Source organism: Motacilla alba, chromosome 9, assembly GCF_015832195.1.
Source record: "Motacilla alba alba isolate MOTALB_02 chromosome 9, Motacilla_alba_V1.0_pri, whole genome shotgun sequence".
NCBI lineage: Eukaryota > Metazoa > Chordata > Aves > Passeriformes > Motacillidae > Motacilla > Motacilla alba.
Window position 1 is genome coordinate 8,111,608 of NC_052024.1, and position 140,319 is coordinate 8,251,926.

Consider the following 140,319-nt stretch of genomic DNA (forward strand, 5'->3'; position numbering starts at 1 on the left):
CATCATGAGTGCTTAAGTCATGCAGCAAGGCCAGATTTGCCCATTTGCAAAGATATGCAATTAACCACAGCGGATTCATTGCAGACTGTGTCTGATGGCCTTCTTGGCCAGTAACAGCTCAGTTCAAATAAGAAATGTATTTAGGAGCTTACCTCTTGGAAATAACTATGACAAATTTCTGTATTGTCATCCAGTTCCTTTCTTCCCCAGAAGACAACTCCTGCTAAACCAATCTCACTCCAGGGGAATGTCAGGCAGCAAGGGAGGAACCAGAACCAGCCCCAGCAAGGTCTCTACCCTTGGCCAGCCAAAAAAGGAGCCCCTCGTTACATGTTAAGAACAGCACACATGAAGATGCCAAAAGAAAAAAGATCTATGAGGCAAAAGAAGTATTGGAGGTTCATAAATGAAAAGCAAGCACTGAAAGATGCCCTGATGGATGGGGCTTGGGGGAAGCCAAGATCAGAACCAAAGCATCCTAGACATCCTATAACCCTGCTTGTATGACAAGGCCTTTGAAGGATCAGTATCAATGAACCAGTAATATCAACAATATTTAAGACTCAACCTCCTCTTGTCTCAAATACCTAAAAGTAAGAAAATATACTGTATGTCCCAGTGAGCATCCCAGTGAGCAGCATTCGGTAATTCAGAGCTCCCAATACCTTCCTGGTAACAAAACTAATGCAACTCAACTCATCCACATTCTTGATCCTCCACTGCACAAAGAAACAGATATTTCCTGCCTTCCAATTTGCATAATTTTAGTTCTACAGTAATTACTATATGTGAGGAAACATTTACTGCAGTGTAAATATGAAGAACTATGGCTATTTGGTTTGAAATATGGAAACAGAAGATAAAAATGGGGTACAAAGAAGAAAGAAAGAAAATGAGGTTTAATAAAATAAGTTTTGTCTCAAGTACTCATTCATTGAAACTGGAATGTTAAACACTCGCAGATTAGTCAAGTTTCAAATTCAAAAACTTTAATTCTACAATTGTAAAACACAAAGCACCCAACAGAGCTGGTGGGAAATTACCCTGTGAGGACTGTAAGTCCTCTTGTGGCAAATGAAGATAGCAAAAAATGGTTTCTTGTTGTTAAAGTGGAATTCTGGAGTGGAATTGTTTGGTTTGGGTTTTTTAATGTAAACAAAAGAACCCACAAAGTTACTTTTGTCATTTTCCTTCTTTTCCTGCTCAGCATATTTGGTGCTGGATAGCAGAAACTCTGAACCAGAACACCACTAATCCAAAGTCTTATTTTCTTAAATTACAACAGCATTTTGAAATAGCTCAGCTTACAGTGATCAAAAAGAATCATACACAATAGCTTCTCCAATGAAAAATTCAGATTTGATTAAATTAAAATATCCCACAATAAATGCTTTTTCACACTTACAATATTGAACCATGTCACTTTTTAAATTTGTGTTAGAAGAAATTACCATAGAAACCTTATCAAATGTTCTGATAAGGATTTTTAAAAAGCCTACTATTTCTTTTGGTTAAAATTCCTTTTGCTTTCATTCAGGATGAAACCAGCAGACAAATTCTGATAGCTGTTAGCAAGAGCTTTGCTAAATTCTACTGTATTCCTGAGGGGTCCTGCATTAGTTCAGGCAGCCCTAGAGCAGAGAAACACAACAGAACCATGTGAGGTGTGTCTCAGGCTAAAAGCTCCTCTCCAAGCTGAATCCCCTCTGATATCTGTTCACACCCAGGACTACAAGGTATAGGTCACCCTCCTCCTGTCCCACTGCCCGTCCAGTTCTACAACTGGCACAGGGACTGACCTTTCTTAAACAGGTGGGGTTTGCACCAAAACCATTACAGGGCAAGTAGCAAGTGATGGGTGAGACCATGATCTTTCACTGGCAGTACACTGAAATGGAAAACCATTCAAGAACCAACAGGCAGTGTTTGAATTCCTGTTCTTTTTCTTGACCTTCTTTTACTCCTTTATATGTCATTCATTGCCCACATTCCCTTTTTTTTCTAATCTGTTGCTGCTTTGTAATACAGGCAGACATCTGTTAACTTTGACTACTTTTCAGTAGCAGATACACATCAAGAAAAGCTTTACTGAGGGCTGGCAATAATGATAAGAGCTATCAGGATGTGCAATCTGGCAAGACCGTATCTGTTTAATGAAGACAACTTCTTTGCAGAGATGGCATGAAAAGTATTCCATAGGTCTCTTCTATTTAAGGACAGAAAAAGCCAAGATAATATAGCTTTCAACCCAGGCTACCTGAAGGAAGAGCCCTGTCAGCTACAAGCATGCCCTGTATCCTGTGGTGCTATCTTTCATTAAGATTATCAAAATCGTCACAAAAATATTTATGTTTATAAACAATGTTATAGAGACTTTGTTTACTTTGCTGTGCACAATGCTAAGGACTTGAAAAACTCTTACAGGAGCAAAACTCTTACAACAGGCCAAAATGTTAAGTATTTCTGTATAACATCCAGATTTGTTTCAGTAGTCTTTAGGACTTTTGTTCCTGTAGGTTCTTCCCTTAAACAAAAAAATGCTTCTGTGCAGAAAGTTATTCAGTCCTCCTTAGGCCTGAATGGAGATGTTGTCCTGCTTCATCAAATGGGAAAAGCCTGGAGAGACTTCCCCCATACTTTAGTGCTTCTTAGTGTCTAAAGTCAGATGGGATCTCAGCCTAATGCCATAACCTGAGTACAGTTAAAAGCATCAGTCACTGTTCTGCTGACAGCCTATGTTAATCCATCAATATCTGAAATCTGTACACCGGGGCAACAACACAGGAGTGAAAAAGATGTCATCTTATCAGATGAAAAGGAACACAGGCCAAGGAGATACCATTTATAGAGAATAGGCACCAGAAGTGACAAGTGAAGCCAAGACTCCTGGGGGAGGGAATGTTGGTTTGTCCTATAATTAAGTTCACCCTCCCTTCGCCAAGCTCCCTAATCCTGTTTTGAGTGGGAGTCATTTTCCAACAGGGAAAATAATATATATGGAATCAAACAACTTGCTTCAGGCAGAGCAGAGCAGGAGGGAAGGGTGGGAAGCACACTCTTCAAATAGTTTCCACTCCTGCTTTCAGCTCACTGACCTCAAGCTGTTGCAACGTGAACCTCACAAGAGGCTGCAGGGACCTGCTGGGGCAAACAGCCGTCCTGCCACGGGCTCCCTGCTGCCAGCTGCCCTCCAGGGAAGAACACTTCAGGGCAGCAGGAAAAGAGACAGCCTGAAAGGACAGATGCTCAGTTGTTTCACTCAAAATAGCCTCATCCTTACAAGAGAGCCTTCCGTGCAAGTGTACAGCCAAGGCCCCTGAAGGTTTTCAGAAGCCTCAGGATTAGGCTTTAAGACTGGACACCTACCCCCAGGCCTTACCTTGCCACTTATGGTGGTCTTGTCTCTGTTGCTCAGACAGATCACAGCATTGATAGAATTTCCCTATCCCAAAGAGCTGACACATAACAGAGGTACTCCAAAGCCAGGGTGATTTGCTAGTCACGGACACACACTGACACCTATAAAATGCCAGATTCCCTGCTAAGCCAAATTTAAACCTCAGTAGCTTACAATAAATTTGGGCTGAGAATCTTTTATTCTAAGTGTGAGCATATGTGCAGTCTTGGTTTCGGCCACTACCCCCAGAAGGGTTTGTCTTTGCTGTATTAATACAAAAAGATAAGGTAATATAAGCAGCTGTTTATTAAACTGGGGTCAGACAGTTCCTCTGCTCTGTTCCAAGGGAAGCTTGAACAGGATTTGGTCTGACTCACATTCAAACACTGACCACTAGCTCTTTCCAACCAGTTTTAAGAAAGTGTAACAGCCTACAGTGAAATTCCACTGCAGGAGCACTTAATGTAACAGCACCTTGCTGATCTGAGGGCTGTTTGGGGTTTTCCCTTGCATTTCCCCTTTGCTTGAGGGGCTTTTTGAGACAGCCTCGGTATGTCTGTCTGTTGTCTCAGAGTTAAATATCTTCAAGCCCATCAGATGACTTACTTGGACAAGGAGGCAAAGGCTGAAAGACCTGATTCAGAACTTCTCTCCAATAATATCCATCCAACAAGAAAATAAGTCAGATCCTCGTTTCATGCATGAGTGTTCTCACTGATGTTTATTGGCTAATATTTGGTTGTTCAAGAGTTATTTGGCACTGTTCCAACACCACTGACAGCTAAATAATACATAATCTGTTTTTCAGCAAAGCAATTACTAAGTAAACTTGAACACAATGAAGGAGTAAACGACAGGTTACAACACCTAGAACAAGATGCCACACCTGAAAAAGCTAATATTACCTGAATAACTATTATCTGTAATCACCAGAATATGCTGAAATTATTGCTCTATTTAAGGGAAGATTAAGCCACCTGCTTGTAAAAGTACATGCTAGGAACTTGTTTACTGCTCTTCCCCTCTTGCACACACTTCAGAGATTCTGTAATTATTCTAGCAGCACATTACTGGAAATTATGTATGAACTTCAAGTTTCAGGGCCAGATTGTTCACAGGGACATAGTCCTCTTAAATCAAGCTACTCATTCCTCTTGAAAAGCAATGTACAGAATCTGGCATTATATCAGAGCTCATAATTAGAACTGTGCAAATAGTCGATTTTTCAGAAAAATTAAAGAAGACAATCTAACCTGCCAGTTTTCCATCTTTACATTTAAACGGAGCCTCTCATTCCTCACTCTCAGCAAAGTATTTTTGAGGGTCAAACAAAGTACCCCATTTGAGACAAAAATCGAAATCTCATGTGCCATCCAGCTAGATTAATAGGATTTTAAAGATTGAATTAAATAATTTCTGTTTTCTCCCACGATTGATTGGAAAAAAAATGAATGGTTAAAATATTTCAATGAATGCATTCCACATATTGTGTACAAAATGTATTTTTAAGTATTTTCTCACCCCTAAATCACAAAGCTGTCATTTGTCACTAGTATCATATATTAGTTCTTTATCACACTTACAGATATTGTGGTAAAGCCACCAAGCCATATCTTTAAGCTCTGTTTTGAATTTCACAGTAGCAGTATTGAAAACAAGTCATAGTAATCATAATCAATGGGTCTCCCTAATCAAAGGTGCTCATTTAGAACCAAACTGAGGTGATAATAACCCCAGCAACAAGCTGCAGAAGGCACAAATTACCACTTCCCTTCATCCTCTCTGCCAGTTCAGTGCTTCTGATAATGTTAAATCATCATTAAGCCATAGGAGAACCCTGAGCATCACAAGACAGTGATGATGATAACAGAGCTGTTTGAACAGCTGTATGGCCTTATTAAATGACATTCTAGTTTCATTAAAGTATTATTATATATTGGAGGATTTTCCTGAAGTTATGTGTCTGCTCTGAAAATCCCTGCACTGTAGTAGTAAATGCATCTTAAAGCAATTAAATGCATTTGTGCAGTCTTCAAAAACAAGATACTTATTTTATGGATGAGATGATAGAGTATCTGGAGTAAATGTGCCTTTTGAATAGGAACTCAATCAAAACCAGACCCCATCATCTAACCAGTCTGGGAGAGTTTTGACCCAGTTTTGCACTTCCCAGCAAGCCTCTCTCTCTCTAGTAAGCCAGACTGAGGGGATGCGTACAGAGTCTTCTGCAGACAGATACAAACAAGCTCTGCCTTTGCTGCAGGCAGCTTCCACGCTGTTCCTCTGCCATAAGCAGGATGCAGTGCCAGTGGCAACACCTTGCCCTTGAGCAGCTCCTGTGCACAGTGGGAGCCCGGTAACAGCCGTGGCAGCCCAGTTTCTGCTCCAGGAATTGTGCACACATGGCTGAACCATTTAAGTGCCTGTTTACACACTGCCTGCAGCTCTGCCTCAGCACTCCTCTGAAACACCCTGTGTTTGCAAAACCTCCCATGTGAAATCCAGCCTTGGCTCCCAGCTCCTGCCCATTTCTGAGCCAAGTGCAGCACTCATGCAGCGTGCATGGTGCCCCTGGGCCCTAACCCTGCCTCACTCCTACTCACTGCTCCCAGGGAAGCCAGCTGTAATCCCCGAAAGGACAGCAGGCGTGAGTCTTCATTCAGTGCTGGGAACCTGACTTCTACATTGCTATTGTTTCAGTGCATGTCTTCATCCTCCACTCACTGCAAGCATGAGTAACAATGGAGTTTATGCAACTTTTCTTACAGTCATCTGCTCTTGTGGCCAATTTTTCTATTCCCATGTGCCATTTAATATCCCATTTCTATTTATACTCCCTCTAGGGGTGCACAAGCTGCTGTTACTGGGGGCTGAAGAAATCCCTTCTCTCACAGACCTCGTATTATTTAATACAAATACTCTTATTCGTATTCCACTTCCTATTTAATTGGCTGTATTTACAATGGTTTAAAATGCTGGATATTAACAAAATTATAGGCAATAAGCCTCACTGCAGAACATTTGTTTCAGGCTGTGTAAACTTCCACAAGAAGACAGTAACTAAGTTTTACTGTATGTATTAATTATTGCATGCATTGCTGTATATTTTATTGTATGTGCTTCTGCTTTGTTTTATGGGCTAAAGCAAGTATTAATTTAGGTATGCTTTAAAATTATGTAAATAAGCCTATATTAACTCCAGTATATTTATCTGAGGGGAAATACTGATCTTCTCATGACCAAATTTCTGACTGTCATATATAAGCAGATACAATCAAAGCTTTTCAGGCTTTAGGGAAGGAGAGTTTTATCAAAACTACCAAAATAAAATCGTGACATGTCCACATTTCTGCACAAGTCAGTAGGGATGCTAAGAAAGTTTTCATATGAAAAACCACTTTGTGAGAATGTCCCTTTTGAAGAAAACATTCCCCACCCTGCTGCAGTCCTTGCAGTGCAAGTGGGAACAGCAGATGGTGCTGTTTGATGCCATCTTCTCCCCTCACACTTTATTATCTCTGGAATTATCATGCTATTCTCAATGCACTTTTACAATATGTATTAAGGAAATTTTATACAGGGACCTGTTGCATCACTACATTTAATAATTATTAAGTATTTATTCTGTGATGATATTTCTTTAGTGCTTTCCAGACTTCATTTGAAGGCATGTTTCTTAACATTTCTTCCTGCCTCAGAAAGTGAGGGGGGTCCATTTGCCTGTCAGGAGGTCATTATCAAGTGCATGATAGAACCACTCTGTCAGAACCTGTCATGAGAGGGACAAATCCTCCCCAAACTAATTAATTTGTGGGACTGAAGCCATAGAAACAATAATATTTTGACATTTTTTAAACTTCCATCCATTTGGAGAACTCTGAGTACGTGAGCCCTATAGAAAATTAAATCAGTTTAAACCTGAGAAATTAATTGCTTGTTCAAACAAACCCCGCAAACCTTAGCAGATTTTAGTGATGTCAGTTTCAACAAGCTAACAATTTACAATCAAGTGCCACAGTTTCTCTTCCTGTTGTTAAAAATACAGCTCCAATCTCTTGGCTGCAGGACTCTGCTCCATTCCTGTCACTCCCCGGTGACTGACTTGCTCAACATCACATTCAAACTTCTTGCCCTCACTTTGAAGTCCTTCACAGAAATAACCTTCTGCTGCCACTTCTATTTATAACTAATTCCCTGACCTTAATGATTCACCACTTATGTTACCTTAATGGACAAGTCTGTCTGTGCCCCCTCTACTCTGCACTGTCTGCAGGATCCAGCACAGCTCAGAACTCCAGTCTCTTACACATTTTCAATTTTTCCTCCTTGACTGATGAGAATTTGCAAACAAATAAAGAAAGTGCAGCTGAAATGTCTTTTTAAACTGAGGGCATTTTTATGTCTAGAATATTTACATAAAAATACTGTGAGTTCAGGACACAAATATGCACAATTATACACCAAGACAGGCTAACACTTCAGTAGGACCATCCAACTGCATGCACAAAAGTTTTTAGGACCAACTGCATGATTTGAACATCTGCACATCTCATGCTACCTGTGCTTCCAAAGCACAACAGCAGCTCAAACATCAAAAGCAGCTGAAGGTTTAGATGCAAAATATTTTTGCATGTCAGCACAGAAAAAAAAAATCCCCAGCAGAAAGTTTGTATGGTCAAATAAACAAATCAACCATCTTGCACAAGGCAACAAACAAACAAAGAGCAGGACTTGTTCCAAAACACTGCAAGGTTTTTCCTTTTAAAATATGTATTTTTCCACAAACAAATATTTCATGTTTTGTTTTCCTACTCGAGGAAATGTACATTTTTCATTCTCCCCACGACTGTTTTCCTTCTCTCTGTCACTACTCAGAGCTTTTCAGCTGTGAAGGCATTGGGACTCATTAGCATCAGACCAAGGAATACCATCCCACTTCTTCCCTCCAGTGCAGGCCAAGGAGACACCCAGAGAATAGAACCACCCAACCCCCCCAGCACCTTCCAGCTGCATTTAGAGGCTGGCACATTTGCAAAAACTCTTTCCAGGGCTTGCAGAGGTCCTCCAAGCCTAGGGAAAGTAGGAGCAGTATTGCTGCTGTCTCAAACAGATACCAAACACAGCAGCTGAGGTGGGGATACCCTGAATTCACAGCCTGGGCAGCCTCAGCACTGTGAGAGGCACACAGCAAAATCTGTCAAGGTTTAGAGCACTGACATCAGAGCTCCTCTGGGAAGGAAGAACAGTGGCCTGCCAGCAGAGGGGAAGGACTGTCTTATTTGTCTCAGTTTGTCATGTGAAACAAGGCATGTTAATTCCTGCATTCACATGGGACATCTGGTTTCAGAGAAATTTTCTTATAGCACAGTCTTAAAAGAGACTTAATTGCATAAACAGAAACAGCAAGAAGAGCAGGAGGAGCTGCAGTGTAAGGAAAGGAGTGACAGCAGAAAATGGGACAATTGTGACTCATCTGAAGGACAGAGTGGCTGCCACTGAGGTACAGCACAACCCCCCAAGCCATGTCCCTGCAGGCCCCTCAGAACAGCAGCTGAGAGTGGCTCCTGATCCTCCTGCACCATCAGCCAGGACAGCACACATGCTGCACTCTGGCATTTAATATATCTAGTCTTGGTAAAACAGCATTTCCACCCCCGAGTTTCTCATGCTTTATTTATAAGAGGGGATATATTCTCTCTGAGATGAGGCACACATTTCAGCTCACAGCAGCAGCTGTGAAGAAGGTTGGGGAAATGGCTCTTTTAACACAAGGAACACCAATTTAAAGTGGAGCCAGGGCTCTGAATTAGGAAGCGAGGACGGAGACCACTCAAGTCTCCCCTCGCCAGCCCAACACATTTAGCACTGCAGGCATCCTGAATCAAGGCACTTTTTTCCTGTAGTTACATTAAATGGCAGCTGACATCTCTTTGGACAACTAAAGCAACATGGGCTGCTTTTTTCATTGAAATACCCCATTTTCATCATCATCATTTTGGACATGTTCATGTTTTGCAATCACTTTCCTTGGCTATCCATGCACATTCCTTATTTACCCACTGCCTTGCAAAATTTCAACCTCTGACCACGTGCACATAGGCTAATTTTTTTTTTTTAATTTACATCTAAAAATATACATACAACCCTATATTGACACTTTCTCACCATGGAGAAGTTACTAGGGTTTGGTTAGGATGCTGTCAGGCACTTAGGACCTCCCTTTCTGGCACAGACCTGGCCAGACTCCCCTCCTTTCCTCAAAACCTGCTCCAGCAAGAAAAATCCCCTCTTCCCTAAGTATGTGCCACTCCTTTTTTCTTCTCCCAGACTTCCTTGTTTTTCAAACCCCTTCTTCAGACTCCTCTGCCAATTGCTTATCCCATTTGCCACTCTACTGCCCACTCTTCAGAGCAGGCTTTAACATATTTCCTTTGTTCATCGCCACCTCCACACCCCCTTTAATGAGCCAGGCCGGCTTCCTGAAGTTTTTGTGTGTCACACAAGGCCTGCCTACTCACCACCAGGCACAAACACAACTCCCCCAGTTCTGGGAAACACAGCCTTGAGAAGCTGGACCTGCAACTCTGCCACGTTTTCAGCCAGATCTCCTCCCCCTTCCCACTTTCCCCACAGGTCCCCAAGGGCTGTGCCAGGGGAAGGGGAGCAGAGAGGGGCAGCCAGAGGCACAGGCTGGAGGAAGAGCAGCTCTGTCCCTCTGGCAGCTGGATATGCTTGTTCTGGCCGAAACTCCTTGCTTCAAACTCCTTCAAACCCAAATGGACAATGCAAACAACCCAAAGGTACATTTCTATGCTACAAACTCACACTTAGTAAAATTCTTCTTTTGCTTCCTAGCCCTGCTGCAGCTCCTGAGAGCTCCCCAAGCTGTCTATGATTCCTGCCCACCTCAGATTTTTGCTGTCCAATGGAAGAAGGAAATTTCTGGCTTGTTCAAACTGGCCAGTATAAACAAAATAAAGCTCCACATTCTTTTTTAATGCGGTTAGTGAGAAGTAACTTCTTGTATACATGACTCTTACTAACGGTCTTTGAATTCTCCCCAAAAAGCCATTGAAAGAAGTTGCTGTGACATTAGATTTTTATAGGGAAGATAGAAGATGCAGTGTAAAGTTTGCATTGCTGTCACCCTTTCATTTTCTGATGGTTACACCCCTTCTTTATATAGGATAATGAAGGCTGATGCCTTGGAGTGGCTACCTGAAACTAGACAAGCTTAAGAGAATAAAAGAGAGTGTTTATCAAAGGCCTTGACTAGGTACACCTGGGCAGTCCAAAACCTCCAAGGGGCTACACCCGGGATGGACAACAGTCACAGAAGTTTGGTCTATTTTCATATCAGGGTAATTCCTCAATCACAGCTCCAGGTCATGAAGTCATTCACCCGCAGTTTGCTCTCTTCCAGCTCACTTTTGTTTATACTTTTCAGGGCCTGAGACAGTGAGGTGCCCCTGGGTCCCAGGCCTAGAGAGGAATGGTTTTGTCGGAATAAAGTGGGAGAACAGTAGCTGACAGAGTTGCACATTAAAGCAATAGAGGATCTGAAAAACAAAAGCTAAATCCTAAGGCATCCAGCCCCTGTATCCATGCCATGCAGGAGCAGCACAGCCGCACAGGCCATTTGGTGGTGTTCCCTCAGACCAAGTGTCACTGCAGGGATCTCCTGTGAGCTCCTGCCAGCTGCAGAGCTGGGGAAGCCACAGGGGAATTCTGCATCCCCTGGCTTGCTCAGCACATTTTGGGGGCTGCCTGTGATCTGGAGCACTTTGGACTGCATGAGGCACTCCAGCACCTGCAATGTGAGATGCTGGAGTGAAAACACGCTGATGGGATCTGGCAGCTGGCAGGATGGCAGCCAGCAAAAGAAAAGGGCAAACTTCTTATTAAGCAAAACTCTAATCTGATTTTAGACAGACATTTGGAGTGCACAGGACATATTGAGGATATTAGGCTATTCTATACTACACCTTCTTTAATAAATCCTTCAGCAGGGCTATCTATGAACTCTGTAGTCAGTCAACAATTTATTTCCAAAACTTTCCCCACCAGAGGACTACAGAGATGACAATAAAGGAAGAATTTGTGCTTCCATAAGGTATACAGGATTTATGATGGATCCACCACCTATACCATTCTCAGCAATAACTTAGAGGGTCTATCACAAAAAGAAATCGCTTTGGGAGTAACAGTCTGCAATTCTTTTGCCTTGTTACAGAAAGAAGTACAAGACATTCACTTGGTTCTTGCAAAAGCTGAATTTTGAGCTGCAAATTTAAAGCATTAATTTCCAATGGGAGAGTTTCTACTGCACCATGTTCATTATAATGTTCATATTTTCATACCTATGAAGTAGGACCTCATCAGAATCCAGTAGAAGTGGGACAGTAAGTATTCACTCGTGGCAACTGAAATGTCACTTTCCGAAAGCATGCATCAAAATGACTCAGAGGTGGCTATTTATAGTTTACAAATCACACATGTAAAAGCCAGGGAAAGTGGAAAATGTCAAATGTTAGCTGAATTTATATTGTTACCTTGTGAATTGCTGTATTCAGCTTCTGAGGAAGGAGGAAAAAGTCACAGGTGAATTTATATTAAAAGACTGCCATTTCATGTAAATGCACCTCGGGGAGTGAAGATAACAGCAAATTCTCTGCAGAAGCCACTTACAACCATCAGGAGTTTTTGAGTGTTACATTTTATCCAGAACTGGTTACAAAGTCAGCACCAGAAAAAAACACCCACAATTCTGTAGGAACAAAACTGCGCTGAGCTTCCTATATTGCTAAATTAAATCTAGGATTTGATTTAATGACCCTGAGCAAGATCTCCTTTGTTTTGTTTTGCTCCCAGCTCTTCCCAAAAGATGTCCTAAGCACACTCAAAGAAGCGTAGGCAGTTTTCAAGTGTTGGAAGAATTCAGATATTGTCTCTCTGTAGCTACATTAACAATTTTGAAATGCTCTTAGGCAGTGCCTGCTACTGATGTTTGGGTAACTGCACCAGTCAGGATATTTGTCATCTGTTCTTAGAGAGGCAAGAACCCAAAAGAAAAACAAACAACCCAACCTACCACTGCAAACTAATCCCATAAAGCAAGGAAAAACCCTTGTCAGCGTTACATAGATAGATTACTTCCCTTCTGTCAAATTTCAGTCCTTGCTAAACAATCCAACAAATTAAAACTAATGCAAAATGAAGACTTGGGAATGGAAAACTTGTGCGGTTTTCACTACATCCTTGTATCACAGAGCTTCCCAGACAAAAATTTCTCTTGATTCTCTCATACCTGCTGCCACTGTAGCTGTGGGAGGGGTACTCACCACACAGGACAGGCTAGACTATCAGTAAAGAACACGTACAGTGTTTTCTCCCTTGCCCTGAATGCTTTTGCAGCAAACAAAAGTTCAGCACTAATGAAGATCCACGAGGCACCCCCCAACTCACAGCCCTCTAGTCAGGTAGGGGGAGTTTTCTGCAGGATTGAAGAATAAGTAGTGACACATTTCAATTAAATACACCAAGCATTGACCGGCACCACATTTAGAATAGAAAAAAACCCTATGGTCTGAAAAACTAGCTTATGCATGGCAAGTGTCTTCCGTGGCCACAAGGAGTCAGGACAGCCATTGAAAAGCTGATGAAATTGCTTACAGCTATCACAGAAAGGCTCCTCGTGTGTTAGTGCTTCACAGCACAGAGAAGTTACTTGCTGTGCTCCAGCCTGACAATAAATGTACCTCATAATTCCCCCAAAAAGCAGAACAACTGAGACCTCATGCTCTTGTCACTCCAACAAGGATTAAGTGAGAAGCTGCACAGGTTTTTCAGGGAAACATCTGTGATTACACAGTTGTACAGTATCTGTGGACTTGTTTCAAGTTCCCCTTGGTGTGAGCAAAAGGCTGCAGCTTTCACAGATATTGTTCATAGCCTGACTCAGCCATGGTACTGCTATCCTTGAGAAAAAAAAATAACCACTGAACCTGTGTGTCCAAATGAGATGACAGGGAAGAGGACAGAAGGATATTGAATAGTTCTTTATAGCCCCTTTAGTCCATGGGTGTATGTGTACAATTTCTCTGGCAGCCTGAACAGATCTCACCATTTACCTTAGGAGATATTCATTACTACTCCAAATCTGCACCAATCAGTCATGTGGGAGATGGGGCTGGGAAAGGCTGAAGTGAGACACTCTGCAGTAAAAGACAGAACAACTGTAAACTGCAGGCTGCAGCAAGATAAATACAACACGCATTTATCTCTTGTTTTGGTGTATAGTGTGACTGCTGGGATTTATGGCCCCGGGCATATCTCATGTCATGTGAGAGTCTCTGTGCCTGGGAAGAGCGTGGTTGCATGGCACACCACACAAGTGCAATGGCTGATGGACTGATTAGTCAGAACACAGCTTTTTTTCTTTTCCCCTGCTGCCTTTTTTCCACTTTTCCCAGACACTTAGCACTGTAATCCGTGGCCACACTAGATTATCTAAATTCATGATATGTTGCAATCCCCTTGAATACATGGTTTATAAAGTTGTCTCAGCATACCTTTTGCAGAGCTACTCAAATTTAAAACATTCATCATCTCCATGCCTCTGAAAGTTTCCTTTTCCCTCCTCAGAGGAGCTAATTCCCCATCAGCCGTGGAAGTACACACAGAAGTTTTATGTATAACAGAGACAGGAGAGTGAACTAATCAAAGTACTCTGGATGGTTTGGGGTTTTTATTTGTTTGATTGGGTTTTTTTTTATTATATATATTTTTGATCACTTAAAAAAATCCACCAATATCTTTGTTTGGCAAAAATTAAATCATATTGTCCAAATGGACATTTACTGTGAAACAGATTTTTCCATCACCTGAATCATAAAGCCTGATTGGTTCATACATTTTGCCTGTCCTTCCACAGGATCTTGCAGTACCCACCTACACTTTTGAGGTGCAACTGCTAATCATTTCCAGCAAGTAGCAAAGTGACCATGGGGACACTTCCTTTGGAAATTTTAACAGAATTTCCAAACCACATTTCCAGTGGGATCTGATATATTAATTCCAATTACATCTGTGTTTAAATCTATATAAAAGCTTGCAACTGTGTTGTAGCAGCTTCAAAGAGCCTTAATTAATAGTGTGTGCTAGATGAGAGCACACACCGTAATCTAACAGCAACTCACTTCTGGTACCTTCACAAGTTCTCTTGCCAGAGAAGGAAATGCCCAAATTCCAGTTGTGGAACAAAATGAAGCTGTTCCACCTCATTTCATACTTAAGGAAACAGAGAACATAAAGGACATTGCAAGAGGGTTTAGTGCTGGTGGTATTTTGTTAGTGACTGTTACTACATCTGTGTTAGACACCAAGAAAATCCCAAAGCACCCAGGCTTACAGGAGAACAGCCCTTACCACAACTTCATGGCATCAGTTAAAAACATGGGCTATTTCATGGACTCTTGTGCCCTGCAACTCAGTGGTGCAGATCAGCCTCTGCCTGTCAGATCCTCCCTTCAGAAGACACAGTTGTACAGCACAAATTGTTAATTTAGAGAAAGCAGTTCTCTCCTGATAGAACTTGACAGACAAAGGAGACACCTAAAATCCTGCTGCTGGTTTGGAAAATGGTTTAACCTCTAAAAACAGGAAAGCTCTGAATTGCTCATTACAAATAGAGGGGTTTGTGACTTTTCCCCCCTTTCAGTTAGTACTCAACACATCTATGAGCCATTGAGACAAAATTCAGTTTCTTGTTTTATCATCAAAATTGACAGAAGAAAATCTGGGCACAAGTACAGCCAGGGTTTGAAACAAACTGTTTCAAGCTGTGGTAAGGTTACCAGAATGCCAGAAGGAGAACTTGCTCTTCTGCCCCCCAAGGCAGAGCCCCAGCACACACAGAACCACAGGATGACATTTGCAAGATCATTTTTCAGACTTGAAGAGAGATCCTGCCCATCTTTACAATTTATCATGATACAAAATATCTGTCTGAAAATGCTACTAAATACCTTTAGAGAAAGGAGTATTAAACAGATATATCAAATCCTCTCTCAGCCACATGGCAGAACTTGTGTTTTGGGTTGTTTGTGTCTGTTTTTAAAAATACAGCCAGTCAGTTCAGCTCTTTGAGCACAATGTAACCATCCAGCCCAACCAATAGAATTAACAGCATCCACTCACATCTCAGAGTCTTGTTGATTATCATCATCTCAATCCTGTTAACCACCCTTCAGGCTTCAAACTTCACATTGAACAGTAGTGCAATTCTTCCAGTCTTTAGTAGGAATGAGGATGGAGTGAAAAATTAATTGCTGGACTTGACCCCTTTTCCATCATTCAAAAATCACTCCAATTTTCTGATTTTACTACACTACAGGAAAGCGTAATACTAAGCAAAACTAATTATGTTGGTGGAATTTTTGTACAGCAAGCTTTTCACTTTTTACGAGAGCCATCCCAATCCAAATTTTAGTGAAAACAACAAAAATGCTTTCATTGATTTCCCTCTGCTTTGGATCTTCTCCTAAGCCTGCAGTTTTCTTCAGCACTGTGAAAAAACAGAGTCAGGATAAAGCTCTCTGCAGCTCTATTTATTCAGCTTGTGCCATGACAGCTTGAGAAAAAACTCCCAGCTACTCCTCCAGTGAGGAAAAGGTTGAAAATAAACAACTCACCAGAGCACCAAAGCAAAAGGAAATGTGAGATTAAACACCAGCATTTTGCACCTCTATTTTGTCTGTCAAAACCACAAAGACATTAGCATTTTTCTGCCTCCAAAGCAGCACTTCCAACAAAAATCAATAGAAGTATCACCAGCAGTCTTCAGGGGAACAGAGTTGGGCCTCCACAGGGTTCTTCAGAAAACCCCATCCTAAATTCCCAGAGAAGTGTTGAAAGCTTGGGTCACCAGAAGCCTGAAGGCCATTTGTGGCAAAGCCAAGCCTGCTATCTAAACACACTGCAGCAGCAGCTGCTCTTGCTGGAAGGGGAGATGCAGCTTCCAGCTCCTGCACTCCTTCCTCTGCTCTGGGAGCACCAGGGCAGCGTGCATCCCACAGCCAAGTGAAGGTAACCAAGGTTCAGGAAGCCTCAGGACCCAAGGTGGCCTCAGATTCCTCGGGCCAAAACGCTTGTAATTCTACTGCCCAACATGAGGCTTCAAAGCCAGGCTAAAATCTGTGATATTGTTACTCCTACTCCTCTTTCACTTTATGATTTATTGAGTGCTAATACTATCTCCTCTTCGTCAGACAAAAAGGAGTTTATGAGCAGCAGAGACAAGCTTGACCTGTGTGCTGCAATAAATCAGGTGCCAGGAGCAGATGGAGCGGGGTTAGGAAGCACACTGAAGTCATTCTTGAGTTACACCTGTGGTATATGGGCTACTCAAAGGATTTTTGACTACATAGCTCAGGAATTTGTTTTCAAAGCTGGCAACAACAAAAGGGGGGGGGGGGGGGGGGTACAGGGGAGAGAATGTGAGCTGTTGTGGGTCCCATTTAACAAGAACTCACAAACTCCATGGATTTCCAGGGCAAGGATCAGCAAATCTGCACTGGGGTTTTTTGTCAACGTCAAACATAACTATAAATCTCATTTTATTTTCTTCTTTTTTTTTTTCTGTTCCATTATGGAAAACTGCTGCTAGGACTAAAATCAACCTTTGTATACAAATACCACTGGAATTATATCAAAAGTTTTAACCAAGCTTTGTGGATGATGGGATTGGTGTGATTGCTTGAACTTAAAATTTCCATTGTGGGCTAAATTTATACAACATATTTGGTCTCCAGACCACATTCTTTTTTCTGCTTTCATTTCCATCTGTCATATCATCTCTGTGCTTGTCCTTGAATATTGTTGCAACTTTGTAATACGTTTCTGTGGCTTTTTCTTGGGCCACTACTTGAAAAAAATTATTTTTTGTGGTCTCCAGCCCAAGATGAAGCAGAACAGGCAGGATTCCATACTCTCACAGACAAACCAAACACTGAGCACAGAAGCTCATGCAGAGGCTCCACTAAAGTCAACAGAAGCCACATGTGGCCATTCACCTATGACTTTGAAAGTGTTTACCTTAATCATTACTGGGGTCAAAGCAACATAAAGGGCTTGCATTTTTCATAGATGAGCTTCTAGCAACACAAAGGGAAATGTTGCATGTGTGACAATGACATCTACTCAGTGCCTGCTCAGATACCACTAAAGAGCCCCTGCACTGCCATTGCACCCAGTTACTGCTCCTCCACCCTCAATATGGTGTCTCACAACTCAGGTTTCCTTTCAGTGTCTCATAATTTCCACCAAACTTAGGATATTTAAACTTAAACAATATTTAAATGGGCTTGGTTGACTTCTGGCCTCAGTAGTACTTTTGTTTCATTTAGGTTTTTGAAAAGAGTTAGAAATTAGGGGTTTTATAAGGGAAAGAATAAAGGAAAAAAATATTCTTTTTAACATCTGTTCTTTTGAAATCCAGATAATTAGAAAAGCTGTATTGTTGAGTGTTATTTGTCTGCTGTTGTTTTCCCTTAAATATTTTTAGCTATTTTCCATCATTTCCCATAAAATCCTAGGCCAAAATATCACTCAAAGCATCACTGCTAAAAAAGATGGTATTTTCTCCTTGCAGGAAAAAAAAAAAAGATTGTTCTGTTTCTCACATGTGTGTATAGACATAACAATTACAAATGAATAAACTGAATGGGGTGATGTTTCAAAGGAATTAACATTTGTAGTAGGATAATGTTTTATTACCTTCACTCTCTTCATCTGATTCTGTTTTCTGAAACCAGAAAAAGGTTAAATCCACATCTCCAATAGCAGAGTGGTTCTTACATAAATAAATGGTTCAATAGTCAGGAAGATCTTGCTGTCTTCAGATGGATCCTGACTGAGACTGAGTCCCCTATGTTACAGTGTACCAGCAGTGGGAGGGGGTTGAAAATTAATTAAAGTGAACTTCCTAAATTGATTTATCAAAAATGAGCAAATTAACAAAAGGAATTAGGAAAAAAAAATAATTTTCCTTTTAGTACAGCTTTGAAGTTTCTTGAAAGTTTTGCTTTGGACAGGACTTTCTATAGTCCCTCAGCTTTTCTGTCAGGGCTCAGCAGAAGGATTGCAAGTGTCAGCTGTAAAGTCAATGGCAACAATACAGAATAATCACCCAGGATCTGATCTGCCAGCACCAAAGCTTGACTGCCACTGGACAGCAACATGGGACACATGAAATTCAAGCCAGTCATTCAGCAGTGAGGACAGCTTCCTCATCCCACTGTATCCTGGCTACCAGCCATGGTTTGCAGCACCAGGATAAGGGATATTCCTGCTAACCTGGAATTCCTGCAGTGAATTCAAAGCAACAATCCCTTTCCACGTTAAAGATATATGTATCTCTGCTGACTGACAGGCATTGAGTCTAATGGTTGTTTGTCTTAGCTCTGTTTCTTACTGACTTCCATCCTAGCTCAGTCACTTAGATGATTTTCTTACAAATTTAAAACACAGGGAGCGCCTGAAATCTCTAACTTTTATTGTCTATCCTTTGTTGTTGAATTTATGAGAGATAAAATTAAAAAAGCAAACTTAGTCAAGCCATGAAGCAAAGAGAGACATCAGTTACAAAGATTACATCACTGGCTGATTTCATCTTCCCAAAACCAGAGTGTATTCTATTGAGTTTGATGTGCCAGGACCAGAAATTGGGAAACATATCAAAACAAATATTTAAAAAGCAAATACACATTGTTGCTCTGAGATAGGATTGTTTAAAATATAAACAGCTATGCAAATAGGAAACACATTGCCTGGAATACACGACATGCAATGCACAGTAACCAGCAAAGGAAAAGTGGGGAGTTGGATCCTCACTTGCTGCTTTGGCATTGTGCAGCTGTACCCTTTCCACGTGAACTAAATGTTTGGCCCAGATGTGAGAACAGATAAGGTGTGACTGTTCTTGGGCAGTATTGGAAACCTACAGTGCCCAGGAAAACTGCTGGTCTGCATTTGCCTAGTTTCTTTTTTTTTTTTTTTTTTTTTTTTTATTAATTATGATTTCTTCTCTCTGCCCAACACGACTCCCTCAACTCCAGCTGAAACACAGCCTGAGACCCACAGTGCATCCAGCCAGCCAGTCAGAACAGCAGGACCTGCTGTCATTGCATTAACCCCAACTTCAGGCTAGTGACACTCCTGTTCTCCTGAAAAAACAGTCACACAAAAGCAGAGCTGTACAAGTTAAAGCTACACAACCCTTCTCCCCACTGTGAACCATTCCTTGGGATTTAACACTCTGTTGTGTCATGGAAAGCTGCCCCAGTAAACACAATTCCTTTAGGCTCTGTAAATAAGGAAGGTGTCGGGCATTGTGGAATGAACGGGAGGAAAACAGGAAAAATTACAGGGTTCTTTCAACTGCAGCTTCCCTGGAACTGTGGCTGATGGGCTGAGCACAACACAGGCGACAGTCTCAGACAGAAATGTCAATGTTCAAGCCTGATTTGACTGGATCAGCACAGAGACCCCAAGACAAGAGCTGCTACAAAGTCACTGTGCTCCTTTTCTGTGCTGCCTACCGCTATAGCTGTTCCAGCTGCCAGGCTGAAAGTGGAGTCACGAGAGTGGTCAGGCCAGGGTAACTCTGCAGTGAGGTTTTATATCTGCATAGACCAAAATCAGCTCCAGAAATGAACACCTCTTCTCAGCCTGTGTGAACAGCATGGTACATGTGCATTAAAGGAATTTGACAAGTCAATATCACTCAACTCTTTGAATTAAGTTGGTGCCAAAAAAGAAGGCAGCGCGAAGTTAAACATGAGGCTGTAGCAAGGAACAGACAGAATTTATCCACCCATCACACAGCTGAGTTGAGAAACAAATGAACACACTCAGCAAGGAAAGTAAACAACAATGGTCAGTTCAAAGAGCCCAGGATCCATGTTTGTGAAAGAAACCAGAAACTGCAACCACCAATTGAACTTGTTAGTTCACAGTGGTGATGGATGGGTTGATTAGATTTTTTCCGGGTTAATAAGGGCAGGCCCCGGTGGGTCAATGAGCTTCTCACTTGTATATCCTAGTGGTAAGTAAACTAACAACATTAGACAGTCAAAGCAAGGGGGGAAAAAAGAAAAAAGTGATTAGGCTCTTTTGTTCCTCAATACCTGCTTTCCCTTGCCACAAGGATGATGTGCTGAACTGCAGATTCTGCAGGAAAGCCTGAGTGTAAAACAGTGAAAGGGTGAAGCATTTCATTTGGACCTAAGCACATTTGGGTGGTATAATGATGAAAGACAAGAAGTGAAAGTTAAAATTAAAAGCAAGGAGACAGCTGAGAAATGTAAAAGCCCAAAGTCTTCACCTATCTCCCTCTTTCCTGAGTAATGAAAAAACAAGTCACAAAGAACATGAAACCAGTCCCACAGTGCAGCGGGGGAATCCATTTATTTTACTGGAATCTTGCCTGACTGTAAGTGGACAGAGTGTGAAATCAAAGCAGAACTGCAGCAGAAGATTCTCAAGAGAGACCAAAAAGGGAGACTAGGCAGAAATCATTTACCCAAGAGTGATCAAACAGCCCAAAACTCAGACCTCAAGACATACATCCTTGCGTCCTCCTTGGAGACAGGCCAGCGGTAATTAAGGAAAGGAGAAGATGGAGGCAAGCAGACTTCAGGTAGGTAAAATCCAGCAGAAGGTGCATCCTCTGGCACAGAGGGTGAGGACAAAAAAGGCACAAAAGGGGAAGGGCTGAATTTTCTCTCTGGTACAGAAGGAATAGCAGGTGGTAGACACTAGCCAGATCCTTAGAGAATGAAAACCAAGTCCAGGCTGATTTTTAGGGAAAGGGGCGCTGTATGTGGTTCTTCAGTGGCAGAATCTGCCCCTAAATTGTAGATTGAGCCCAGTCGGGGTAAACAAAACTTCTGTAACTGAAACCAGCTGCAGTCCTGTGTAACACAAATGGACTAAACAGATTGCATGGCTCACAGAAAGTGTGAAACTGGAGGGATTTTCAGAGCTCCACCCTGAGCCAACACTTATCTAATCTGTTCTTAAAAGATTCCAGAGAAGAGTTCTCAAAATTTTCTGTTAGCAGAACTGCCCCTCATATAGGGAAGATTTTCAGAATATGCAAATCTTTCTATTAAAATGAGAGAGCAATGAAACTTTACATTCAAAGTCTAAAATTTTACAACTACAGTCCAATCACCCAATCAGCTATGTTTAAAAGACTCTGTATTACAGGAGGAAGCTCTGTCATCAAAAAAAAAAAAAAAAAAAAAAAAAAAAAAAAAAAAAAGGAAGAAAAAAAACCTGTAAAAAGTAAGTAGATTCAGTAACCACACCTCCACAGTTTATTCCAATTTTCTGTAACAAGGAAAGTGTTCCTGGAAATGTGATTCTTATTGTTACTTAATGTTGATGAGTTACTCGACCAAAACTAATTAGTTCTAGAATGGAAAAGTTGAACATGTGAGTTAGGCACAGTCTGTGGAAAAAAAAAGCACTGCTGTAGATTAGCCCTCCTTCATGGAATAAATGCAGGAAAGGCAAACAGTCTGTTTCTGGAGTCTGCAAAATCCATCCAGGTACTACTGTGCCTTTACCTTTGCGTTCTTTATTAATACAAGGAGAGCAGTGTCATTGCAGTGATTTTTAAAAGGGCAGGCAGCAAGAACAAAAGAATTGCTTCCCGATTTCAGAACAGCCTTTGAAATGTTTATGAAATGTAGGTCATGTCCAGCTTGTCTTTATTTAGTCTAGGCACCCCAGGGCTGATCTATTCAAGTGATCTATGCCAGCAGGTAGCCACAGCCAGTTCAGATTGTTACCTGCTTTGGCCTTGATTACACCATTGATTCAGTTTCTATTTCAACAAAACAGGTAATAAGTTCACAATATTCTGCAGTTTGTCAAATTATGGTGGAATGAAGAGGCATGAAACTAGGCAACAGCTACTAGATATTTAGTAATCCACCCTCCTGTAGTAAAGATGCACTCTCAGCCCCCAAGAACTAAGTACCTACAAACCAGTGATCTGCATCTCAGAACAGAAAACCAGATTAATTCCTCGATTAATTGCTGCATCTATTCAGTTTAGTATACAAAGAAATTATGACTCTGAAGAAATCTCAGACAAAAATAATCTGCTCTCCTAAGTGTTACATACTACTGCATACTACTGCTTGCTCTTTCATATGTAAAATTCCTTCCTATATATTTGATAAAGTGAAGTAAATAAATGTTAGCCTACCTGGTCAGTGGGCAGAGATACACCAGTCTTAAAATATTTTTTTTTAATATTATTCAGTATAAATGCCTTCAGGAATGCTCCTATTTCACTTCATTAATCAAAGAGGGTTAATACTAACCCTCAGCCTAACCTGAGCAGTTCTGACTGAACTGCTAAGTGCAGAGTAGAAGACCCATCTAAATTCACTAAAGTAGAAAAAATAATTAGGGAGAAAAAACCCATACCAGCAACAAAACCACACTCAGTGGCAAAATTTTGTGGAAAACCCAAAAGCTGCAGTTCAGTCATCAAGATGATGATCAGGTTATTGCCAGCAATGAGGAGATGATTTAACTCAGAACAGTTTCTTGCATGTAAAAACATCATGGGAACTGCAAGGAAACATTTTATAAATGGCAAAACTTGCTACAGGCAAAGTCATCAGTTGGCAGCCTGACCCCATCCAGGGACATCTAAACCCTAGAGGGAGATGTGATTCAATAAGTTCTGAGTTAGCAAACTATTGTTACAGCTATTCTTTCTGGCCCAAAAGTTTTCCATGTGTGGGTTTTCCATGTTTCAGCAGGTTTGAAAGGTATTGTTTTCATGGCAACCTCCTACAAGGGCCAAGGGGCTGAACACTCCCATCCACTGTCACTACAATGGAGAGAATTAAAAAAAAAAAAAAAAGAAAATATCCCAAAAGATCTGGACTGGTTTGGCTAAATTTAAGCATGGTTGAATTACATTACATCACTGAATCACTTGGAATTGTTACTCAAAGCACAGTTTTCCCCAAACAACCAAGAGAGATCCCTGAAGCCACAGCTCTGTCTCTTCAAACACCAATTCCAACATGAAGCAGCAGTGTTTGAGGCAGCAGTGAATACAAATTAAAGTCCCAGAGACTAGCACTTCATCCAGCAATAACACGTAATATAGGAACAGTAGAGCTGAAACATGCAAACTAAGGTAAAGTCCAAGTGGAGAAAACTGGTGAGGAACAAAGGCTACAGAAATTAATCCTTTCTCATCAGAAACTAATGGGATACAGGCAGAGAAAGAGGCCTGCACATCCAACTGGCATTGAACTTGGAATTTAGAGACTTTTGAAAATGCTGACTGTCCAAACCCAAGCTCAAAATGAATTGAAGAAATTTAATTCAAGAAGTTCAAACAAACAAAGTACAGATTCTCATATTTTTAATTTGTGCAAATGCAGAAAAACACCGTGAAATTAATCTGTTCTGCACTGGGTGGTACCCAAGTCCCCAGAGCTTTGAGCACTTTATGACCAGTCTTTCTGTAAATTATAGAAACTCAGCTCAGAGTTGGCTAACAGGTGCCCTATTTTCTGACTGAAAAATGAATTAGAGATGAAGGAAAGAAGGAGGAGCTGAGACTCAAATTAAAAATAAAATAAATAATCAAATCAGTTGTTTTTGCAGGTATTTGTGGAAAAATAGAAGTAAATAAACAATATCCCAGGTTTTCCTTTTCTTTCCTTTCACAAAAGCCACATACAATTTAGAGTACTCCATGTACAAAATAGTTAACTCAATGGAAATGTCTTACAAAAATAAACAACACTGGACACATCCTCAGCTGGTGTGAACTGAGGACGCCAGGTTGGCTTCAGGAGAGGGAGACTGATTTGCAATAGATGTGAGTGTGAGAGATGTGAGTAAAATGATAACAGACATGGCCCTCTAAATTTTATTTTTAATATTTATCTAGTAGGTGTTCATAAAGAATGGCATTTTGGGTCTATGCTGATGTAAAATTAATGGTCAGCAACAGAACTGAGAGATTCAAAACTAAAACTGGCAGATCAAATTCCTCCCTCAGTCACACAGCATTAACTGAAATGACAAATGTTCTGGATTTGAAATCCTCATGCTGTCTGGCACACATAATCCTGCTTATTGTCTCTCTGAAAGCACCAAGTACTTCAGAAAAATGTACCAAAAAAGACCAAATTTCTGTTAAATGTGGCATAAGAAAGTAAGACAGACATAACCTCTCCTGAGGTCACACTGTACATTCCAATAATAATAATGTCCTCTTTTTAATCAAAAGAGGGAAAAAAATTTAAAGTGCTTCATCAGACAGAAGAAGAAAACTAAATGGACCCAATTGCCTCTTGATTTTCACATGGCTCCATTGTGTGCAGCAAAGTCTGGTAATCAGGTGACAATAAGAAATCAGAATAATCTGACCCAGTTAACTGACTGAATAATCAAGATAACCAGTCCAACACCTGACATGGTGAAGAGGTGGCAGTGAGGGCCCAGAGTGCTGCAGTGGAGCTTTCCTCCAAGCTGCTCAGTGCATGAGCAGGACAGAGGTTTAAACATGCACAGGGGAGCCAAAACAGCAACACAACCAGCTCCAGCATAAATAACCAATGCTTGCCAGGATCTCTTCATTCCAGGAATGGACCTGAAGCAACTCAGATCTGAGAAAAGAGAACAAACCAGAACTGTGGAAGCACAAAACTGAAATCCCATGGTCACACACCAAGAGGCAAAAGTCCCATCCAGCCAAAACACCTTCCTTATAGAGTGTATAAATTTTAATCACAAGTCATGCCAGGACATAAACACACAACTGAAAGAGAAATTTGTTGTTTAAACAACTCTTGAGAGTGGCTGAGAATATGATTAGAAGTGTTGGGATGTTTATCCTTTCTTCCAGTGCAATTGTGTGGTCAGACACAAGTCATGGGTGGTACCTGTGTGATGCCTCCCATTCATCCTATCCAGCTCATTCTCTTCAGCTAAAGGAAATTTGTTTTCTGCACAGCACAATGGTGTAATTCAGAGCTGGCACAACGTTCCGACTACATTTTTTGTGATAAGCTTAAAACACCAAACACACACCAATGAACACATCTGTGCTTCAGATATGCTCTTCTGAGATTGGGACCATTTTGTTTTTACTGCAGTGAGTTTCAAGAATGAACAGCTGAAAAACTTGTATTCCCTGAGATTCTTTTAATGCAGAGTTGCTTGTTTGCCTTTTTGATTAAACTCATTGATTTACAGTTTTCTATGTAGTTGTATAGTAGCTGTGTATAACAAAGCAGCTAAAAGCATGTCACATGGTGTAGGACACAGATAATTTTTAAAGCATTATATTAAATACAAATAATTATTGAAATTCTGACATAAATAAAGATTAAAGAAAAGCTCTACCCGCCTGCCAGGAGGGATATATTTAAGTTTAAGTCCCACCTAGAGATGTGAATTTGGATTTAGTGTGTTTATCCTATAGGGCCGCTCAGAAAGAGGAACAGGTAAGAGCTGCAGCCTTGCCCCTCACCAGCCCACTCTGCTCAGGGCCTAAAGTTGGTTGCTATGAGTAACCTCCCTGTGCCAAATTTAAACGATTTTCACCCTCTTCAGATGAACTGTGCATCTGAGCTGACACCAATATAAAGCTAGAGAAAAAAGCTGGTTAATATCCTCCGCATCCTGATCTTGCAGCAATTAAACAAATGTACACACAGAAGGATACAGGATCAAAGCATACAGCTGAAAGTTAGAAAAACACATTTTTCTTTTTTTCCCTCCTTTCCTAAAAATAAAATATAAAAAAGAACTTAAATTCTATACTTAAGTGTCTTGAGAGAACAGTTAGGGGCAAAACAGTTCCCATTTAGCTCACAATTCCAAGACTGGAAGCAAATTTCACCATTCAGCAGGGGAGTTTTCTTCAAATGACCACAAAATGAGAACTGTCATTTTCTAGAGAGCTCCTGTGGAAGCCAGGAGCCCTGCCAGGCTGATAGTGCTCAGTGCTGAGGACAGATTACACTCCCTGCCCTCCAGCCCATCAGGATCAGCACTGATAAGCGAACATGAGAGGACCCGTGTGAGGCTCTGACAGAACCACTCCACTGCAATTAACTCCCTCCCTCAATACACAGCAGTTTGGATGAATCAGCAAATACCACAGAGATAGAAGAAAGAAGAGACAGAAAAGGTTTCAACAGAACTTCTCTACATAAGTAAAACCACATGACACTGCATGACCAAGCTATTTATGTGATTATCTAACGATTCTGTGCATCAAAAAGTTTCAAAGACTCCTTCAGTAAAAATGCTCTGCTGAAAATAAAACTAATACAGCTTTACTTAAAGCTGTTTTATTTAGAGGGGAAAAAAAACCTAGAATCTTGGCATTATGTCAAACAGATTTATTTTTTCCCCTTCCCCTAAAACAATTCCTGTGGAACTCATTGGTTCATCAAGGTCGCTGTGGACCACACAGCCTTTACATTTTTTGCTGAAGCAAAGCCCGTGCTCAGTGTTAGGAGACCAGGAGCACATTACCCCTCATGGGGTGTCTTTCCAAATCACAGATTTGGATCTGTCTGTAAAACCCCCAGGGCCCAATCAGCTCCCAGTGAGCCTGGGCAGCCACACCACGAGCTCAACACAGGTTTGACTCTGTTACCACACTGACACCTCAGTGACTCAAGGCAAAGGACAAAGCCATCACTTGTAAGCTTTTGACACTAATGCCAACAAAACTACATCCAAGCTTAGTCCTCTTCAGACACAGAGGAAGGAACTATGTCATCAGCATGCAACTACAAGGTAAGGGGTGCTTTGCCAGGGCAGAAAACCAGGACAGCTACCCAGCAAACATATTGGGCCTTACCACAGGCTTCTAAATGAGCCAGAAGAAAGCACAATTTTCTTTGAACTTATTGAATATACATTGAGCATTGTCTTATGCACACAAGGATACCAGCCACATGACCTCCCTTGGCAGAATATTTTATCTTTGTGTTAATTTTGTGATCCCTTTGGTTGTCCTTTCTCTTGGGGGATGAAAGCAAATACATGGTAAGGAGGGGGCACTACCATCTATATTTACTGCAGTTTCATGCACTAGGTCACATAGCACTCCCAAGCTGCAAAAAAAGGCTCTGTTGCTGAGAATTTATAAAACAAGTTGAAGGAAGCATGCAGTTATACTACAAGAAGTTGTCAGTCAAGGCTTGCTGTGCCTTCCAATTTTATTTAGAATAGCCAAAAAAGATGGAAGGTCTCCAACTGTCAGTCTGTTATGGAGGAAAAGAGTCTTTGCAGGGTTCACATTCATTTGATTCAAAACAAGCCCCCAGAATTTACATATTCCCAGAAGTATCAACTCTATTAATTTACTAAGCTTACTTACATGGCAAAGGATTTGCTATTGCACATCCCACACAAAAAAAAAAAAAAAAAAAAAAAAAAAAATCAGCCTATTTCAGCTGCTAAGGTTTGTAGTACAGATTGCTGCACTTATGAAATTTCCAAGCTCAGGAAGCAGGCTAGCTCAGGAGAACATGGCAGCATGTGTTTAATTTTAAGCATGTGCTCTCCAAGTCTCACTGCCCTCATACACATGACTGACAGAAGATTTCAGTGTAGACTTGTGTGCTCCTCTGAATCCAGGCCAGAGGTACTTGAACAATTCCATAAAGTCATCTTATGTCTTCCTGTGATGAGAAAAGTATTTCCTTACTGAAGATCAGGCTCTGTCTATGCACACAGGCATGCTGCAGATGAGATGCCAAAAGTTTGCAGCATCTGCCGTGCCAACTACACAAGGTAGAAATATACACAGTGCCAGGCTTGCTTTAACTCAGGCACACTTAAATTCTTCTGGAATGCAACAGCAGTCCCTGCCATGAAGTTCTTAATGCGTTACTAACTACAGCAAAAGAATACTCAATGTCTACAGCTGCCTACAGGCTGCAGGAACATTTGGTCACCCAATATGTATTTTAGGCTCCCCACGGGTGCAGAGAGCTTCATTTGTGGAGTTGAGAGCTGTAAGTAGTCAAAAGATACATCTAGAACAGAATCTTACAGGTAACTCATCTACCAGCAAACATCAGAACTTACACAGCCAAATCAATTTACTCCAGATTTACACCAGTATGAGGGCACCACAACATATCTGCCATTCTAGCTGATCCTGCTTATTGGTCATAATTTTGGCATTCAAAGGAAGAAAAACAGGCCACAGGTATACACATAGGCAAACGAAATTAGAGAAGAAACTAATATTTCTCAGCAGGACTTTCATCAGAAGTAGACCTTCTTGCAAACCAGTCAGAGAGCTGCAGTGCTAATTCACAAAGGCTGAGTGGAAACTGCAACACGCCTGCATTTCAGTGGAGTCTTTCCTAGAGTATCTCAAAATGCTCAAACTAAATTCAAAGTGGACACCTCCCCAAAAGCAGCCCACATACTTCAGCTGCAATGTATTACAGAGGGCCACAAGAAATAGCAAAAAGTAGAGGAACTAAAACAGGACCCACAATTTAATTGGTTTTAGCATGTTTCTTACTAGCAAGAAAGAAGGAACAAGAAGGTTCCTAGTGAGATCACCAGATGAGTGATGTTAATTCAGAACACCAGTAAGCAGAGAGAGAAAAAATATGAATCAAAGACAATTAATGAATCCCTCTCTTCTTGCAATGATAAAACTTTTAAAGTTCAAGGCACTTATTAGCATGCAGAACTGAGTCTTGCTGCCACAAACAGCTCTCCAGCTCCATTTCCTACAGCATCACAGCCCCTTGCCTGGGCTAAGTCCTCATTATCGTGCTTTGCAATGCCCTCCTTTCCCCACACCCCCTCCTCCTGCAGTGCTTAGCCTGGAGCATTCTGGTTATCTCAGAGGTGTAAATCATACTTCACAGCCCAGGGCTCACCATGAATGGAGTTACTTTGGCTCTACTACTCCTGTTTCACACCCCACACACAAAAAAAGAAAAACAGCAGAGGTGGCTGTAAAGGAGACTGACAAGGTTACACATCAGGGGCTTCTATGAGCTCTGGAAGCACTGCACTGGTTTCACACACAAAAGACTGCATGAGGTGAATAATTCTCACGTTACAGGCAGTGGGTTAGCTGCCTCACATCACGGTATGTGTGTCACTTATCCCTGCCCTTGCCACCCTCACCACCTTCTGTTTCCAGAGCAGGCAACCAACACATCATTCTATGGAGGCACCAAAATTGCAGTGCCTTGTCACATAGCCTTCTGCTGAGGGAAGGACATGTTCTGTCACAGCACACATCACAGTTGAGATAGCCACAATACACAGAGTGTCACCACACAATTTCAGAAAGCTTCAGCCCATGCACAGTAACAACTTACCTCATCAGAGAGCTTCAGGAGTCTGCCCATACAGAGTGTAACATCCTATCACTTCAGAAGGCTGCAAGCATCTGCCCTTCCTGTTCTTTAGCCCAGCCTTTCATCCCCTCATGTTGATGCATTGCCCCTGTGTGCCCTCTGTTCCTCTGGTGGTTGCTCAGTGCCCCTGGGCACTCCATGGCTCATTGCTGGCAATGCTGCTCACCTGCTGCTCACAGCTCTGCCCACTGGGGATGAGGCTCAGCCCCATCCCAACCACCACAAACTGTGTGCCTACACTGTACCTTTTAACCCTCCTTCTCCATGCACACCATGGGTCAGAGAGGGGTCTTGCTTGTGCTTCAAAGATGGCATTCGACTCCCAAGGCTGCACACAGGTCTTGTGCCACAGTTCCAAAGCCAAAGCTTCTCCAGCTGCAGCTGGTTCACTGATAGTCGGGAGGGCAGAGGGACGTGGCTACATTGAAGGCTCAGAAACCTTGTCTTGGCTGAGGATCTGCCTATGGAGCTGTAGCATGGAATCATCCTCTCTCATTTGTTCCTTGTAAGGTCTCCTGGGCAGGGATGAACAGGCTTTGACACACAGAAGAAAAAAAGGCCAATAATGCCACCAACGTGTCCTGTGGCTAACACTGACAAAGAGACATTGTGACTACTGCACAGAGATAGGACAGGAAAAAGCCTCCTCTTGTTCATGCACACACACACACAGAGGCAGGCAGGAAAGATGTAAAATTGTTTGAAGAACTTTTGGTCATGTTGTTAAGCGAGCTGTGACTGTTTCCAAAAAGCCGAAACTCCAGACAAAGGCAGCACATTGCCGAAGAATGTTTAAGGGATTTAGCCGGATCTGATAATTGCTTGGTAAGACAAAAGCAGAAACGGTTTACAGAAATAAAGGACATGGGTTTGAAGGAAGTTTCAGAGAATTATCTTTAATTTTTAAGATGATATAGCATACACTGCAAAGAATAAAAAAACACTGACTACAAGATAAAAACAGTAAAATATCTTCCGTCAGGAGAGCACATTTACACAGTCTTTCAGAGCATAAAAAGAAGCCAAAATTCTGTGTTTGGGAAAGTCGGTCTGCCCATTTGCTCCAAGCGCTAACAAGCCATTTAATTCAGAGTGATTTCAATTTCACGTACTCCAAAGTCAGGAGCATGATGTGAACACAGATAACTTGAACTTTCATTTTTCCACTCCAAACTCTGTAGATGGAGCAGCCAGGACACGCATAACATAGACGAAACAGTGATTTGTGCAAGAACTGCAGCTCTGCTCTTGTTAATATAGTCAAAACCATTTAAATTGGAGTTGGATGGATCGAGCAAAAGTACATCTGTGAACATTTTCTGGCTTGTTGAAAAGCTTGTGTTCATCCCTTCCACATCATTGTTCTGCACATATCCCACCCCTGCATTTAGGCAACAGGAGTGGCCTCTGCCTCAGATGGCCCCTGTTTGACCAACAAATCCTTGAAGACTGAGCAAGTACAACTGGGAAAGTATCACCTTATTCTTATTACCTTCCTTATTATTATATTGTTATTATTATCTTTCTTATTATCTTCCTTATTCTTATTATCAGAGACAGAGCACTCTGAGCTGAATCAACACCTACATCTACAAACATTCATGCTGGTAAGCAGGAAGAAAAATATTAGCTTTATGAGAAGGGGTTATGCATAGCATCAACCTCCCCCTGCTTGCACACACACCAGAACACATCCCACCACGAAACAGGAACATCTGACCATTTAGCCCAGGCTGAATAGATATAAAATCTTTCTCTGTATATTGACAGAATTAAAAATCTACACATCCCTAAAACAGTTCATACATAATCATGAACGCCACACACTTAAGAAAAACCAAATCCTTAACCTTAGAATTCCACTGGCAGGAAAAGTTAATACATACGTGGAAATTTATTTGCCCCACTTTGGCTTTGTATACATAGTAAGGGAAAATCAGAGCCTACCTACTGCCTGGAAATGATTACCATGCTCAGAGAGCCTCTGAGCAGCCAGGGGCTCTGTGGTGCAGCCTGTGTGTAATGTATCCAAGCAGTTACACACAGGATACAAGTGGAGACCATTAATGGGAGACCTTGGCGAAGGGGGACGCACGTTAAAGGCTCAGAAGATGAACACGTGTGCTATCACAGAGCAGTGTCTCATGGCACATGCAGGATATCACCGAGCACTTCAGCACTGTTCTTTTATATTAAGCACAGCAACATGCTCTGTATCAGAACTCTTCTTTTTTCAATACTTATTAAGCAGGAGAAAAATTAGTAAGTCAGATGGTAGGCTAATGTGTTCAGTACAACTCTGAGCAAAGCTTGTGCAATATTTTAGCAAATATTTACTGCAGACACAGAGAAGCCCTTCCCATGCTAGGTTTGTGATCAGCTGTATTTACCATTCTCTATAAATGAAACGTACACTTCAATTAGAAACTGGTGAAGAATAAGTACATACAAAACATGGACAAGGCAAGGACTCTAAACTCCCTGAACACACAACCTGTTTTTCCATTAGATGCATTTTAATTACATTTTGCAGATGGTTTTTTTTTTCAATCTTTTGCCATAGCATATGAAATTAATTTTTGAGGGGAGGGAATGCAAGAGGAGCTTTTCTATATTTACATGTTAAACAGTATTTGCTGGTCTAGGCAAAATGCATTCTGCTATTCCAGGGAGGCACTTCCCAGGGATACTACACTCCAGTTCCCAGGTCTGAAGCACTCAGAAGCAACAGCATTCCACAGGAGTGGGTATATGCATACACAAACTAGTCCTTTGTCCTAAATTCAGGGTCTCTGTGTAGGATGGATTCCCATTCTTGCTGCACCAAAGCGGAAGCAAAAGCCAAAAAATGTCCACTTTTCACCCTCATTTTAAAGTTTATAAGATTTTTCCAAAATTTAGGAAATATATATTCCAGCAACAAATAGATTACAAGAAAATGAAAGAAAGAAAATTCTTTTTCCTTTACCTATTTTAAGCAATACTCTGCCCTATTGTGAGGGTAACGGTTGAACAAGATAAATGTGTAGATCTTCACTTGAGATCTTGGCAGCAGAGACAGTCCGGTGCATTTTGCAGAGTATTTTGGTTTAAGGAGTTCAAAGAATACTTTCTTCTTCAAAGTCAAATTTCATCACCGCTGGCCGGGTCATGTTCCACTTCTTACTTCGATTCCTCTCCTCGATGAACTCCTGGTAAGGATCTTGCTTTGAAACTGCTTTCTTCGAGCGTACATAACCAAAGAAGACAGTTAATGCCAGGAAAGAGTAAAACAACATGACAAAGAGGATGAAGAAGTAGGCGTTGTCATATGGTTTGTATTGTGGCTCTTTTTGTTCTGTAGCATTTTTCCTTGTGTCCAGGTTCCTTTCCAGAAGTTGCAGAACACATTGCGAGATGAGAGAAGCTAAAGCTGTTTGGTTCATTTTGGGGAGTTAAAAAGCATGTCAGAAAATAGAGGGGAGTGAGCGTCGAGGGGCCCCAAGTGATGCTTCATTGAAGTGGGACTCTGTCCACCAGCTCTGGCAGAGTTGGATCTGGCCTGGAACCATTTCCTCTTTTGGTAAGGAATGCTGTTAAGCACTTATTGGGTCTCAGTCATTTGATAATGAGGCATTTGGCCGATAAGCCTGCCTTGTCTGCCTCTGAAGTCTGTGAATAATAACAATAATTGAACAATGACCGATCCCTCAGACACACATCTGCCAGGCAGTTTAAAACGTGTGATTTAATTTTTTATTCCCCTACCCCCACAATATATGGGCGACAAATCCGCTCAGGTTACTAGGTGAGATGACTTTAAAAGCAACAGTGGAGGTTATGGGGAAGAAGGAAAAAAAATGTCATTTCAGTCAACTGCTATCTACAAGTTGAACATGAAAACTTTAATTTGAACTCAAATTTGACAGCCTTGGAGCTTAGGTGTAAAGTTGAAAGTTTTAACGTGTTTGCATTGAGCATGAGGACTGGTAGTCTGTAGCTGTGTGCTGCCAAAAATACGTGCCACACTGGAAGTATGCAAGAGAGCAATAGCCAAACAGAAAAGAATGCTTATAAAGTCATTCTAGAATATGAAACCTTTGACTGCCACTGACAAGTGGACTATACTGAATATTTTCAGACAAGGAGCAAGGAGGTTAAGTCTTCTCCAGTGTGGTTTGTCACAGGTCATGTCTACTTGCATAATAATAGCAGAGCGGTGCTCCATGGATTCCTGCTTCCTATTGTGTTTTACAGGCTGGGTCACTCTAAAGTAAATTGTTGTTTTACAAAGTAGTGAAACCTTATCTTGCTACAAAAAAAAAAGTCCTTACTGCCACAAACGACAATACCAGCTGTTTCTTTCTGTGATCTGAATTCTGGGGAATAAGCACCATGACTTTGAAGTGGAGAGCACATCACCAGACTAGCAGTTTGCCAACTCTGCACTGTTTCTTTAGGCCTGACCCCCTGAACTGATTGTATGATGACTAATTCACATGCTAAGATTGCAGTATATCGGTATCACTAAACAGCCTGCGTTTGTCATTAAGGGTTTCTTGTAAAAAGAAAGATGAAAGTGAAGTCTGTAATTTTATATGAGCAGCAGACTACGGTATAAGTACATTTAGAATATGCAACTTCTAGAATGCTCAGCTCCACATTTTAACTATTTGTTTTAAAATCAACCTTAAAAAATAGAAAAAAAAGAGATTTAAAATTCCAACAAAGAGCAATGCCAAATCCTGTTCTTGTTTGGGGCCAAGTTATAGGAGAGATCTAATTCACCTATTCTTGTGGGTAAAGGAGAAGAGATTCAGGGGACCTAATCTTGTTTAGAGGCAATAGAAGAAAAGTTTTATCAGCAGTCAAACTACAAATAAAATACATGCATTAAACAAGTATAAAATATTCAGGGGAACTATGCCCAATTTATATTCATGTAACTGGAAAAGGATTTTCATTTAGATTTTGTAACTTTTCCAGAACTCTGTAAATTCTTACCATTTGTTTGTTTTTTAAGGAATTTGCTTCAGTAAAAGAAGCCTGCAATTCTGCATAAATTAAGTTGGACACATGTTAATCTCTGTAAATTTCTTGCCTGCTTGAGAAACACATGACCTCTGTTGGCCAGTTTCTGGGGCTTTTGAGATTGGCAAAATTATATTTAAAAAAAATTAAAGAGAGTTTTGAGAGGTAGGACGCCACAACGGAGTCAAGAATTGAGTGACAAAAACCACACCAGTGAATTCACAGTGGCAGTTGCAATGAACAAGGAATGCTGTGCTTCACCTTGCCTCTTCAAACATAGCTTCACCTGATTCCTGAGATGCACACTCATTGTTTCCTAGAAATAAGTATTTTAACTCATCTAATGCTATACAGTGTACTGGAATCCTCACACGTCTAAGCAGTTTTTTAATGCTTGATGAAAGGCACCAAGAAACTTTCTTTCTCCAGCATTCAGAGATTCAGAGCCACATCAGCCTAAGCCTGGAAGATAAATCACTGTGTTACCACTGGGCCATGCTGGTATCTCACAAACCCGGAATCCTGGCCCAACAAACTCAGTGTGACACATTCCCTGTCCAACGCCTGGGCTGTGACATGCCCAGGCCACCCAGAGGAGAGGCCACTCGAGGCCACCCTTAGCAAAACTGATCCTGCGTGTCACCAGCTCCGCGTGGCTGCTCACAGAGCTGCCTCCACCCCTGAGAAAGGCTGCTCTACAAAGGAAGACTTACTTGGGGTTGTAATGGTGGCCTCTGCAGGAAAGGTTTAGAGGGTTTGCATGCACACAGCACAGCTCATCCCGTCCAGACTGGGAGGAGCTGCCCAGGGGTGGAGCACAGGGCTCACCTGTGCTGCTCTGCTTGACCCCTCCCGAAATGCTCTTGCCTAAGCACACCTCCAAGAATCAAATTATGTGATCCAACCCCTATCAAAGGCAGATGCTTATTCATCCTCCTGCTCATCTAGAGTAGCCTGGTCTTATTTTAGATTGGGGTGTTTCCAGACACTGTTTCTGCATCTTGTGGAAGGCATCAGTGTTCTGCTAGGTTACACAAACAAACAGTGCTTTTAAAGCTGCTTTTTCTCTCCTTTTTTCACCCTCCCCCAAACAGTTAAAAGTACATAATGGTGCTTTGAACAAGATCCTAAAGAGCTATTTCCATAAAGTGATCCAATTCTTTTTGGAGATGTAAGTACATGAAATTCTTCAAATGCAGGGGGACAATGAGTGAAGATTAAAAAGAAAGTAAAAGATTAAAAGGAAAAGACCATAAGAAAAACTCAAAGGGGGGGGAAAGATCAAAAAAGAGGATTAACCATGTTACTTGTTGTTTTTCAGAAATTAAAGAAGTATGGAGGATAAGGAATTTGTTTCCTTTTGGCCCTAGAAAAATGCCAATTATGGTAGCTAAATTGCCAGGATCACATATCAGTATGCTTTGGAAATGTGAGAAATGGATGGGAAATATAAACACAGGGCAATAGCTTACAGTTATGTTATGAATTAAGCCACAAAAATATCAAGATTTAGTCACTGAACAGGCTGCCAAAGTTAATCTTTCCTGATGATCTTGAGCAGAATCAGAATAGAAGTAACAGAACTGTAGTTTCACAGATTAAAATTGCCTTGTTCTTTGTTATCTCAGGGTCCCCACACACCTAAAATTTCCACCAAAAACCAAAGGAAAATGGGTGCACATGGGCATAAGCTTGCCCCTTATCTATTCTATGTATTCTGTGTATCTATTCTGTGTACTCTTTTTAGGAGATTTTTTTATATTTAGCAGTAAAAAAATTAACAACTCCAAGTTCCTCTTTGGCAGGAGCACTTATGATGTTATCCACACTAGTAGAGATTATATTTTCCTTTAGATGGGGCTGGAGAAAATGCTTCCTTCCAGATCTTTCAAATACCTGGCATTTATGTAGCCCTTTATGAATAAAGATTACAAAAGGAGGTAGGTAAGGGTTTCTGCCACAAGTTTGATGTCCTGCCATCCTGTTTGATGCCAGGATTTATTTACAGAATCTACAGGGTTATTTTAGCCAAACCAAGTATCTTTACTGAGTCTCACAGGTGGTTTTGCTGTGCTTGGCTCTCAGCAAAGCAGGGCAAGCCAGCCCTGCACCCTGTCCCTGTCCCTGGAGTCAGCCCCTGGCTGGGACAGGCAGAGATCTCCCATCTGAGGCTCCACTGCTGTCTCAGCTTGGGCAGGCACAGTCTGGATCATGGCTGGCTCCAACAAACTGCTCTGAAACCAAAGCCAGGCTAAGGTGAAGGCTCACAGGAGAGAGCCTGGCAAGTGCAGTGACAGAGCAAACCCCAGGAGATCCTGTTCCCCACCATTGCTGCTCACACATGGATCACCTGGGACCTCTGCAGCACTGGCATGGCCCTGCCATGTCCCAGGAGCACCTGAAAGGGAGGGGGGGGTTAATTTTGCACAGTGCTCCATGCACCAGGAGCCAACTCCAGAAATGGCACACGCTGTTCCCAACCATTCTCAAAGGATAGACTGAGCGCTACCCCAAGGCAGCACCTCTGGGAACATCTCTGTTGCTTCCCTCAGCCACTCCTTGCAGACCCCAGACATGAGAAAAATGCACTTTTAGGGACCCTGAGGGGCCACAGCACCCTGTCCCCTCCCACCCACTGTACAGCTTCCCTGGGACGGCAACACCCATGTGGAAAACTGTTTTTGGGGCTAACCCTGAGCAGAAAAATTCCCTCAGGTTTCTCAGAGGATTCCCAGCAGGGTTCCTGCTGTCTCCCCACCCACCCACCCACGGGGAAGCTGTGCTGTTTCCGCTGCACATGGCATGTGGACATGCTGGCACCAGAGACACCAGATGGCTCCCACACCCTGAGCCCGGCCCAGCCCCGGGCTGTCCCCTGATGTGCCCCAGGCCCAGCAGGTCAGAAGCTGCTCCTGGCAGTGACTCTGTGCTCTCCTCACAGCTGTGTCCCCTCAGCTGGTGAGGGCCATGCTTTGGCTGTCCCCCATGTACTCTGCAGTTGTCCCCCTTGACCCCCCCCAGCATCCCCACCCCATGCCTGGCATGGCTGCACTCCACTGCACTCAGAAACCCTTCTGGGCTCTAAAGGAAAAGCTGAGCTCCACCTTGCCTTTCCACACACATTCATTATCCCCTTTTCAGGTCAGGCAGCCATGACTGTGCAAATATTTCCCTCAGGTTTCCGTGCCAGGTGAAACAGTGGTGTGATGCTTTGGGAGCGCTGCAGTTGGTGCTGGTGCTGCTGGTCAGAGTCTTTGGGAAGAGCAAGGGAAAGAGAAATTCTGTTGAGCGCAGGCACTGGGATAAAAGATGTGGCCATTGGACACCTGCAGACTGCCAGGACTCAAGTTTGTTGGAGAGCCACAAGGGAAAGGGATGCAATGAGGAGAAACCATGATATTGAGGGTAACGTGTATCTTCCACCACCTGGAGACCTCAGATGGGGACAGGGGAAAAAGGGTTCAGTCAAACACTGTGTCATGAACTCCACAGAGGGGCAAGACCCCAGTGATGCTCTATGGCCCATGTTGTGCAGAACCAGATGGTCCCTGCAAGCCACACCACCCCCAGCCCAGACAGACCCTTCCCCAGGATAAGTGCAGCCAAAACAGCATTTCAAAACACTCAGGAGGTTTGTACCCTTAGTTAATTACTCTGGTACTGACTGTGGGGACTCTAACATGACAGTGGCTCCAAAGACATTTCTTCCATCTCTGAATTTCCGAATTACAAAACACCGTGGTTTGAGTGTGCAGAGTATCTGTAACCATCACCATTTTAAAGCTAAAATTTTAAAGGTATGTACATTTGAGATCATTATGAATAAATGCATATATATATATATATGGGGAGAAAAAATGTTTGTGTAAATAAAACTGAATCTGTGAGGAAAAAAATTGGATAATTGTTCAGAGTCATGAGAAGAACTGAGACCATAATTGTGTACAGCATAAGCAAAGATACCCGTGTGAGCGCTGAAAGGAGGGGAGTGTGGGGAGAAACAAGTAGCTTAACATTTGCTTATGGCCTAAGGGACAAACTTTGCTGAGGATGAAGACACTGAACGGTTAATAAAGCTTCTGAACTGTTTCCAATTCTCAGACAAGGAAGCAATAGTTCCGCTCTTACCAGCAACTGCTCTTTCATATTTGTGTATCAAGCTGGCTTTATTAAATTATTCAGCAAAGGTCAAATGTGATGTGTCTTCCTAGTTTTATTATGATTTTTCATGACATTGCCTGAGTAGCAGAATAATAAACAGTGCATGTCAAAGTGCTGCAGTGCCCAAGCTGTCCACAGCCACCCTGGGTTGATCAGCCGCTGGTTCTGAGGCGATGTAAATGCACTAAGCAAAGATTTAAAACTGTGTGTGAACACTGCAAAGTATTTTTGTGGGAACAACGATGGCAAAACAGAGCCAAGCACTAGCACTGTGTACACATCATGATTTTGAAGCCTGTTTGTGTGGTAAATACCTGTAAGTTTTTGAACCTGACTAATCCTCTAGCTGTAGCATTTTGCTTCCCAAGACTGATGAGGATTTCCCAGCCTGTGATGAGCTGCCCAGAAGTGCTGGGAGTGAAAATCTGACACGTCAAATGGCCTCCTACCTGCAATGACCACAGAAGCAGACTGCAAGTTTTATTATTTTACAATGGACAAATATTTTGAACAGATTCAAATCAACTCACATGCTTCTTTAAATAACCCTAGGACTCTCCAGTTGCTCTAGGGAATATCTAGATGTTATTGGAAAAGCGAAAATAAATTTAAAATGGGATCTTCTAATCAGGATTCAGGTTTCCTTACAATTAAGCAGAACATTGAAGTGAGCAATACCAAAAAAAAGTTTATAAATTCAAGCTGTTCCAGGTTTCTGATGGTCACATTGATATTGCCTTGAATTAATTTCTTCTTCTTTCATAAAAAGGTATCTTCTAATAATCCACTGTATAGACTTTAAGGCCAGAAGACTTTATGGATAGCAAATGTTGAGAATGTTCATGGTTACCAAAACAGCAAAAATGTATGCTTTACACATCAGCAGCAACCAGAGATAATGCATTTCTTAAATGTGAGAGAATAAAGCACAGAACTGAGACAAAACAAATAGTTTACATGCTGTTGTCTGCCATACTTCTGAGAAAATGTAGACATCCTTGCCACCAAAAAAAATATTAGTAGCGTGTGATAATTTGGGGTGGGATTTGGAATTGCAAAGTAGCTTTGTATTTTTTCATTATGTTTGGAGATACAGGTTACAGACCAGTAGCCAGATATTTTGTGTTTGAATTTGCACAGACCTTAACCAAGGGATTAAAAACCTAACTCTTCTGCAGAAGTGGATTTCTGAGGACACAGAACCTGTTTAACAATCAGCTATTTTCAGTGAAGATTTGTAGATTGGAATAGGCATTTTGTGCCTTTCAAAATGGCCCTGAAAGATACACTGCAACAGCATTTGTTATTTGGATAGAGACTTTTGAGCAATACTGAGAAGAAAACTCTGTGAGATTATTGGAGAAAAATGTTTATTTCTAGCTTTTATTTAAACGAGAAACACTGAAATATCTAGGGAAAAGGATAATATGTGTCATTAAAAATTATTCTTTTCCTAGCTCATTCGTTAATGTCTGGATAAAGAAATAGCAATAGATACTAAAGTATGGCAAAGTGCATATACTGGGTATTGTGATGGGAGTAGAAGTCATTTCTAGATAAAGGAAGACTTAATAATAAATTTAAAATCATGGTTGTGATACAAAGAAAAAAATTTTCATGAAAACCTGTCTCTCAAAAGTTTCCAATTCTAATGAGATGACAATTAGTTAAGCAGTTGTGGTGATTTATTTCCATCTTGTAAAATATTCACACTGATACACAGAAAAAAAGGAAAATAAGAGGAGGGACCCTGAGACCTGCCCTTTCTGCACTCATAAATGAGTGGGGATTGGACTCCATTGCTGTGAGCACATTCCTTCCAACTTTTGCATGGCTCTTCTGTCAAATGCAATATCCATGGCAGGCTCATTCCCCTTTGACTTTCTGAGCACTCGAGATTCATCTCCCAGAAGCACACGTGGTGCCCAAGAACCTCTTCAGTCTTGACAGCGATAACAAGAAGGGATCAACAGCATCCCAAGTTATTATAGCTGTGTCAAAGATTTCTGCAGCACATCATAAATCAAGATACTGCTTAGTCCCTCTGCCCCAGCTCCTCCCCTCCCATGACAAGAGCTCCTCCCAGTTCTCCACTGCATGGCTTGACTGTGAGAAGGATGGATGATTTCAAAGAATCATAGATTGGTTGACATTGGAAAGGACCTTAAAGATCATCCAGTTCCAACCCCTCACCATGGGCAGGGACAGGGCCTTTCCTCCCTATCTGTCTTGTTCCCACTCTCTCCTGCTCTTCTTTAGGCTCTCAAACAGGAAACTGCTTGGGACACCCTTGAGAAGAGAATGGAGCAGCCAAAATGCCTAAAATTCCCTAATGTGAGGTCAGTGAAGCACCTCAGTGGGGTTATGGGGATGGGGAGAAATCACAGCTCCCCCACCCCTGCAAGCTGCTGGAACAGAAAAGGAAGGTGACATTTTTCAATCACCCTGTGACAAGGGCACACTGCTCCTGGGAAGGAGCACTCATCACCCAGTTCTAAACTGTGTAAGCAAGCAGGATTCTATCCAGTGGTTTATAGAAAAGGGATTGCAAGTGGGAAATAAAAGTTTACGTGGCCTTTGCAGTAAGCCTAGGACATGAAACAATTTCCAAGGGCCAAGTCCTTGGAAGCAACATTGAAAAAAATCAGAAAACATAGCAGTTTGGAGCAGGGAATAAGTGTTAATAAGAGAGTTTAAAATTTTAATTGTCTCGGAAGTTTAAAAGTGTATCAGAGAAAGAGAAAATAGAAAGGAAAAAAAAAAGACATCTCCTTTCCTCTTTTTTAATGTCCTCTGTTCAAGAAATGTATTCCTTCCTTTTCTGATGGAAGTGGGCTAGACTTAAAAGAACAAAATAAAAACAAAATGCAAATAGAAAAAAAAAGGCAGAAAGAAATTAGAGGTGGTTACATCCCCTACAAAATAGCGAAGAAATTAAATGTTCACCCAGCCTAGAGTGAAGTAAAATTCCCACATTGATTTGGCACTAAAATTTACTCCACCCATTTTGAAGGGTCTTCCCCATGTTGCAGTCAGTTTGTGTGTTAGCCTACTAAGAATTCTTGAGGTTTCTGTGGAAAAAAAATACAATTCAGGACAGATACCACTCATAACTGATTACAAAGTCCCTGCATTTTCTGATGCCCTCCCAGTTGCCTGCTTGTGGTTTAAACCTATGCTATTTCATTTTGAATGCATGGCAAGGGCTTTTCCCTTGTTGGGAAGATGTACTACTGGTACCCACAGTGCTCAGAAAATGCAAAGTTCATTATCTCACACACAGCCAGCCACACACAGAGTTCCACGTGGCACACAAGCAGCACCTGGGCACAGAGGCTGCCCAGTGCTCCCCCAGCCCAGGATGTGTGCAGAATACACTCATATAATGAACACAGGCTGCATTGAAGATAACATGGTTTATTTCTTCATGATATTCAGATTAAAATGTATCAATGTATTTATCACAATACTACATTTTAGGACAAAATCATCAGTGCTTTGAAAGTCTTCATAATGTTTATTCATTATAAATAGTAAATATTTACTGAACTTTTTACATGAAAGACATTTGTTTTTTGTTTTCTTTTTTTGATTTTTTTTGTTTGTTTGTTTGGGTTTTTCTTTTTTTTACAACACATTTTGTTGTAGAGGCTGCAACACAAAGATAATATTTCATTTTTCCATCACCCTTAAGACCGTTGTGTGAACTAACCTCTGTACTGAACCTAGTCTAACTCACTACTTCATAGTCCTTAACTCTAAAAGGAATGTATTTGTGTTCTGCCTCCCTCTTTGTTCCAAGAATAGAGAGAAATAAATAATCCCACCTTCCATCATCCTCTTCCTCTCAACATCACAAAACACAAATTTATTGACATTCTAAAATGTCACGATGCAAACTTCTTGTAAACCTTGGTTCCTATAATTATACTGTCTACATTGGATATCGCTGTATAATTTAAACTGATGTGTCAAATACAGGTCCATCTCTGTCTGAGTCCTGTACAGCACTAAAAAGCATGTAAACGTAATTTCTTCCTATTATTTCCTGAAGATGACCTTTAAATCATGATTAGCAAGCTGGATTTCAGTAATCCAGCAGACTGCAACATTTCTGTATTTTATCATCAGGAATTATGCACTGCAAAAATAAAAGTACCTGCAAAAATATAGTTCTGATTCTATATCTATGACTTTGGATGATCCCAAAGTTTGTGTGAGGTACACAGTATTGCACATTGCTAGGCAGTTATGAAAAATCAGTTGCGTTGTTGGTGGGGTTTTTTGTCTCCCATATTTGTTTAAAAAGGTAAAACACACTGGGAAAACACATACAAAAAGGTAAAATCTGGGTTTCATGATACACAAGATCTCCTCTCTTGGTAAAGCCAAACCTGTAGGTGACATTTATTGACAAGGTGATTACAAAAGCATGGTTAGGTAACCAATGAGTTGCTCGGGAAGTCTTTCACACTTATCCAGCTTCCTAGGGACTGTGATGTTTCCTCTTGATGACAATTTCCAGTGTGTACAGTGAGAGGCTCTTCCAACCTTGCTTCAGAAACTGAGCTGTTTTAAAGTTAGACTAAAGTCAGCACTGGATGTCAGATGAGTCAGAGTACACAGAGCTCAACTGCTCTAAGTTTAGTTTCAAAATGTTCCATTTGTCCCAATCAATGCACATTAATTTCAGCAACAACAAAAAAAATGGAATGTTTGCCAGGCTGTGATGTTAAATACTGCTCTGTTTTGTATACCCACTCATAATGAAGCATGTCACATTTATTCATTATTGCTTTTGGCCTTTGTCTTCTGTATAGCTTTGTCCAGCCTTCAAAAGTCTACTAAAAGCTATGACTGGAGAGAATATAACAAGCTTATATCTCAGTGGGACTGCCCCAGTTTAGGCTGCACTGTGTTGAGAAGATCCCTCATATCCAAGCCTTGGAGTGAGACCGGAAAACAAGACCAGCTTTAACTTGAAGTGGACAGTTCATTTATGCAATATCTGGCTTCAGATAATGAAAGGCACCTGCAAAAAAGCAAAAGAAGCTTTTTAAGTCATGCTGTGACAACCTCACAGCATGGGGCCATGCCAACTACAGGTTGACAATGTCATATTTAATACTGATGTATCAAAGGAAAGGGACTAATATTTTTATTCCTAGGACAAGTTTGACAAAACTCTATGTATCTGGGATTATATACTGTAATGATTCTTGAGCTGACCTCATTAAGAACATGTGTTTCTAATAGTGGAATGCCAGCGGTTATTTCATTTTGGACAACTCTTATGTTTTACCTAATGGCAATCAGGTTTCATGTCTCAACAATTAATAACATCAAGATGTTGTTGACATCACTTAAGAAAATAATTATGCAGCAGAAATCCTGCTCAAACAATCAGCTATCTCACCAGTGCATGGCTTTGAGGAGAAGTAGCAGTGAGCCCTGAGGACCTCTGCTCAGAACGCCCTTCTTCACAGACAGACAAACAGACAGACAGACAGACAGCAGAGGCTGTGGGCAGCTGGGTGCCCTTCCCAGTGCCAATGTGCTGTACTCACTTTGGCCGTACTGGCCGTACTGGTAGCCCGTGACAGGGTCCATGCTGTATCCCGTGGTGCTGTAGGTTGGTGGGCAGTAGGACTGGGATGTGGGCAGGCTGTCTAAGCTCTTCATGTGCTCTAACCTCTGGCTGCAGCTGGCTGACACAGTGGTGGTGGGCTCCAGGCCCCCAGTTAGAGGGGACAGGGCATAATCAGTTTGAGGCTGGTGAGGCACACCACCGTGGTTAGTCAGGAGTCCCATTACCTAGAAAGCAGAATAACAAAAAGAGTTAAAATAGGTTAAGAACTCCATTGCTTACAGAACCACAGAAGTTCTCAAATCTATAATTTGATTTCCTAAACCAGATAGACTTGATACTTGAACTGTGCTTTGGGTAGCCAATCCCAAGAGGAAGTAGAATTTGGTTGCATCATACACCAAAATAAAATCTGATGGCTAGCAAGCAATAAGAAGTGATATTTGGGCAAATAAGGAATAATTTTTTTAAAAACTTTTATGGTTTTAGAGTGCCTGATCCCAGCCCCAGCTGGGAGTTCTGCAGATGTTTATTCCTTGAGGATGAAATTATAAGAGAACAAAAAGCAAGTAGTGGCTGTTTAACCATGATGTCCTGCATGATCTAGAAACATAAAAAGCTGTGGAAAAGCTCACACAATTTTCTTCTCCAAGATCAGCAACCATTACAGTGAAATCAGTTTGGAGCACATCCCACTCGCACTACTGATGGAAGTAACAAAGAGCCCCACAGAATCCTGATGTTCTGGAGTTGGGAAAGGGGCAGAGCAGCTGTACCCCCACTGCTGCATGGCCTGTGTGGTGTAAAGAAGTGAATGTGCAAGAGTAAAGGGTTGGTCATAACCCCAGTTATTGATTCCAACATCTCAGTTAGAGGATACAACAGAAAGGGTCAGGCACGCCAGAGCGACTTCAGTCAGCTGTGACTCCTTTATTAAGCTGCTTCTACAGGGACAGTTACGAAATCAGTAGCTGAAAAGAGTTTACTGGAAAATACATGCTTGTCCCTATAAAAGCCCAGCCCCGCAGGCCATAATTTCCAGTAGAAGAGCAAGAAAAAATTTCAAAAGCATCTGCATTTTCAAGCACGGAACTACAGTGAAAAGTTCTTGTTGTTCAAAAATCTCTCCCACTATGACTTGGTGAACATTTCCTCTCCTGGTACACCACTGTAACACATCTTGAAAATAAGTGTATGACTGAGATTTGCTCACTTTTGCTGAGATAAATTGCCCTTCAGAGCCTGACACACATTCCGCAGCTTCCAACGGATGGGTGACATACAGCTTCTGCCAAAACTGCATATTGTGATATTGCACAGGCTGCTCTTGCTCCAAAAAGCTATTACAATTATCTGACATGTCCTATTGGATAATCATTTTGCTTTGCAGCAATTCTTGCCATAAACTAAAGAGAGTTTTTTTTAAAATTGGAGTTTATTTTTTAAAGACTAAATTAAACCTCATAAGAACAGATCTGTTTCCTAAGGTTCTGATGCTCCTCCTGGAATTGTACTTATTTTCCATCACAAACTAAAAAGTATTATTATTGCAGGGAGCTTGTGTTTCTAGCTCTGAGTCGTCTGCTTTATTGTTGGTTTGGAGTTTTTTCTTAATAAACAGATGAAACATGACCCAGGGATAGTGATTTAGGTAGGAAAGAAGACCTGCCCAGTTTTTAGTCTGATTAGGAAAAGAGCAAGAGGTAGGAACAGAGTAGCTCAGAAAGAGAAGCCCAGATCTCTGCATTGAGAACACAAAACATGTTTGCATCAAATACACCCAGGATATCTCACTGAAAAAAAAAATGCTGAGAAAGAAGTTCAGTTACTACATATAGCACTGGAAATCCTATATCCATATAGGAATGTTCACTTCGGATTCACTGAGCTGAAAAACATGAGTTTAATTAGTGGTATCTGCTGAATGTTTCACAAAGTGAAGCATTCATGCAAAAACAAATTCCAAAATAGATGCTAAGACTGCATTCAGATATTGAAATCTTACAACTTTTAGAAGTTTTTTTTATAAACTTTCGTTTATATAAACAAGATGCATTTGGATTTAGGATGTAAGATATTTTCTATTTAATTCAACAAATACATTCAATGCCCAAAACCTGTTAAAAGATAATAATAATAATTGTGGTTAATAAATAATAATAAAGATGTAAATAATAATAATAAATAATAACAAAGATATCAATTGTGGTTAATAATAAAACAACTCTAAAATCACCACAGATTGAAAAATCATGTTATCTGTACATCATTTTGTGCCAAAACTCTCCAAAAGTTGAAAATACTGGGCTCTCAAGTTTTTGTTCTAATAATTGGTTCTGAAAACTATTAAAATTTCTATTATTTTAGTAAGCTTTTCTGTTTCAGAAATTCCAAATATTTTTCTTATAACTTTGGAATTTGATGTGGTCCAAAATGTAGCATGCTTAATGACCTGACATGCATCAGCAGGACACAGCATTAGAACCTGTGTACATTCAGGTTATATTAATCCTTGTCCTTTGAAATTAACACTAGAAGAGTAAAAAGAAGAGAAATAACTACAAAAAAAAAGATAAGTTAAACATTTACATAGACAATTACTATTCTGGGAAATATTTATGTTGGCAGGAGTATAATGGTTTTGACTACAGTTTAACTTGCACAGGGGTTTATCAGAAACCTCAAGTGCACAACCCTTTCCATTGCCCTGTAGGGCCAGTGTGACACCGATATTTACAGGACTTCCCCACATTTTGTTCCAAGTTCAAGAGCAGAGAGAAGGGGCTGGGCTGGGCTGGGCTCTTGTCCCAGGGGAGCTCCTCTCTGCCTCAGGGCTCTCACATCATTGCCTTGGCTGCCAGTACTTTTAGAACCAATTGCTAATTTGGGTAAATAACTATTTTACCAACTGTGGATTTCAACTAGAGGTTTGTTTTAATTTCATGTTTTCAATAGAATAAAACCCGAGACAAAATTATTTGGACTTTGCCAGCAAAAAGAGTGAGCTCAAAAACTTTCAGATTGGAAGCTATTTTAAAATGGAGATCTGCCTTGGAATTTAAACCTGGGTCCAGACAGAATCCCAAATGCCACTCAAACATCAGTAGCAACTCTATTTGGATTGAGCTTTCTTTTCTTTGACAAATGAAAATTAGCATTTAGTGAGATTAACTATTTTTTAAATAAGAAAATAATTAAGCACCATTTTATTCAATGGACATGCACCTAGTAAATATTCTGGAGCAGAACTCACTGAGCTGTCTGTCTCTGAGCTGGAGAAAACTGAAGTCTGAACAGTCACCAACTTCCCAGAAATATCTTCCTCAGCGGCCTTCAGAATCATCCTGCAGTTGATTAGTATCTAAATAATTTGATTTTTGGTCATGTCGGTTTTGAAAGCTCTAAGGGAAGTAGCCTCAGGGCAGGAGTCTTTGCTATGGTATGTGCCATGACCTTCTCACCCATACAAGGAGTTACAGGAAGGGCATGGCTAACTTTCACCTAATCAATTAGAAATCCATTAACGGGCCATGCCTGCAAGATGCTCAGCACCCTCAGCTTAGCTGCGCAGGAGACGCACAAGGATCTGGATTTTGCAGCTCAGATCTTCTGTGGGTATGAAGCAGTATAGTTCTAAGTAAACAGATACGATTGCTTTATAATAGTTAAGGTAGAAAATGAAGTTATTCAATCTCAATACCGTCCAAATTACTGGAAAATATGTGCTTCCCTCTAAATGACATTGGGAAAGCTAAATTAGTAATCATCAGCCTCACTGACCCAGAATCCAAGGGCTGAGCTAACACCTAAAGTGATACAATAACTATTCTATTTGTTTTAGAGTAGAACTCCCATACAAGAAAAAAAAAAAATCAAATTTAAGTTTTTTAGTTACATATATTTTGTTCTCACCTCTTACAAAACACACACAAGAATGTTGAGGCACAGCCCTTATGCTTACACAATAAAATACAATATATAATTGATAAAATCACACCATTAGAAAACAAAGGTGAAATTAGGAATAAGTGAATACAGTGGAATAATAAAAACACGTATAAGAACACAGTGGGCTGCAACAACTAAAGTCTGCAGAAAAGTTTTTAGAGAACACATTTGAAGCAACTCAAAACATTCATTAGGACAAATCCCTTGCTGGTGGAGTCAGCACAGAATCACCAGCTGAGGGTACTATTGAGAAAGAGAACTGGAGGGATGAAAGCCTTAAAGGCATTAACACAATGTCTGGTCCATTATCAGCTGCTGGAAAATACTTCTATTATCACCAAAATAAAGGCCATTAAACTAAAAAAGAACAAAAAAAGAAGCATATTTTATTGAAATGAAACATTCTGGCTGTTAACATGGTTAGTATTTGAGAATGTAGGACCCTCCATAGACACAATAAAATTCTCATATGTTTTAATTCATTTACGCATGCTTGTGTTTAATATGCTTTGTGACCATGCCTGCAATTAATATGATTTATGAGAAAAGAACATGTGCAATATTTTTTTGGGTACAGTGATACTATTTTTCCCCTCCTGTGAATGAAAGATTTAATGAAACAGCTCAAGGAAAATGGTTGGCAGTTAACATATTAAGTTGAACTGACAGAACCATGAGTAAACTTTAGCACAGTTAATGATATCCTCTTATCTGACCCTGACACATTTGCAGCATGTAATTTACAGAAGCTCTGTCCAGGGAATCTTGACAAATGCTCCTAACGATGTCAGGGCAATGTTCCATTCTAATGTAAAACAGATGTGGGTCAGATACCCTCATTCATCACTAACACTGAAAATTTTAAACTCCTTCCGAGATGAATGGCATTACCTGCTGTTAACTCTCTTCACTGTAGAGAAATCTCTCAAAAAATAAAGTATTGCACAAGAAAGAACACAAAAAGGATTGCTATCACTCACTATAATGACAGATTTTAGAGGATTAATTAAAGTTAATTAGCTATATGGATCTGTATCTATAGGATCCTAGAACCACGCTGCTGATTCATTTTATACATATGAATATTTCTATTGAATACAAGAAATCTGACAGAAAGCAACTTTTCTGCCAAACTGCAAGAGCTGGCAACCACATATTTGGTCAATGAAAATAAGAGCAAATGTACTGACTTTGGACATTGATGATCCAACCCTCTGCATACTCATAGCAAATGAGACCTCATACTGATTTTAAACCACCAGCTATCACTGGTATCTATACTGGAATTAAAGAAGGTGCACTGGTGCTCATTTAGGAGCAATAATTAGGAGGATAATGTGATCCTTTAATCAAATACATTTTTACCTACAGAAAATTGCCAGTTTTCAAAACATAGTACAGTCCGTCAGAAAACTCATGTCTTTTTTAAAGTGCTAAATCACAGAGTCCCAGAACTTGGTAACATCACCAAAATAATTCTAAGATCAGCTAATTCCTGAGCCCCTGGTGTGAAAAGCAACAAAAGATGACTGAAAAGGTAAAACAAAGCTCAAAGATGAATATATACTCATAATTTATGAATATATAAGCATATCTATGCAATTAAACCTCTCACAACTTTTCCAGGCAGCCCCAGAGACTGAAGTCTCGTGACTTTAAATGCTCATTTATGGCAATATTACTCAAAAGAATTCATAACAAGCCTAAATTTGGTATTAGGTTGCTCTTTGCCTGTGAACTCTCCTGCTCCCACCTTCTATTCAGCCCCAAACACAAAAGAAGGATTCTGTCTGTTAGGAACACCAGCCCAGCTGTCACTAGCTCAGCTCTCACACACCTTCCCTCAACAATTGGGATGTATGGATTTGTTATGGCTGAAAGCAAAACAAGCCAAAAGAGAAAAGGTGGACATTCAAAAACACACAGTTTAAACAGTCACCTGTTTATTTTTTTCTGCTATATTCATGTATTTAGTAAATATATTCTCTACAAATGCATACTTCTATAAAATATAGAATATTTTGTATAAAATATGAGTATATTTACAAAATAAATAATACTTGTTATTTTTGCACAGTAATAGTTACAAAACTATTGAATCTCATCAATTTCACTCACAGAAACAAAAAATAATTAAGCCCATTGTCTGAACTTCTGGTTTTAAATTTTAAAAAAAGGAAAAAAGAACAAAAACTTGTCTTCATGAAGATTATATCATGTGAATTAACTTTCTTACTCACTAAGGAATCCATGCCCTGTCTCATGTTCTTGGGTCATTAAGCAAAGAGCTCTCAAAGCCAAGTGCGTCGTGCCAAAGATCATGAGCTTCTCATTGCTGTGGGACTTGAACCCAAATGAAATGTTTTTGTGGGCAACCAGCTCAAGATAATCCAACAGAAGGCATAAGGAAAAGTATAATGAATTACTAGCTGCTTTTTTACTTCTCTTGTCCCTCTTAATGAGGGAATGAAAAATTTTAGCCCTGGTTCCTGTGCCTCTCCTAAAAACAGAGTTAACAGGACAATATGAACATATCTAACTGATTCGACAGCTGCCATCAGTTCCATACGTCAGGTTAATGAAAACCAAGTGCTCCCCAAGACTTAAGAGAAGCCCATTACCTAAGATCCATCTCACCAAAAGGAGTTACAGGGTAACTCTTAAACTCAGGCAGTGAAATGTTTTGACAGTAGAAGAAAGAAACCTTGAAACAGCTTGAATCTTTACTACTGTTCACGGAAAAGTTTGGGATTTTCTTATCAAGATTTTTCCTGAGCTCCAGGTAATGGCATGAAACTACAAACTTTGTTAAAGACTGTTATGATCTCCTACACAGCCAATTCAATATTCAATCCACTTCCCATTTTAAAACTGCAGCCTTTAAAGCTACAGGTTTGATTCAATTATGGGGGGAGAAGCCAAGGAAGAGGAAAGAGTAGATCTGAGAAGTTTTCTAGAGGGCATGGAGGAAAACAATTATGCCTAGCAGGAGAAAGGTTACACATATTTGTTCTTCTTCCAGTAAAATCTTAAAACTGAAGTGCTGTTTAAGCCTGGATTATCCTACAGGTTAAATATCCTACAAGTTAAATATCCTACAGGTTAAATACAGGAAGCACATGGCCTCGTGGGCAGCAATCCCAGCAGAGTATTGCTGCTCCACCTCGATCCACAGCAGCCAGAGCAGCACTCTCCAAACCAGCAAACTGCCTGACCTCGTGTAGGGCAAACTCTGCTGCTCTGACACTAATAAGAAGCACATGAGGAGGTCAGGGGATGCTGATGTACACCGGAAAAAGCCTTTTTCCTTATCTTAAATGAAGCAGTTCAAAATACTGATATCCTGTCTTTAAAACAATCTGCCCTTCACCAAGACCATACACCTGCAGTTGGGAGACAAGTGTTTCTGCAGGCATTGCTCTGCTTCACAGCAAAAAGCCAGTGATGGCCACTAATCATAAAGTGCCATGCCAATCCAAAAGCATGCCAAAGTCCTGTATACATACATTAACATCCAGATATGCTATCCTCTCATAATTCTGAGTTAAAAAACATTTGTTAAAAGAAAATTCACTGAGCAACTGAAACCTAATTTGAAAAGGAAATACAATATTCCCATAAATGTATGCATGACAGGCAAGAAGCTGCATAATAGGCATAGAAAACATAAAAATATGCAATTTACATATATTACACACTAATAATCTCTTTTCTGACATTATATTTAAAGAGCCCTGGCTGAGATGGCATGCTTGCAGTTGAGTTGCTTTTTCATGAAATACAAACACTCCAGGCTGCCTTCTCCCCAAGACATTAATCCCTGACTTTTTCCAGCAAAAGTCAACCCGTTTCATGCCTGCAAGACAGAGGTTCTCTCACCACATCCAGGTAGTAATGAATAAACCAGATGAGCAAGGAGAATAATCAGTCATCTGAAGGATATCTGCAGATCTTGTCTTGATGTTAAAAAGTATTAAACAAGGTGGAACTCTTTCTGTTCTCTTATATTTTTAAACAAGATCAACAACATTTCAACACCCAGCTTGCAAGACAGGTATGTAATGGAGCATTCTGCTTCCTAGAACTGAGAAAAACAGTCCCCTCTCATGCCAAAATTCAAAGCTAACACAATGAAAATAAAATTACATCACCCTAGGTGTCTCTGCTTGTCCTCTGCTTTCACCAGTGCTTGCCTTAAACACCATATTTGTCCATCATATTCAAGACAAAAGTTAGAATGGAACTATTCTGCATAAAAAATAAAGCTTCCCTGGTGTCTTTGTGTCAGACCCCCATTCATAATAAATTGATGACAAAGAGCAGAGAGAGGTTTAAGTCTGCTAAGAATATGATCCTGTGTATCTTAGTATTAGATTTTGTTCTGTATGTTCTAAGGGTGTTTTTTTTAAATCACAAATTATTATCTGGGCTTCAGACAGAGCCCCCCTTCCCCCTCCCTGCTACAGTCACCATAAATTCAGCTTTAGACTCAGTTTGTCAGGAGCACTTGCCAGCAAGAGACACATGGATGGGTGGAAACATTATGTTAATTGCTCACACACCCAGATTTATTGTGGTCAAAAATGCACTGGCTAATAAATAGACCCTCTTTCTTTCTCATCGAAATTCCACGCACGCAGGCGGGGCATTGCAACATGCCCACTCAGCAGAAAAACTCCTGTTTCCCTTTTTCAAGAAACCCCAAATGCAGAGCTGGCTTTTAACTTTACCTCACCTCAGCCTCTCTTTCAGCACCTCAGGAAGAGCCCTGAGGAAGCATGGAGAGAGGATGCACAGTGACAGACCCCACAATTAAGGGATATTTCACACATCAACATTGTGACCAGCAGCTGAGACTCCTTTGGGCATCAAGAGTTTCACTGGTTTGCTACAGTCCCACAATTTGTTGCACACACTTTACACGTTTAAGGCTGTGTTATTGCATTATATAAACACAAAATCTGAACGTGTCACTTTGTACATCTTTACATTCTATGTGCACATCTCTAACTCATTGTTTAGGCACCAAAACTGATATAGAGGAGTTGCTGACAATGCCACATGAATTCAGGTCTGGGTTTTTCATTTGTTTGTTTGATGGGAAGATTTTTAACATCTGCTGAAGGTAATAATTTAGTTGCCAAGAAGTTGTTTCAAATCTAAATGGATATAAGTAATCTCCTCTATGCACTGAGCAATGAAAGCACGATGTCACTTTTAAGGGATCAGCATCCCCCTAAACCTAGCCCTACCTGTTGGTAGAGCTGCTGGACACAGCCAGAAGTGCTAAGCACTGGGTTAGAAAAAGGTTTTAGAAGTCTAAGGAAAACAAATAAACAAATAATAAAACAGAAGTCTCCTAGGGTAAAGACTGAGCTAGGTGTAAAAAAGCACAGAATCTCCTCTTGATTACATCAAACCTCAAATCAGCAAGACTTTGGCAGGAGGAGGCCTGGCCTCATATTTTTGCCCCATTTTACCCAGTCATCACATGATTTCTTTACTGTTGTGCTCCACTTCAGCGTCACAGACAATAAAAGGTTTGTGAAAGGGGAAAAAAAGAGATCGCATTTTCCATAGCCAGAACCAACACACATTTAAACTGACACTAACAACTACTTTTTATGGATTAACATTGAAAACTAGATAGATAATTAAGTCAAAAATGTGGAAGGCTTGCACACTATGAAACTAGCCATTAAAAAAAAAAAAAGAAACAACTAATATAATGTCATGGATTTTGTTGAAGTTTGCATTTAGAAATCAGAATTCTTTCAAACAAAATCTATTCAAGTCTTGTTGGAAGTACATCCGTTTGTTTTTCTGTTGGTATTTTTTTCCTGAGGTTTCAAGCCATGAAGTTTTGTACCACACTCCATGCTATAGGAATCTGTGAATCTTAATTACATTTACCGTTACAAAAAAGGGTTTATGAACTTTTGCCTTTGGGCAAAAATGTTTATTTCATTGCCTTTGTTATTCATTCTTTTCAACTCCAGAGCCTTTGAACTTTTCAGCTGCACAGAGTTATCACCGTTGCACAGGAACCAGGAACTGCACTCCCGAGATGCAAACCACAAGTTGAAGAAAACGAAGGAGGCAAAGATATACGAGTCGTTATTTTGGCCACCCTTTGTGCCATTAAAATCTCATTTTCTGCCTATTAGAATGCCCTCTCCCTGCTTAGGCAGTGGTGATAGTCAGTGATTAGTGTGTAATTGAGTATAATTGTCTTTTCACTTTTCATTTGTGTCATTCTGAGCTTCTCTCTGTTTTTCTAACCACTGAGAGGAAAAAAGGGTAGAAAGCAGATAAAGCTGTTAAAACTCTCACTTTCAGCCCTGAAGAGATTCCTGATTGTAATTATAGATTGCATCTTCTTTGTGACTCCTCAGAATTTAGTGGACATCTCTTTCCAAGCACCTGGGCAAAGCTCTTGCTAATAAAATAAACTACCATCTATTCAAGCTTTAACTAATAATGTCAGCTTCAGACAGATGCTGTGTGTAGGAAAATTTAACCAATCTTTTGACACTCAATTACCAAGGCAATTTATTAACCTGATTTCCTTAAAAGAGCTCATGCAAATTAGAAAAACAATTACGGTATTCATGCATTTATATATTGCCAAAGAGCAGTAATACTCCTAATTTATGTATTTATAACTCGATTACAGCTCATCTCAATACACATTTCTCAGTCCTTGGAACTCTCCTCATACAACTTGCCCATAATTTTCCTGGACCACTTGGTAAAATCTTGATGATGTTATCTTAAGGAGATATTTTATTCACAGAAAAAATACAAGCTCTGTTTTCTGTACCTAGCCATGGATCTTCAGAAGAAGAGCAGTACATTACAAATGCTTGACAACTGGATGCAAACATGAAGTCTGCATGATTCCATTATAAATCAGTTGAAATTAAATATAAGCTATGACTCTTTATTCAGCCAGTAGGAGGAAAAAAAATTAAAAAAAAAAAAAAGGAAACTAGCAAACTGAAATCATGTGGCTTATATAAAGAATACATTATGGTTTAAATTTGGCAATTCATTATACTGTGGCCTGAGGGAATAGACTCTTTGGTTCTGGTATACAGCAAATCCTCTGTCTGAAAACACAGGACTGACCTGAGGTGAGAGGCCATTGCCAATGGCAGGGTTCATGGGATTGGAGGGCCCGGACGGAGGCACAAAGCTGTCTGTATAGCTGGAAAATCCATGCCTGGTGCTGGGCAGGCAATAGGCAGAGCTGCTCTCTGGGTTCGAAGGGAGGCTGCTTTGGTGTACAGTGCTTGGAGGGAGAGGCTGAGGTCTATGGACGGTACTGCTTGGATCAGACACGGCTGGAAGCACAAGAAACATGTTGATATGTTTTCCTCTTTTACTTCTGGCATAATAAGTTCATTATGTGAAGCTCAGCTTAAGAGAACTGCATCAGAACCTGCATCTAAATACTGGTTAAGCAGAAAAGTAAATCTATAATTTTGCTGGATATTTAACTAGCCTGTGAGTTTACACAAAAAACTCTTAAACAGACTGTAAATATCATAACAACAGGCATGCGGTTTTCAGACAACCCTTAGTGAGCACATATTGTCAGCAGTATTTTTTTAATATGTCTATATATAAAAATAAAGGAAAATATTTATTTACTTATAGGACCAGCTTTCCCCTCCTGCTCACAGCTCAGAAATCCCACCATGGTTTGTATCAAGTCAAGCAATGGATGGGAGAAGTCCTGGGCTTTGAAAAATTCCCTCAATTAGAACCTCCACCAAGAGCTAGGATCCAAATCTCAAGGAGGAAGCAATAAGAGGACACAACTTATTTTATAAAATTGCACTCATAAGGTTTTTATTTAATATTAAAATCTAGCAAAGCCTAGATTTAAGGGTCTGTTCCCTCCCACTCAAATCCATCCAAGTTCACGGAATTTCTGATAGCGTTAAGAAAAATTGAGACTGAGACTGGCTCTTGACTGATGTGAAACAAAGTGGTCTGAATAGCTGTTTTTTCCACCCTCAGATAAATACTCAGAGTATTTACAGAAGTTCCAATGCTCCATCATTCATAGTCCCAACAAAGACAGAAGGTGTCTCCTACATCACACCAGACATTTCCAGCAAAGCAGGCCAATGCAGTGGCAGGACAGGGATGAGAGTCCATCACTTTACCAAAGCTGCATGCCTGCTGGGCAGAAGGTGATTATTTCTCTGGAGAGCACTCTTCACATGGAACCATTTCTTGCAGCAAAACAAATCTCAGTTCTTACGTGCTTAAAATAAACAGGCTTGCAGGGTCCTCCCTGAGTCATACCCTAAATTAGCCAACTCATTAAAAAAGAAAATATTTCTACAGCAGATGAGCACAGGAAACCTGGTTAATAACACTATTTTAACACTAAATAAACACTATTTTAACCAGGTACCTGGGGGCTACTGTACCTTGGGGTATGGAGGTGGGCTGGTAGGAGGGCTCAGAGAGCTGGTACGTTGGCAAAGTTGGCATGGCACTGGGTGGGAATCCTCCAGGGATCAGATGGTTGAAAGCCATCAGTTGGTTGGCTCCTGCCTGTTTCCTCCATCTGGCACGACGATTACTAAACCAGACCTGCAAATGTTTTAAACATGAACATTTGATTTTTGCACATTTAATGCAGATGTATCAGAAAGAATGGCATTATATTTCAAACACGCTCAGTGTCTGAGATGAGCGATGCAGAAGATGCACACTGAACTCAGTGCTCCTAGACAAGAAAGTTGCCCTTGGCACACATTTCCATGGTCCAACAGATTCAACACAGGAATTCTGATCCCTAGTTTCCTCTCAAATTTAGCCTCTCCTGAGAAAAAAGCGGTCTACTCTTTCAAGCTTTAGTGGTTTTAATCACTAACATTAATGTGCCAGATTTAATGACAGAGGGGAAACCTCTCCATTTAATCTAAGTGCCAGCCAAAGCTATTTCATCTGTACTATATTGTCTTTAACTTGCTGACAAGTTAGTGGCATCACTTAATGCACTGTTAGAAGGTGCATGTACTTCTATATTGGGATACCATATTGCCCTAATGACCAACAGAACTTTAAGCTTTTAATTAGAAAAATACAAGCCCCACGTACAAAATACACAAATCCCTCCCAGCAAGTTTTCATGTGTTCACATATGTACAAAACAGTAGATCAGAACTTCAGTACTAGATTAGCATTTCAGAACCACTTTGAAATCCGTTCCCAAGACAGCACACCAACCAGATGGGGTTTGGATTTCTGGGACATTTCAGCTATAAATCTGCTTTTCTTCACATCATTCTCAGTTTGTGTTTTAAGCTTTCCGAGTCTTGGATGGTTCTTACTACATCCAAGATACAAAGAGGCATCACAAATACAGATATAATAGGAGTTGCAAAACACATTTGTTAATTTTGATGTTATAACAATTCCACATATCACAAATTGGAAGGACAAGGAGTGCAGGGGTGCCTGGAGAAGGGTCAGGCACATTGCCTTGTTGTGGGGTCAGAGCAGGCTCCTGATGACAGCTCTCAGCTCCATGGTGGAGCACTGATGGAAAGAATGGTTGGTTCAGGTAACAGAGACTGCACACATTTGTAAACAAGCAGCCAGTTGCTTATAATCCCACACCCTGAAGGAGCTGTGATGCTCATCTATAGATACAATTCAGTAGATAAGACCTCAGCTGAGATTTAATACCTGATAAAGTAGACCTGCACAGCCTGTAAGGCAGCCTGGCCTGAAAGCCACTGAGGCACGTTAGCTGATGAGCCACGTATAGGTGTGTTTGTAGAATATGGGGCTGAGATCTGAGCAAGCTGAGCAAGCAGCCCTTGCTGGCTTATGAATCAGGCATCTCAGACTGGGATTCTAAGTGCAACACCATTTATAAACCATGAGTGGCCCTCACACACTCAAGGGTAACAACATTTTGGGTTACACTGTGGGCTTCTCCTCTGCTTGCTATTTCATGACAGGAGTGGTGGGACTCACTGGGCCATGTGGTTTCTGCCATAGGCCATCTGTCACCATGTAGTTTGTTCTGACTTCATCCTCTTTTCGGAATGAGATGCTCAGTTCACACAGCTGCCTCCTCCTTTGGCTGCAATATCTACTCCTCAATTATACACTCCCACTGCAGTTTGAGATCTAGGACAGAGGGATAGGTGGAGCCTCTGTTCTATGTCATAAATCCCTCTCTTGTTGTTTTGCTGTACGTACTAACTCCCCTCTGTCTCCACATGAACCATTTCTAAAAGCAGCTGGCAAGGAAAAGCACCGGGGTGGAGATGCAAAACCTGCAGTGAGCAGTAGCTGAGGATGGGTCTAGATTCACCCTGTAGAGCAAGAAAGAGACCTTGCTAAAGATCCAAAGAACACTTAGAAAGGATAATGGAGGTCAAAGAGTGACCAGGGAACAGCAAAGGCTTGTTGTAATTAGCTGACCCAGGTCATTAACTCTGGCTTTTTGCCTTGACACTCTCTCTTCTTCAGGTCAAGAGGGTTATCTCATGATCTCCAAGTGCTTTGGGAACACAAACAGAACTAGGCTACGTGACTGGATTTCACTCAGAAAAGTGAGGTAACAAGATTTCATTTTCTCTACAGATAAGCATTTGCCTTCAAACTCCAGATCTTTATTAAAATCAGTCAAATCCCAAACTTTAATTCAGTAGTAAGCAATTTACATAAGCTACAAGTTTTATTTTTTTATTTATGGACAGATTTTTGGTTCATTTTGTAGACTTGCATTTTTTCCACAACTGCAGCTACGTATTAGACATCTCTGAAAGGAACACATTCAACGGTATCAAAAAGTCTGCAGCAGCCACACACTGGACATCCTTGCACAGAGCTTCGTTGCCACCTGGAGCCCCATTATACTGAGTGGGACTCTCCAGGGGTGCAGAAACAAGGCTCTGTATTGCCACCTCAGTCCTGGGTGATTGGGATGTGCCAAATGAGTGATATTTGATGGGCACCCATGTCACATGGCACTGTCATCTATCACTGGCCTCTTGCTTTCCTCGGTGGCAGGAGGGCAGATGGCACCTGACTAGCACCAGAGTTAGTCCAAAATTAACTCACCAAAACTCCTTGAACAAGTTCAAAACTGCAGAGGAAGCCTTATTGCCACTAACACCACACAAGTTCATCACTACAACTATGGAATGGTAGAGGCACATAGGAAAACAAAAATAAAAAAGCCACCAAATCAAGAAAAAGTTACTAAAAACTAAATAACTGAAACCTAAGTATTTTAATTACATTTTATGTAATGCTTATTAAAATTAGTCAAATCCCAAGCTTTATTCAGAAGCTTGAACAGAATTATGAATGTTGAATTCAGAACACATTCAGAGTATATTATTTTAACCAAAATTATTTGGGTTTTTAATCATAGTATTTCCCTAAGACTACAGTCATACCCTTGATACAGTCAGACTTGCCTTGATCTATTTCAAGAGTCCAGATTTTTTTTTCATTTCTTAAATCCTCAAGTATCATGAAAAATCCATGTACAATACTACCATTAAAGAATTCTTGAAAAACTTTGCTAATCTCAAGCCAAGACTTAAAAATAAATTCAGTCACCACAAGCCAGTGTGTCTTCTTAGAAACATATTGTAAAAACCTGGGGGAATATTTTCTTTTGTTTATACATTTCCAATATGATTTAAATACAATGTCCCCTTATGTGTAACAGATTTCAACTTCCACCAACATGGCAAAATCCTCATCTCATGAGTGGCCTTTTCAAATCTAGCAGGTCTCCACAGGGTGCTCCTGCTCTCCCACAACCTCCATTTGAGGGGCACAACCATCACCTGCCTGTAGGGATGCTTCCAGTACAAAGCAGCCCCTGGGGAAGATCCCAAGTGTCATTCTGTGAGAAAGTGCCACCCTGCAGTAGGCACAACAGAAAACAAATGCTAAACTATCTAAAAATGGACAGAGGAAACACAACTTGGCTGAGGGACCCGAGCATTCAGAAACTATGTCTGCACAGAAGCCAAGGCACACTCACTGCAGTGAGGCTTGGACTCCTCGGTTCCTATGTCACTTTCAAAGGTGGAATGTAATTGATCCAGATTATTTGGAAACAAACTTAAAACCCAATGTCTGGCCAACATTTATAGCTCAAAAATAGAACTGAAGAGGATGAAATACAGAACAAAATGGGGGGAAAGTAGTGCTTTAAGTACCGAAGGCTCCAGTTTTCCAAACACCTGGGACTGGACTGACGAAAAAAGAAATCACACTGCCACAGAATATAAAAACTGTATTTTGCACCAATGTAGATGGATAAGGTCAACTAATAGGTTTCTTCCATCTCCATTTCCTGATATTTGGATACTGCCTCTTATTGTCATTTTTTCTTAGAGCAGCTTGCAAGTGATCATGCCAATATCTTATTTTGTTGATCTCAACAGGATATTCTTTAGAAGATGCATTTATTCACTTGGGAACACACTAGTGTAATTAGCCTTGACATTTCGACAGTCTGATCATAAACACAGAGTGCTCTATGTGCTTTTAAGGCAAAAAGATCTCTGATTCAACAGGGAAAAACATTCAAGATGTGAATGTTGCAAAAAACCCGTGGATATTTTGTTATACAAAGTCCTGACCATTGCAAGCACAAGTGCCAGAAACACAAAAGTTGAGAGACTGATATATTGTTAATGGCACTTCTAATTTTAGATGCATTCTAGATGGGGGAGGGAGGAGTTGATTTGGTTTTTCCTCATGATATTTTTCATGGTAACTGCCTCCCCCACCCTACTATTCCCCACCTCTCCCTTCCCACAAAATTCATATATTCAAAACAAAGTCTGGCCATCCTGGATGCCAGAGTCCTCAGCGGATGTTCCACCAGGGAAAGAATGTGGGCTGTGCCAGAAGCAGCAGGGGTGCCTTGGGAAGAGGGGAGGCTGAAGAAGGAAGTTGCAAACAAAGCTGAGCTCCACCAGCCCAGGCAGAGCTGACTCTGTTACCTTTGCAAAACATGGCAGCGTGACTGCTACAGACACCTTCAGGGTCTGCTCCTGCAGTCCCTACAGATGCCAGAGCTCGCTTACTTCAGCAGCGCTTCGAGGGCATGCACAGGAAATCAGTTTTTCATCCTCCCTTTTCTTTTTTTATTTTGCACTAGGGTGAGTTTCCATCCTGACTCACCAAGGTATCAGTACTATGAGCTGCAGGGAGAGCACTGCCAGGGAGCAGCCATGGGATGAAGAAAGAGTAGCAACAGAATTGCATTTTAGCACAACTAGTTGAAAAATCAGCTTGACTGTGACATCTGCACAGTCCCAGCCTCACAGGGATAAGGTCCACTGTGTACAGATGCACACCACGTTCCCCCACAGCATCCCAAAGCCTGCTGAGAGCAGCCTGCCACGGCCACCAGCGGGAATGCCACAATGCTAAGGGCTCCCTGCCTGCCAAAGCCTGCTCTTTATGGGCATGGGAAGTGATGCTGTTCAGGATACTGCCAGTTATCAGTGTACTCGATAGTTCTAGTACTAGAGTTCTTAGAAAACATGGTGGGGGGGAAGGGAGGGAGGTGGGAATAAAAGGGAAAAGTATACCAAACAAAACCCCAAAACAAAAAAAAAAACCAAAACAAACAGACAAAGACACAAAAAAAGAAACCCAAAAGCAAAGAAAGTCAAAATGAAACCCAACGCACCACACACAAAATAAAACAAAAAAACCAACACAGACCAAAAAGTCACTAGACTGTGCCAAAGGGAATAGGGACTTCCAACCACCTCCCAGTGTGACCCAACATACTCCAATCTCTTTGGTTTCTTTGAGAAAACTTTGACTTAGTTCTACAGAAATACTTCTAAGAATCTGCAGCTGAATAGTTCTAAAAATTATTGAGTAATAAGCAAATTGAGCTGTGTATTTATAAGTTAAAGTGACACTAATTAGAGCCCTTAGGGAGGAGGCACCAGAAAGAGACAATCAAAATCACATCCCTCTTTTCCTTTATATTTAAAAATGTCCTCTTGGGCCCACATATGAATGCTGTTGGTTAATTTACCCATAAGAATTTCCCCTTTACAGGGGACGGGGGACCTGCAATTACAGGGTTATCTACTGCAAGGATGCACACAGCATTTTCTTTCTTTAGCCTTCTTATGATGCAAGAGATTCAGTCTCAAGAAAAGGCATCAGAAATTCTCCATAAACCACATCAGGAATAACTAAACATCTGATGAAAGTGAGTCTTGAGTGCTCTTGAATCCATCCTGCATTCCTTTGCCCCATCTTCCCATAGGACTGGGCAGTTCAGTATATGTTCAAACCATTTCAGAGGAGCTGAAAGCAAATGAAGACTTTTTTTTGGCACAGATTCTCCCTCCCCAGTGATTTCTCAGAGAGTGCTTTTCACTGTTTTCTACTGAGAAAATTCTACTAAAGCTGAGAAATTGGACTTCAGAGCCTTTAAACTTTACTACTAGCTCAAGAGTCGTAACTTCTCTCACCTTTCCCCTTACTCCTCTCCAAACTCTTTCCTTCCCTGTACCACAGTGAAGCAAAGAAAATAATATCCAAGCACAACACTTAAAATATATTTTTTAGTAATTTTTCTTCTAGCTACTCAAGACGTCTGAGCTCTTGGGACTTATTTGTTGAGGTTATAATAAGGTTTTTACAATAGCTAACAAGCTGATTACAATTTTGACATGGGAACATTCAATTCCATGCTAGTAGCCTGGAGAGATGTGCCTAAATTTTCAGACATGCTCTGTTGATAAACAACTTTTTTTTTTTTTTAATGTCTTCAAGCAAATCAGTTTAGAACTGGGATTTGGCTGAGAAGAAACTCTTCAGGGTGGGAAATAGTCATGATTCAGAATTCTTCCTGACTTGCCCTTCTTTTTCACCATTATTCATGGATGAAAAAGAATCCAAACAAATTTTTCCTATTGCATTTTGGAATTAAACGGGGGGGCCATGTGCCAGCTGCTTCTCACAGCAGGGTGTCCTGCTCCAAGGATCCATACAGCTGGGGCACTCCTTAACATGGTCCAATACACAAGTCTCATGCCCCATATTTCTGGCAATTTGGGATGCCTGCCATCAACACACAGCCCCAAAAGATTTGCCTGCACGGCCAGCCCCTGTTGGCAAAGGCAGGTTCCTGGCCAGGCACAGGATAAACCTGAATCTTATTTAAAAATCCTTTGCCAAAAGATTGACGTAAACATTCCCCACCATCGATCTGAAACAGGCCCAAGCTGCTGCCAAAGCTTGCCCAGTTCGTCCAGGTCTAAAAACAAGCCTGCTGTGGGAATCAAAGGTGGCCAGAAAAGATACTACCCACTTCATTCCTGATGCACCATTTGTTACAGAAACCATAACTCCACAGCTCTGAAGCTCAGAAAGACCCTTTGATCTACATTGGAGATAAATTGATTTTTAAAACTTGCCTTCAGATTGTCAGCAAAAAACAGGCCACAGATCTTAAGGGCCTGCACTGCAACATAATGATGGTCTTAATGAGGTTCTAAACTGGACAAATAAAGTACTGCAGGGTTGCAATTTTTTACTCAAAACATGCAAATTTTTAATTTCACATTCCCAGAGTATCACTATTTTTTATTTTTTTTTAAAGGAAAGGTCCTCCTTTGGAACTGTGCTTATCTTTCTGAATTTTATCTGACCATCTCACAAGACCAAAGAACTCTCCTCTTCCTTCTGCATCTAATGTGCAGAGAAGAGCAAGTGCCTTCGGAAGAGGCAGCAGAAGAGGTTGTCCTGGCTCCACATCACATCCAGGTTCAAACACTGGGGGAAAAAAAACCAACGGTCCTTGAGTGGAAAGTGCTGCAGAAGGAATTGCAGGGAGCATTTTAACTCTTTATTACACCCAGTGTTGAAATATTTGCCATGATTACAGTTACACATCTCGTGACTCTTACAATGTGGAGTTTGTTGGAACATTTCTTTCCCCAAAAGCCTTTCCTGTTCCCATGATTAGGTACACAAATAACATTCACAGTGTAAAGTCTGTTTTCAGTTCCTTGTAGCTCTCAAAAAATTCCCCTTAGGGGCTGACATGTTCTACTCTTGATCCCAGACCAGAGGCAAGTTTTTTCCTCCACCTCCAAGCAACCAGGTTGGAAACATGCATTTGGTTACCCTTCAGCAGTGGGATAGTGAGAAGAAACATGGTTCAGTGGTGTAAGACTCTTCCTTTCACGAGAGTAATGGATGGCCTCAGGGAACAGAAGGAAAGGGGAAGCACAGGGTGGCAGAGTAGAGAAAACAAAACATGAGATGCAAGTACTACACAGAGAGACTGAGGGAATAGCAAGGCTGATCCAGTTGTAATCAACTAAATAACTGCCTAGGCAATATAAAACTACTGTATAGAATTGGACCTTACAGCTCCAAAGGAAATAAAAAAATAAATAGATTTCTGGGCTTAGTTGGATCCAGGCTGCAAGAGCCAGCTCTTTTAGATAATGCTTTATTGGGAAGCAGTCAAAGAGATCTTTGTGTATGTATCCATATAAAATTTGGTATCTCTGATCTCTATCATAATGTTACCAAAAAAGAAGTGTGACTAAGAAAGCTTGAATGCTACTTCAGTATGGCTATCCAGCCCTCTCAGCCTCAAGTCTCTTAGGGTTATTTTCTTTTCACAGGTCGTCTTTTATTTCATGCCCATAATACGTGGCTATTTTAAGGGGCTATAGAGAGGTGCTGAATGCTGATAAGGCAAATCCTGTATCCCTTAATCCACTGCTAAATCATTCTGCCAGCCTCCAAGTGTACCAGACAGATGGAGTGCACTAGGAAACTGCCCACAGGCTGGTTACTTCAACCCAGCTCATCTTTAATCCAGAAAGGTTTTGTTCTGGTATTTTAATCATTGATTGACTGGGAACTCTCTTCCATGCTGGGTTAGGTAAAATATCCATGTCAGAGGTACTGGGGAATTTGTGAGGCTGTAGATCATACAAGTGGTGTGAGACAGGATGCGTCTCGAGGGAACCAAGGAAGCCATGAGGAATGCAAAAAGTCACAGGGTTAAAGCCACATTAAGACAGCTGTTATGTTAATGAGAGTTCTGCTTTTCTTCTAGCTGTGGGTCATTGATTTAGAAAAACATGAACAAGGTCTTTTTCATTTTATCATATTTTTCCACTGAAGCTAACATAGACCAAAACATCATCTCCAAGATCCCATTCGTCTTGCTAACAACACTTGTGAAGCAAGTTATCTTTGTTATCTTTGTGGGCAAATGATTCCTGGGGCTTGATTTGGTCTTACCTGGCCCAAGTCTATCTATGGAGCTGTTTTGCAAGCATTTCACTTAGTAAACATGTTAAGAAAAGAGTCATGCACAACTGAGTTTGCCTTCCAGACAAATTCATCCACACATCTGATTTTCTCCCACAGTCATAATAAACACTTACAAGAAATGTGGCGTGAAGTCTTCTGCAAAAACATTTAGCAGGTAAAAAGTATGAGCCTTTCAAGACAGACACTCAATAATACAGCCATGCTGCAATAGGTGTGATTGTCTTAAAAAGTCAGAGAGGTGTTTTGTATTGCTTATTTCAGTTTACACAGTCTGAATGCCTCAGGCTGAGTTTCAAAGGTCAAACTATAATAAGAGTTTCACCAAAGAAACCAAATTCACCTGTATCCTTGGTCAGACCAATAGTCACCACTCATTTCTCTTCCTTTGTTAGGTCACAGGCTCCAACATTTTGCTTGTCACCCAACCACACATTGGCTTAGTAACATTTGCAACTCAGACTGATTTAAAAAGGGAATACTTTTCCCAGCAATTTGTAGATGTCAAGTGGTGAAAGAGCAGCAAAAGATTCTGCCTGCAGTATTAAATTTTTCACAGCATGTGTTTCCTTGATATCAAACAGGAGATGTCCTAATCAAAACTTGAACTCTGAGGTGCAGTTTATTCCAGGATAATTTGGCAGCTATTTTCATAGGTTTAGACTGTTAAAAATCCAGGCTCCTGCTTTTTTTAAAAAATGTAAATCAACTCCATGTTACTGCTCTGGTAGATTAGCTTGTTTTAGATAACCCAGATATACATGAGGCTGTGAAGACTTAGAAGTTACTTGAGCACTTATTTTCTTTTGAATTAAACTGAGAGTGGGGACAAAAAGGATATTATGCCAAGTCAACTTCAAAAATCTAACCTAAAAGTGAACTGTAGATACTGCACCAGCCACCTTCCTCACGTGCATGGCTCTGTAGACATATTTTCCTTTAAAAAATGTTTTTCTCTCCTTTTTTATGCCTGACAACAACAAATGACTAAACAATCAGTTAAGTAACTATAAACTGGCCCAACAGCTGAGCTGTTACATGCAGAGCGCTGTCAAGTGCATAAAGCACACAAATGGGGATATCAGACCTTCTTCTTCTTCAAAGATTCTGTACTATATTCATGGTAAGTATGGAACGACACAAAAGTTTTTACAAAGCAGTTCTCTTAAACAGTTGTAAAACCAATGTCCATGTACAGATGTAAAAACTCTACAGCTGTAAACAATGTTCTTTCACATTTTCCTTCTACTCCAGAGCAGGATCATGTAGGAATATAAAAGGACTCACATGCTAACAAAAAAGAAAACTCATTTCATTAGGCAGCTTGTATTTTACATACCTGGACGCGAGCCTCTGTGAGCTTGGCTCTCTGTGCAAGTTCTTCCCTGGTGTAAATGTCAGGGTAGTGTGTCCTCTCAAAAGCTCTTTCCAGCTCTTCCAGTTGTTCTGCTGTGAAGGTTGTCCTGCTGCGACGCTGCTTTCTTTTTAAAGGCAAATCTGGTTCAGAATCAATGTCAGAGCCTTCATCAGATTGAGGTGCTGATGCTCAAAAAAGAAAAAAAAAGGCGAAATTAGCTTTAGTTAAGGAGAAAAAATGGCAAAATATTGAATCAATCAATGACATCCTTTTATATGGAGGCTGTCTTGGACCAAAGGCCCCTCACAAACCCTGAGTGAGAACTTGAGAAAAGTCAGCAAGAAACAAATCACATACAGCATGGCTACAACCCAGGAAGGGGCTACCAACTCTTGCAATCAGCAGTTTATAGAGAAACCAATATGGAAACTCTTTCTGGACTTCACAGACAATCAGATAGTGAGGTCACAGACAGGGCCAGACAGATCCCAGCAGCACTGCTTGTTTCCCCTGGCCACCAAGTGAGCTCCAGCCACAGCTGAACCCAGAGCTATAACTGTGAAGGCAGCAGAACCTCTTCCAGTACCCAACCCCACTCACTTTCTCCAGTAAACAGTAATGAACCAAAAAAGTAGACTTTCAAAGCCAATCTTCACTTGCACCAGCTGCTGTCCAGGCAACCAGCATTCCTTCTTGCCTGAGTCTTCAAGGGAAACCACCTAAAGAGGGCAGACATTCCCCAGCGATGCTGAAAGTGCTTGTTCAATGGGAATACAAGCATTGCTGCTACTTCTTCAACAATGCCAAAGAAATTATTGATATAGACATTGATTTAGTATAATCCTTTTAATGTCATTTATTTGGAAGCAAATGGTTTCTCAAGCTCCAGCTAAAACCCCCCACCAGGTTCATTTCTAGCTATCTTACATTTCCAATTTCACTCAAGCTGTTTGAGCTAATAAATACAGCTAATCTGTTTACTTAGAGCATGAGAAACACAAAGTGCTTTTTCAGACAATTCAGTTGAAATGTTTATTAATTTCTGCACACCAAAAAAAAACCCAAAACAATTACTGCTAGAACAGTGACTCTTTTGTGAAAGGTGTCTTCATTTTCCAGACAGCATCAATATCTTGGACCCAGCAAACACAGACATAAGGAAAAACTCCTGTAGATCTCAGCATCAATATACTGAACAAACATCAGCTCCAAGAGTCTCTTTTTTCCAGTGAAGGTTTGTCCCAGGATTGGACTAAGAGATTCTCATTCTTGAGAATGTTGTTCTCTACAACCAAGGAAAATCAGCAAAAACATCCTATCCTAAACAGTTCAAGTTCAGTCCTTATTAAACAGGCAATCTAGAGTATCCCAAAATTAACATTATACATTGTCTGAATTAGTGACAAATCCCAAACCTTCTCAGTTATGGTCCCAAGTGACACCTGCCTTCCTCAGCAACTGCCAAGTTACAGCCCAGCCGGATGGCTCCACACTGTCATCCAGGAGCAAAAAGAAATATAGGATATTTTAAATATAGTTCCCCAATGGCACTCTCAGATACAAATCACCCACCTTAAGCAGAACAGCTCTTACTGCCCAGCTGGGCTGGAGGAGAGCACATCAGCCCCACTACCAGGGTCACACTGGCTACCACTGCAGTCTGCCCTTACCTGGTGTGGTGAGGTCTGAAACAGAGCTCAGAAATGTCCCTTTTGGAGACAACTTCTCTGACAAAAGCTGCCTTTAATTGTGTACAATGAGTTAAAAGAAAAGGAAGTTGTCAGGAAGATGTCAGTAACACTTTCAATGCTCTTACAGACTCCACATGTATGAGTACAACCTCTTCACACATCTATGTATATGACTATAAAAAGCCAGCTTAAACTGTTCAATTTAAAGGGGATATTTACTGCTAAATTCCTGAAGTGAACTCCCTCATCAACTGAGCGGGAAGTATCAGGAGACATATCATTATCTTTTTAAAATTTTTTACAAAGACTTAACAAAATCTTGACATGTTTCCCTATGCTCTCATTCCTTTCTGCAAAAGAATGTAAAACTAAAACCCTGACTACATTTCATTTTCACTTTATATTTCATTAAGCAGTATATAAAAGGCAAAAAGGTAAACCAATAAACAAAACCAGCTATAGCATCTAAGAGTCTGGAACAATATGTGTAATCAAGGGCAAGAATTTAAAGAGGAAGTAATAAAATTAAAGTAGGGAGAAAATGTATATCACATGCAACTACTTTCATATCTATCTGCTTTCATTGGCATTACCTTTTGCAGGCCAGGCTGCTATGTGCAGCTTTATTGAAAACATTGGCTTCTTTTGTCTTATTTGCCCTGTGATATCAAAGTCAGACAAATGCAATCTCAAAGGATAGCTGCATGTCAGTACTACAAACTGTACTGTTCTTATTTCTTACAAAGTATTCTTAAATATCACTATCATCAAGGAAGCCTTTATTCTTATTTTTTCTTATTAAAATACCATTATTAGACTTTTGTATAGGTGAGAAGGGTCAGAGTACTGGCTTAACACAAAAAATTGGATACACCTCAGCCTTTAGACAAGCAATATATATATAATATATGTTCAACAGTTACAGTGCATTGCCCTCTCTCTAAGCAGTATCTTACTAAGAGTTCTACTGACTTCCATAATATAGAAAGATATTATTCAGCACTGGCAAAGTTGGTGAGATTTTAGCTGGGTTATTTCTATATCCATCACCTCCACAGACACAAAATATGCATATCACTAATGTTCACATGTGTCCTACTGATCCTAATTTTCCAACCCCTCAAGTCATAAATAGAAGGAGATTCATTGCCAAGGAAGATTGCCTGGCTGAGCTCCTCAGGATCACTGGAACCCCTCTTATTATACAGCTCAAAATTGGAGAGACAGCCAACAGCACTACCAGTTGCTGAGTCACAAAGAGTAATTAAAAAAGGAATTACAGAATTAAAGAGAAATTATTTGTCCCTTAACTGCTCATGACCTATCTGGTGGCCTAAGGAAATGCTGCATGCCGATTATCACCACAAATGCACAACCCCACTGCCCAATGTCACAGGCATTCGGTCACCTGGAGTTCTGCAACCATCCCTTTTCCAAACACTGTAAATAGACACATGGGGCAAAAACCGAACAACAAAATGACACACAAGAGGTCATTCTGTGGGCTGTTCTTACTCCCAGCAAGACATTTCATTTGAATAATTAAATAACAATAACATGACAACCATTTAAAGCCCATGCATTAGGGCTGCAACAGAGCGCACCTGACAGAGGCAGGCAGAGGGGTTATCATGGAGAGGTTATCATCCTGTGACCTGGAGAAGCAGATACTTTCTCACAGCTCTTCACACCCTGTAACATTTTTTAATAGCATATTACACACTCTCTTCTACCCAGTGTAACAGCCAGAATGAATTCTGTCTAGCCGTGGATCTCACTAACATAAGGCAAATGAAAGAAAAATTAAAAATAGCAAAGGCCAGAGAGGGGTTTGGTAGCAGTTTATTAGCTAGCTACCCTCCACACATCCATCTTCTCAGTTCTTTATTTAAGCAAGATTAATTTCACAGTCTCCCCCCCACTGCAGCTCTGCAGTTCCCTGGGGTGTCCATTGTGCTGGCCCTGGGGCTCCCCGGGGTGTTCACTGTGCCATTCCTGGGGCTCCCTGGGGTGTTCACTGTGCCATTCCTAGGGCTCCCTGGGGTGTTCTCTCTGCCAGCCCTGGGGCTCCCTGGGGTATTGTCTCTGCCAGCCCTGGGGCTCCCTGGGGTGTTCACTGTGCCATTCCTGGGGATCCCTGGGGTGTTCACTCTGCCAGCCCTGGGGCTCCCTGGGGTGTTCTCTCCGCCATGCCTGGGGCTCCCTGGGGTGTTTTCTCTGCCATTCCTGGGGCTCCCTGGGGTGCTCTCTCTGTCAGCCCTGGGGCTCCCTGGGGTGTTCTCTCTGCCATCCTGGGGTTCCCCGGGTGTTCACTCTGCCATCCTGGGGCTCACCGTGGCTCTGGGGCTGCCGGCGCCCGTCTGATCCCCGCAGCCATCCAGGCCGAGGCGAGTGACCTCCTCGTGTTTGCTCGGGTGCAGGCAAGGGGAGTGCAGCGGGGCCGCCTCCCCCACACAAACCCACAGCAAATGACAAATGACACTTTCTCTTTGTGATCTTTGGGATTTTTGTTGACTTATTTGGAGGCTTTTGTTGGGTCCTAAGAAATGGCCTGTGGCTGAGGCCTATTGGGCCGATTTCCACGCTCCATCTGTGGTATCCATCAGCGGGGCCTTTGCCCGCATTCAGGGCTCTGACACCTGCCTGGCAGGATGCGGGAGGCACAAAGGCGGCTGCCGTGGAGGCGGGGGCGGTGGGCCGGGGGGCTGGGGAGGGCAGCCGGGTGAAGGGGATGCACAGCAGGGGTTAATCCAGCTCCCCCTCCCCAAACCTCCGCACCTGGAGGCGTCCCTCCAACACTGCCTCCTCCACCAGAGGTGAGGGGCTCGAACAGCCCTTCATCACACTGAGGGGAATTAAGGAGGAAAGGGATGGAGAGAGGCAGAACTGCCCCAGTATGGGGGAGTCAGAGGCACCCGAGGTGCTCCCCAAACACACGTCTGGTGCTGGCTCCCCACCATGGCCAGGAGCAGCAGTAGGTGGCCAGTAGGGCATTCCTGCCTGCATCCTTGTTTGTGTTGGGGTAGGCTTTCAGCAGCTGGCTTTTAACAGTCGACAAGATAGAAACGCACCAAGCATCCTTTTCTTCCTCAAAATAAAGTCCACAGGAAGACAAAACGGCATCCTTATTTCGTGCTAACAACCCCACTCTCTCCTTCCCCTCTCAGCAGCCCTGTTTAGGGGCAGGCTCTTATATCCATACAAAATATAATGAAGACTCTAGAGCACCTCTCTCCCTCCCAGCACATCAGCCCTTCATTTTTCTGTGTTTGCCTGGGGAAACATGACGCCAGGCTCCCCCCTCTCCTCCTCCTCCTCCCAAAACCTCACTGTCACAGCAAGGAGCCATTAAAAAGAAAATACGCCCTGCCAGGTCTGTGCTAATCAAACCAGGACAAATAAACTCTGACACTCAACAACTCCCCGAGTGCCTGCAGCCCGGGGAGGAGACTACAGATTAGTTATGAATATGGCAGGCAGCAGGGGATGAGCTCAGGGGTCCCGAGTCACCCCACAGCCACCTGTGAGCTCTTTAGACACAACTGAAGCTGTGTTTATCTAAGATAAAGCATGCTTCAAGGAACAGAAGAGCACCCCGAAAGTTTAGGTTCTCCCCGCAAAGCACTTTTAGACAAGGTTACTGATACTCAGAGCTGCAATTTAACCCAATTCAATATTCATTTTCTGTGCTTCTACATCCATGGGGTAAGAGGAGAGAAGGGAGATTTGGACACCCTAAGTTTCTCCCTACTAAATCACAGCCCAAAACTTGTTATCAACTAGACTCCTTTTCTTTGAGAAGAAAAACAAAATCAGATTTCAAGAAACAAAGAATGAAACAAAACGCCACAAAAGATTTCTCAGATGGGTTTATGATAAAACATGCTAATGTTGCTACATGTTTCTTTTTTCCAATTAAAAGTGAAAATTTAGGAATCAGCAAATATATAAAGAAATTCTCTAGCTTGCTAGAAAGCAGCAGAGTACCCGATACAATGTGAAATACCCACAAGTAGTAGAATTGCTTTTAACCAGTTCTACTGTCATTTTGACTATGATATATCAAAGAAGGAGAAATGAAACCGAAAAGAAAGCCTCTGTTCTAGACAGGAATATCGCTCATCTAACAGGGATTAAGTCACACTTCAATTACTCCTTTGAAAACCGCTGCTATTTGTAAAGGGCATACTTACAAAAAAAATTGTAAATGACTTTAACTCCACAGACACTTTAAAAAAAGTCTGCATTAAGAGAATGAGAGAAATGTTGAGAAAATATGTTGCTACTTAAGTAAACTCGTTAATAAGAGCAATTAATCCGTTGCTGGTATTGGAAAAGAGCAAGCCCATATCCTGTGAGCTCTAAGCTGAAAAGTCAGCGCAGAAAGGAAACAACCACCCCAGCAGTGATAAAAGTGATCTTCTTGAGAAAAATGGATGGTATTTTTATTTTGTTTGGGCTGATTCACATGGAGAAATGTGCTTTGTACGGCAAAGTGAAAAGGAAAACAGTAGCTGCAGTAAAAGGAAAAGGCCAACAGTGACTTTTATTTACAATTACCAAGAGACAGGCTATTATTGACCATATGTGCCACAATCGCCCTCCTTATCATGGGTTGGCCATCATGTCCACTGGGAGCTGTTAATGAACTGGGTAATTGAGCTGCTGACATGTGTTACCAAAACAAAACAATAGGAAGAAGAGACAAATGAACATTTTATTTGCCAATCAGAGTAGGTTCCGCTTTTCAGAGAACTGTGCCTAAGTAAGTGGCTGAATACATAAAACAGTGCATTGAAGGCAAGCAGATGCATGCACAATAATGGTTAACTGACAGCCTATGGCCCATCTGTGCTTAACATTTTGTTAAAGAAATTACTTGACTTGCTAAAGAGACAAATCATACAGCTGCCCCAAGTGCTGCATTATAAGAGATAAATCATTAGCTAAACTGTTTCATGCTTAAAATGACAATGCATATTAACAGTTATGCAGGGACATTTTGTCAGCACAGCTTGATGCAGTTATAAGTGACAAAAAATGTGACAGCTCATAGCTATTCAATGATTTCAACTTAGAAGAGAATGACAACACTGTGAAAACAATTTCACCGGATAAACAATAGACAATTCACAGGCTCTTCTTTTTTAAAAATATACTAAATTTTTTTTTGCAATGATGAAATAATATGGAAAAGAAAAAAATGCACAGTGTCTAACTGTTCTGCACCATTAATCTGCTAGCATGTACTTCATTCAAAATCACAGAGCATCAAAAAGGAACACATTCCATTTTAAATATCAAAGACTGCATCGCCAGCACTAAGAATAAATGGCTAATTCTCAACTGTGCATGAAAGGATAAAGAATTTCTAGAGTGAAAGGAAGGGAAAAGGAAACTGCAAATACAACTACAAAAATCTCTTCTTATTCCCCCACCTCCTTTGCCAAAAAGAGATTTGCTTTGTTGATACAAGTAACGCTAAAGTACTTACCAGCTTTGCATGTGGGTCTGATCCCAACTTTCACTGCTGTAAATTTGCGCTGGGGGATTACTATTATTATTACTGTTATTGTCATTATTATAATTATTCTAATTATCATTATTGACATTATTATTATTAGTTCTTATTGCTTACATTGAAAACTAAATATACGGGAACTGCAGTTAGCACTTAGATCCTGTGTCCAGGGACTACACATATGTATCAAAAAAAAAAAAAAAAAAAGCCAAATAAATACTGTGATTTGGTAAAAGTCGTGTTGCCTGTGGGAGGTTTCCCCGTCGTTTCAGAAGTTGGTATTTATATAACGGTTAGCTCAGGTTTAATGACTAAATAAAATTTAAGTTGCTACAGTTTTCCCCACGAAGCCAAGACTTCCTCGCTGACTGTGCGGAGCTTACATTCACTAGCCTCAAAAGCCTGTTCTGCTGTTTCTACCGGTACACGAGCAGAGCTGGATCCAGGCAAGCTTTGCCCCTTGCTCAGTCTGTGTGTGCCTCCTTTCCCAGCGGCCGCAGGCAGAGCGCAGCGAGCGGGAGCCGGCGCTGCGGGGACCCGGGCGCGCTCCGAGCGCTCGGCCGGACCGTGCCCGGCCCCCCGAGCGCAGCCCGGCAGCCCCAGCGGCTCGGCAAAAGCACACAGCTCGTTGTTTCTCTCCGGGAGCTCACGAGTGCCCACGTCTGGGGGTTTCTCCAGCCCTTCCCACAGGGAGCATCCCTGGTAAGGCTGAGAGCACGAGTACTGTATTTAACATGTTGTCTGTTCACTTAGGAATACTAGGACGTTTCAAGGAAAAACTTCCAGAGGATTAAAGAACTTTGCCTCCTAAATTTAAAACAAAAAGAAAACAAATTCGGGCAACTAAATACACAAATCCAAATGAGGTTTTCTCCCAAGAAACTTTAGGAATTCAGGTGATATTTTATATAAGACAGGGAGACTTAAAGGAAAGTGAGGTCTCTCTTGCAAAAATCCCAGAATATATTAAGAAAGGATTGCTGTCATGTCTTCAAGCCAGTATCAGCTGATGGAAGAGCTGATTGATAACCAATTAAGACTGAACACATTGAGTATCCTGGGAGATGGAATTTGTCAGCTGAGAAATTAAATAAAGCAAATGAAGGAGTCTCTGGATAAATGATGAGACTGTATTAGTGAGTTAAAGTGCTGCAAATAATTGAGTTGTCAGCAATCTCTCAATTGTCTAAGGCAATGTGGATTTTCCAGAAGAAAAAAAACCTATAAATTATATTTGCCTCAATCCTTTGCAACAACACCATGCAAACAGAACTCCTAAAGTTATATGAGTTGATCAAACTACTGAGCACACCAAGATAGAAAAGGCTTACAAGTATTTTCCAACATCAGCTCTGTATTTCTTCACTGATTCCACTTGTAGTAGTGCTAAAATATTTTTGAAGAAAACAAACTGTACAGATGGCTAAAGTAAAAAAAATTAGAATGTTTTAATAAACTTCCTATTTGTCTCAACTAGTTCTAGCACCTGAATTAATAACATTCTTTATTCCAAAAAAAACACTAGTAGAGCAAGCTGTTATAGGTAGCTTCATCTCCATGTCATGATTACAGTTCTCAAAGTCTCAGTGGGAAATCAAGTTTATCATCTTTTCTTAAACCACAGCTGCAGCCAGACCACCCCTCAAGCCACTTTTACCCACTACAGAGGTACACTGAGTATTATGACCATCTCTATTTATCATTTTCAGGACTAGGAATGGCCAAAATATTTCCAAACTTTTTTTTTTTCCTTAAATAGAATGTTGATTTTTGTCACTGAATACAACTCCATTTCCTCTAGAAATTACTTAACTCTGCAGGAGACTTTTGTGAAAGAAAACTAAAAGTACTGACTTTTTTTCCCCTCTGCTTTTCAGATTTCAGTCAATAAAAATAACTTATCTTTTTCATCGTATATTTTTCCTATGATTGATTTCTGAAGACACTACCTACTCCTGCCAAATACTTTTCCAGCCAAAGCTGTAAGTAACTCTAGGTCACTTCCATCACAACTACATAAGAATTGGGGTGCTGACCTCAAAATCCATCATCTTCTGTCATGAAACCTGGTCCTACTGGGTATTGAGCCCTCCAGTCCCACTGGTCAAAGACAGCCCCTGCCTTTATGGTTGTTGCAGCGTTTGGGATAAAAGGACCCTACAACGGGATAGCAGCAGGGTGCTCAGTACCTCTTTGTGTTACTTCCTGTGGGGTTTCTCATTCCAGCCCCTACCTTGGGTGCCAGAACTGGGGGGGGTGCAGGACTCTGAGCCCAAGACTCCCTGGAGCACACAATGCTCTTTCATTCATCACAGTGCCTGTGATGCTGTTACAGTAATTACCTTGAGTCCATCCAAGAACTGGTCACCTGCAGATGGTCCTTGTTCCTCACCCTGTGAGGTTTGCACACACATCAGCTCCTGGCATCATCCTTTAATTACATTTCCCAACCTCACAAAAGCTATTGGAGCTCACAGATGTCACCTGACCAGAGCACTGCCATAATACAGACACTAAACAAACACGAGAAAATAAAGCGCACACACAGTGCTCTGTGGACATGGACCCTGGTTTGCTAATAATGAAGCAAGGTATACAGCTATCTATCTATTCCAAAGAAGCAGGGGGAGCTTCATTTCCAAAGAAAACTCACAATTTTTCAGTCCAATAAAAAAAAAAAAAAAAAACATAAAAAGCCCTCCACCAGCTGACCTCAGAGCAGTCAATGAAAGGGAGTGATGGGCTGTGCTGGGCTGCAGCCAGCCCCACAGCACCTTTATAGCATGGAAAATGTGCCTGCTGGGAGCCACTGTGGATCTAGTCTCTACACCACAGACATATGTAATTCCCTTACATTTGCTCTCATTTACTGCTTGTTGACAGATGCTGATAAATGTTCTTGAAAACCTGCAGGAAAGATGGTTGCTGGTGAATGCCTAATGGCAGAGATGTCAAAAATTATTTGACTAAATATACACATACTTTATATCACCAGCTTTGAAACCTCTACATATATTAACCAATTTATAACTGTCTCTCTGAATTATTAGCAATCCCAAAAACTGAAAAAGTAACTCTGCACCAAATTTAGTGCAATAAAGACACTGGCTTCACTTAACTATTCACCATACACATACAGCAGAAGTGGCAGGATGCCTGTTGATGAGTCCTGTAGGCTTTGCTTGGACACTAACATTACAAAACGTATTTTCACTCATTTCACTTTTTTCCACTACTACAGTGTCCCTACAACGTAAGCATCCAGAATTTCAATTACTTACAATGATGTGATTGTCCAAACAGAGTATTTAATTGATAGATAAGGTACAAAACACATACAACTCATTTGTTCCTTGCCATTCCCAAAGAAAGAGATTCTGAAGAATCTAGCTCTACATTCCCAGTACTAAATGCAAGTCACGTTGTGTCAGTGGTCTTTGGATCCACCCTCGAGACTGAGATGTAGCCCTCACCCACTCTCAGGCATCAGGAATGCCCACACTCAGAAAACACAAGGTTTTTACTTCAGTTCCTTTTACCCAAACAGGGAACCCAATGAAAGTTCCTGTGGGTTTTTTTGGAGCATGAAGAAGAGCTCACTTTTTGATGATCTCCCACAGACTGAAAAGCAATGGTTTCATTAAAACTGATGGCTTTACCCTCCAGAAATAGGGCAAATTCTCAAAGATAACAGTGAAAGTGGCCCCAAATCAGATTTGCAATATTTAAAATTAGGGGGGGAAATCGCCAAAATACAAGCAGAAGAATCCAGAAAAGCTAAAATGCTCAGTTTCTTAGCTACAGTCTTTCATCTCTGTAAAATCAGCTATCTTAAATTGTTAGGCTGTAGGGTTAATTGATAGCATCTATTTAAAGGTTCTCTCTGTTTCCCCAGAGGTCCTCAACATTTCAGTGGGAAGCAGAAGATCTGGGAGAAGCTTTGTGTCAGCTGTAAAAATTATGGCTCCTGCTTCATCTTGCCTTTCAGTGCCCTGGCACCACTCAACAGAGTTCTTTTATTTGCTTCCACTTTTACTCAGCTAAGAGCACCACAGCCTGCAAGCACTCTTATGTGCACTGCTGGCTACCCAGGAACATCACAAATGAGAGTCCTAATAGCTTCATCACAAAACACGCAACAAGAGAGCTTTCTTAGGTGGGAATAAAAGTAGTCCTCCTTGTTTCTAATTTCTCCTGAAAACATCATATTATAGCACATTCAAAACCAAGAGGGCTTCTCAAAAGCAGACTCTGCAGAGTGCTTGGCATTTTCCTGCCACCATATGAAAACATAACAGGTCCTAAAATGGAAGCTTGAGTATCTCATCTTGTAAATCCAGACTGAAAGAGAAATACCTCCATGATGAATATTGGAAAAACACCAACCACTAACATACAGCCTGCCTTCCCCTGCCTATGCAAACAAGCAGCACATATTTTGCTGGGCTTTTCTAGGAAGCTTAGAAGAGACAAGCATTCAAACCCAACTGAATTTCAGCAAAAATCATGCTCTTTCTTTTTATTTGACAGCAAATTTTTAAAATGCTAATTTTTTCCTTCAATTCATACCCTATGGATTGTGAGATGTGATTCTCTGCCTGCTTTAGGTCAAACCCTGCTGAGAGCCACATCAAAGTGGTTAATACAGATTAGGAAGTCAAAACTTGGCCTGCAAGCCAGCCGGACAGAGCCCGACAGAGGGGCCTGACAGATGCCCCAGATGCATCCAGGGGGAGGCTGCCAGAGTGAACTCTGCACAATAGCAGAGAGACAGAAAAGAATAAAAGCTGCACACTGCCAGCCAGCCTCCTGTGTCCGCAAAGGAAAACCGGCATCAACGGAGAAACCAGCTCTTGGCAGCTTTTCTAAGTGGCTTCCTTTTTATTGTTAGACAAGCAGGACAGGGAGATCCAGGGTCCCAGGTTAAATCCTGCCCAAGAGGATCACAAAGCACAGAAACAAATGCAAGAGGGGTACCCCGTGAGGGTGGTGGACTTTTTGCCTTCGTCTACCAGGTAATGAGTGTTCTTCTGTGCCTGGTATCATATATATGTGCCTTTGGGCTGGCAGCAGAAGCCTAGAACATTTGTTGTCTCAATAGACATCAAATGAGACAGGAATTCTAGAGGGGCTTTGCTACTGTGACAGCTTGCCATCATCTGTGGCAGTTTCTAGGTACCAGTGAGCTGAAACCACTGCTCATCATAGAGCTCAACAACCTCCATCTCTGCTTAAAAGTCTAAACATGTCTGTGCACCTTCATGTGCTTACATCATTAGGTCCTTTTCACAGAGAAATCCCAAGATCTGTGTTGGTACAGCTCCCAGCACAGTGGCAGTCCATGAGCAGGGCTCCTGCTTACCATAGAAATACAAATAACAAGTGGCTGAGTGACAGATGGCCTGGAAACGTTCCTGATGTTTTCAGTGACAATTACCTATTCAGACACTCCAATCAGACTTTCCAAAGCACAGTCTAAGGGCAGTTGCAAACAATATTTTACAAACAAACTTTGACCCAGGCTGCGTTCTGATGAACATCCACTTAATTCTAACATACATGATCACATATAAATGGATTAGCTGATATGTGCAGTGGATAATTTCACAGTTAATGCTCAGATTGGGATCTTCAAAGAAGAGCCTGCATCTGTCATTAAAATTAAATAACAGTCATGCTGTTCTGCTTAGGTACTAGAATTTGTATTGCCAAAATCCTTGCACTTTTTGAAAGTCACCTTCAACTAATTTATTTTGCAAAATTCAAGCATCCAGAGTTTTGGGTTTTTTTCCAAACTGACTGCTCAGGAAAAGAGTTTGCAAAAAGTGTTTCAATCCAAACAAAATCTCATCCAAGCCTCCATGCTTTGTTTTGCATTTTTAATCCCATATCATTTGGAATTATTCCTATACTGTTCTATATAAGACATGAAACCACTAGAAGTGCCATTAAGATTTTTTTCATTGGTATCTAACCCAAGAAACCTAATTACAACCAGGATCTCTGTAAGGAAGGGTCTAGACCATCTTCTGTCCCACTTGCAGCAAGTGAGACATCATTGCCTGCCTCTGAACAGTAACACATTTAACTAGAAAGACAAATATCAAGCATCTTTGCCTCCAGGAATGTTATTGCATTGGAGACTTCCATTTTCATTATAATCTGGGACCATCAAGGTTCAGTAGGAGGTTTGTGATCTTTCTAAGCAAACCTGGACTTCGTTTTGAATAAAAAATGGGCCTATTTATGGTTTTGCATCAAAGTCCTGTGAAATGTCTGGTTTTGTATGGATTCAATTAGAGACAAGCCTAAGGCACAAAAAGTTCAGATCCTGATCAGGATCCAGACCCACCCAAAGCTGAGGGACATTTAGACTGAGTGACTTGGTTCTTGTCCATCTCCAATTCCAGCACGAAAACCAGGTGGGACTTACTTTCAGCAAACCCCTGGTGCTCCCCAGATTTTTGCAGCTTTGTTAGCTTGGCATGTCAGCAGCAACAGGAGGGTTCCTATGACTTCTGATGGGATCTGAAACCCATGAGACACTGAGTCCCTGCAAACCAAAACCGTGGCATCTTCCCAGCTCTCACAATTAAGCTTTAAGCCAGAAGAAAAAAAGAAAAGCCAAATTAACAGCCCTATTGACAGTTTTATAGACCCCTGAGGGCTCTGCCTACATCCAAAGACAGTGGGGCTTTTCTAAATTAAAGTGAATCAGCAATCAAGTTCCTAAGAAGGATTCATTTAATAAATTAAAGGGCAGAATTCAAAACAATTTCAAAAGTAATCCCTTGGCCACAAATCATTCTCTGTACAGGGGGAAAATGGAACATTGTCATTCTGATGCTTGTCTTAATTGGCATACAGTTGTTTTCCTCTTTTAAAGTAATTGTTTATTATTTTAGGGGGCACCATCTTGTAGTAAACTAATGCTGCCACAAGCTTAATTAGTAACATGATAAACTCCTAATTTTGCCTGATAAACTCAAGTTACTTGGTTAATTTTTGCAACCAGAATTAGGGAGAAAGAATTAGAAGTAAATTTGGTCCTACTAAGACACTGAAGGAAGCAAGATTGCCACAGTCCTCCTTAGCTTTGGAGTTCACGAAGACACTGAACAAACTTCTGGCCTTCTGTGCCACACGTACAACATGGTTTCAGGAGTCTGTTCCCATGACGCAGCTCACATTTTTTAGCAGAACTCTGTCAGGACCAGGCTCTAGCACAAAGTATTTCACAGAGTTTCAACTCCCAGTTTAGTAGAAAATATATTCTCACAAAGTTAAAGTCAACCCCACAAATTTCCTGAGAGCTTATATCAAACTCAATGAAGCTACCATTAGAAGTGATGACTTACTGACTCCCAAAATGCCGTTCTCTTTAATGGGATTTCCTGTGGTAACACACAATTCACTGGAAGGCCTTTGCACCTATTTAGGAGCAGGCAGACTTTCAAATTAACTTCGGTGGAGCCATGACAGATTATAGCAGCAAAGGTTCAGCTGCTCTGCCTTTTGGGTATGTTTCCAATTGATGTCATTTCATGCTTTCAGACCATGGTTGCAACTTGGTGAGAAAGGGAGTATTTGCCCTTCTCTTCATTTCACATTTCTCCTTCCAAGCTTTCTCCCCCGCCTTCCCGATTCTGTGCTAGTGGAAAAAAAACTAAAATCTAGTTAAAGTATTTTGTGAAAAATGGAAAGAGAGAAGGAATCATTTGTATTCTAGAGGGAGAGGCATGTGGTCATGGCACTCACTCAGGATGCTCTAGAGTAGAGACCAACTGAACAGTCTAGGAGACCAGTAGCTCCTTCTCTATTTCCACTCTTCAGAAGGTTCAATGACTGCTTGAAAAAAGACAGATCAAAAACCAACCAAAAACCCAACACACACCCCAAAATAAGCCACAAGCATCTGAGTTTGACTCTCCCACACTCCAAATACCCAAAAGAGGGTAGCTAAACAGATGAAGTGGAGGAACTCGGAGGACCTAGAGAGGTCTGGTTACAGCTTTAACCTCAGTGCCAGGGAAACATATTCTCTTCCTAATGCAGCGGCGTGCCCTGATCATAGCAGACAAGACAGGCACTTTCTCCCTTACTCCCAACCAGGAATTCCATCTGGAGTCAAGAAACTTCTCCTAGCAAATATTATGTGCTCCCAAAAAAAGTCAGATTTTCCCACTGCCAGGGTCCAACACGAAAAGCATTTTGTTTAAAAAACATCAAAGTTTGACTGTTGCAGCTCAAGGCTTTTTCTTAAGACTTTCCTCATATATTTTACCAACACAAAATTCAGAAGGATTTACTGAAAAAACTTAATTAAGAGACTGGGACTCTTCTGTTATAACTGCACTGAAGAGTAGCAAGCTCATGACTATTTTCCTGAGCATGCCAAGGCTTTCCATTATGCTGATGTCTCTGGAGCTCAGGACTTTCCAGAGCACAACATGTGTACTAAATGCACAATTCAGGTCTACAATATTCACACTATACAAATAAAAGTCCAACAGATAATCTCTTTTCTGTCACCTCTTGTCACACTGGTTCCCAGAAATACCCAGTTATCATTGCACATTATATTCCAATCACCATTCAATGCAAACATAATGGGCTTTAGTGAACAGTCATATTTATTATTCCTACAACTATGCCATTCTCTTCCCCTCCAAAGCATAAGCAAAGTTGCACCGTTCAAACACTTCTCTTTAGAAAGTCAGGCAAAGTGCCTCCTAAAGGCATCAGAATAACAGTTTTTAAAAGAACCGTATTCCATTTTTTCTTTTTTTTTTTTGGCTTGTTTCAATGGGGTGCATCTTAGCGTGGAACTAAAATAAGTCAACACCACGCAGCACAAAAGATTGCAAGGATTTTCTGCAGCATGGGCTTGTCAAAGCAAGTAGGCAGCCTTTGTGTGCTCCGGCACAGCAGGAGCATTCCTCCAGGTCTGAGTGGCGGAGCGCCCCCGGCCACGGCTGCCCTGGGCGCCAGGGTTCCCACACCCAAGGCGGTGGGAAGAGGAGAAAGCAGAGCTGCAGAAGTAGCGTTGTAAATGGGATGAACTGGTCAACACGCTTCTTAGGAAATCCATGGCTTCCAGGAAGGATCACGTGTAAAGATTTACAATACCTCCACATCAAAGGGTTTGACATTGGCTATACTGGTCCTTTCAAAAGAAAGACGTGTCTGTCCCCTATAGCATCAACTCTGACTCAGGCAAGAGTGCAAAGACATTGCTGAGAATCCTACATGTCCATACAAAAATAAAGTTTTATCTTTGGATTTAAAAAAGAATTGAACAAAAAACACTACCAAGAGCAATTGAAATAAAATTCCTATTTTCCTTTGCTCCATTAAGGATGCTCAATTTAAGTCTTAGTCTTGCAAAGTGTTCGATAAATCACCAAGTTTTCACAGTTTTTCTATTTTCCCTTTACACCTTGCGTCAAGGCAGCTTTAAGGATAACGCCTGTGTTAGGAGCATGAATGGATGACCCTCCCGTACACACTGACCCAAAGATAAACTTTGACCTGATGTTTGCTAATAACACTTCTTCTTAAGATGCCTTGTTTCTTTTATGAACTTCTGCTTGACTCTAGGATCTAGAAGCTGACACGCATTAATATACATCTCTGGGTGCCCTTTGACTTGGCCATCAAGACCCTTTGACCCCAGACTTGATTCCTAAACCCTGCCAATTGTTTTCAAGTGGAAAAAACTTATTTTCTAGTAATAATTAATTTTAGACATGTTTTATTAAGCATTTCTTGCCTCTTTTTAACTTGTCATTTGAATTTGAGTACAATTGATGCTTTCTTCATTTAGTGGGTTTTTAGATTAAAAAAAACAATCCTAAAGATACTCCTTTAGAATTTAATCTTTTGTTCCCAAGCTTTGTAAAACTCCCAGTAACACTCAAGCACTTTGACATTACAAAAAACCTCCCCATAAATGATAATATATTCAAAAAAGCCTCCTTTCGTTCTTTTCTGGTCAGTCTGTGTATTTCTGCAGCTTCACAACTATTTTCAGATCATTTTATGGCATTTCTCAGATGCAGTCCCACAGCCATAAAAGCCAAAGGCAAAACTTCCATAGATTCCCATGTCAGCAGGATCCAGCCTTTCGGCTGAGGCAACTCAGAACCGCTTTCTAGCTAACACTTGGTGTTTTTAGACTTAATTCTTGGAAGAACTTTCAGAGTCTACAGCAAAAACAACCAGATCCATTTATATTGACATCTCTTCCACGCCTCTGTACCCTCTGTTCTTGCAGCCATACTCACACACTGTGCGCTGAAAGGAGAGGCTGAGGAGCCCACCGCCAGCCCATCCCCGCCAGCACAGGGCGTGCTGCCGCTTCCTGCTACATTCAGAGTTGGAAATTTCTAATTCCTGGAATCATGTTACATTATGGCAATTGCTGCACTTCTGCCTGTTTTACATCAGGCCTGAGAGACTACACAAAGGGAATGAACGCTTTCCAGTGCTTAGATGATGTATCGAGTGTACGTTGTACACACAGCACTACAGCAACCAGCATCTGGGGAGGAACACCAGCAAATAAAAGGCCTCCAGTCTCCAGGAGAAGCCCTGGGACACAGCAAATGAGGGGTTTTAGCAAAGCCTCTAAAAAAGTCTCTAAAAAAAAGAGACTACCTGTTATTTTTGTTCAGAAAATGCAGTATAGCCTCATATTTTAAGAGCTGGCTCTGCTTTCTTGCTAGGCAAAAATATTTCCAAAAAGCTCTGAGAGAAATGAAGCTTAAAATTAAGTTTTGCATTTATAAGGCTAAATCCACATAGCACAAACCTACACTCACTGAAGAAATCATAGATGACAGACACATCAGGCACTTGCACCAACAAGGAAAAACCGGTCCCAGTTAAATGGAAAAGATGCTCAGGTTCTATCTCTTGCCATGCAGATAAACTAGACTTCAGTTTAGTTGGGTGGGGGAATAGCTAGATAAGAAATTCTATGCTTTCAAGCATCCAGCCATCCTTCTTTTGCGCTGGTCATAACATGAAGACTACTGCTTCCTTTTGCAATCCTACCCTCCCAATTTTACCTCGGCAGAGCCCATTGAACTGGTATGCTATCCAGCAGGAGAGGGAACCCCCCCTCTGGGATATGCACTGAGCTTCCTTGCCCTGGGCAAACACAACTACCCCAGGGAGAACAGTGCACTTTCCATTTGCAGCAGAAGAAAGAAGTTCAGATAATATTGAAAACAGCTAAAAATCAAAGGAGAGAGATGATGAAAACAGCCTTCTAGCCAACTACAACTAACAGGACTGCCACTGCCATAGATCCTGGTCCAAGTCCAGCTGGAGCTACAGGCAAGGCAGCTTATACTAGCTCAGGCTCTACGCTCCTTGTAGAAATCCTCTCCATTTTCAACTGATGAAATGACACTTCATCAGTCTGGATATATTCAGAGGGATCCTTATAAAGCCTTATCCCTCCTATAAGAGGAGAACCTTATAAAACTGAACTAATTTTATTTATGGCTTTGACTCCAATGACCTACAGATAAAACCCTATGGACGTCAGGAGGGACCCATACAAAACAACGGTCATTGGTTCTGTACAGTTATTCCAGCTGGAATTCTTAGACAGTGAAGTGTTCACACAGTGCCATTTTTTCTATTACTATGTAACATCCAAACAGTGCTATGCCTAACATATACAAGAATTCCTCTTTTTTCTGCTCCTAAAAAAGAAAATACAGCAGCCACTATAAAAGAAAAGATGATATTTCTTCTTGTATGATGGCAAAACCCTTCATACAAGCACAACCGCACTGAATAGCCTTTTAGATTATTTGTTAGACTGGAGTTCAAAGGAGGGTGCAATGTAGCCAGGAAAAAAAAAATAGTCCCTCTGGTTAAAATTTAGCATGCAAGATCTCAACAAAAGTGATTTTTTTGACTGTGCCAATGCTTTTGTTTTCTCAACAACAGCAACAAAAAATTATTTCTTCCTTCTCCTCCACAGTAAACCATTACCAGCTGTTGATGGAGTATTTTTTTAACATGCGTTAAGTCATATTGTATATTGGCCATTTCATGTGTGTGGAGCATTTTTTGCTACAAATCCTTTACCATGTTAAACCAAGTGTACCACCCAATCTTGCTACACCGCTTAGGGCTTGTGAACACAAGTGGGATCCCACCAAACAGGATCATGCTGGAGACTAAAGTTACATTTACACAAAGGTGGTCACAGCAGCACCCACAAACTGATGCAAACCTGTGCAGTAGATTTAACCAGTACAAAGCAACAGCCACCCTTCCCAATTAAAATCCATTCACATGGATAAAAACAGACAGGAAAAAAAAAAGGAAAGATAAAAATATCAAGACCAAAAAAGCACCTCCAAAAGATGCAAGTAGCTCAGTAATGTTGCAAAATTTCACATATTTCAAGATGGTTCTTGCCACACACTTCTGCTCATGACTTATTATACAATCTTCTGCATCATCTGGATCAAGGCCAGAACGCTTTCTCACATTGCAAATTCACTATTATTTCCTTGTTTCAATAATTTGACAATTTAATGCAACTATGATGATAAGTTCAGGAATCTCTTCTTACGCCAGGACTTTAAAATATGCCTGTTTATGGGCACATCCATTTGGGCAAATAAAATAAAATGCTTTTCATGTGCAAATTCGGGCCAGTGGAAAATCAAGCCCCTTGGGGATAATTTAACCAACAATACCAAAAAAATGGTGAGGCAAATGTGAAACTTTGTCCTTAATTTACCCTGTTAGGGCAAAATAAGGCAGGAATCTCGTACCATGTGTGCTACATCGCTTAGGTAAAACAGCATATGCTAAGTTAGGAGAGTTGCAGTCTTGGCTCTTAATCTCATTGTTTATTGTGGTTTAAAGTCTGACCCTTAACATTATGTGTGGTTTCAAACTATATTTGGAGGAAAGATCGAAAACGACGCTCCAAGGTTTGTAAATGTGTTTGTCTTTAAGGTTTGTTCCAGAGGAAACCATGCGTGTCTTAGCTCGCTCCATAAGCAAACCCTTACACGATTTTAAACATGCTAATGCTCACATTCTGCATCTCAGGTTAATCGAGAAGGGTTTTTTGTTGGTTTTCTACTAGCAGCTTGCCTACAATCCACCAACCCACCACTCTTTATGTATATATGTTGAATAATTATGAAGCTGTGAGTATTTATCACCTTTTCTGAGCAGTAAGCAGAAAGAAATACAATACTATTACTTCCAGCTACTGGCTTTCCCAAGATAATTAGGTAACACAGTGGACTGAAGCCTTGGTTAGCCCAATGCTGTTCAAGTTAAGTGATTGACATGCCTCTGTCTGGCTGCTCTATTAACTGTTTCATTTTGTTGCTATTTGCAGTTTGCTTGGCTAATACTTCGAACAAATACAGACTGTTTCTTTAGCCCCTTTTTTCTCTTTGACCTTCTCCTGCCCATTTTCTTTGAGTCACTTCAAACTGCCTTGAAAAGGCCTGTTGAATGTGCACAGTCCATCAGAGTCCCAGGTTCATCCCATTCCTTGCCCTGAATGCTCTACTTCAAAGATGGGCCGCATTCTTTAATTGCCCTTTGAATTAATATCAAAGGGTCACAATGCGAGTGCCAGAAGAGAAAGAGGCTTTAATGAAGCAAAGAGCTGCCATTCATTTGCAGATAAGCACGTTTTTATGCCTGACTGGTCACCATGGCTAAATGCCGGGTGAAGAGGAGGCAGGGCAGGCAGTGAGGCTTTTACTTAAGTGGTGATTAGTTCAAACAAACAAGAGTAAACAAATAAAAAACAACGCAAACATCCCCACAACAGAAAATAAGTTAATATGGCTGAATGTGTTAAAAAAGCATCAACATCCCATTGTGTTCATAAGGCCTTAACCCTTGGCAAAATGCTGGGGTCCAGCTCAGCCTCTGCTTGCTTCCCTTACCCTCCACAAAAAAAAACTTTGGGCTTTAAACTTTCACCCTTAGACTCAGACCAAAGAAACAAATAGTTTTAATATGGCTCTTTCCAGGGTTATAAAGAAAAGGAATCAGCAAGTTAACTTTGCTTACTTTTTTTCTGAGACAAAGCACATTCAGTAGTTTGCATTTTAGTGCCTAGGGAATAAAAAAGTCTTTACTTAAATTATTACTGATTTACATTTTCCTAATTAATTCAGTACCGTGTTAAAATGTGTGGCTGTTCAACTTTCTTAATTGCCTAAAGGTCTCGAATATTTTGTTTTAAATTACAATACTTGGGGATTTTGTCAGGTTGACTTGATAAGTTTTGATTATTTGAGACATAGGAAGCTGCACTAGGAAAACTTACTGAACTTCTTAATTCTGCCTATGAAGTCTTCTATTTTTTCTTTAAAATAGCAAAAAATATAAAACTGAAATGAGAAGCTTCAATACAAAATATAATGTAATATAATTACAGCCACAATGCAAGTACACAGAGACAAGAAGTTCCCAGGTGTCCTCTTTATAAATTCTGACTTATTATTTATAGACTCAGACTTCTCTTTACACAGAAAAAATTTACTTAACAAATACAAGGTTGTTTCCTTGCAGGAGAATTACTCCCCCATGAAAGAGGATTAGCTATACTCATAACAGTGTAAAAGTGACTTATGAGTGCATTCCCACCAGGAATTGTGCTGGTGTCTCCCATAACTAAGAAGGCTGTAGGAGTACAAACAACCTAGAAAAACACAGACCACATTTTTAGCTCCACTTCTTCAAAAAGGATTTTTCATTAATATTGCATCCACTCAAGCCTAATTCTGTGTGCAACGACAAGACTTTCCCTCACCAACACTTCCTGAGATTTATTTTTTTTTTACTCTTCCACTGCTACCCTACCCCTGCCTTGCTTAGCAAGAGTGTTCATCACCCCAACCCTGGATCAGAATCTTTCTTACTCACCAGAATGTGGAGAACTTTGACCTTAAACATCCAGCTGGAAACTCAGTACTGACAAACCCTGGAAAAGCATCTTGCATTTCTGAACTGGAGAGAAGCAGCACAGTAATGAAAAACATGCAACAGAAGAAAAGGTCTCAGCTGCAGAAGAGGGACAGAAGAGACTTGGAGGGTTTCACTGCCAGCACCAGCATGGTTAAATTGCTATTTTTTTTGGAATAAAAAGCCATATGTTGAGCAGCCTGCTAGAAAACTGCTCAACTGCACTGCATTAAATCAATGGTACTACTGAAATTTGGGTGGGGTTTTTTGAGCTACCCTGGTCTGCAATCTTGCTTTAACATCAGTCAAGACCCTCAAAACTCTGGATTAACTCGAGATTTATTTCATTTCATGTTAAACACCACTGCAGCAATGCTCCTCTAACACCTGATGCTCCTCTGTGACAGAAGTGTTATATTTTCTAACACATTTTTCAAGAAATATTAGCTGATTTATTTTCCTTATATTTTCCATACTTCACATTATTTATTTCACTCTTCTTCATATATTCACAGGCAGCTCTGTACATTAGGCTAGATTACACTGTTACCTGTCAACATAAAACATTCTGCCCCACTTGGATTCCTCTTCTAGAAATCACAGCCTCAGAAGGGCACTGGAAGTAAAACTGCATCACAGTACATTTAGAAATAATCATTTATATGCCACCTCCACTCGAAGAGCAGCAATGTTTCCCAGATGCAGTGCACTTCAGAGCAAGACTGCGGGTGCAGTGGGGACAGCAAGTTGTGCAGCAGCCTGACACATGGCAGGAGCTCGGGGCTGGAGATGCTAAAGCTGTTCCCAAGGGTTGCTCCAGGCTGAGGGACTGCTCAGCCAGCTCCCAGCACTGAAGCACGCAGCCAGCAGCCTCCTCCATGCCACAGCCCCACAGAATCCAGAGCAGCAGGTCCAGCCAGGTGCCCCAGGTTGGTTGGCTTCACAAGGCAAAGGTGAGGGTCACATACAGGCAGCAGGGGCTGCCAAGGTGGCACAGCCTCACCACCAGGAGGGATGAGGGATCTCACCGGTGACAGACACTACGGTGCCATTACAGGAGCTGAGCCCTGCATTGTGACCCCCATCACTGCTAATAAGTCAAATCTACACACACACCAATTGCCACAATTATTACACTATTGAAACAAGCACCAAACACACAGACTGTCCTCTCTCAACCAGCAGTACAGTGGGGTTTACAGCCTGTAGAGATCTTTGATACAAACTGCTCTTATTCGTTATAAACAATCTGGAAATACAGCAAAGTGACACTAAAATGTATAAATTACACATACAAAGCTATAGCCCAAGTCTCCAACAAGGATACATAAACTTTCCATTTGGATCATGTTAAGAATCAACCCAATAAAACAAAACAAATAGCTTAGATGCTTCCCATCTTTCAAATTTTGTAAATTGCTTTCTCCTTATACATTAACCCCCCCAACACTAAATTGGGGGAAAAATTTATTTCCCTATTAAATTTATTCTGTATTTTGTCCAATCTGTCACTCTAGCCTCTATCAGTACATAAAACATACATAATGTTACAATAATAACAGTTCTAGAATAGCCTAATGCTGGGCAAACCAGAAAAATATTAGTCAAGCCATCTTACATATTCACTACCATAAAAACAGATAAATCACTACGTTTTGTGAAGCAAAGGGACCATTGATTATTGTCATTATCATTATTGAATTATCAAGAACCACCATAAAATTTGAAACATAAGCAAATGGATTTGTTTTGTATTACATCAGTTCTTTGCTGATACAAAGCAGAACAGAGCCATTCATAGAGACAAACCACTTCACGCTGGACAGGGGCATGCACACAACCAGCCCTGCTCCCCTACAATTAGCTGTCCTTCCAGCACTGCCTGGGGCATGCGTGTTCCTGGACAATATTTTCCTGAAAGTTGTGTGACAAACACCACAAGACGGTTTTGTAATAACTGGATTCAGCTATTCTCTGCTTTTTGTCATTTAGAATATTATTTCTGGTTTTGGTTTTCATGTAAATAGCTTCACCACCACGCTTGAAGGTCTGATTATCCAGCTTTTCTTATTATCTGCAACTTCAGTAGTAAATCCTATACAAAGTAATTTAATACTGGCAGTGGGTTTATTACTGTTACTAAACAAAAAAAAAAAAAAAAAAAAAAAAAGGAGGGGAGAAATTAAATACATCAACTGAAAAAATAAACCAAAATACTTTAGAGCTTAATAAGCACCATCTAATCTCATCTTCACGGTATTGACTGAAAGTAGCCAACTTAAACTTTGAAGAGCAGCATTCCCCTACCATCTATGTCCTGTGGGTGGAAATACAGTCACGAAAGTCAGATAATCTGCTCTTTGCTACCAAGAGTTCCACCACTCCTGGGATTAATGCAGAGCCTGATGCAGATGGGCACACCCTCCTTCATCTCCTGCCCAAGCCCTACCTCCTGCCAGATATTTCATCAAAGCTTTTAGGTTGTCTTTGAGAGCCCAGGCTGTTTCTGGACAGAAAAATCAATGAAATCAAGTCTGGATTTTTTTTTTAATTAAAAAAAAAAAAGAATCTTGAAAGATCACTGAATCTGAAAATAAAATTGAATCTTAGAAAACGTATAAACTCAAAGACAAGTTAGAATTTCCAGCAGAACTCCAATCTATGGGAAAGCACCCAGATCAACGGAACTGTGCAGTCAGGGTTCCAGCTCCTCTGCAGGACAGCTGCTCTCCCAAAGCTGCTGGTTCTAACTTCACAGAATCCTAGGAAGCACCAAAAGACTTTGGACACATTTTATGAAGTTTTCTGTATTGAATTTTTATTTCATAAATTTCAGTCTTCCTATTTAATTTCAAGACATTCAAAAGTTCTGAAGAAAGGGATTTGTGTGTGTTTAAATTTTTTTTCCCCTACAAGTTTCATACTACATCTGCTTAACCTTAAGACTAAATTAACAAAAGGGTTTGGAGGTTTTTGGTCTGGAAATGTTCAGTGGCAAACTTTTCAGAAAACAAACACTTCAGACAGTTACAGAACAGCAGTGTCTAGCTTTCACACATACAACACAACCTAATTTTCTTAAAGGAAAATTAAAAGCTGTACAAGAGAATGGAAATGTGACCATATGTTAATTCGTTCATCTTAAAAGACCACTGGTATGGCCCCAAAGCACATGCTCTGATATAATCTGTCCTGCACTCAGCCCAGAGGGACCAATCCTGCTCCCACCAAGGCAGCCAGAAGCTCACATTGACCTCAGTAAGAGGAGGATTCTCCAGAAGCAGCTCCCAGGAAAGGATGGCAGTGCTGAGATGCTCTTAATCAAACTACCATGTGTGAGTCCAGAGAATACTTCATTTGTCCCTGTGCCCAAACAAAGCCATCATTTGAATCACCACCATTTGAAGAGTTAAAGGAGAGGCAGGAGAAACCCACCTGAAAAGCTCTTCTCCACTTCCTACCCAAAGCACAGGCATTTCACATAAGCCTTTCTCTTTTTTTTCCACTATTAGACCCCAAACAGATCCCAAAACCTTGAGGTCATTTTTTTCTTATCCACCATAAAGAGCAAGCAGCAAGTACTGTGCAAGCTGACAGGATTTAAATAGCAAAATAAACAGGATCCAAAGATTTCCAAACAGCTATCTGCTGAAGGTCTCAATAGAAAACATTTGTTATGAGATTTTTAGAATTTGCATAATTTTGGGGAATACTTTGTTTTCAAAGTAATTCTCTTTTTCACCTGCTTAGGACTTGACCATGTATGGCTTTAGTTAAGTTTTGTTGATGGCAGCTCATGTTTAACCAACTGTTTTTAATTTACAAATTAAACTTGTCAGAAGTAGAAATCCTTCCCTTGGAACCCTTCCAATATGTCAAGAATTAATTCTAATGAAAACGGCATTGCCTAAATGCAGGATGGCCAGTTACTTACTTTATTTACACAAAGTCCTTCTCAGTTTCTTTGATAAAAGCAGCTAAATCTTTTTCCTCTTTCATGTTTTGTCAGCACTTGATTCCTTTTGTCCCCTGGCTATTTGCCTAGCTGTGGACAATAAGGCAGGAAGAATAGAAGCAGATTGTTGGAATGGCCCTCAATAAACCTAATTATGACATGTTGACTGCACTCACCATGACATATTCAGGAGATCCAGGCTTATTCAATTACCCTTGCCAGGTTTCTCTTTCAGACCTAAAGTTATCCTTTGACTGTTTGTATTTCTGAACAGTATTCATGTTCATTGTGAAAGAAAATCCCCTGGACTTTGAGGGGTTTCTAAGTTGATGCTGTTATTGTAGCTAATTTTTATTAACTGAATGATAACATGATAAAGAAATAGACTTTTGTTATGTAATAAGAACAAATCATTGTGTGCTTAAAGTTACACCTTTCTTTCCTTTTTTTTTCCCCCCTGCAGAAGACTGGCAGCACCCATAACCTGAGTTAATAAAATTAATTTCTCAACCTGTATTTAAATTTCCAAGCCCCTGAATATAGCCTTGCTGAAAACTTCTGGCAGCCCCAGAAATCTTCCAAAAGCAAAAAACCTCCGCATTCTTTTCCCCATAAACCTTTTTATCCCCAACATCCAAAAGCCACAGAGGTGCTCAGTACCGTCAGCACCAGACCATCCTTCCACTCACACCTTCACACCGACAGATATTTCTTCATGTGTTTGAAACAGTGTAGACAGATCTGTTAATTAAAAGTCGGGCTATCCGTTGGGGGAGTAATTTTCTCCATGGAAAAGCTGTGCAGGGATCATGCCAACAGTTTCTGCAAAACCACTTTAGAGTGTCTGTGTGTCAAGTGGACAAAAGAATGAAAAAATGAAGGAATGCTAAAGGGAGAGAGAGAAAGAAGCAGCCCCAATCAAACTCAGCTTATACGTCAAGCAGCTTTAAAAGAATTAATATTCATGTCTCTATTCCAAACCACTGCACAGTCATAATTAACTGCTTTGCTGCTAAATTGTCTGCTATTTCCCCCAACAGATCCTATGTTTAAAATTAATAAAACTCTGCAAAACAAGCTAAAAAAAACCCATTACAGCTGTTGCATAAATCGCTTTTTTTCTAAGCTAAGTGCAAACCAAATTTGCTCAATACTAACACTGCACGGGTGGGGAAAATCTGTTGCTCTGGTGCAAATGAGTACTCCTACTGTTTGCTGTGACAGCCTCTTTTCTCCTCCGAGGGACTGTCCCAGCTGGGCAAGTCAGAGCTCACACTCCAGCTCCTTGCTGCTGCCTCTGGTGCTGCTCGCCCTGGGCTCAGCAGCCCCACAAAAATCCCTCCTGTGCCTCACCCTGCCAGGGGCTGCCAACTCCTGCACATCCCACGGGCTGAGCGACCTGTGCAAACCAGAGTCTGAGTGCTGGGACCAGGAAAAGTGAAAAGATTGTTTCTGACATTTCTTCTCAGCCATCCCTCGAAAGGACACTTTGTGGAGTGAGAAACTGTCCCTAAAGAATTTGAGTATCTTGGCATTTGTTTTCCTTCTGGTTAAGAGAAATCTAAATATGTCTCAACAGTAGAAAACTGCAGAGGAAAATTGTTTTTTAATTGCATTCAGAATAATAATCAGTCTTTAATCTTCATTTTCTAAGAATAAAAATGTTTAAATTGCAAACGAAATTATAAAATTAATGAACAAAAATATTTGGTTCTGCCAAATGTTGAAAAGAGTGATTTTACGCAGCCTGAATTCTTCCTTTTGTTTTCTTTAGAGCAAAATGTTGCCATAATTGTCATGATTTGACAGTTTCACATTCAATGGACTCGTATCTTCCCAGCAGAAAAAAAGCAGTTCTGAGATCTCCAGAGCAGCACAACCTCCAAACAGTATTTAGAAAGACAATAGCACCAAACAACTCAAAGGACATTAGCAGTGTTCACATGGAGGGGAGCCAGAAGAATGTCTTGAGGACAGAACCTACTTTCCTAAATTATCTACCACACAGAGCAGATCCATAGGATTGGTTTTGTTTGAAATTCGAGGGTTGGAGGGGATTGTTTGTTGCTCTGTTTGTTTTATTTTAATTTTAATTCGGAGACTTTAAGGGGTGCTGACAGCAAGCCCTCTGAGCAGTAAAATAAATGTTTCTTAATCTGCATAAAATCCTCCATTTGCATTCTTTTAATAATAAAAAGAGGTACAGCTTTGCTTAAATAGTTACAAACTCATCTTTTGTACCAAGTACACGAATTTCTTCTGGCTGCAAAAACAATGTGCCTGGCCAGACCTAGCTCTGAAACCCAGCGTCACAGTTTGTGTGTGTCTGCAGAACGTGTGTGAAATGTGACACACACATAGAACAAGCAAGTTACTAAGCATCATTCCTGAAAATCGGCAATATTCCTTAACAAAATCTGCAATTCAGGAGGCTGATATCAATAGGCACATACATCACACTGAAGTGTGCTTTACCACCTTATTACAGAATCTGCAATTTGAAAGGGACCAGAAATCTTTCAAATTCTCCCCAAAATAGAATATTGTTCATTCCATAACTTGGTTTATATCATTAAATAGAACAAGATTCTCTATAAAGAGCAACTATTATCCCCAAAGAAAAAATATAAAAATAACTTAACCTTACAACACAAATAACCCAATATCTAGCTGTACATCCTACAAGCACTTGGCTCAGTAAAGAGTCCTCAGTTATTCAAACTACAAAATGTGCCATTAGCCAGATTGAGATATTCCTGGAAATCAAGAAACCACTCAGATTTGATGCCAGGTCCAGGGTCTCATCTAAAAACATATTCTATACTGTAGCACTATTTCCTGACAGTTTATTGGAAAACCTACCTGAAAGTACAAATTTGTAATTTCTCAGTCCACTATTGCTTGTTCCACAAGAATCATTAAGATACTATCTCAGATCATGTTGGTTTACTCTTTGTAACCCATCAAAATAAACAAAAGGAGATTAAAAATTTTTCTTTTACTAAAATTCAAAACAGGGATACACAGCAACTACAGAAAAACACAGGAAAAAGGAGATAATGGCTGAATCTACACGGACTGATGCTGATGCTGAGCTCTTTACTCAGCTCTCCTCCCCATGCAGTCAAGGGCAGAGACAGATAAATGCCCAAACATCTCCTGAATATTTGTGTAACAGAAACTTGTTAGACAAATTTTCAAGTTTGTATTCTCTTTTGATACCTTTAGAGATTCATTCTGCAAGTACCTGTGGCACTCCATGACTGATGAACATCTGATGAAAAGTGGCAGCAAAATAAGAATCACTCCTGGTGCTGAACTTTCCCCATCTCAATCTTTAGCAAACAGAGACTGCTTTACGTTAGGAGAAGGAACAGGGTAAAAATAACACCCTGAATTTATCTAGAACTTTTCCAGCAGGGAAGTCAAAGGACATTTATTATTTTATAAAAACAATCACTTTGGAGATGAGACTACAGAGACATTATCATGGTCAAAAATATTCCATTCACATTGCAAGAGTCTAAAATTGTTCCAGGAAAGCAGGAAAAAAATTCTTTCATTTCCCAAATGTTTTAAGCTCTTTACAGCTGATGCAAAACAAGGACTATTACCTATAATGGTCTAAGACTATCAGCCCACAACAGGACAAAATCCAAAATGCTCCTCTTTCCCTTACTTTTGAAAAATTAAAATCCTGCTGACAACACTCTACCAAATTCAATTTTATTGTCCTATTTTCAGCTCTAAATCCTACTTATTCTTTCACTCTTTTCCTGAAATGAAAGATAAAATTCAATGTAAGTGAATGTTCATATACTTGATTTTCAGGGAGTTAGATGGCATTTGGTTATGCTGAAAGTAAAAAAAAAAAAAGATCAGTTGCAGGATTGCACATTTGAAATTTATTACAAAGTTCCATTGTTTCAAATGACCATTTTCCACAACTGCATGTCTTCATTGTGTGAAATACCCCTTTGCTTTGCTAAATGAAATTTTCTCAGCAGTGAAGCTGAACTCACCTGAAATCATTAATGCAGTGGGAACCCTTTTTTTTTTTTTCACTTAAAGAATTTTTCCTCAGTATGTGTGCAAACACTTACACAGAAAATTTAAGCCAGCCAACACTAATCTGGCTTTTCTGCCACCTTCCACTGCTGGCTTCAAAGCAGCTCATAGGCTGTGTCTAGATAAGTCATGCAATGCACTCCTAGAGAATATCACAACTGCTGCTTCTGTGGGAAAATCATTTATTTTGAACCTAACCTTCAGAGAAACCCCATTTCCTTCAAACAGCCTGGCTGAAGCCAAGGATGCCTGAGCACGTAGGGCAGACTTGAGCCAAGAGACAGAGCATGCAAACAGAGATCTTCCACATCATCCCAAAGACTCATTTTCCATTCTTGCAGCCATCAACTCAAACACACCATGAAACAGTTACTGGAACACAGTATTGCCAGCTTGCTCATAATTACTGGTTCTTCTTCCCTGCCTAATGCATAGCTAAATGAACGAGGGCTGCCATGGAAAGGGACTCAAATGTTAAGTCTGGCAGAGCTGGATGATCAGGATAGGAACACAGAGAAAGCAGACAAAAACCCCACAGCCTCGTCTTTGCAGCAGTGAAGTCCCAAATCCAGGCTTGCACCACAAACACTTCGAGAACATCCTACGTGGCCCTTCCCTGAACCTCAGGAAAACTGCTACAAATTTCCTGAGAAAGGACAGCCAGCACTCTGCTCTCACAGCTTTGCTTGGCCCCTGGCTCTGGGGCAGCACAAGTGGCACCCAGGGATGTTCACACGCTGCTCATGGCCACGGCCTGGCAGAGGGGTCACCCTCTCACCTGTGCACGTATTTCTCAAATATAAGAGATAAGATGCTGCAGGGTTTCTTTTGTCACAGAAGGGGCCTGGCCTTCCCTACCTCACCCCGCAGAAAGTGCACAGCCCTGTGTGCATCTGCAGGAGCATCAGCCTTGTTTGGGCTTGCAGTACAGACTGCTCTGCTTTGTGCTCCTGGGAACTCTAAAGAGCTGCTTTCTCCATCAGACATCCTCTGGCTTCTCTGTTGTGCCTCTGCCTTTAACAAAGACTGATGTGACACACACAGTCCTCTAAAGCAGTGCCTCCAGAGCACAGCCTCACAGGTAACACTAAAACTGCTCCTTAAACCCATTTGAAAATGAGATAAATCACTCTAGACTGCAATATTTTACATAAATCAATTTCCAACCAAAATAAAGTATTTTAAAATTTATAAAATGAAATTACTGGGACAAGTTGAAGAGATTTCTCTGGATGCTATTTGGAGTTCGTCTTTCCTATATTAGAGAAGCATCTCCTTTACCAACCCTGACACTCTCCATACATACTTGCAGACATAAAGTTCAGTTGCTGTTTCAATGCATAGCAGTTATGCCCTTGGACCACTCATATTAAAACACATTGGGGCTGGTTTTTCCACCTTAAAAGCAAATTACAGTGTGTGAATAATGAGTATTTTTTGAAGGCAGAGAAATAGATCATCTTCTCCCTCCATCTGGCATGGTGCCTCTCCAGCAAGGCAGAAGTGGAATTTGAGACCTCTTTATGAATAAGCAATAAAAGACTCATGAAATGGGATGGTTTAGCAACTTCCAAAAAGGCAAATCTGGAGACAGAGGTGGCTGAGCCTGGGTACCTCAGTTTGCACATGACTTCTTGCAGGAGGAGAGCTCCAGCTCCCAGCACAAACAGCTCCCCCCATCTTACCTCAAGAAGAACCTGTCAGGAAAGAAAGAGCCTAGCAAGTGTTCACATTGGCCTTTGAAGTTCTTCCTTGGCTGACTGATGCTCGTCCATACATAACTGGAAGAAAAGACTTCCATTGTGCAGCTCTTTACTCCAAGTGTATTATTCTCCAGACAAAAGCTTTCGAGTCTTAACTTTTAAACACACCTCTCTTTAGGGTGCACTGTTTCTAACCCATAAAATCTTTTTCTGTTCGTTTAAAAAAAAAAAATAGACAGCTTTCTCCCCCTCAGGCAATCTACTCTGCTTGTTAGTTTTTTGTAAAAGGATGCCACAGGGCAGCCAGCAGCACAACAGCCAGCTCTCGTTCCCAGAAATACAGTATTTTTCCTCAGCACTGTCTCCCATGGCTCACCCAGCCCAGCTTTAAACATGAAATACAGGCATTGTAGGAACCCCCTGGTTTTAGACGAGACCTGGTGAATAATCACCCTACTGAAAACATCCCCAACATCTGGCAACTTGCTGCTATTTGCAGGGTCTGAGCGCTGGGTCAGGCAGGGATGCAGGAGCAGGGCAGGGGGTTAAGCAATGAACATGCTCAGCACCTGCTTGCTCTCTGCCTGATTCTAATCAGTATTCTCCTCTCATGCCCAGGAATGCTAGAATTCCTCAGTTTCCTCAGAAAAACTCAAACCTTTTTCTGCCTCAAGGAAAGGAGAGGGGGGAGTGGGGGGGGGGGGGGAAGAAAAAACAAAGAGAGAGACGGGAAAAAAACCTTTCTGTTTAGGGTCTGACCAAATTTCTTTAAAGACAATGCAAGTCTCACTATTAAATTCAATAGGCCTTTTTTCAGATTTATGAGCAATCTCACATGCTTGACACTGTTAATTAGAGGAATTAGTGGTGCTAAGAAAGAAGAAAAACACACAAAACCAACCTATAAATTTACTGTTTAAGGAATAGACTGTAACCATACAATTTTCCTTGAAATTTTAGAAATCAGTAAAAAATATTTGTTTCACCAACTGTAGAAATCAAATCTTGCCTTACTGCAAGTTGTACTGCAGTTTTAAATCTAAAAACTTTTCTTTTTTTAAGACCTGTTGACAAGCTTAAGCCAGTCTATCAATTGCAACTGGCTCTCCAGTTTTTTTGTCTCATAACTTCATGTCCAAGTTGCTGGACTATTTCTCTTTGTCAAGAAAGATGCTTATAAAATAAATTACAGATTTCATTTAATAAAAGTTTAAAATCAAACCAAAGTAGTTCATCTCTGGTCAGCCTGTGTAATACAAAATCCCACTACTGAGAAATGCATACTCTTGCATAAGGATGGAAAGCTACAGTTTTAAACTATAAATACTGGCAATGTACAACAAAAGAATGCTTAAAGCATGATTGTTGTCTCCTTTTTCTGCTCAGTACATGTTTCTGTTTTAACAAGTACGACGGCAAAAAATAAATATCATTTGAAAAGAAGAAAAAAGTTGTAACAGTTATCCAGGAAATACACATTTTTAGTGAATGCAAGAGCAGTTGTAAAAGAGAAACCAGTGCAAGACCTGGGTGCCCAGTCACAACCACATAAATTTCGAGCATTGAATACTTTCTGAGAAGCAATGATTATTCATACATATTATTGAAGAGATTTTTCACACCACATAGTTGAGAGAATTGCAGGGTATTCATGGGAGACTCAGCAAAACCAGCAAAAAATAGATATCAATTCCTGCTGTACTCCAGTAAATACATGGTGGCTCAGAGCCTCAGTGTAAATTGAGGTAACACCTCTAGATTCTTGGACTTAATCCCAGACCACACTAGCTACTGATCTGCTTTAGCTTTAAAAAATAGTAATAAAACTACTAAAAATAAAGGTGGAGAGTCTTTACCACTTCACTAAAACACTTCCCTGCTGCTCTGTGCATCTGGTGAGTTAAACGGTCCATACCATGGCCACTGGACCAGAGGGTACCCACTGTCCCCTCTAAAACAACCCCTGCTGTTCCCCAGCTCTGCTAACCCCAAAGCTGAAAGCCCAACTAGTCTTCCAAGGACAGGCTGCAATCCTATCTAGCCACAAACATTCATGCTAAAGTATCATTCCATCTGGATTTGCAGTGTCAGCAGATGAACAATGACAGCTGAACCTATGGAACACTTTTGATTCCTGGACACCAGACATTTGGAAATACCACTGAGGGAGGAAAATATCATTGGTCCCATTTCTTTTTAAAAAAAAAAAAAAAGGCAAACCAAAATACAAAAAAAAAAAAAAACCAAAAAAAAACCACACAAAAAGAAAAAACCACCACAGATACAAGGAGCAAATTTAACCACAGAGGAGCAAGAGACCAGTAAGAGGGAAGGAGGACCAAGCAGTCCTATCTCAGCTGGTTCCAGGCACAAGCAAGGCAGAAAGTCACTGCAAGAAACACAGAGCAAATTGTACCAACTCCAACCAGTTCCCCCACAAACTAAAGCCAACTCTTCCAGCACCAATTTTGCCATAACCATGTTTTTCTTGTTTGTTTGTATAGGGGTATCACTTACGCATAAACACATTAATCACCGAGATCACTCCTTCCTACTCAAAAGGAGTATTAAAAAAGATTCCTTAGCCCAATTCAAAGACACAGAAGCACACTCACAACAGCCCAGTCAGAAGAAAGTCAAAGCCTATGGAAAGATGGGCTGGGCAGCCTATTTTCCACAGCAGCAAACCAGCACCAGCTGTGCAAGGGTGGCAGCAAGCCCTTCAGCCCAAATCACAGCCCAAATCAGGGACCTGGGGCATCCACTGCAACTGCTGAATGTCACCAAGTGCAAAGCACCACCTGCAAAGCACCACTGTGACCTCCCCGTCTGCACCTCGAGAGCACAACGGTCCTGTGCAAGCTTTAAACCTCACAATAAATACAAAGAAATCACTCGCAAGCCTCCCAGAAGAAAAGGGCACAGTGAGGAGCTGCCTGGGCTGGAAACAGGGTAGCCCCAGCTCCTACCTGGGCTGGGAGCCAGCCCTGCACCCAGCCCTCAGTTGCAGGGACTCCGCTCACTGCTTCAAGCTCGCCCTCAGAGAAGCACAATGGCTCTTTCAGCCAAAGGATCTGGCCCTGAAAAGGGGCCCGAGGCACCCCAAGGGCACGGCACTCCACAAAAACCCCGAGGCTGAAACAGGAGGAGCAGCACAGAAGGGGTTCCCCCTTTGCCATCCTGGAAACCCACTGCTGCCCAGCCCTCCCTGTGCTGCCCAGCAGCCAAGCATCTGGCAGCAGCTGGCCTATTTCTTTAATAGTGGCCATTTTTCTGCATGCTAGCACCCAAGAATAGGAGCAGGTGAGTCCCCCCTACACTTTCATCACCTGCAGGATCTTTTTTTCCTCCTCATAAAACTTTTCTAGGGTGTTTTATTTATGACTATCATTACCAGGATTCAAATACTAGCTATATGATTTTTTTTTTAATATTCACTTTAAATTTCTGTCTCTGATTTTTAGTCTTCCAGGGCTAAAAATTATGATTCTGATATCAGATTAACAGAAATATTTATGTCATAAATCATTACTCCATTTTTTTGACTGCCCATACAGGAGAAGCACAGTAACATTGAATTCTGATTTAAGTTCTTCCTTGGCTAAGTGGCCTCTTACAGCCTGGGGACAAACTCTCTTTACACCCATCATAGTATAAGGTTTGACAACCATTCAAATTACATGGTGTCCTTCCAAAAATTTCATTTGTTGTGTCGATTGGGACCAAGGACAGGAATGTTGCATATGGGGACAGAGTGTGCCTCCCCTCCTGATACCCTTCAGCCAGGGAGGAGCCAGAAATCAGAGGGAGCAGCTCTGCCTCCCACCCTGCCAGGACTGATGGAGCAGATTGGTTACAGAGCTCCTTACAGCAGAGAGCTGGGGGGTTGTTTGCTCTTTTTTTTTTTTTGCTAAATCATATGTTAGAAAAATTAAGTGCCATTCTCTAAAGCAGCTTTTTTTAATTTGCTCTGCTTGCAGCATTTTAACTGCGCTTACTGGCTGTGTCAGGTCCCTTCTTTACCAGCAAAAATGGATGTTTAGCACTATAAGGTCTTGCTGAGTCTGAGAAAGTGAAGGTATTCCCTCAAATCTGGAATGTGATTAAACTTTCGTGCAGGGCCAAATGCAATCCTAAGTAACCTGCACAGCCCCGCTGAGAGCACAGGACTGTTCTGATGTAAATGCCAATACCATTTGGTCTCAAGAAACTTTTCAAACATAAAGATGGAAATAACAAAAAGACTGAAAATATGTCTGCTGTATGCAGCCATTTTGCATTTTCACCAGGACATGTGAGCATCCCGAGACCCTGCAATGCCTCTGGCTGCTGCAGCCCCTGCCCCTGGGCACACACATGCAGCTCATGCCAGTCTAAGAGCTGTTCAGAAGAGGTGGACAAGCAGTTAGCTTTAAGGGGTTTTCAAAAGACAACACTGTATTTGTTGGAAAACAAGTTGTGGGTACTAAAGCAACAGGGGTTTGTGTGGTTTTCTATGTAGCTGCCAAATATTCGAGCATTTTTGCTTGAGCCTGTTGATTTAAAAGAGAGCAGGTCAAATCAACTGTGCTAAAGCAGGGATGAACCCACAGGGCTTTTTCCTAACTGTGACATCTATTGTATAATCTTCTAAATAGATTCCTGAATGTTTTCTTCTATTATTTTCCAGCTCCCCAGACAAAGAGCACAGTGAAGTCATATAGCATACAGGGAATAGCCACCACACACAGCAAGGGAGGTACACACGATGCCTTTCTCTGCACCACATGTGTTAAAAGTCTACAGGAAAATTTTGTAGATCTCCATCTAAAACATCATACCATAAAGATTTGATAACTGCTCACTTAAACCATCACTCCTTAGCTAGCAGTTGTTTGGAACTATCTCTTCTTCTGTGTAAATACTGATAATTTAATTCAGCATTCACTCACACAACAGCGCCAGTTCACCATCTGCAGTGGAGTTACTTGATTTATCCCTCGGTAAATGAAATTCCAGAGATTTTTAATTTTTTTTCAAAATCTGTACTTTTCAGGATTTCATTGGGAAACAGTGTATTTCACTTCCCATTCTCTATAGGTGAATAATTTCCACTTTCTTTTGTTTTTTTTTTAACAACCTTCCTTCTGGAAAGAACTTATTTTGCTGTTTGTGAAGCCAGCTGAGTCCTGACTTCCAGCTAGTTCTGCGCGAGTTTTTCTCAGCACTCAGCCTGACAGGAGGGGCTGGGTAGGTGTCAGAGTATTTACTGGGGCACAGATCCTCCCACCTCACTCTCTGACCCTTCAGCACTTCACACCAGATCAAACAGCCAGCCCTTAGGTCAAAATGAAAAGGAAGTCCTGCCGCACCATCTTCAGTGAAAACGGATTTTCCGTGGAAACATTCCCTGCCACTCTGCTAGCCTGGTTTCTATAGAGCCTGTCCGTGCTCATCTCCATCCTCCCTGGGACAGTTAAAAACAGAGATGAAAACCAGCTTTAAGCACAATTTGGTTACACTGAGTTTGGTTGGTGCTACTGCCTCGCAGGGGGTAGATGGGTTACATTTTTAACAAAGTGCAGAGTAATTTTGCCAGAAGAGCTGTGGTTGCTCTTGCTTTTCCAGGCTAGTACGTGGAAGAGATTCTGATTATATTGGCAGGAACAGTCCTGCTCATTTAAGTAAGGTGAATAAGATTTGACAGGGGCTGAATAAGCTGTCTGCTTGCAGAATTGTCAGCCACAGACAGTTTATTCCTCATACTATTCAAAGCACAGCCATCTATGTGACAATGTATCTGATAAAGAAATTACTGCATAGTCATTTTTGGATCAGACATCCAACACCAGGCATATCATAAATATAAAAATCCTTAAGACTGGTCCTTATATGGGCTTGTGCATGATATAAACATTGATCATGTTTGGCAGAAAGTCTACAACCAGGCAAATTTCTGTTAAAAAAAAAAATAAAACAAAAGGTAGCATAGATATCACTGTGTTCACCACAGCTCTCTATGGAAACAAAAAAGTTGAGTTCACTGACTTTGAGGAAATTTGTATCTAAAATATTTTCAGAGTGTTAGCTCTTACTCAGGGACAAAATGTCTCCTAAAGTAGCTGAGTACTTGCGAAGCATGCAAGTACTGATATTTTAATAGGCAATAATAACCAGACAGAATGGAAGCAGAATGTATTTAAGAAAGGGAATGAGAAAATTATTATTATTAAAATTTTTTGTCATATCCTTTACTCTGTTGTTTTTCACAACAGCAGAGGAGACCCACCCACCACACAATGCAACACCAGGACAGGCTTTCTAGTTTCAACAAGCTTCTTACTACTGTTTGTGATGCTAAATTCACAAACTGTGTCTGTCGGATGCAGTGGGACCTGGGTCTAACACTCCCACACCTCCCAATTCACATGAAAACTCGTATCATAATAACAAGAAAACACATCCAGATTGCACAGCCTCTTCTGCTGAGGATGTGGTGGGATACATTTTACTGTCTCTGAAATAAATATAGCTTTCTACCATGCAACAAGGAACTGATTGTTCTCGAGGGCTCTTGCTTGTTTTTCTGCGCAGCCTCGTCAATCCAACTTCCCTTTTTCTGGGAGAAGGCACAGCACAACTATTCTAGCTGAGGCAAGTGGGGGCCATAAAATCCAAACTGAAGAAAATGACCAAACAAATGTTGCAAGCTTGTTTGTGTCCCCTATATTCTGAGAGCCCAGTCTGGAGAATGGGCTGGCTTCTCAAGCTCCCTTTCTTTTATTGGCAGCCCTGGAATATTTATCTCTTGCGTGATTTGGTATACAAAGACAACTTTTTTTTTTTTTTTTTACCATTAGGCAACACTCATCAAAAAGATTACATGCAACAAAATTAGTTTTTGTAAAATTCAGTTAAGTACATTATATTTTACCTGCTACAATAGTAACATTTCGATGCACTGCATACTAAAAATAAAGTGAGAAAACAAAATCAAATCCAGTAATGCTAAAGAAAAAAAAGCCACAAAACTGTAAGAGCATACAGTGTATACATTCAACAGACCATGTAAAATAAGGATTCCATTCAAATTTCACATCTCATTAAAGACAATTTGGCCATTAATCCATACCGGGTTTAGGAGCAAAGAAGGATTTTCCAGGACAGATAAACTGAAATGATCCTCCTTTGATCTCCGAGGTTAAGAATCAGCAACAATGGAAGATGAACAACAAGGGGCAGAACCACTGGCCTTTTTATGTGCCACAATGGCATCAGCAAACAACTACTTAATCAATATTTGGCCAGGGACACTGAAAACTTTCTTTTCAAATTTTAATTCCTAGTTGTAAAACAACTGTAGGGCAACCAGCAAGATAAGACATTAAACTGACTGCTTAATTGCCTTTTACTGTCTTACTAGTTATATATGCACATTCTTAATAGTTCGTGAATCTTTATTTACTAGGATGAATAAACGACCTGTCAACAATTACATCAAACTCCCCTAACTAAATAATCTCAGCACATGACACACTTTAACTCTAATGTGTCCTCAGTGAGTTTTAATTTCATTAGGCTTCACTTTTTTCTAGGCAGAGTGATTTAAACTGAATTAGTTTAACAGCATGGGGCAGGAGTACTCCAGGGCAAATAAAGTAAAATGCCACATTCACACTAGGCTAAAAAAGGTCTTGTGGTGAATTACATTACTGTACATCATTTTTATTAGCCAGAAAGCTCAGAGTTCAGGGACCACTTAGAAGTATCCTGCATTTTCATTTCTATATTTTGTTCTTTCTCTGGCCACATATTTTTGCTACATAGGATTTAAAGTGACATTTACATGGAGAAATTCACATTGACTGGCTTGCTCTGATTTATTACTTTGTGTTTCACTCAATTTCTTCTTAAATTAACCAGAGAGCACTTTGTAGTTCTGCTTCATTTCCCAATGCAGTTTTATTACACAGCTCTGGGGACTCATGATAATTTATCACTATCAGTTTTATTGGCTTCCCTCTCCTAAACCCTGTTCCAACCCTTATCAATAAGTAAACCCAAACCAAACTAAACGTTCCCCAAATAAGTGTCAGATAAAAGTGTTGCATTTGCATCATATAACAGAGAATCACTATTCAAACTCGGACACGGGAAATTATTTGTTTTAAGAACTTTATCGGTATTGGCTTTTACTTACAGCATTAATTGCTAATTAGCTCTTTATCTAATTAAACTCTGTCTGTCTTCTGATTCCACTGCTGCCTCTGTGTAAACGGAGACACAAAGATCCTTGCCCTCGGTGAGAGTGCTGCCAGAGTTTCCCTCGGGATTAAAGCCACACTCTAGTGCAGTGGGTACTTTTTACTGACAGAATAGAACAAATTTGGGCCCCGTTGCTGCCCAGCCCTCGTGAGCAGCGTTACACACATGAATAGGCCCTTTGAGGGGACTCCTCGGCACAGTCCCACATCTGCGGGACTGGAGAGTGAGTAAACCCCTCTTACACCCCAAACCTGAGGATTTCCCCCAGAGCTGCAGCTCCTCAGCACGTTACAGAGCTGGTGCCAAGAAAAGCCTGATGTCAGTTGTGGTAAATTCCTACTGACATCACAGATCCTGCAATCACAGGAGAATGGGGAAAGCCAAATACATAAATCACACTCTCAGAGGAAGTCCTAGCCCTACCAAAGTCAACCAACTGTTTCTCGCCTCTGCCTTTCTGGAATGACACCCTTTTAGTCTAATAGATGAAGATTTTCAAAGCAACCAAATAAGGTGCTAACTTGGGTACAAATTCAAGTTAATCGACTGCTGTGTGTGAAGCAATCCTGACATTTGCTGAAATAACATTCAGCTTTGTTCTAGATACATGCAATAAGAAAAACTGGAAAGGATGCCCACAGCAATTCTGCTTGAACAGGCGCTGGCTCTTAAGTTGAAGAAAGCCCCCCTCAGATGGCAAAACATTCAAAGCCACTAATAAAATCATGATTTCAAGCCAAGGATATGATGTGTACATATATTACTTCAGAGAGTCGCTGCTAGATTAACACCCTTTCTTCCCACAGCTGGAAATATTACTGGTGCTTTTGTCAGACGATTAGCATGCAGTTAGTCTGACAATTAGCACTCTCCTCAAAATCCCCACTTCAAGACAGGAGGGAATGGGCTGCCCCCGGCAGCTCTGGAAGAGCAAACTCCACTTTGAAGTCACCCTAAAGTCAAACATTTAGCACCTTTCTAAAAATGCTCAGCATGCTGGGACAGCGCACTCTCACTTGATGCTGAGGTCATTATTCACTGCTGAGGTCATCAGGTGTTTATTATTATTATTATTATTATTATTATTATTATTATTATTATTATTATTATTATTATTATTATTATTATTACTACTACTATCTCAGAATAATTATTTGGAAGAAGAAGCCTGGCCCAGAGCCCCACAGAGATGAGGGTCAGGCAGAAGAAACATGCCCAGATTCCATGCTGGGTTTGCATGGAATCTCCTGCACCAATTGGCACCTGTGCAATTCCTGGCTTTTCTGCCTGAACTCTCACTATTAAGATATGAGGAAAGAGAAGAGGAAAAAGACAGACAGAAAATATAGTTGGCACTGTCTCACTTGAGCCAAATTCTGGACTCACTAGGGAGTTTTTCTTAATTAAGTATTATTTTCTTGTCAGCTCTGAGTGCCCCAGAAACGACACTGTTCAAGTGACATGAGTTGATTTCTTAGACCTGCTAGTGACCAAATATATAAAGTACTGCATGAAATTTCAGGCTCAAGGAGATAACTGCCTGCAGCCACAGCCATCACATCTCACTCCATAAGTAAACCTTTACCATGGACACTGAGCAGGGGAACAAACTGTGCTTCTCAGCCCACAACGGCATTTCACACAGCAGCAAAATCCTCCTACCACTGCACCTTGGGATAGGGCACCGGAGAAAAGCCAAGACAACCCCTGGAACCAAATCTAACTCAGCATCTGACTCATCCCATGCTCCAGCCACTAATCCAACAGTCTGCTATGTAGAAATGAATGACTCAAACTGATATCTGGTGCCTCCATGTTAATCTTCTCCCTTAATAAAGTGTCTTTATTAGTTTAGCAATCTAAAAATAACTGGCTGCATGATACTGACCAACCCTAATCAAAACATCTGCCAGCCCATCTAGCTCGAGCTACCCTTTAGATCATGTGCCACCGCTTCAAAGCCTCCTGCATCAAGTCAGTAATTGTAACATTGCATCTAAATATTTAAGCTAGGGGCTGGTAGTCGCGTGTCCCATTTACAGTCAGCATCTGTCCTCTAATTCCATTACAGTACAAAGCAAAAATGTTTCCCAAAACTCACAAACAGGAAAAGCATCGCACAGCTAGAGAGGCAGCAGCAGCTTGAACTTTGGAGCTGCTGAGCAGGGCTTTTGTGCTAAGGTCCCTTTTTTTCCTACCCCCTCAAACTCCCCACATACACACACTAAAATAGGGGTGGTGCCGAAATTGTATTAATGTGAGCCTCAGGCACACAGAAAAAAAAGAAAAGAGGAAGGGGAGGGAAAGGGGGAAGGGTTTGGTCCAAGATGAAAGTAAGAAGAAAATAAAGGAGGCAATTTAGTCTGCTGTAGCCTGAATTGCTCTCAGTACAGCCAAGGGTAGAGGCTTGGGATGAGTAGGGCCCTTTTTGGACGGGTGCGCATGACTGGGGGAGGATCCGCCAGGACACGGCCCGGGGGCCAATTCCGCTGGCTGGGAACAGAGGCCCCCTTTGAGGCCGGGAGGGGGGGTCCCAGCCCCAGCCCCCTCCCCAGCCTGCTCACAGCATCCCGGGGACCAGCTCTGCCCCATCGCTGCAGCGCTGAAAGCCACTGGTTGCTGCCAGAAAACAACAGCTATTTTATCAAGGGGGGAGTTACTGGATTAGTCAGCAAACCATGCTGCCCATAACTCCCACCAAAGGTACAAGCAAGTCCCTCTTCTGTAGTGGTTATGCTAAAAATAAGCCCTGATGTGCCACATAAAGGCACAAAACTTGCTCGTGTTCTTTATTTATGGCTTGTGCCTTTAAATAAAAATTCTCACGCGTGCAGAAATACAGATATGCTGTCATAGAGCTATCAGCCTCCTGATACACACTCTGACAACTAAGTTTTCTTTGACTATATCCCCAGAATCAGAGTTGAGGGTGACACTGGCAGAAGCACTGAAATACAGCACGTACAGGGCTGCACATGTGGCATCTGTAAACGGTGTGAGAATCACGTGTAAGTGTCTGAGAAGAGAGGCTGAAACAGAATCACACCAGCCATACAAAAGTTTACCTACACCCATATATGTGGTGGGAGAGAGCCCAATGATTCACTGCTTCTATCACACATTTTTTTAAAATATCATGTTTCCATCCTCTCTAATCCCACTCTGCTGTAAATACTCTCTAAATCTTGAATTAGCTACCATTAAAATGACAACTCTTGTCCTTGTCCTTGGAAAAAATGCCACTCCTTGAGCCACCCAAAGGCCCGTGGTGAGGAGGGGATTTCAGGCAGCGCCAGCAGAAGTCCAGCACTAATGTGTGGTCCCGAGCAGAAAAGCCATCGTGAGCAGCCTCAGGAGTCACTTTCTGACCTATCCCACAGCCTTCCCTGGCACCCAAGCTCTGGGATACCTCAAGCCCCCAAGAACAGAGCTACAAAAACTGCTCATGTTGCACAAAACCCCGCACATTTTCCCCCTCTGTAACATAGAGCACTCAGCACTGAGCTGGCACCGAGGGTTTTGCTGCCCAGCACATGGATACCCCTTGGACATTCCACAAGCAACCCGAGTGTCAGAAGGGCATCTGAGATGCATTGCCAGAGGGCACCCTCTGCCACAGCAGGCCTTGTAGCCAAGCTGGTGGGTGCTGGCAAATATGATCCTGTGGCATCAAAATCCTTAGGAGCGCTGCCAGTTATTTTAGTAACAGAACAGGATTGTTTTTATAGATGGAGTGAAACCAAAGCTCCTCGGCTGGCAATGGAGTTGAAGCAGAACTTTTTTTTGTTGGTCAGATACAGAAAGTAGTGGTGGGCTTCTTTTATGGTTATTCTTGTCTTGTAATGGTGTCACTGGTGTGCTGTGGCTGTAGCGTCACACTCCACGCAGGGCACGAGTGTGGCAACAAACGTTTTCTGGAGCAGCAGCGCGCTCGCACTGCAGCATCCCAGCCCCTCCAGTAATGAGATTAAGCAACAGCTTGCTAGCCAGGGAGGGGGAGCAGGCGTTGCTGTGGGGAAGAGCACACTCTCCCTCACACTGCCAAGCCTTCCCAGCCACTGTCACAGAACAGATGGGATTACCAAAGCTGCCGTTCCCTCGGAACTGTCCGGTCACGTTCACGCAGCAAAAACCTGCATGCCTAGGGCAGGAGAGGACTACACTACCCCATGCAACCAAGGGGAAAATTGCTGCTGATTAAACTCAAAACAAATAAAGTTCGACATTCGCATCCACAGAAAGTGAAAGAGAGGAACAGAGGTGGAACAGAGCCTCCTCCTACGACTGTGCTGGGAGGCATGGGCGAGCCCCTCTTGCAGCAAGGCAGCACCAGCCTCAGTGGCTTTCCTGCAAGAGTTTTGGGGCTCCCCTGGGCTGGTGGAAGGCAGCCATGCACCCAGACACTGATTCATAATAAATCAGGAGCCCCACTTTAAAGGGCAGACAGTCAAAGAACAGGAAGACTGTTTCCAAGAGAAACAGAAGGATGGGTTGTATCGATAACGGTATTTTTTCTCTTGCTGTCTCTATTAACCACTCTTTGTTCCATAAAGCAGTGATATTATCAAGGCTTACTTATCTTCTGTTTCTAATCTCTATCAAGAAATTGAAGAAGGCAGGAAAGCTAGACAGCTAGGGCACTGGATTTAGCTATTTTTCCCTTGGTGCACATCCCTCTTGAAAAACCCTCCGTTGAAGGAGTTGCTGGAGGGAACTCTGGACCCACCATTTCAGGACAACTCGACCAGGCAATCAAACTGTGCCTTCTGGCCTTAAAATCTCTAATTTTGTTAGCATGTTCTGCATGTCTGTATTACACACCTCCTTGCAAACACATACACACAGAATATGAGTCTTCACTGAAAGTTTTAACAACAGTTGAAAACTAAGTTTTAGGAGGGTTTAGGGGCTTGTTCTAACGAAACAAGGACATGTCCTACTGTCAAAGAACGGATTTCTGTTGTCCTTGCACAGCACCAGCATCTCTTGATGCTTAGAAATGCTATAAACATTTTCTCTCTAAAAACAGCTACTTTTTTCCACGTTCGAGAGTCCATAAAACTGCGTGGAGCATCAGCTATTAGGGGCTCATTGAATAATTCATCCCTCATTGCAAGCCCATAATGTCTTTTCTCAGCCTTTTGTGGGGCTGTTTTCTCTTCTTTTCTCCTTGAATTATAAAAAGGTTGCCTTCTTTTGTTCACATCAAGCTGCTGCTAGCTGAAGCTTTGTCTGTGCAAAGCCAAAGTGTGAGTTTCAATGGACTCCCCCCTCTTTGTTTTCCAAGTTCATCTCCAAGTGTAGATTGTGTATAGAAGGCCTTCTTTGTAAAAGCTGGAAAAGTTGTACAAATGTTTGACCAGCTCATTTGGTACTTTTGTCTCGCCTTCTCCAGTGCCTGTGCATGTGCTGGGCAGCAACTTCCACACGCAGGCGGCCCGGCCGGGCCCTTGCCTGCCCCTGCACCCCGGCCCGGCCGGGAGCCAGGCATGGCTTCCCCGGGAGCAGCAGCTGTGCCCCGCAGCAGCCCTTCACCTCCGCCTTGTTCAGGTTGCAACCTCCTCGCAGTCCCGGGCCAAACACCAACACATGCTCTTCCCAGCAGTTTTAAGAGCAGAAAAAAACAAAACATGTGTCTCCCTGCCCCGCTCAGACTGCAGAGATTCAGGCTCCGCAGGCTTTTGCTACAACTGTCCCTCCTATGCAGCTGCAGCCTGTCGCTTGGCTTGGGAGAGGAGCCCCTGCACGGCTGTGGTGAGGGGCTCTGTAGCTGTGCTGAGGGGCTCTGCGGTGGCCCCAACCCTCCCTGCTCCCTGGTTACTAAAAGCCAAACCAGCAGTGCCTCCCATCTTTGTTCCAGCCCCGTGCCATTCCCGCACACTGCAGGGTCGCTCTGCTGGGGGAGTGGGGTACGATGGGATGCGGCAGCCAGGCCGGCAGGGCTCACTCGCCCTACACCTCCCGCTGGGCTGGCCCCAGGACAACCCCTGGGAGACGGGGAGTGACAGCCACCAGCACCTGGGACCGGCACCGGGCCGTCGCAGGGCTCCACAGAGAGCAGGGGCAAGCGGGACTTTACCTCTTTCGCTGAGGATGCCATCAATGCTGTGCTTGGCCTTCTTGTCACCTTCCTCCACCTCTTTTCTTTCCAGCTCAGCGTCCTCTTCCTCGCCTTTCCCAAACTTGCTCCGCAGGATGCGGCTGATGGAGCTCACTTCAGGGGGAAAGTGCAGAGCTGTGACCGGCTCGTCCCCAGCAGCCCCCCGCGGCTCTCAGGCCAGCCCGGGAAGCCGAGTCCCCCACTCAGTGCCACTGGCCTGTGTCCCTCGGCCACGGCCAGCGATACTTAGGAGCCTGTCACTCCCGACCCCGCGGGGGTTTCACGGGACACCGTCCCGCACAGGACTCCAGCACGGGCACAGCGGCTCCCGAGAATCTTTCTTCTCCCCGAGCCCGCATGGCGGGTGATAAACACCCTCGGACCCCTCACAAATACTGCTGCGGCTCCCTGTGTCCAACACCCCATCCCGCCGGCACAGGGAGCCGCTCCCCATCCCCTGCTTCCCAGCCCCGCGTCTCCGGCAAGCTCCGAGCCCTCCTGCGGCAGCAGCCCGGAGGGGACGGCGGGGAAGCGTCGGGAGGAGGAGAGGAGGGGGATGCAGTTGCGATTTAATTGAAAACACCCCGCCGAGAGCAGGAATCCTCCCGGGAGGGAGGCACCGCGTGCTAAGGCCGGCCGCTCCGCGGGCACCGCTCCGGCCCGGGGCTCAGATCCCAAGGGGACGGGGCTCCCCCGGCTCCCGCGCCGACCCCCCCGGACCGCCCCCGACCCTCCGGGACACTCCGAACCCCCCGCTCCGTACCTGACGGCACCGAGTTGCGGTCACACACCCCGTCCTTCAGCAGCTTGTCCCGGATCTCCCAGCTGAACATGCCCGCGTTTTCCCGCTTGTATTCCTCTATTTTCTTCTCAACATCCGGCGTCGTCACCTGCTTCAGTAAAGACAAGGCGAGCGGGCACAGTCTGTAGGGCCGGGGGAGCCGGGGCTGCCGCCGCCAGAGCCCCGGGGCGCTCGGAGCCTCCCGCGCCGTCGCCAGCGAGAGCCGACACCGGCCCCGCTTAGGAACGCCGATAGAGAACACCCGAACGCGGGCGGGGTACAGAAAGAGGGCACACAGACGGTAAAAACGGGCCGCGTGAAGCGAACACACTCCGCGTTAAACGAAACGCCCCAGAAAATCCTCCGGGGTTACCGGGAAGGTGGGACAGAGCCTTCGGCATGGAAAACCCCGAATTAGGCAGCACTGGCTGCCGCGAGGCCGAGAAAATACCAGGTCGCGACCAGCGGTGGATTCCGGACAACGAAGCTCCAGGTCAGTAAAGTTTCGGCTAAACAAAGTTTGCGGCTCCGAACAAAAACCAGCGTCATAAAAACGCGGAGAAGTTCGAGTACCGGTATTTTTCTTCGGTAGCCTCGTGGTTTAAAAATAAATCTAAAAACTAAACAAAAAGAACCATCTCCCGGCTGGCAATAGCTTTACGTTTGAGTAGCGCGCTTATAAAAAATTACCTCTACTCCTAACACGGAAAGAAAAAGTTCGGGCATCGCTTCGCTACTTTAGACGAATCATAGAAGGAGGGGGGGAGAGAATCTAGCAACAACTTCCAATAAAAACTCAAGCCTATATACTTCGCTTTAGTGGGAAAGAAAAGCTAGAGAAGGAGAAGCCTAATCTTGGGGGGAAATTTCGTCTCCGTTATTGGCAGCGCAAACTTTTCGGTGGCGTAGCTATAAATACACACAGCTCTAGAGCAGAGGGAAAAAGTAAACAGAGCAGGAGAAGGAGCAGTACAGAGACCGACAGAAGTACAGGTCGTTTTGTTGCACTTTCAACGAAAGCGGGGAGGGCCCGATCCAGCCGTGCTGGGTCAGCTCCAGCACCGGACCGATCGCGTCCCGGTCCGTCCGGCAGCCCCGAGCCCGCCTGCGCTCCTGCGGGGAGAATGAGCGTGGGGCACGCGGGGCTCTGGGAAGCCAAGCGCTCAAAAAATCGCCCTTTTCGCCCTATTTTCGTTTGAGTTTTTTTTTTTTTTATAGCATTTCCTTAATTAAAAGTATATTATTTCTAACAACTCCAACAATCTTTTCTAAAATCTCGGGAAGTTTGAGAGCAACAGGCGGGGACACAGCGGGGGTGCTGTGTCCCATGAGTGTCTGCGCCCACCCCCGGCCTCGCACGGTCCCCCCGGCCCTCCCGGGGCCGCCGTCCCGACTGGAAACCCCGGTGCCGGCCAGCCTGGGCCGCGTCCCGGTCGGAATTCGCTCCCCGCCACCGCGACCGGGGTTTGCTCGGTTCCGGGCGGGCAGGAGAGGCTCACCTTGGGCTTGCTGCCGCCGATGGCCCCCGGCCGGATGGAGCCCGTCTCCTGGTACCTGCAGAGAATTTTGGAGACGCAGCCGTGGGACACTCGCAGCTGGCGGGAGATGACACAGGGCCTTATGCCATGGTGGGCCATCTCCACTATCTTGTGCCGGATATGGTTGGGTAAAGGCCTGCCATTGATAAACACTCCTCCGAGCTGATTGACTCTGCCCTGGCCTAGAGGGGTAGAGACTAGAAAAGGAGGGAAGGGAGGCAGGGGGGTAAACGGCGTTAACGTCTCCTTCAGATCCTGCTGCGTCTTTTTTTTGTTGTTGTTACTGTTTTTTTGGGTTTTTTTTGTCGTTGCTTTTCTATAAAGCAACTCACCCCCTCCCGCCCCGCCGCGCCCCGGGGCCCGCAGCTCCCGGCGAGACCCGGCCCGGCGGGCAGGGGAGGGAGGCGGCCGTGGGCTTCACCTGTTGCACTCAGCCGGAGCCGGCTTTCAGAGCCCGCCTGACTCCCGCCGAGAACGGGGAAGCGGTGCGGGAAGGCCGCAGTGTCCCCGGTGGGAGCCGCGGCCGCCGCCCGTCCTCCCTCGGGCCGGGGCTGGCGGTGCCGGCACCGCGGGCCCTCGCCCCGCCGCTGCCTTTACAGCGGCCGCTCTCTCGCAGCGGCCCGGTGCCGACCCGCGGCTCTAAACTTCCTTTCGATTCGCATTGATTTCATCCGAATTTATTTTTTTCCCAACTTTGGGGCCCCCAACTTTGGGCTCCCCAAATCACCACCTTCGCTCCATTAAGAGCACCGGGGCCGGCTGCGCTGCCGGCTGGCGGGACGGGCCGCTCGGGGGTGCGAGGCCGGAGCCGCCGGCTGCAGCGCTCCGAGCCGTGCCCGTCCTGGGACAAGCCCTGCTCTGACAGCCCAGGGGCAAGCCGGGCGGCTGTCCTGGAGGACTCCGTGCACCGGTTCTGGCGGGCCGGCGGGGCCGCTTTGTTCCGGCGTCCCGGCACGGAATGATTATCCCCTTCCCGACCGGGAGCGGCACAGGCGCGGCCTTACCTTCCAGCGGGAACCCGCTGCGGGGATAGTTCTGCCCGGCCCCGGGGCGCATCATCCTGGGGACAGCTCCGGCCAGAGTTGTCATCGCAGCGGCAGCGGCCGGCAGGGTTATATCCAGGTGAGGGCTGATCTAGGGAAGACCCGCGCTGTCAGCGGGCCCCGCCGAATCAGGAGCGGTCCCGGAGGGGGTGGGGGATGCCGCCGAGGGGCGGGGAGGAGGCAGCTCCGCCGCTGCCCCTTTGTCAGTGACCCGCGCTGCCCCGCACCGGGAGGGCAGGGGCCGGGCCGGAGCCCCGCCGGGCGGCGCGGCCGGGCGCGGGGAGGGCGGGCGGGCGGCGGGGCGGGGGGCTTTGGCGGTGTCCCCGGTGCGGCGGGGAGCGGCGGCCGCGGGGCCGGGAGCATTTATCGGCTCCGTGCCCGGCGCGGCTCGGCGGCGGCGCCGCCGCGATTGGCCACCGCCGTCCGGCCCGGCCGCGCCGCCCCCGCTGATTGGGCGAGCGGGCGGCTCTCGCCCATCGTCCCGACAGCCGCGACGGCGGCACGGCCGGACCGGCACCGGCACCGGCACCGCGCGGCTCGGCACGGTACGGCAGGACACGGCGCGGCCCGCGCTGACCCCGCGGACAGAGCCGCGCTGGACACTTTCCCCGCAAGCAGAGGGCGGCCCGCGATGGGGATCTACTCGGTACCCCGACGGCCGCCCCAGCCCCGGGAGAGAAGCACCAACCGGGCCGGCCTGGACATCGCACCCCTCAGGACCCCGTGTCACTGCGGGACTCCGCGGGACAGCCCCCGCCTGGCTGCCATGAAGCGTTTTGTCTCCTGACTCCGCTCCCCGAGCATCAGCAGCGGGGTGGGGGCAACAAGCTTTTTCATTTTAAAGAAAAAAAAAAGCTTCTTCCTTTATTCTTTCCTTTTACTTATTTGCTTTGAACCGAAAACTCTCTCCGTCCAGAAGAAACATCTCTGGAACAAATGGTGCTCACGGTTTTGAGAGCAAGAGCTGCCAGTGGGATCTCCGTGGGGATGTCTGCATTTAAAACCCGGTGGGACAAGGGCGTCCCTGCGCTTCACGCGTGTGCGTGAGCGTTTATATGTGTATGGGTGCGAGGCGGTGCATGTTAAAGTCTTACTAACAAGCGTTTGTTCCCAGGAATTTATTGTAGTATTCAAACTAAACTGCTGGAAAAATAAAAGAGGTAAAGTCTGCCTCGGAGCTGGAGTGCCCACAGCAGGATATGACGCCAGGAGTGTTGTAAAGACTGTCTGTCCTTAGAGAAGGTACCATTGTGCACGGCCTTTTATTTATAACTTGGTAAGTGCCAGCAAACTCGCCTCCTTTACACTCCGAAGTGCCAGCCCGGCTTTCCACAGGGCTCTTTATTTGCAATCGTCTATTCAGGAACTGTCACTCCCGAGCTTCAAGTTATTCAAGACCTTAATCAATCAAAAGGATGAGAATCGCTCAGGTTTCCTCCTTTGAAATGAAGGGGGAAAATGTTTTCTGGGCTCCCAGTCCGCGTTCCCTTTACGAGCCGGACGATGTTGCGGGGCCGGGGCCGGCCCCAGGGTGGGCGGGGGTTCGCGTTATTTAGGCAGAAATCCGGAGCCTTAATAATAAGCGAGCCGGCCGTCAAGGCCCCGGCAGCGGCACGGCGCGGCCCCCGGGGAAACTCGGAGTTTGCGTCGGGCTCCGCTCCGCCGTGGGGGCGAGGGGTCGGCAGGAGAAGCGGCATGCACTGCACGCCGGGGGTGCCTCTGGCCCGTGGTCCCTCTCCAGCCCCACGCGCCGGCCACCAAAACGAGTGGTTTCCCTCGCTTTCAAATGCACACAAACCGATCCGAACACCGGGCGCTGCCCGGGAACGCTCCCGCACCCCGAGGAAGAGGCTGGCAGGAGAAAAGTTCACACTCAGTGAAAGTCAGCGTGTATTTCACAAAGCATTTATGTTCTACAAACCCCGCGGTGGCCGGAGCTCTGGGAAACCCGTTAGCGAGCCCTGTGGAAACCCGGTCCGGTGAGAGCCGGGCGGTGGAGCGCCGGCGGCAGCCGGGGAGCGCCCGGGCCCGTGGCGGGCAGGGCCGGGGCGGCAGGAGCCGTGAGGCCCCAGCCGTCGCTCCACAGACCACGCCGCGCCACTCGCCACCCGCCTTTTACTGGAGGGAGGAGGCCGATAAAAGTGTTAGTTTAAAAAAAAAAGAGATTAAACTCCTTAGGGTTCAATTCTCGCTCGGGAACCCCGCGGAGGGGAGCAGGGCCGCACGACGTGCGCCCGGCGCTAACAGCATCCCCGTGGCCACCTCACACCCCACCGGTGCCGCTGCGGCTGCGAGCATGGGAGCAGAAACCCTTCCCAGCCATCGCGACGGGCGCCACTGCGATGCTGTGGGCAGTAATCCCCATCCACGCGAGGAGGAGTGCGAACTGCGACTGCCTCGACCCCTCACCCGCGGAGGAGGAGGAGCAGAGCCCTTCATCCCGGCAGGAGAGCCAGCCTGGGCAGTGTTTTCTAGCTGCTTCACCCCTCCTTCAACGACGCGCCTTCGTGTGCGTGCCGCGTGTTTTTGCGTGGAGCCGGTGTCCGCCCGGGGCCGCCCCAAGCCCATCCCGTGCCGGCCCTGCCACGAACCGTCTCGGCAGCTCCGGGGCCGCCGCTGCCCCCCGCGATCGCTCCCGGCCGGGGGTCGGGGCCGGGGCAGGGGCCTGGACTCTTCCCCCGACAGGGCTGGCGGCTCCCGCAGCTCCAGTTCCCCGATCCGCTCCCGGCCCCGTGGGGCTGCCGTGGCCCCCGCCAGCCCAGCGCGTCCCCGCAGCCCCAAAGCCGAGCCGCGCTTCCCCAGGAGCGGCTCCTGGGCCGGGCTCGCGTGGACGGCGGGGGAAAGCCGTGTGAAACCCACCTAGTCTCGCCCTCGCGGTCCTGCGCTACCAGACACCGAGTGCACCGCGATGAAACATCCTCATCTTCCCGCACGGGAACTGTGAAAAATTCAAGGCAAAAAGATTAGGCACGAATGCCTGGCCCCGCTCCTCCCTCCCCTCCTCGCCCCCACCCCCATATTACAGTCCTTTAGGCCAGCAGAGATGATTTCACGGTTTTCCAGTGGAAATAGCTAAAAACGCTCCTGCTAATTACAGAGCTCTTCCAGGCCAGGTGCACTTTTAATTGGATTAGTAAGTGCTCTATATTAAACCTGCAGCACATCAAATGGACAGTGAAAAATAGAGCTATTAAGAACACAGGCAGTCATTTCTGGACGATAAACAGTGTTGGTCTCCTCTCTATTAGAAATAAATCAATTACACTGTTTCCGCTTTTGCGCGCACAAATTCATTTCTCATACAGGTTTCGAAGCGAAGTCCCCGACTATTTCCAAGGGAGGTGGAGAGGAGGCTTCGCAGTTTGATAATAAAAAGTGTGCTTGGAGAAGGGAAGGGAAAGGAAAGGAAAGGAAAGGAAAGGAAAAAAGGAAGGAAAGGAAAGGAAAGGAAAGGAAAGGAAAGGAAAGGAAAGGAAAGGAAAGGAAAGGAAAGGAAAGGAAAGGAAAGGAAAGGAAAGGAAAGGAAAGGAAAGGAAAGGAAAGGAAAGGAAAGGAAAGGAAAGGAAAGGAAAGGAGGAAAGAAAATGCGGAGAAGGGAGTAGGAGAGACAGAGAAAAAGAGAGAGAGAAAGAAAACTGAAAAACACCAACATTAAAAACCCTAAGAAAGAACGAAGGAAGTCAAGACTGGCATAACTATTGGGTATGGACGCCTGTAACTGCTGTTCCGTACTCCGCGCTGTCCTCGCCATAAACATCTAAAAAAAAAACCCCTCTGGGTTTGGGTCTCCGGCCGAGGAAACCCTCGGGGCTGCCCTGTTCAGCTTCACCCTCTGCCTCATGGCTTTCCCTTCACACAGGTTTCCCTCCTTGCCCCCCTTCCTCAGAGCGAGCGGTGTGTGCGTTTGGGGGACCCTGTCCCTCCCGCTGACGGCCTCCCGGAGGGGCCGGAGGCCGAGAGCCGCTGCCCGCCGGTGGGGGAGCGTGTGCCCGGCGGGGTGGGCGGCTGGGCTTGCGGGGCTGGGGCTGCGGGCTTCCAGGGACCGCTGTCCAGCCCCGAGCGTGTGCTCCGCGTTAGGACGGTCCTTCCCCATCGCAAGCCAGGCGTGGGGACATGGGAGCGCGGCTCCGGACCAGAGGCGCGTTGAGCCAAACCGGCACGGACGTGCCCGGACGAGAGTGAACCCCGTAGGACGGCGAGCTGTAAAATGCCACAGAAGAGATACTTCAATACTGCCCAAGAAATTTGGCATCAGTGTAATGTGACCGGTTATTGACTCGCCTGCTTCCAGGAGGGACGCGATGGGGAGTGTCGGGGGGTGGTGGGACGGAGAAGCGGAGCAGGTAGGGAGGCAGCAGGTGGTGGCATCCCGCGGCACCCCCCGCGACAGCCCACGGCCACAGCCACAGGCAGCTCCGTGCAGCCCAGTCTCACCCTCAGAATTGAGCTCCGCCATGGAGCCCTGCGAGGAAAGCCGCGCAGTACCCGCTTTCCGCACATCACCCTCCCCGTTCATGGACCCAGAGGTGTCCGGGGACATTTCTCATCGAGCCGGGGGCTGGGAGGGAGGGAGCCCCGTGCTCTGGGGCAGCCGCCCGGGAAGCGCGGCGGGACGGGGCGGTGGGGCCGGCAGGAGGCTCCCTCGGTCGCTGTAAGGCTGGGAGGGAACCAGCCATAGTTCAGGAGGGGAAGTACCCGCTCGGACACCTTCCCCGGCCCGCAGAGCCCCGCGCTGCGAGGGCAGCGGGCCCCCTCCGCCCCGGAGAAGCCCGGACCGGGGGCGATGCCCTGGGAAGGCCCGAGCCGGCGGTGGAGCGGGCAGGAGGGACCGGCTCCTGGGCTGGCACCTGGGCCAAAGCCTTAGCAATAAATAGAGACAAGTAGTCTAAAGATTAATTATTTTTACTGAGGGTTTTGTTTTGGGTTTTTCTTGTTTTATTATTATTTTTTAAATTTTGTTTTGTTTTGGCTTGGTTTTGTTTTTTTTTTTTTTGTTTTTTTTTTTTTTTTTGTTTTTTTGTTTTTTGTTGGTTTTTTTTTTGTGGCAGAAACATAACACTATCTGGCAAAAAAAAAAAAAAAAAAAAAAAAAAAAAAAAAAAAAACAACAAAAAAAACCCCAAAAAAACAAAACAAAACAAACCCCAAAAAACCAGCAAAGGGCCGGGGAGATTAACATTTGGAAACTTATGAAATGTAATCTGCATATCCAATTGATTCCCAGCATATCAGTTGAAAGGATAAAGATGCGTATCTCCATGATGGATATTGCATTAATAGGCACATAAATAAAGGTTGAAAAGTCATCACTGAAAGCTTTGAACCTTTTTCCATCGCTTTTATGTCCCATCCGCACGTTTCAGCACCATCTTTTTTTTTTTTTTTTTCGCTTTTTGAGTTGTTACGTTTTCATTAATTTACAGCCACAGTACGCCCGGCAGTCGGAGAAGGGGCAGCTCAGTACGGGAGGAGGGTCTGCAGAAGGCCAGGAATAGGGGACAGAACACCCCCGATCCCCCGAGCCGAGTCTGGGACCACTCTCGAGCTCTGCTGGCCGGGCCGAGGGGAAAGGAGGGCACCCTGCCTCTGCCACTCCTAAGGAAGAGTTTCCTCCGAGGGTTACATCCCCGGGGATCGCCTGTGCCAGCACCACGGACGGAAGAGAAATCTGGAGAAAAACGGCAAAGTATTTCCGTGGTGGGAAGATCCGAGGTAGAGCTCATCACAGGGGCCCCGAAGGGAGCCGTGAGAGGGAGCAAACACCCAGGAGGTGAGAGGTGGCCCCGGGAAGGGCCGAAATCTATCCCCCCGCGAGCGGCGAGGCTGCCCTGGGCGAAGGCCGCTCTCTGTCTCCCTGTAAACTGGCAATAAATACAACATGTATTTCACTAACTCCTCACCTTTCTGATTACTACCAGATCCTGCAGTAAGCGATACTACAGCTGCCACTCCGCGCTGACGCGTGCCCTCCGAGCCAGGACAGGGACACATCTGCGCTCCTGGCGCGGGCAGCGGCTGCGGGCCCCGGACCGCAGAGCCCTGGGGCTCCTTCCAGCGGGCTGGGAAAGGACCGTCCTTCCCTGCGAACACACGGGATGAAAAGGCGGCGTGACTCATTTATTTATGGCCTTAAAGATTACCATCGAGCTTCGGGTGCGCGTCAGAGAGCGGTGGCAATGCCGCGCGGTGTCCCCGCCGGGAGGGCAGGGCCGGGCCCCGCGCACACCGGCGGGAAACGCGCGCCCTCCTTGCGCACCTCCTCCGCGCTCAACGGCACCGCTCCACAACCGAGCGTCTAATCGTCGTTAAGGGCCTGTAAAAACACCAGAGATTATTAATTCCAGCAGTGTCACAATGGCTTTCCAGCGGGACTTTCGCTGCAGCAGAGACCAGGAGGCTGCGGGAACCCGAAGCTCGCACCGTCGGATACATCTGCCCGCGGAACGAGGGGTTTGCACAGCGGCTGGGGAAACGACGAACACCCGCGGCCCTGCGCGACCCACTCCGGGTCTGCCAACAGATGGGCACCGGCAGCCACCCAGCACTCCATCCCAAAGATCCCAAATGTCTCCTGGGACATTCTTACTTCCCTCCCTGCTTCCTCCATCCAATACGATTGAGCCAGGAATTAACGATATTAAGGGAGAAACGGCCCTTCTAGCACAGACATTGAATTCATTAATCGGTATTTCGCCCACAGCTATATGATTTCATCGCTTATTCTTTTAAAGACGAACTGAATCAAAATTTGGGAAAGGATAAGCAGGAAGACAGTGGAAAAGAGAAAAAATTAGAGCAAAAGAAAGAAGGAAAGAAGAAAATAAGGAGAGACGAAAGAAGGAAAGAAGAAAATAAGGAGAGAAGAAAGAAGGAAAGAAGAAAATAAGGAGGCACGAAAGAAGGAAAGAAGAAGGAAGGAAAGGAGAAAAGGGAAAGAAAGCACGAAGGAGGGGAAAGGACCGGAGAAGGGTCGTGCCGGTGCCGGGGCTGCGGCCGTGCCCTCCGCCGCAGGAGCGGCTGAATCCCGGAGCTGGGGCAGCGGGCAGGAGGCGGCCCGCTCCAGCCCCGGCTCCAGCCCCGGCTCCATGCCCCAGCTCCATGCCCTCGCTCCATGCCCTCGCTCCAGCCCCGGCTCCAGCCCCAGCTCCATCCCCCGCTCCCGCAGCGGGTGCTGCCCATCCTCGAGCGGGGCCGGGAGCGGCTGATGCCTTCTCCTTCTCCGCCACCCATCTCACTCTGGAATCCAGGGATCCCGCTTCGCAGCTCCCGTCAGTGCCAGGCGCTCGCTTCCAAGGTCACGGCGTGGCTGGGTTAAGCGGAACACAGCGGGGCAGACCCAGCGAGCGCTGCGGGGCTCCGGGGCGCTGCAGCCCCGGCCCGCGGGCACCCTTCGGGGGCACCGCCCCGGTCACAGCTCCCGCAGCGAGGGGAAAACTGCTGCTCGGCCTCGGGCCAAAATTAAACAACTGCCCACAAAAAATAAAGAACTTAGGGGATTCGTTTGTTGGTGGTTTTTTTTGTTGTTTGATTTTTTTTTTTTTCCCGGGGGCAACAGACCCAATTAATATCTGGACTAATATATTAGTAATCATTACCGAAGACAGACTTTTCCCTCCCCTTCAGGAAGAAAGCAGAAGGAAGTTCCAAAGTAGAATGTCACCTATTTTCCGAGCAATGTTGATACTTACATAATGCAGGGAGATCTAAATTTATTCTCACATAGAAAGGTTTGCCACCTAACTAGAAGAAAGTGTGTTTTCTATTTTATGGTGTCATTTAATTTACTTCAGAGTTTTCAAAAGTTTCAGATTTTTTTTTTTTCCCACGGAGGAATACTTTCTTTCTCCTAATATTAACTGTCCAACTAACAAGTCCCTATTTTCCACATGGAAATCAAGCTGGCATTATTGTTCATCATCTCTTTTTCTAAGTCATAAAAAGTTTCGTTCTTCCCATTTTAAAGGAAAGCAAATTTTGATCTTTATCTCTCTCTTTACTTCTCAATTTCCCTCATGAAAATAAACAATTAAACAAACAAACAAACAAAAAAACCCAAAAAAACAAAACCTCAACCAAAACCCAAATGCTGTTGTTGTTATTTATTACTAAGAAAAATATCACAAAATAATAACTAAAATGGATTTGTTAGATTTTGCTAAATGATCAAACAACTTAGAGGTAGGATGGGGAAACGTAGCTTACATTTAGACTTGTAATGAGCTGAAGTCTAAAATTTAGGTTTCCTGACAAATCAGAAGTAGGTTTGGGGGAGAAAGAAGAATAAGAATAATTCAAGTTATTCCCTTCAAATTTCATAATCCAATGAGACTAATCAACCTCGAGCTATTTTATTACTGTAAAAATCTTCTTAAAACAGCTGAAATATTTCTCATTTGAAGCTATTTGTAAGAGATTACGATCACCTTGATGCCAAATCTCTCAATCTGCATGACATGTGAACAGCACGCCTGAGACAGCTCAGACCCGAGCTGTGAAGCCGCTTTCAGACCCAGGTGTTTTCAGTAAGACTAGATACAGGCAGAAGGCCAACACTGCTTCTTCCCTGAGCACAAGCACGAGTATTTTATGCTGCATTGATCAAAGATCAGCCTAGTTGAATGTGTCTAGTATGAAAGTATGACTCCCCCATGACACAAACCATATTTTGTTAATGCAGTTGAGGCATTTCTTCCAGCTATCTCCATTTCTGCATGCACCTGGATAAAATGTGAAAGCAGGGTAAGTTGCAGGATTTTCTAACTTTATTAAAAGTGAGACACCAAGTTTAAATATCCTTCAGAAATATTAGGAATCTTTGCCATGAAAAACCCATTGTTTCCTTGACCTGTTTGTAACATGAAGGGAACACTTGTATTGTTTGTGTGAAGATTTTGCACCAAGGGACACCTGACAGGGAGCTGCCTCTGATGGTTTAAAGGAGGAGAAGGGATGACCACAAGCAAATATAAACATTTATCTTTTTCTTATCTTTTTTCTTTATCTTTATTTTTTAGATTCTTTGACAATATAAGATGATAAAAAAAATTAACTAAGTTCCACTCAGAAAAGCTTCTCCTCTAGACTGGTAGAACAGACAAGGACAGAAGAGTTACAAAACATCCATAACACAGGGGAAAGGGCCATTGAGCTCAGGAGGGTTTAAGTGCACACAAGCAGCTCTAACACATTTAATTTCACTGAATTTTAGGCTCTCAATTTTGTGTCCATAAACATATCTCACACCATATTAATGACAACTGCACTGTTTATGCTTAAGCTGGTGGGTCGGAGATGGTTAAAAACCATTCCTCTGGACACATTCATGTTTAAATATTGTCTCCTCCAGCAGCTGTTGGTATTTTCAGTGATGCAGAGAATACACTGTTATGGGAAAGAGATGGGATTGTACCAGTCACAAGCATGAGCAAGGGTGCTGAACAGCCCCTTCCTTCCCTTGGGATTCACTGCCCTGAGCAAAGCTGTGAGCCCCAGGGGTGAATGCACACAGCACAGCTGCAGAGAAACTGCACTTCACACTCACTTCAGTCCCCACTCCCTGGCTTTTGTCTGTTTGCACAACCACTACAGCCAGCTGGAGGAGTTCTCCCACTTCAGTGGTAGGATTTAAACAGGGAATCCACATTATCCCTGTAATTATACCTGTACCTCTCAGCCCCTGGTGACTGTCTGTGTGCAGAAACTCACTCCCCTATCATTCAAAAAAGGTGTTTTATATGAAGTGTTACACACAGTGAGCTGCCTTGGGATGCCCGCCTTGAAAACACACCCTGTGAATGATGATTTGAGCTAGAGAAACAGCATTAAGGTAAGAAGTAACAATATTCCCATTGCACTTGTCCTTCACCATATTCTAAAATATTTTTTTACAATACAAGGAAAAAAATTAATAGAACTTTATTCTTTTCTGTTATTTGTAAATGCCAAATGAATGCCAACAGAAACTCACTTTTCAGAGTAATAGGGTTGAGATTCTCAGCCTGCAGTACTATGATTAATTATGATTTTCAAAATATACTTCAAAAATGCTGTCTCAACCCAGACAAAACTAGATGGGAGGCAAACTACCAGTCGCTTCAGGAAATACAAGTCATTGCTCTAATTGGAGGGATGTACAACCCAATACCCACTGCTGTTAGCTACTTTTTTATTATTTGGCTTTGTGCTAAATTTCAAATTATCATAAACATGAGAGTAACTGCTATGTTGTTTTATATATGATAAAACAGAAAATTCTATCCATAAAGCAGCCTTTTAACCAATCAACTAGATAATATTCCTTCCATACATTTATGAAACACTTCAGTGTTTTTCTGTCAAATCTGCCTTTCCAAGAAGAACACCTACCATTTTATAAATGAACATTGTGGGATTCTTTACTGCTTGTGGGCTAGGGGTAAAAACAGGAGTATAATTTCTTCTCTGCAACCGCAGGATTTATTAGAGACACTTTCAAAGGAGAGAGCAGGAATAACTGTGTCACTGAAGGTACGGGATTAATATTAAAAACAGAATTGTTTTTAAAAAAAATTGAATTCTCGAGCACAAGTTACACAGCAGGACAACATTAAAGAAGCTGTGGTAGCGATCCTCCTAATGCATCCCCACATATTGCCAAAGGCAGAAGCTGCCCACAAATAGCACATATTGATCTTCCTCCTCCTCCTGCAGCTGCTGTTTGGTCCAGTGAGAACTTTCCTCCAGCAGAAGTTGCCGCCTGTCCCAGGTGAGACAGAAAAGCCCAGTTTGCAGCACAGGATTACTCACCCAGGCTGTGTGTTGGTTATCTGGGTTCTGCCCTCCTGTTTGTCTATCCTTCTCTTGGTCTACTATGACTGACAGCTGGCAGCCTATTCCAAATCTCAAACTCCACATTTGGTCTTCCCATTTGGAGTCCAGTAAGCTTCAGTTAGGCAGAGGAACTGGGGATTACTGCCACAAAAATGTTAAGATCCTTAGGCACAACAGGAAACTACAGATCTTTCAGAGTTCACCCAGACTGTGATCATGGAGATGTCAAAAATTTTTTGAGAACGCATCAGACCTTTGTTTCTTTTCTTGGTGTTTCCATTTCTTGTGCCTCAGACTGAGTAACACAGGAAAATACTGCACAGTAGAAAAAAAAACCCAAAAAACTAGTGCAAGAAAAAAACCCAGCCTGTAGCTTGTATTTCCCAGGGTTTCTCCCACGGTGCTGTGGATTACCCCGTCTTCCCTGCTTTCCCACAGAGTGCCCCAAAGTGACACTTCTCCTGCAAGACGTGAGGATTGTGTGACTGATGCACACTCCTGCTGCATTTCTCTGTGTGGTTTTAAACAACCAGAACACGCAAGTGCTGTGACTGAAATAGCTACAACAATAAAACACCACCAGCCACGCAGATTTTATCTCTCTGTATTTTTACTTAACTTTTTTTTTAACTGAAACTTGAGCAAAGTTTGGCTTTGGACAAGCAATCTGTACACTCAAAGGAACCCAAAATACAAATATAATACTGGGTTCTACAGTAGCCAGAGATTTATACAATGTATGATTTTTTCTGACTGGTACTGTGATGTGGATCCAGACTAACACTCCTGAAACCAGTGGAGTTTCCCAAAATTTGTGTAAGCAGAGAGAAGGATTTGGCATAAGATCAGACTGTCCATTTCAATTTGGCTCTGATATATTTTTAAATAGATGAGTAAGAACCTGATATGTAATATGATCATTCAATGTGAATAAGCCTGAAAATCCTGTTTAGGCCTGTGATCTTCAACTTTTTGTAACGTGCCAACCTCTAAATGCTTTAAAGTTGACCCTCACACAAAAGACTTAAGTTTCTGACGATCAATTTTCTTTTCTTACTTACCTTTTGCAGCTCTTTAAGCAGCCTACGGATCCCAGTTGAAACCATTGGTTTAGTTAAAATGGCAAGTACTGTTTACAGAGAAAAGGCAAAAATAAAGCTATGATGGGGAAAGTAAAGAAGAAGATGAAGTATACAGTCCTTACTGTAATCAGTATTTCAGCTCCATAACAGCTTCCATGGGACAGCAGCTCCCACACACATTCCCACACGGGAGGAGCTCACTGGTGTGCCCTCAGTGCTGGCAGCGCCCCTGGCACACCCCAGCAGCTGCCTGCAGCCCAAGCCTGCAGGACGAAGGCAAAGTAAAGTAAAGAACTGTGCAGGGAGCTCCAGCTGAGCTCCAGCAGCACCCAGAGCCACCTCTGATGTCCACGAGACAGAGTGGGAGCGGTGACAGCTGGCTGGGCTCACCTGGACTGCAAGGTACTGGAGCTCACCTGGCTGAACAGAACTGCAGACACACACACTGCATTTGCAGGAGAAGCACAACAAGGAAAATCATATATTGGTGCATATGATGTACACATGTACATATTTTATATATTTATTTTTCTTAGAAAACATTGCTGCTGTTTATGTCCATTAATTTACATATATTTATTCCTACTACAGTATCATTTACAATAATACTTTCACTTCTATAGCACCTCCTCTTCAAGGATCTCCAATTGCTTAAAAACATTAATAAATAAAGCCTCACATCTTGCCTGTGAGGTAGGTCAATGCTATTATCAAACTTTACAGATGCATTAACTGAAGAACAGAGAGGTTAAAGGCCCAAATTTTCAAATATTTGTACCTGAAGTCAAGCACCTAAATTCTCATTTAGATGCTTAAATAAAAAGTCTTGTGATTTTCTTTGGTGCAGAATATCTACAACTACTGCTGAAGTCAACAGGGGCTAACGGTCAGGCCTGATTTTAGGAGGCATAACCTTTTAGACAGCTAAAGAGCAACTCCAAGTTGGAAAACACTGGTCTAGATACACAAATCTCGGTCAGAGCCACAGTTGATCGCAGTAATTTATCTCCTCATGGGCCTTTATATATGATATACAACTTTAGAAGGCTGGTGTGGATCTTTTTCAATAGACATAAGTGACACAAAAATCACCTACAGTTTCCAGAAACTGCGTCCTTCATCAGAGTCTGTACAAACACCGCTTGGTTTGTGGGGTTTCTTGGGTGCCAGGGGGTTGTTTTTCATACATTTGTGATAATCAAGACATTGCACAGCACACACCACTTGTGCAATCATAAAACACATCACACATCTTCACCTGCTGTCTTTACATTTCCACAGAGTCAATTTCTTTGCACTTGTGATAAACAGAAGTGGTCAAGTAAAGGTCTATTAAGAGGATACTTGTCAGAATATCATGCAGACAGCTTGCAAAATACACATACTAAAAGATCACTTTTAAAATTCTTGAATTGTTAAGCACGAAAATAATTACCTCATTCCATTACAGTACTGTGTAGAAACACGGAATAAGCTGCATTATCTTATTCCCAATAGAATAGATTATAACAACTAATTAAGTTTAAAAAATTCAGGCACCAAATGAATTATCCTGCAACATAGAACAGTATCTATATAGAGTGCTCTCCTTAATATACTACAAAACCAGCTGTATGGCAATGTTCTTCCATTTCATATTATGAACATCTTGTCACATTTCAAAGACACCTTTGATGTTCCAGCCTCACAGAACAAAACCATTTTCTACCGTCCGTTACAGAAACTTCCAACACAGAAGATAAACTTGCCAAGAGGGAAACCCATTGTCTTACTACAGCTACCTCGACCGAATTTTCAATCACAAATTACACTACTTCATTCCACTTCTACAGTGATGCTGAAAGTCCATACTTTAATGTGGGCTCCTCTCACCGCATACAAATTGAAATCAGTGGCCAGTGAAATATTAATCCCTATGACAGGAGGCTCTTAGCTCTATTTTAGAGCTCCATTAATTAAATAATCTTCCATAAATTGCTTTAAGCGTTCAATTCAGTGTTTCAGTCTCCCACATTAAATTAGAATTTCAAAGAATTAAATAAGACAGCTTATTTTAAGCAACCATCAGAGGGCTCAACAGCCTTCTAATAAAATTATAATGAAACCATACTCAGTACACTGTAGGAAACTTTGGCTCAGTCTCTTTTAAGATAATACACTTCTGTTACAGCTTCTTCTATATGTTTACTTGTTAACGTCATTAAAGGGAAAATACAAAGCGCGTTTAACATCGTGCTCCTGCTCTGCTCCTAACCACAGTGAACCTCTCCAATTATCTTCCAGGTGGGGGCAACAGTAAGCCAGTTTTCTCTAATCGCGGTTGTGTCCTTCTGCATCAGGAGCTCAGCACCCGGGGATGCGCTCCCGCAGAGGCGGGGACCGCGCACATCCCAAGCTCCAGCTCCCCAGGGAGGCCCTTCCAGCCATCTCTGCCGGCGAGGCGGGCCCTGCCCTCCCTCCGGAGCGGCCGGACCCTCCGTGACCCTCGCCGGGTCACCGTGCAGCCCATCCCCACCGCCGCGGGCTGTGCCAGCGCCGCGGGGCCCACCGTGACATCGGCCGGGCGCGGGGCCGGGGCCGTGCCGGGGCTGGCACCTGTCACCGTGCGCTCCCCTGCGCCGCCGCCCGCCCCGCGGCCGCTCGGGGCTCACCCCGCCCGGGGCTCCCGGAGCAGCGGCCGCGCTGTCCCCGCTCCGCCGGGCCCGGCCGCGCTCAGCCCGCCCCGCGCTGCCCGGCCCAGCCCGGCCCGGCCCCGGTGCGCTCCGCCGCGGCTATGTGTCGCTCCTGCGGGCGGCCCGGCCCCGCGCCGAGCCGTTGGCCGTGGCCCCGCCGGTGGCGGCCTCGGGCCGGTACTTGAGCCAGCAGATGAGCCACGTGACGACCACGGAGAAGAGGGCGAGGATGCTTGGCAACCGACAGGCAGATGGGCCCCACCGGCGACGGCGATGCCGCGGCGCCGGGCGCGGCGTCCCCGCCGTACTGGTTGACGAAGATGAGGCCGGTGAAGAGCAGCACCACCATGGAGAGGAAGGAGACGACGACGCACACGCAGCCGGCGCTCAGCGCCGCCCCGCTTGCAGCTCTGGCAGCTCTCGTAGCCGCCGCCCGAGGAGCGCGGCCCGGCGGGGGCGGGGGGCGGCGGGGCGAGCGCGGCCGCCGCCTCCCGGGCGCGGGGCGGGCGGCGGGGCGGCAGCGGCGGCAGGCGGTCCTGCGGCACCGGGTCGCGGGCCCGCAGCTGCGGGCGGGCAGGCGGCGGCCAGCTTGGTGTTGACCGGGAGGCCGTGGACGCGGTGGTCGGGCAGCGCCGTGCGGTGGCGGCAGAGCGGGCAGGCCAGGGAGCCGCCGGGCGAGCGCCCCGGGCCCGGCTCGGCGCCGGCGGCGGGGGGATGCTGCGCGGCGCGCAGGTGCAGCTGGCTCAGGCACTCCTGGCAGAAGGTGTGCAGGCACTCCAGCAGCTTGGGCGCCCGCCGCTCCAGGTCGAAGTAGTTGTAGCAGATCTTGCACTCGTAGTCCTCCGAGCTGGGGGCGGCGGCCGCCGGCGGCGCCGCCACCGCCGCCTCATCCTCCCGCCGCCCGCCCTGCCCTACGCCGCCCGTCTGCGCCGGCTCGGCCATAACATCTCGCCGGAGGGGGACGGAGAGCCGCGGAAAGGCGGGGAGTGCCGGGCCGCCCCGCGCCTGCCGGGCGGGCGGGAGCCGGGGCAGCCGCGACCCCGCCGCCTCCTGGCCGCGCCCGCGGCCCGGCGGGGAGGGCGGGGGATGGAGGGAGGGCCGCCGGCCGCCCGCCTGCGTCGCCCGCCGCGCTGGCGGCTGCCGGGGGCTGCTGGCGGCTGCCGCGGGCGGGGGGCGGGATCGGCGCCGCCCGCCCCCGGGAGCGGCCGCCGGTGCGCGGCGGCGGCTGCGGTGCCTCTCTGCTGCCCGCCCGGCGTGCGGGGCACGGCACGGCACGGAAGGCACGGCGCGGAAGGCACGACCGTGCGGCGCGGGGCCGCCGGCGCGGCGATGCCGGTTCCCAGCCTCGCTGCTGGCTCGCCGGCGGGAGCCGCCCCCCGCAGCGCGACCCGCCGGGGCTCGGTGCTCTCCCGCAGTCCCTTGGCCCCTGCAGCGCTGCGGGCAACACGCCTGGGTGCCGGGCAGCCTTTTAATCCCGGAGTGCATTTTTTTTAAAGAAGCGTTCTGTGCGTTTTAACAGTTGACGAGGATTCCCCGCTGTCAGCATGCTCTGAGACCCGCAGTTACAATGACGTGACACTCGTTAGGCACGAACACGGCAGACGAAGGGTTAATATGGGAAGGCAGGGTGAGATCTCTTTCATACACCGCAGCTCACAGGCTAACTGATATTTTACTGCTTTTCGGAAGGAACATTTTGTGCACTGTGATTCTCGTTCATTGTGTGCACTGAAAAATAAGAGGTGTTTTATTCCGGAAGCTGGGGGCCAAGGAGCTGCTGGTGTTGTTATTTACATCCTGACATCGCTATACAACTGAGAGCTTTCGCCCAGTTTAATGAAAAACCATCCAAACAGTGAGATGCCTACCGCTGGTAATGTTATATGTTAAACAACCTGATAGATTTCACTACATCAAAGCCTGCACTGTCTCATCAGGAACTCTCTGCAGAAACTCTTTTCAGGTGTAGCAGAGGCCATAACAGTGATTATTTCTCCCTGCAGTTCTGAGGATAGCTCTAGGCAAGTAAGGCCCGTGTTTCAGGTACACTGCATTGCCTTGCTGTCTTGCTAAAGCTGCATCTTGAGCAAATCAACTCTGGCCTGAGAGCTCTGTCATCTTGGATGCCTTGGGATGCCATGGGACATGCTGGATCAGGCGTGCTTCACAGCAAATGCTGAAGAAAGCTCTCTCCTTCTCAGTGCTGTCTGTGCTAGGGCTCTGTTCTTGAGCTCTGAGCATTCTTGAAGAGCCAAATAAAGCGGGGGGGGGGGGGGGCCGTTGTTTAGAAAGACTGACTTGTTGGAAAGATAAAAAGCAACGTATTTGTAAACTGTGATGACAGATCTGATGATTGTCCTAGCCAAAGAAGGAGCATATCTCAGCTTAGCATAAACTGAAATCATGGGCTAAAGCCAAACAGCAAAAAGTAGGAATGTTCTCTGTACAAAGAGACATTGTTTTTACAATTTATCCTAAGAGATGTTTTAAAAATGCTGGTTGTGTCTCTAAAAAAAAAAAAAAGGTGACTTTGGCTGTCACTGTGTATAGTGCACAGTTACTCGGCCTGTGGAGTCAAAAATTACCCTTTTTAAAGGCCCACAGTGGTTTGCAACCTCAGAGCTAATCTGCCTGATGAATTTGGACTTATTCATCTAACTTGGGTAACTTCCTTTTTAAAAATGAAATCTCACTGTATTTACTCAGGTATTTATATTCTAAAATGTATGTTTCTGGTAGTTTGTCTATTTGGTTTTGGTTTTTTGTGTGGGTTTTTATTTTGATTTGATTTGGTTTGGTTTTTTGCTTGCTACTCTTTCCTAGTTAGCATCATCTTCCTATTTAATTAGTTCACTGTTAAAAGATGTCAGATTATGCCAGGCAGCACCCTTTTCTTTAATATTACTGCCACTTTCATAACCCTACAACCTCCAACAATTTTCAAAACACATGAAAGTCCTCAGATCCACACGAATATGAATTAATATTTCAAGTACTTTTTCTGTGGCACTGTATCAAATGCTTTAATAAGGTCCAGATACGTCAGCTGCATTTCTGGTTCAGACTGCTTTGCCCCTGCCTTTTGTGTTCTGAGTTTTCTTATCTGACGTATATCTGCCTTGAGGTCAACTGAAACTCCATCTAATAAGTATATGAAAGTCAGCACTGGAAAAGCTTCCTGTAATTCAGGCATGAAAACTACACAGGATAGATGGGGAAGTTGAGCATAACTGAAAAAATAATAATCATTAAAACCAGCTAAATACAAAATTAGGATTAAATTCACTCTTTGATTTGCTCAAACTAAGAATGAGGAAGACTGGTGAGTAGTCACAGAAACATCCTGGTTCACAATCACCCCTGTGAACACAGCGCTGGGTAACTCAGTCCCACACAGACGAGGTTGTCCCGTGCTGTGCAGTCCCTAGAGAACATTATTGAGCACAACATGTAAAGTGCATCTCACTCCTGGTGAGATGCTGCTTTGTTCTGGACCAGCACAACTCCCCTTCACCTCTTTGTGTCTCTAGCGGCCCTTGCAGGTTCTGTCCTTACCCTTCTGCTAGCACAGGAACTGGTGTGATGACATGGCCAGTCAGTTCTTGGAGACAATCCAGCTGAACACTTTTTACTTTTTAAGTGAGTTTTTCTCTGAAACAGCTCAGGGAAGCAGGTTGTTGCCTGGGTGCATGAGGTCTGCAGCCATTGGGAGGAAAAATGCCAGAGGCTGTGTGGTCAGGAGAGGAAATGAGGTGGGACCACAGTGTGGTTGATTTACATCCATTTACCTTACCATGGAACAAAGCCATGAATGATTTCAGCCCTTCTGTCATAGTCCAGCACCCTGTCATGTGTGTGTTACAGCTGTGGCAGGGGTACAGTCCAGAGGCTTGGCAGCCCCTGGCAGCCTTATCCTTATCTCTGCAGGACAGTGTCCCCCTGTGGCTCTCTGGGAGGCTCTGGGCTCACCAGGCAGGGTGTTTGTCACATCTGCTCCCTGTGACTGCTGCTGCCCTGGCTCTCGGTCACCTGGACAGGGAAGGTGCCCAGCCTGGAATTAAAGGTGGCTTCTTACCTGGATCCTTCTGGTGATTGACCCTGTGATTCTTCACAAGCAGAGGAGCTGGACCATGGGTACTGGAAAATACCTCTATGCTGAATTTAAAGACTTCCTAGGCAGGGATTGAAGAGATGAGATCTTTTTTCAGATTTTTTGAAAAGTTACCGTGTTTACAGAGATCCAGATGTATTCTCTCTTTTAGTCACTTTAATGACAATGAATTATTATTTTATGGATTTTCAGGTTGTAGGGACTGCTTTTTTAGTGGGAAACCTGTATTAGTTATTGTAAGAATACCCCAGAATGTAGCTGAGCTGATTCTGAGGGCTGACTTTTGTCTGGAACACTACAGAACACTTTGGATGTTATTCAGCAGAAGTTGTGTTAGAAATTCAGAGCATAAGTGGCAAACAACCCTTACAAAAGACACATTTTTCCACTTAATCTGCAGCTGGTAAGAATTGATTTTTAGTGTGGTAAATATTGGGCCTGATTTATCCCGTGCAGTGTGCCAGTTTCATGCTGGTGCAAGACTTGGTCTAAGAAGAGTTGTGACAGTATAAGTTAATTCATCAATGAGTCAAGCCCAAAAGCTCGTAGAAGAATCCTCCTGTTTTTCCTAAGGGACATATTGACATACACCCCTGCAGCAATAATGTCATGTTGAGCTAGTTTAACTCCCCAGAAAGTCTGTGTTCTTATACCATAGGTATTTTTCCTTTTGGATGGGTGGCAAAAGATACATGTTATTTTTTTGCCCCATCATTGCATAATAGGATGCTGCATCATCTTCTGCTTTCTTCACATTGACATTTTATTTCATATAAAGTGTTTCTGAATAATTTATAATTAAAGTGCTTTTTCACCTTTTCTGTATTGGAACTTCTGTAAAAGCTATTGCGTGTTGGTCTGTTGCATTCAGTACTGAAAGGAACGTTCGTTTTCAGTAATATTTGCAGGCCATTTCAGGGAGCTGAAAAAGAGAAAATGGATTGCAATTACGAGCAATTCTACATCAGTCACAGCCATATAAAAATATATTAATCTCTTAATGTATGTAATAGGAAAGATGCAGAAGTAGATGCAGGAATACAATGTTTGACACCACTCTCCCCTCAGAAAAACTTTTCTTGTGTTGTATCTGCTAAATACTGTCCTATTTCAATTGGCTTAGGAAATGAGAAATGTCTGAAGGACAGACCTTTGCTGGCCACTCACCTCTTTTCTCCTGGGTTAAGGAGCTCCTCTAAGCTTCTCCTCCTCATGGAGTGTTGACCTGCAGCCCCAAGCACAGACACACATTCTTGCTGGCATCAGTCTGTTGCCAAATTTTGCAACAGGTTTATTGGCAATTAGAGGGTGAGGGCTTAAACCTGGGGGTGATGCATAATTTCTGATGGGAACGATTTCTTGTTGTTCCCATCCGTGTCTTTTCCATAATGTGTTTTCAGCACATCCCAAATGGGTAACTGCATTCCAAGCTTTTGTTAAGAAATGATGAGGAACCATTTGAAATTGTGAGGCCATGTCCAGTAGATGCCTCTTCTTCTCCAACAGCTAAGCTTGAGCAGCACAAAGAGATCCCCACAGATGTGCTATCCACAGGAAGCCCAGCCCAGAAATGTTTGAGCTGATGGCAGATGTGGGCTGGCTCTGCAGTTTGGGCAGAGATGGCTCTGGTGTTCCCTGGGCACACCTGGGTTTGGTCCAGCCCATGGGAATTTCAGGCTGGATGGTTTGGGCTCCAGAGCTGGGCACCTCTTGGTCCCTTGGGCTGCAGAGCAGTGCCACACACCAAAGGAGTCCCCATCTCCTGTGGTGTGGCACATTATTAATGGCTCCTTGGAGCAGCAACTGTGTTAGGGCAGGTCTGCCCTGGGTGTTTGCAGGCATTTTATTAATCTTTCAGAAAACAGTATTTCAAGTGGTGCAGCCTTCCAGGCTGGCTGCAGCTTTTGAAACAAATGTATTTGTATAAAATTTACCTTCTTCTAAGCTAATGGCACTTCTTCAAACCGTGTGGTGATAATACAACTGAATCAAGAATCCAGGAATTTCATTCTTGGTTTAACTGTTGGTTGTTTTTTTGTGGTTTTGTGTTGTTTTGTTTTGTTTTTTTTATTGTTTTTTTTTGTTTGTTTTGGTTTGGTTTTGTTTTGTTTTGTTTTTGTGGGTTTTTTGTGAGTTTTTTGTTGATTTTTTTTCCCCAAAAAAACAAGCTAAAAAGAGAAAAAGAGGGAAAGCCTCAGAGAAGTCTTTTGTTTTAGCCAGCACTGTGTTTTCTGCACTTCAGAGTAATAGTGAAAATTTAATCCAACCATGGATGCTGAATTAGGTGTCAGTGTGGGGCTGGCAGAGCCTGTTTGGGCTTGCTTGGAGCAGCAGCCTCTGCAAGGAGAGGGATTTCTGTGGAGCAGGGCATTTTTAGATGTGGAACTGCTGTGTCTCAGTGGCACCTTGGGGCTCAAAATTATGGTTCTGTTGGCCACAGTAAAGCAGCTGGGCAGGAAAATGTATAAAAACAAGATTAATAAATATTATTAATTGTGATTAGAGTAATTAGTGAATGCCAGCATGGCTATTAGCTCTTGGGCAGTTACTTTTTGCTACCCAAATTGTCCTTGCATTGCAATTACATAGTCTATGGAATCACTTCAACAGATTACTTGGTCCTTTGGGAACTCTGTTTAGAAGACACAGTACACATTCCAGTTATTGATTTTATTTCAGGTTGTCATTGGTAACCTTGAGTTAAAATAGGGATGGTTATCTCTGAAGTGAAATCCTGAGCCAGTGAAGCTGGTTAAGAATTTTTGTCATCAGCTTCAAAGTGGCCAAGTTTTTGTCCTTGATAATGACAGGGACATTTTTTTTTTTTAAGACAGCTTGGAAACAAATACTATGGCTCAGACCACAATATGACGTATATGTGCTTGAATCATTTCAGAATGAGAAACAGATGAAGAATTTGGATTTTTTTTGCATTCATGCAATTGCATATATGGAGATATTAAAATTATAATTAGTTTGTTTGTTTTGAGTTGAAGTGAACACATGGAGGTTGGTTTGTTGGGATCTTTTGTGGTTTTTAAATAAACTTTAACATCTTCTCACAAGAAATAGCAAATTTAAACATTGCTTGACATGAGCCGAGAGCCTACCTGTGTCTTTGCAACCCTGGAGAAGCCCAGCCTCTGCTTTTAGGAGAGGTATCAGTCAGAAAAGCAAAAACCAAGTGTTGGGGGTGAAATGGGAACAATTCTAGATTCCAACAGAAAACATTGTTTTGCTGCTGTATCAACCACATACTGAGCACTGTGTGCCCTTTGGTGCCTTCCCTCTAGGAAGGAGATATTGTAAAATCAGGGATTCCCTGACACAGGGAATGATTGGCATCTGACTCCATTGCTTCAGAATGCTGAACACTCACTTTATTAGAACTATATTATATTACAATAATCCTATATTACATTAAAGAGAGCTACTGTACTATACTACATCATATCACACTTCTAACTTACTACTAACTTCTGAAAAACCTGTCACTGTCAGCTGACAGTCCTGAGCCACACACGTGGATCCAGCTGGCCACCTTGGGTAGATAATCTCCAGAATACATTCCACATGAGCCCAACAAGAGAAGAGCAGCAAATGAGATCAGAATTGTTTTTTCTTTCTCTCAGGTTCCTTGCTGCGATTCCCAGGAAATATCCTTGGGAAGTTGTGCCTTGCTTTTCTCTGTGAGGAGAAATGTGGCCACAAGGAGATGTTCAGGCAGGAGCTGGAAGGAGCAGGGACTGGGAAGATCTTGTGTGTGAAGGAAACCCAGCAGAGCAGGGTTGCCTGTGGAAGAGGTGGCTCAGAGGGGGTGCAAGAGCACACTAATGGGCTCTGCTGAACAAGCCAAGCGACTCAGACACAGTGCAGAGATCTCCAGCGTTACAGGGGGACGGAGACTGCCAGGGGGTGCTGCCAGGGGTGACCGTAACTCTAGAAGGAGAGGGAGATCTGATTTGTTGCTTGGTGTGCTCCTGCTGCATTGTCCCTGCTGCTGGCCGACTCATTCTCAGGGTCTTGGTGAGGAGGTTGAGAAGCTTGATTCTAACGGGTCGATTCGATATGAAATATTTTGTAACAAAACCAACTAACAGCTGGGATGTCTTTCTGATGGCAGTGAGAACTCAGGATGTAACCTTTGGAGAGAAAACTCTTCAATTAGGCAAAAATGCGGTCCTAGCTGAGTCAAGAAAGAGATTCCTTCATCCCAATTTAAAATCTAAATTACATTAATTGAAGAGCGTATGGTTTCTGAGTTTTATGAGTAAGAATAACTGAAAATTGATTAAATTGACATTTCTTATTCACAGTTGTTTTCCCCACAAAAATGTGGACTAAATTTTGTCGACCCAGTAGTAAATGCCAGTTTGGAAGACTTCCACTGGATTCAATGCAGTTATTCTAGTTTCACCTTCCTTAGCCAGTATAGAATTAGACCCTGCATGCACAAGTTTTCTGCTTTTGGACCTGAGGGAATATAATCAGGATCCAGGCTGAGGTTCCATTCCAGATCAAGTCTTTCATATGCAGATTATAAAATCAGTAAAAAACAAGCTTAGTTTGGCAGGGACTTCAAAAGAGACCTTTGGATGATTTTATCAAAAACAGAAGAGGCAATTCATTCTCCATGCTAGAAATCAACATATATCTCATTTTAGGAGATGTGGGGGGACTGGGGGTTTTGTGTAGAGAGAAAAATACCATATTTGACAGAATTTTTCTTAGGACCACCTCAAGTCTATGTAAACACTTCTGCC

The 140,319-nt window shown here is 43.2% G+C and overlaps 2 protein-coding genes across 5 annotated transcripts; both read right to left on the minus strand.

Moving 5' to 3' along the window:
- Positions 1-42,458: 42,458 nt before the first annotated feature.
- Positions 42,459-117,202, minus strand: PAX3 (paired box 3). Of its 4 annotated transcripts, none has more exons than XM_038146327.1 (9): positions 116,844-117,202; positions 115,801-116,036; positions 114,284-114,410; positions 113,500-113,634; positions 67,248-67,447; positions 57,016-57,181; positions 55,700-55,914; positions 44,601-44,847; positions 42,459-44,065 (listed from the first exon to the last, which is right to left on the minus strand). In XM_038146327.1, the coding sequence occupies exons 1-9, from the start codon at positions 116,926-116,928 to the stop codon at positions 44,031-44,033; spliced, it is 1,446 nt and encodes a 481-aa protein (XP_038002255.1). In that variant the 5' UTR covers positions 116,929-117,202; the 3' UTR covers positions 42,459-44,030. The 4 variants fall into 4 exon arrangements, with proteins under 4 accessions (XP_038002255.1, XP_038002253.1, XP_038002254.1 ...); XM_038146325.1 differs by having other exon boundaries at positions 67,248-67,453; XM_038146326.1 differs by having other exon boundaries at positions 114,284-114,413.
- Positions 117,203-129,257: 12,055 nt separating this feature from the next.
- On the minus strand, positions 129,258-136,188 carry LOC119704773 (transcription initiation factor TFIID subunit 4-like). Its single transcript, XM_038146466.1, has one exon. It carries the CDS (start codon positions 132,928-132,930, stop codon positions 131,833-131,835), a length of 1,098 nt encoding a protein of 365 aa, XP_038002394.1. The 5' UTR covers positions 132,931-136,188; the 3' UTR covers positions 129,258-131,832.
- Between the last annotated feature and the right edge of the window lie 4,131 nt (positions 136,189-140,319).

Coding starts and splice junctions, on each gene's coding strand:
- PAX3 (XM_038146324.1), bottom strand. CDS start 116,928: ATGACAACTCTGGCCGGAGCTGTCCCCAGGATGATGCGCCCCGGGGCC. Junction 114,414..115,800: donor TCGGCGGCAGCAAGCCCAAG/GTGAGCCTCTCC, acceptor TCTTTACTGAAG/CAGGTGACGACGCCGGATGT. Junction 55,915..57,015: donor GCCCACCTCCATACCCCAAG/GTACAGTAGCCC, acceptor TTGTGCTTCCAG/CCGTGTCTGATCCAAGCAGT.
- LOC119704773 (XM_038146466.1), bottom strand. CDS start 132,930: ATGCACTCCGGGATTAAAAGGCTGCCCGGCACCCAGGCGTGTTGCCCG.